General features: G+C 42.8%; 1 protein-coding gene across 2 annotated transcripts; it reads right to left on the bottom strand.

The window, feature by feature from the left end:
• Positions 1-50,896: 50,896 nt before the first annotated feature.
• syt19 (synaptotagmin XIX) lies at positions 50,897-87,726 on the bottom strand. Of its 2 annotated transcripts, XM_034205896.1 has the most exons (9): positions 87,595-87,726; positions 86,257-86,456; positions 86,086-86,159; positions 59,115-59,234; positions 57,652-57,837; positions 52,644-52,793; positions 52,358-52,477; positions 51,784-51,895; positions 50,897-51,692 (listed from the first exon to the last, which is right to left on the bottom strand). In XM_034205896.1, exons 2-9 carry the CDS (start codon positions 86,450-86,452, stop codon positions 51,385-51,387), a joined length of 1,266 nt encoding a protein of 421 aa, XP_034061787.1. In that variant the 5' UTR covers positions 86,453-86,456; positions 87,595-87,726; the 3' UTR covers positions 50,897-51,384. The 2 variants fall into 2 exon arrangements, with proteins under 2 accessions (XP_034061787.1, XP_034061788.1); XM_034205897.1 differs by lacking the exon at positions 52,644-52,793.
• Positions 87,727-129,311: the final 41,585 nt, after the last annotated feature.

The following is a 129,311-nucleotide window of genomic DNA, read 5'->3' as shown; positions in this document are numbered from 1 at the left end:
TCTTATTTCATAATTAACTGAGAATTCCAAGTTCATGTTACAATACTGGCTACATGTAGCTAAAACTTGATGTAGGCTATTGAGCCTTTGTGTTATTTTCTCTGCCCTTTGTTGATTTGTTACAAGGTAAGAACTATAAATAATATTGTCCCAACCATCCCACACGTTGGACTATTATACTAGCATCTAACAAATACATTTGCTAACGTTAGCATCAACTGTTAGAAAGAAAACAAGCTGTTCAACAGTAAGCCTTTTGTATGAAGCATAACTAAAAACAGTAAAGTAGAATACATGTAAAAAAAGGGGAAAACATTATATTATAGTTACTATAGGAATGGTCATAAGGTCTCCACCATAGAGGCTTTGCATATGACGTCACGTTACCCGTGACGTCAGCGCAACGGCCATACTGGAGTACCAAAATAGACACCGTAATACGTCATACCTGTTCAATGTTTGTTTTTTACCGGACATACAATGGTTAACTTCTGTGCCATTGTTGGCCGCGGCAACAGAGGTGATCGAAACAGGGGGCCGAAGTCATTTTACAGGCTGCCGGCGGTTATTATAACACACCAGGGTGAAGCAACACATGAACTTTCAAAGCGTCGCCAGGAAAAATGGCTCAATAGGATCGGACGGGAGGATCTCAAACCATCCAACCACAACTATACTCGCGTTTGTGGGGATCATTTCACGTCAGGTAAGTGTCAGGTTTTACATACAAACATTCAAAATGAACATATAACCCAAGTACTAAGACATGCATCTTAACCCTCTGGAGTCTAAGGGTATTTTCTCGATTTTTAGATGTTTTCTTAAATCACCTTTTAAATGTATTTCTTCTAACATGGCACCCCATGTGTTTCATATCAAAATGTTCAGGACAATCTCTGGTCTTGCTATATATGCATATTACTCACCTTAGAGCACTGTTTGATGAGATAAGTAGCTCAAAAGCTTACAATTTGACATCTGATTTTCGGAAAATCTTCAAAACTCTTGTGAAAACACAAATGTACTCATGTGATCGAATTGTTTTGGTGTTTTAGATTTGGTTACCATAGTCCTAGGATCACAAAAGCAGTGAAATATTTGAATTACACTGTATATAAATGTGTTATTCATGTCTAAAATGAAAAAAATTAAATTCGAATTTTGAGTAAAATAGGTGTTTATCACTCTACTTTCACCACAGCAGGGACTGAGATACATTAGGACTGAATAATGACTTAATATTACATACCAAGGTTAATGTGATGTGTACAAATACAAATTGAGCATTCAACCTTTTTTTTTCAACCAACTATTTATATAAATATAAGAAACTGGAAAATCTCACTATTTACAATATTGAACATCAGAACTTTCAACCAACTATTCATTATAAATGTCAAGACAGTGTCAAGAGGCGCATTCACACCGCAGTACTTTTGCCACAAAGGTTCATGAGAACTTAGTTCATGAGAACTCTTTTGTCGCGTTCACACCAAAAAGAGCCGGTACTAAAATTAGTTAATGAGAACCTTTTTACCCCCACGAAAGTCCCTGCTAGAGAGCAGGGACTTTCGAGCGGCTCTCTTGTGAGAAAAGAGCTATATTTCTGATTGGCTGGGCGGATTGCAAACCACGCCCCGTAAAACTCCCAAAAAGTTTTGTGAAGCCGCCATTTTATTATCCTCGCATTAGCATTATTAGCATTAGCATTAGCCCAGCGCAGAAACGCAGAGAGACTAACTTATGGCAACACAAAATAAAACATGGGAGCGGTGGAGATGAGGAGGTGTCGGCGTTCTGGCGATTTACTCGGAAGGCTTCAGTAGAAGCTGCTGGGACTCCCAGCAGCTTCTACTGAAGCCGGTCCCCAACTCCGGGGACTTCCGGCCGGGGACTTTGGGCGGCAGTATACGACGTGAAGCGGTTTGCGGCCTGCCAGTAAACCCAAAGCAGAAGAAGAAGAAGCGACGTCAGCGGCTTAATTTGCCTAATCCACCCCCAGGGACTTATTCCGGTGTGAACGCGATCTGTACTTAGTTCATGAGAACTAAAGAGTTCTCATGAACTAAGTTCTCATGAACCTTTGTGGGAAAAGTACTGCGGTGTGAATGCGCCTAATGTCTTTGTCTGTCTTCCAAGACAGTGGGTCTGGCTGCTGTGTAGGTGGAGGTGATGGTGCATGGGCTGCTGTGTAGGTGGGGTGTACAAGTGCTATACGAGACCTCCTTTCTGGCTGGGTTGAAGGTGATGGCTGTGGTGGAGCCTTTGTGCTGAGGTGTATCTTGACCTGGCAGCCGCAGATGGAGGTGGAGGCAGCTGTAGTGATGCTGGTCTGCTGGTCCTTGGTGGTGATGGCTCTGGTGAAGGCCCTTGAGCCACAGTAGATCTTGACCTGGGGGCCGGCACAGATGGATGTTGTGGCTGCTGGATAAACGCCGCCTGTGGGCCACTAGGCCCAGACAGCTGTGAAACATTAATTACAACTAATTACAACTAATTTCATTGAAATAAAGTTCAAGTAAAATGTTGCTCAAGCACAAATAACAATGCACACATAAAAATAAAGTTTGGGAAGTTGGAGAAGGAGTCTCTCTCGATCTCTCTCTCTCACACACACACACACACAGGTATTTCCAGTTACTTTACATTCAGTATAAAATCACAGACACACATATACATAGGCTACATCTGATTACAAAGTATCATCTGTACAGGACGGTAAAATAATAACAGGCACACATATAAATAAATCTAAGACAAAGTCTCATCTGTACAGAACAGTATGATAAAATAATCGATGGCAAAAACATGTCACTGTAAATGTCTCCATTGTGGGACGAATAAATGATTAATTTAATCATCTACACATGTAATCTCACTTTTACACACCAAAATAACGTTAACACTGAGTAAACGTTTGCTAATGGAGAGTCTATTTTGTCCCAATAAAAAGTTCATGACTATAGATAAAAAATATCAATAGGCCTAAACCTATTGTTCATTTTCGCGGTATTCCCCACACATTGCCAGTACACTATTACTGTAATATTTACACTTACCCAGGTCCAAATGGATCCTTGTTGTTGTCTTTGTATTCTGCTTCTTCAGAAGAGTCGAAGACTTCAGGTTCTGAGGCTCTATCTTCACTGCTGCTAGCGAAAAAAATATCTAGCGAAGTCGGCAACTGTAAAGTTTTTTTAGCCATTTTCTCTGTCTCTCTCTCTCCGTCCTCACAGACGTAAACTGATGGGAGACACGTGGTTTATGTTTTTTTTACTTGGTGGGTAGGTCCTTAGTGATTTCTCGATGTCCATTGGTCATTTCAGACTATGATGGCTGCCGGCCGAGATTTCCTTGACGGACACACAAATCCACCAATCCCACACAGTGTAAAATCAAGCTGCTTTGAGCGGCCATATTGGCTGCTGTGCCCTGGTTACAGTCTCACAGGAGATACCGCTGGAAAGCTACTCTTCCAGCGATTCCGCGGATATCTGAATCATATTTCTACTCCTTATAATCGAAAATATATGATTAATTACGTACAATTATGCGCACCTGGACGCGCCGGCGCGTTCACCGACTCCTTTTCTTTAACAAGGAAATAGGAATCCTGGAGTCTGTCATCGATCAACATATCAGATTGTGGAGTATCTACAAAGTAAAGTCATCCCTTGGTCATCTTCACACCAGTCTGTCAACCCCCTGCAGTGCTTCGTTTAACTGTAATTTAAAGTAATTCCTCCCCCTACTGGCCATTTGATTATATGTAAACAGTAAAGGCTGTACAGTCCCTGGCACCTTTTCAGAGGCTTTTGGTTTTCCTCAATTATTTGTCATGTTCCAATGTCTTGACACCAGCATTTTAAATATATCTAAAGTCTGACTTGTCCTGTCAAAAGAGGTCAAATTTGTATTAATTAACAGTTCACCCAGGATATAACTGACCTACAAGTGGCACTTTTTGACAAAAATTATCCTGACTGAAAATTACAGCACCTTCCCCTGCTACACATGCCAGTTATAAACACGGCAGAAAAAGGTCATCCATCGCACTACTTGATCTCTACAGCATGGTATCTGATATACCATCTTTAGAAGAGCCCACACCAGTCCTGGGAGCCACTGGGGAAGAAGAAGGACTGATTAAACCAGAGACTGGCACTGCAACTCAAGGCGCATTCACACCGCAGTACTTTTCCCACTTTAGTTCCGAAATGTCGCGTTCACACCAAAAAGAGCCGGAACTAAAATTAGTTCATGAGAACCTTTTCACCCCATTTTCCGTCCCTGCTAGAGAGCAGGGACTTTCGTGGGAGAAAAAGGTTCCTATGTCTGATTGGCTGGGCGGATTGCAAACCACGCCCCGTAAAACTCCCAAAAAGTTTTGTGAAGCCGCCATTTTATTATCCTCGCATTAGCATTATTAGCATTAGCATTAGCCCAGCGCAAAAACGCAGAGAGACTAACTTATGGCAACACAAAAGAAAACATGGGAGCGGTGGAGATGAGGAGGTGTCGGCGTTCTGGCGAGTCCCAGCAGCTTCTACTGAAGCCAGTCCCCAACTCCGGGGACTTCCGGCCGGGGACTTTGGGCGGCAGTATACGCCGTGAAGTGGTTTGCGGCCTGCCAGTAAACCCAAAGCAGAGGAAGAAGAAGTGACGTCAGCGGCTTCATTTGCCTAATCCTCCCCTAGGGACTTATTCCGGTGTGAACGCGATCTGTACTTAGTTCATGAGAACTAAAGAGTTCTCATGAACTAAGTTCTGCGGTGTGAATGCGCCTTCAGACTGATTAAGCTTGGGTAAATACATTTTGAAAAAAACAATTGAAAGGGCAAAGTATTATATTTATTACAGGTTTCCAATTTACCCAGTGAAAAACAAGTACATGCTTCTTTAACTGTAAGCTGCAGAGATCACCTCACATAACAGAGATAGATTAACATTGTGTTCATATTACAGTTTTTTTCAATGCTAAAACACATTTTTTGATAGCAGGGCTTATTTTCTCAAAACACTAAACACAATTCACAAAACCATACACACAAAGTGCAAAACACCTCATATATACTGCAGACTTAAGCACTGCACCCAGAACTACAGAAACACTTACCAAAACCAAACTTTTGCACCAAATGGCACACACTTCATTCATAGTACAAGACATTTTGTAAAACCAACTACACACCATCGTGCTCAAGCACACTGTTCTCATTCATAACACTCCGTTCGATGTCTCACTATGGGATGCGCCTCAACATATGCAAACAGAAGCATAAATCTCATTACGCCAATCCTGATTGGCTGGTGATCTTGACGTCAACGTCAGGGAATCCACCCACCCTTTAAGTAGCTTGTGCTACGACGCAGCGTCATTCAAACACCTCTTCTCGCTTCAGAGCACATCTCGACTTATCAGTAACCGGGCTAGCTTAACGGTCCACAGACTGAACCCAAAGCTAACATTCGGGCGACGGGCGCTTGCCGGTTACTTTTTTGCTTTGCAAGAAGATTGAGCAATATTAACACACCAGTTAATATAGACCATTTTATTGATTGGGATAAACCCCTTGAGATGCACCATCTCGTTTTCAAGGGGGTCCCGACAATAGCAACAACTTACAGACATACCTAAACAAAAAGACCAAATGCAATACATGACACACAAGACAAACCACATACAGTCTGTTAAGTAAAATTCAAGCAATGCATACAATCATTACAATTTGAGACAGTCAAGCAAATCAGTTTCATCAATATCAGTTTCATTAATAACAAGTACAGACCAGTTGAAAGTGAGATGATAATGCATGTTTAAATAAACCCAATGATGCAAGAGATCTAATGGCAGCAGGTAAAGTATCCCAGTCAGTTGGAGCTTTGAACATGAACACTCTTCTGCCAATCAATTTTTTTGCAGAGGGGACAGAGAAATAAATCTGAACAGAATGTCTAACTTGATGATTTAGTGAGTAAGGTACAAAACACTGCTTTAAATAAGGGGGATAGTTAAGATAAATGCATTTAAATATCAGCTGAAGCCAATGCGTGTGTCTTCTTACATTTAAAGAAGGCCATTTAAGTTGGTTATACATTGTGCAGTGATGTGTACGAAAAGGACAACCAAGAACAAATCTGCATAGTCTATTGTAGGCTATGTTGAGTGGAGCAAGATCTTATTTATGTGCATTTTGGTAGACAACATCACAATAGTCCATAATCGGAAGAATAAGTTGAGAAGCAATTCTCTTTCGGACACTGAGCGTAAAACAATTGCGAGAGCGGTGTAAAACACCAATTCCGTAATTGACTTTTTGTATTACATGCTTTAAATGTAGTTTAAATGAAAGTTCAGAGTCTAGCCATTAGGGCTGTACCCGACTATTCGAATATTCGTTCGTTGGCCAACTATTCGGGTTTCAATTTCATTATTTGGATATTCGTATTTTTATTCAAAAAAATATTTTTTTTTCCCTAAATGTATGCTATCATAAAGGCGAATTGCCATATTCTTATACTATATTTATACTTTTGAATTGCACTGTTAAAATGCAGAAATATATACAATCTCAGCCTGTGCTCCTGACATCGCGTTCACTCACAGTCACGAACGCAAACGGCACGCTTCACCTCGCTTCACCTCGTTTCACACACCTGAACACAAAATGCCGAAGACTTCAGCTGTGTGGGACCATTTTAAATTGGACGACGGTAAGAAGAAGGCAGTGTGCCAAATATGCGACAAGAAACTGGCCGGTGGCACAACAACTCTGAAAAGTCACCGGATGCTGTAAATACTAGCCTAGCTTAGCTTAGCTGTTGTCAAGTTGCCATGATGAAGCTGCTTTATCCGCCGTTTAAACAGTAACGTTACACATGATAAAATCGTGCACTTACTTTGCTTGGAAAATAGTTGCAAGCAAGCAACCGAATTGTTTTTTTATATTAGTTTTTCAATTTTGTCCGAATAGTGAAAATAATAGGAGCAATGTGGGAACATCTGGGGCTAAGGCAATTATTGGCATACAGTTCGTTCATTTATTTTTTGTTCTTCATTTATTTAAATACTGTTTACTGTATCGGTAACAAGTTAGACCTGTTAGGCCTATTGTTACGGCTATGTTATTAAAAGTATTGTTATTATAACAGAAATATGTGTTTTGTATCTTCAGGTTGTAAAACGTTATAGACGGAATTTGGAACCAGATTTGGTCACCGGGCGCTGCACTGCGGCTGGGTTAAATGCAGAGGACACATTTAGTTTTAATGTATGCGAGTACTGAGACAATAAATAAATATAAATCGTAATAGTATGCTCTTTCTGCGCTTCTGCTTAACAGCGTGTTGTCAGGTGTCTCGGATTCGGAGCGTGTTATGAAAAACATTTAAAAAAAATGTTTATAAAAGAAATAATAATAATCTCTCCGCACCGAATATTCGAATATTCGCTGCTGATTACTACCGAATATCCGGAGCCCGAAAAATGGTATTCGGGACAGCCCTACTAGCCATACACTAAGATATTTAAAGCTATCAACTTTATGCAGAGAAGTGCCATCCTTACATGTTATTACTACATTAGGTTTGGATTTGAGCTTCTGCCTGGTACCAAAGACCATGGTATTAGATTTTGATTTGTTAAGCAGTAGTTTATTGTGTGATAGCCAGTCCTGTAAGATATTAAAATCCGATTGAAGAGAGATCTGAATTTGTGACAAATCTGATTTGGATGTATATATAACAGTGTCATCAGCATAAAGGTGAGTACAACAATTAATGAGACAAGAAGATAAATCATTTATGTAAATAGAGAACAGAAGTGGGCCCAGAGTTGATCCTTGGGGTACACCCTTTTGTTGGATCAACAGGTCAGACTGTCATTCAAACACCTCTTCTCGCTTCAGAGCACATCTCGACTTATCAGTAACCGGGCTAGCTTAACGGTCCACAGACTGAACCCAAAGCTAACATTCGGTCGACGGGCGCTTGCCGGTTACTTTTTTGCTTTGCAAGAAGATTGAGCAATACTAACACACCAGTTAATATTGTAATCTGCCTCGCCGTTCTTTCTGTCGAAATAACGGTAAGGTTTGATTTTTTTCTTCAAGCTAGTAACATACCTGTTGCTAGTTTGTTCTTCCCTCCACACCGACACCACGGTAAAGAGGACGTTCTCTTTTCTCTCTCACACCAGAGGAGACAGAGATAAAAAAAAAGAAGGTATTAACACACCAGTTAATATTCTTTAAAGAATAAAATCTACACCGTCGCCTTTTTTCCTTTCGGACTAACGGTTGGATTTTTTTCTCAGTAACGTACCTGTTACTAGCGTGTCCACTCCACGCCGACACCCCGGCGATCGAAGATGGACCCTTCTCTCCCTCACACCAGAGGAGTCAGGGACTCGGAGGCTCGGCTATGCGGCTGCGGGTTTAAAATTTCAGGCACAGACTCACACCAGGTCTGCTCGTCCTGCCTCGGGCTGGAACACGCCCGGGAGGCTATCGATAACCCCGGCTCGTACGGGCATTGTACCCGCTTCACCATGAAGAGCCTCCGCCAACGGTTAGCACGCCAAGCTAGCTTGTTGGGACAGGACCCCCTCATGTCCGCTGATTTGCCTTCCGGCAATCAAGACATGGTGGCGTCCGCCGCAGAGATTGAGCCCCGCGCTGTGTCAGACTGGGGCTCAACAACAGCGACAGCCGCTCAACCGGAGCCCCACACCGTTTCAGGCTGGGACCCGGTGGCGGCAAGAGCCGCGAGAGCGGAGCCCCGCGCTGTGTCAAGCTGGGGCTCCCAATTGGACCTCACCATGGTTCCACCTGCGGAGGATGTCCTGGAGTTGGACTACATGGAGGACGAAGAGGATACCTCTGAGTTTCTCCTGTCTGACTCGGATGGAGATTACATCTTCGTTTCATCGGCTCAGGCTGCGAAGTCGGGAGCGATGTCCGCTCCCCCGGGCGAGAGCACACCAGCTTCGCCTGTCCTAAGCATGGACTTGCAGGCCGTGTGTCACCGCGCTGCGTCCAGGCTGGACATCCCATGGCCTGAGGTGGCCAAGGAGACCTCCAGATCTCGCTACGAAGGGAAGAACTTGCCCCAAGCAGCGAGGATGAAGAGGCAGCTCCTTCCAGTCTTTCCGGAGATGCTGGACGAGGTGTCGGTCTCGTGGAGAGACCGTCCCTTCAGCAACAAGGCCCCAATCCAGGGTGCCTCCTCCCTGGACTGTGACGGTATGGAGAGGCTCGGCCTGCTCCGCATACCGCCCATGGAACCGCTGGTGGCAGCCCACCTCCAACCGAGGCTGGCTTCGACACCAAGCAGGAATCCCATGCTACCGACAAAGGCAGACCGGTTCCAGTCAGCGATTACCGAACGGGCCTATAAAGCCGCAGCTTTGTCCGCCAGGGCTCTCAACGTCTCCTCGCTGCTGACCGCCTACCAGGCGGAGCTTTGCGAGGACATGTCGAGCAGACCTGAGCCTGCCGTGTGGGACGAGATCGCAGCGATCACGGACATTTGCCTCCGTGTGCAGCACTGTGCAGTCCAAGCCACGGGCAAAGCACTGGGGAATGATGGTGGTACAGGAGAGAGCCAGGTGGCTCAACCTGACCAACCTTCCAGACCGGGAAAAAGAGGATGTTCTGGACATGCCTATTGTTCCCGAGGGCATATTTGGCTCCGCTCTAGCTTCAATGCAGCTGAGGTGCGAGTCAAAAAGGAAGGGAGACGAGGCTCTCCAGCTCTGTCTCCCCCGAAGGGTCCAGCCGCCACCTCCAATGGTCCCGCGGCAGGCCTTCACCCAAGCTGTCTCAGGTCCTGCCCGGTTCAAAATACCGAAGCAGCAGAGACCGCAGCCCGTCCCGGGTCCCCAGCCCAGGCACGAGGTAAGAGGGAGCTGGCCAAGAAAATCTCCGGTCCCAGGTTTTCAGCCACCAGGCGAGGAAGAAGAAGCGGGCGGCCTGACAGCCTCTTCTCCTCTCCTCTCCTCGATGAAGGAGCTGGAAGTTCCCTGTTCCCCAGCTCCAGAGCACGTTCCAGTGTTGGATGCTCATGTGTTTTCGGGGTGCCACCATGCCCCCATCTTCCCGCGGCCTCAAGTGATGCCAGAACGTCATCCTCAAGTTCGCGCCATCAGGGAAATGGACTTAACATCAAAGACAGCAAGTTCCGCTGCCTGTTCAAGTCACACAAACACATGTCATCATTGTTGTTTCAAAATAAATCATTTTCCACTGTCGTTTCCAGGCTTGAAGCCAAGGGCGCAGTCAATAAAAATGAAAAGAAAAAACAATAAAAACAATAAACAGTCTGTCGTCTGCCCCTCTTTTGAGAGCGGCTACGGCCTCTCTCAGAAGGCGGACAATAGACGGGATTGTGAAGGCACCACCGCCATGCGCATGCGCAGTATCGGCCGGGGTTGTCAACCTGGGGTACCACCGTGTTCAGACACTAGAGGGCCTAATAACACAACAAATAGAGACACTGAGGGCAGACGACAGAGCTGTGACATCTCCGCTCGCTTTGAGAAGCGACAAGTGGAGGATGCTCACAGATTCTGCTTGGGTTTTCAAGACAGTAACACGGGGCTACAGGCTCCAATTCGCTGTCACCCCCCCCTCACTTCTTGGGCATTCTATTAGTCGGCCCATATTCTAGAGCAAGAGATTTTCTCGCTGCTAGAAAAGAAGGCTATATCGATAATACCCGCCGAACAGAGTCAGAGCGGCTTTTATTCCAAGTATTTCCTCGTTCCCAAACGGGGAGGGAACGGAATTCGGCCTATACTAGATTTGAGAGCTCTGAACAAATATCTCAAAAGATACAAATTCAGAATGCTCACTCACACATCTCTGTTGCGTCTCGTGCGCCAAAACGACTGGTTCACATCAGTCGACCTGAAAGATGCGTATTTCCACATCCCAGTATATTACCCACACAGGAAATATCTGAGGTTCGCCTTTCAGGGTGTCTGTTACGAGTACAGAGTACTTCCCTTCGGTCTGTCTCTCAGCCCGCGAGTGTTTGTACGGTGTACGGAAGCCGCGATAGCCCCGTTAAGACAACAGGGTATTCGCCTGGCAACTTATCTGGACGATTGGCTCCTTCTCACACAGTCGGAGCAAGAGGCTATTACGCAGACGAATGTCCTCGTAAAACACCTGCTCGACCTGGGTTTTGTAATAAACACAGAAAAGAGCATGTTGTCTCCAGCCCAGACTGTACTCTTCCTGGGCCTACGCCTGAATTCGGTGCCCTTTACAGCCCGCTTGTCAGCAGAGAGAGTGAAAGCCTTCAGGGCTTGCCTCGCTCATTTCCAGCCTCGCAAATATGCTCTCTTCAGATCATATCTGCGGTTGCTGGGGCTCATGGCGTCAGCCATTCTGGTGGTACGACTGGGACGCTTACACATGAGGGAGTTTCAGCGCTGGGTAGCTGCCCTCAGAATGGACCCTGCGCGTCATGGCGCGCGGAGAGTGATGGTCACTATGAAATGTGTAATGGCTCTGCGCCACTGGCTACACCCGACTTTTCTAGTACGGTGCGTACCTATGGGTGCTGTCCTATCGCGGAAGGTGGTCACCACAGACGCATGTCTGACGGGCTGGGAGGGTATATACGAAGGTCGACCTGTGAGGGGTCTCTGGAGCAGAGACCTCCAACGGTCACACATAAATTATCTGGAGCTTTTAGCGGTGTTCCTCACCCTGAAACACTTTCTGCCTTTTCTCAGAGGACATCATGTCCTCGTGAGGACAGACAACACGACCACAATATCGTATATAAACCGCCAAGGGGGTTTGCGTTCTCTCCAGTTACACATGCTGGCACGCAAACTGATCTTATGGAGCTGCGGACGTCTCCTCTCTCTGAGAGCGACGCACGTACCAGGAGTGATGAACCTCGGGGCGGATCTGTTGTCCAGAGGTGCACCACTATATGCAGACTGGACTCTACATCCAATGATTGTGAGTCAGCTGTGGGTGCGTTACGGCCGAGCCGCGGTAGATCTGTTCGCATCAAAAGAAATTGCTCAATGTCAGCTGTTCTTTTCAATGCGCGATTATAAACGCACCGTTAGGCGTGGACGCGCTCGCGCACGTTTGGCCTCCGGTCCTTCTGTACGCGTTCCCACCCCTGGCTCTGATACCCCCAACTCTGGCCAGAGTGAGAGAACAACGCCACACACTTATCCTGATAGCTCCGCACTGGCCTGCAATGTACTGGCTGGCGGAGATATATCAGCTGCTGTGCGGGCAGCCGTGGCAGCTCCCACTATGCAGGGACATACTGTCTCAGGCGGGGGGGGCGATCTTTCACCCACACCCAGAGCGCTTGGCACTATGGGCCTGGCCCGTGAGTGGTACAATCTGAATACAGTGGGTCTCCCTCAGAAGGTGATAAACACTATTCAGAGTGCAAGAGCTTCCTCCACCAGGTCTCTCTATGACTGTAAGTGGAGGGTGTTTGAGGAGTGGTGCCTTCAAAAAGGACACATCTCTTTTCAATGTCCTGTCGGGGTGATTTTATCATTTCTACAGGACTTAATTGATAAACACAGAGCTTTCTCTATGATCAAAGTGTACCTGGCTGCTATTGCTGCATGCCATGTGGGCTTTGAGGGAAAGACGGCTAGCCAACATCCTTTGGTCTGCCGTTTTATGAAAGGGGCTCGCAGGCTCCTCCCGGTTTCCAGGTCACTGGTGCCCTTATGGGACTTGGCAGTGGTTTTAGATGGGCTCACTCGACCTCCATTTGAACCCCTGGAAGAAGCTGACATGAAACACCTGTCACTGAAGACAGTGCTGTTACTGGCTCTGGCATCCGCCAAGCGAGTCAGTGACATTCATGCGCTCTCTGTACATCCTTCGTGCACTCAGTTTGCCCCGGGGCAAACGAGAGTGTTGCTGAAGCCCAACCCTGCCTTTATACCTAAGGTGGTTGGCTCATGTACCCCAATTGACATTGTGGCATTTCCTCCGCCGCTGTGTTTCTCTGAGGAACAGCGGCCAAATTTGCTGTGTCCAGTTCGTGCTTTACGCATCTATATGGACAGGTCAAAAGAGTTTTGTTGTAATGACCAACTTTTTGTATCCTGGGCTAACCCTCAGAAGGGCAAGCCCGTTACCAGGCAACGGCTCTCCCACTGGATTGTGGAAGCGATTGCTCTGGCTTATACGAGTCAGGGTTTGCAGGCACCAACGGGCATGCGTGCTCATTCTACTCGTGGACTGGCTACATCCTGGGCTTTGTTCAAGGGTGTTTCCATCCAAGACATCTGTGCAGCAGCGAGCTGGTCCTCGCCGCTCACTTTTGTCCGCTTTTACAGGCTAGATGTCTCTGCTCCAAGTGTGGCCCGCGCAGTTCTGGGTCCCGTGTTGAGACAGAGTTCTGCCTGTTAAGTTCTGGTTGTTTTTGGTGATTTTCTAGCAATACGGGAGTTTCAATATCCCATAGTGAGACATCGAACAGAGTGTTATGAATGAGAACTGGGGTTACGTAAGTAACCTATAGTTTTATGGCGTTTGATATAGAGAATTCTGCAAATAAAGATTGTTCAAGTCTCCAAAATATGTGCAGAAACACAAATATACTGTTGTTATACTTTTACTTTTCAAAAAGTGGAAAGTTAAATTGCAAATTGGGTGCAGAGCTGAACATGTGTTTAGAGTTTTGGATATTGGAGCTGAGGTTTTGCTCTTTGAGTGTCAGTTTAAATAATGATGATTTTTGTGTCATTTTAGTGTGCACAACTTGTTTTGATTGTTACACTTACATTGCGTTTAGCTGACGCTTTTATCCAAAGCGACTTACAATAAGTGCGTTCGACCAACAAAATACAAACTTGAAGAAAACAGAATCATATAAGTACATCAGGTTTCATAGAGCAAACACATTTCAAGTGCTACTCAACTGGCTTTATATAAGCCAGTCCTTTATTAGTATATAAGTCAGAGTTCCCGTTAGAATATTTTTTCGCCGGTCAACATGTCAAAATGAGAAAAGTGCCGGTCAAAGGTCTTCTTTGTTATTTATTGAGCTTTAAAACAAATTGATATGATTCAATATTAAACTAATTATAGTAGATTAACTACATTATTCAAAAGTGAACAGTAATTTACAATAACACGGGAATAATAAACGGAGCGCTCTCTCTCTCTCCTGACAGCCCGTCAGTATCATGCAGCTCGCGGATCAGTAATGAGTGACCCGACAATGAAACTAAACATATCTATAACTAGTTTAGGTAGTTTGAGAGGTCATTAAAATAGCTACGTGTGATATTCTAACCTGAAGTGTGTGTTTTGTTCGCTCACCGCTGATCATGCAGAGCTGCGTGTCGACTCGTCAGCAGCAGCTGATCACTCTCTCCCGTCAGATTAGACTTCCCTCGCATTTATGTCCATATCGATCAGATCCAGCTAGTTCTAGCTAATGATATGACTACCTGCTTATTAAAAGACACCTAAACAATAAGTGTCGCTATGCAACCGGGTGAGGCCACAAAGTATAGCGCAGCATTATGCATGTGTTTACATGCCCACCGGAACCCCGAGGCATTACCAACAGATCAACGCACAATCAACCCATACAGGAAATCTCTTTCTCCATATGAAGTGTACAGTTAGACATTAGAATTGACTATTCTTGTCTGTCACATACTCTTTTGTCTGTCACATAAATGGTGCAAGTTGCGCAACTGATGTGGTATTGCGCTAAGCGGAAATTATTTTGAACGGACACTTTGACCGGAGAGATTTAGATTTGCCGGTCTTCAGCATATTTTACCGGTCGTAGTCCGGTAATTACCGGCTAACGGGAACTCTGATATAAGTGCTTTGTTAGTAATTATATCGCTCGAAGTGGAGTCGAAAGAGATGAGTTTTCAGTCTGGAAGGTGTGTAAGCTTTCTGCTGTCCTGATGTCAATGGGGAGCTCATTCCACCATTTTGGAGCCAGGATAGCAAACCCACGTGTTTTTGCTGATGGGAACTTGGGTCCCCCTCGCAGTGCGGGTGCAGCGAGCTGTTTGGTTGATGCAGAGCGGAGTGCACGTGCTGGGGTGTACGGTTTAACCATGTCCTGGATGTAGGAAGGGCCAGATCCATTCGCAGCATGGTACGCAAGTACCAGTGTCTTGAAGTGGATTCTAGCAGTTACTGGAAGCCAGTGAAGGCAGCGGAGGAGCGGAGTGGTGTGGGAGAATTTAGGAAGGTTGAAGACCAGACGAGCAGCTGCATTCTGGATGAGCTGCAGAGGTCGGAACAGCACATGCAGGTAGACCAGCCAGGAGGGAGTTGCAGTAGTCTAGGCGTGAGATGACGAGAGCCTGAACCAGAACCTGCGTCGCTTTCTGGGTTAGTTGGGGACGTATCCTCCTGATGTTGTAAAGCGTGTATCTGCAGCAGCGGGTTGTAGCAGCTATGTTTGCAGTGAAGGACAGGTTGTTATCTAGGGTCACACCCAGATTCCTTGCAGTCTGAGTCGGGGAAACAACAGAGGTGCCGTGTACTTACATGTTCTTTATATAGATTTGATGTAAAAGAAACAAGTTCAATTAAATAAATATATACACTGTCATTTAGATTGATTAGTACTTCTGTTTCTTTTGAGAGGGGACGCCTTTTCCTGGGTAACTGTCTTGGCATCACGTATCCGTATAGATGTTTCTATGTAGAAAAGGAGATATGCAACATGGGTACATGTTGATCCCAAACCAGCCTTGCAGTTGCAGTTAGCTGTGATGACTGCACCATCCTTCTTCATCAGTACCCACGGACATGTTGGCGGCAGCCCAATACTCTGAGAATGCAATAACTGAAAAATAAAATACAAAATATTATTGGATTGTTGACTATTTAGAACCACCTTGTCATATGCTAGGTAGCACATAACAGAAGCTGACAACCAAGAATAGGTTCACAACTTTTGGAATTTAAATATATTGCAATATAATAAAGCTTTATTTAAAGCTCAAAGTGCTTTACAATCACAAGTTAAAAATAAACCACTAGAAATTCCCCTCAGATCAGATGTTAAGATCTTTACAGGTACATAGCAACAACATATATATACATATAACATTTTAAAAGGTTAAGAGACACGGCGAGGTAAAAGGTATGATAATAAAAATACATAAGACACAAGACTAAGTTAATTGATGCAATAATATAAAACCCTATAAAATAAAGTAAACATATAGATATAGGTACAACAAAAATAAAAGCTGGTGTTTAAAAATGTCCACTGAGTTGGCCTCTGATATTTCTTGGTAGCGTAGTGGATAAAAGCAGCCTCACCCATTTTATTTTGGGGGACTTTAGGGATATTTAAAAAGCCAGCTGAAGAGGACCTCACGAAATATTTACTCACTTTTCCAGCTATTACAGCCACATCTCCTTGATATGCAACGCAAACGTCGCGGATCCACCCGGATGTGAAGTCTTTATTTGCCTAGAGTCCTTTGTACGCCTTCATTTCCTCCATGGTGTACAATGGAATAGGCGAAAAAACCACTGCGGTCAAGCCAGCCTCCACTCGGGAAAACCTAGTCAAGCCAGCCCGCACGTGATATTGCGGTGCGCGAATATCCTGTGCATTACGGTAGAATCCTGGAAACACTGCCTCTGTGTTTAGATGAGAATAAAACAAAAACTGTCCAGTATCAAAGACTCATTTCACTTCAGGGTGATAGCAGGACATCCCATCTAGTCACTTAGAAAAAATCAGGACATTCTGATGTAGAGTTTCAAAATAAAATACCTTTGAAGTCTCATATATGAGCTATCATCCCTGTTTTTAGATGAGAATAAAACAAAAACTGTCCAGTATCAAAGACTCATTTCACTTCAGGGTGATAACAGGACATATTATCTAGTAACTTAGAAAAAATCAGGACATTCTGATGTAGAGTTTCAAAATAAAAGACCTTTGAAATCTCTATTGTAAATCTCTTATCTTTCTTTCTTACAGTGCAGACGCTTTTCTGCTTGCTCCTGCCTCTGCTTACTTTTTATGCTGATTTTCCTATTCTTATTCTCTGAATACTTCGAGCAGCGGCTCCTGGACATTAACTTATCACTGGGACAGTTAATCTTCGTAAATAGACGGAGGGTTTCAGCCATATTTCAATATTTTTACGACGACCTCAGTCTTACAGTAGCGTGGCCTAGCAACAGCTAAAGCCTGGTAGGCTACTGCATGCTATTTAGCTTAAGCTAGTTGGTAGCAAAATGCCTCCGTTCTCTACAGATGACTTCCACAAACTTATACAGAAGATAGCTGTGTTGGAAATGAAAATGCAACGGTTGGAAGTTAACATGGAAGTGAATGGACTATGTCATGGCAATGACACCACTTTACCTCCGCCTCCGCATGCGCACCTCCGCCAAAAAAATAACATAGAAACATTTGCGAGTTGCATATGAACTCAGGGCCGGCCCGTAGCACTGGCGTTATAGATGTTCGCCTAGGGTGCCAGATCTGGGGAGGCGCTGCGCTGATAGCTCTGGGAGGGAAAAAAACATTTTTGACCGTTGGTGCTCATCCTAATTTTCGGCCTTGATGTAACAATATTCATAATTAAGTAAATGTAACACCCTTTTTACCCCGGTTACACGTTTCATTTGCCCGGTACGATGGACGCTGTAAGTGATGAAAATGAGGGATGTTGGCTTATCTGGCACCCACAGCTCACAGCCAAAATGCGAGGGAGGGTGCACCGGTTCCGGCGCTATTGTTATTAGAATCTGGTGCTAGCTGCTCTAACGGATATAAGAAGAAGATGTTTCTACAATAATGTGGAGGGAGAGTCCTCTCCAGTCAGACTGAGTGGCTGATAACTACAGCTCAGTGAGGTAAAGGACTCTGAGTGTTTAGATAGTTCACTTTAGTCTAAGTTATCTCAGTGGGTCTCAAACGTTTTGATCACAATTGATGTAAACACACATTTCCAAGGCACTCCTTTATAATTATTGGGATAAACAGGTTTGAAATCATTCCAATGTATACTATAGGACAGTAAACCAAACTGGAGAGATAAAAAAAGACAGTGAGGAGAACAGTCAGGAGGGTAGTGATGACAGCTTGTAGGATTACTGGTCGTGCTAATGTTGTCTTGTCCTAACCTCTACATGTGTGTTCTGTGTTCACCTCTGCATTTGTGTTCAGCGCGTGTGTCTAGCAAATAAAGTCAAGACCCCTCAAAAGTTACGGTTTATTTCATTTTAAGGATGAGCACCATACTATGGAGGACGGAACATGACTTAAGTATAAATAAATAAATGTATGAAGAAATACAGGAATAAATAAATAAATACCTAAATAAATAAATAAATACAGGAATAAATAAATACAGGAATAAATAAATGACAAAATAAATACAGAAATAAATAAATGTTGAAATTAATATACAAATAAATAAATAAAAGAATAAATGCATAAATAAATATGGAAATAAATACATCAATGTATAAATAAATAAATAAAAGTCGAAAATAAAACAGAACACACGTTATTATATATCTTTCATTTATTTCTACATTTACGCGACATACATTTATTTATTTATGTATTTATGTGTCCGTATGCTAATGAGGTGGGCGGTCCTAACCTCAGTCTGAAGCAGGATTCGCCAATTGTTGGAGCCAGGCAGAAGCAATAGATTTGTGGCAAGTCACATCATGTCGAGCTGAGCCAAGTCCTCTATACATCGTTCCACACGAAACTGGACATAGTCTTTTGGTTCTCCGTTCTCTAAATGGTCCGCTAATGATTGTAAATGATCTCCAATGGCTCTTAAATCAATATCCATAAATAAACCTTACAACTGTGGATAAACCATGGATGTATAAAGATAAGGGCTAAACAGTAAAGCTCCTGCATTCGAATCAGCGTGGTTATCCAGACGTTAGTAGTAGAGCCCTCTGCCAGAAATGATCACACACTCCTGTAACCAATCCTGCTTCAGACTGAGGTTAGGACCGCCCACCTCATTAGCATACGGACACATAAATACATAAATAAATAAATGTATGTCGCGTAAATGTAGAAATAAATGAAAGATATATAATAACGTGTGTTCTGTTTTATTTTCGACTTTTATTTATTTATTTATACATTGATGTATTTATTTCCATATTTATTTATGCATTTATTTATGCATTTATTCTTTTATTTATTTATTTGTGTATTCATTTCAACATTTATTTATTTCTGTATTTATTTCGTCATTTATTTATTCCTGTATTTATTTATTCCTGTATTTATTTATTCCTGTATTTATTTATTTATTTACGTATTTATTTATTTATTCCTGTATTTCTTCATACATTTATTTATTTATACTTAAGTCATGTTCCGTCCTCCATACCAAGCAACATCTCCAGGTGCTCCTTTGAGAACCAGGGCAAAAAAGTTATATGCACCCCTGCTGATAAGGATGTGTGTGTACTAAATGCTGCAAACTGATATTTGCTGGGTCCAGGCTCAAGGGCGTATGGCACTCTCAACTCTTTCCAGGACATGCCGGGGCCCTGCCTGCCTATAGCTTTGCCGATATCTGTGTTGATAGGTAATAGATTAAGAGCGGTGAATCATCTTAGAAACAGGAAGCGCTCAAACGTTTGTGTGAGTTTATCTAATTTAGCAGTGATTCCATGTCAGCCACAGCTTGTTACAAAAAACATGACTGATAGTGTGTTTAACGAACTTAAACTAGCTTTATTAAATGTCAGGTCTTTGGCAGGAAAAACATTTTTAATCAATGATTTTATCACTGAGCACAATCTCGATTTTATGTTTTTAACAGAAACTTGGATTGAACAAAATAACAGTGCAGCTGTTCTTATCAAATCAACCCCTCCCAACTTTAGTTTTATGAGTCAGGAAAGAATGCATAAGAAAGGGGGTGGAGTTGCTATTCTGTTCAATGATTCCCTTCAATGCAGGAAGACATCGTATGGAAACTTTGATTCTTTTGAATATGTGGCCCTTCAGCTGAAATGCTCCTCTCGAGCTCTGTTCCTAAATATCTATAGACCACTCAAATACTGTGCAAGTTTTTTTGATGACTTTACTGAACTGCTGTCTATAGTGTGTATTGACTTTGACCGTCTAGTCATTGTTGGTGATTTTAACATCCATGTTGACAACCCCCAGGACAGAGGGGCAAAATAACTGTTTTGTGTTCTTGATAGCTATGGACTGACTCAGCATGTGACGGAGCCCACGCACAATAAGGGGCACACTCTGGACTTAATTATCTCAAAGTGTCTGAATATCTCTAAGGTTGTGGTGACTGATGTTGCACTCTCTGACCATTCCTGTGTTTTCTTTGAGAGCTCTATTTCTGTTCACAAAAATGTTCAAAAAGAGGTAACCACAAAGCGATATTTAACTGAAAATACTAGGGAAATGTTTACTCAGAATTTTTCTTCCACACTTGCCCCTGCTAACATCTCAGTAAATGAGCTAGTAGATCATTTTAATTCAACAATTAAAAATGTTATAGATGCCATTGCTCCAACTAAGGTAAAGGAAGTGTCTGGCAAGAAAATATCTCCATGGAGAAAGGCCATGAGCGTGAAAAAAGAGAATGTCGAAAAGCTGAACGCAGGTGGCGAAAAACAAATCTCCAGGTTCACTTTGAAATCTATAAAAAGAGACTTGGCCTTTATAATTTGGAATTGAAAAACGCACGACAATCGTTCTTCTCTGACATCATTACCAAAAACAAAAACAACGCACGTGCCTTGTTTGCTACCGTCGACAGACTAACTAACCCCGCAGTGTCAGTAGCCTCTGAATTTCTATCCACCAGGGCGTGCAATGATTTTGCCTCCTTTTTCACTGACAAAATTCAGAAAATCAGACAAGCAGTCAGTGCCTCTGCATCAGTGTTGTCTCTGTGTCCACTTAACATCAATTTAAACACCATGACACAATTCCATCAGATTAATGATAAAAACCTAGAGGACATTATACAACTTCTGAAATCCTCCTCCTGCTGCCTTGATATTATTCCAACAGGATTTTTTAAAGATGTTTTGCCTTGCATGGCCTCAGATCTACTTCATATAGTAAACAAATGTCTTCACTCAGGTATTTTTCCACAGGCCCTGAAAACTGCAGTCATTAAACCGCTCTTAAAAAAGAATAATCTAGATGCTTCAGTAATGAACAATTACAGGCCCATATCAAACCTCCCATTTCTAGGTAAAATCATTGAAAAAGTTGTTTTTCAACAGTTGAGTAATTTCTTGCATTTAAATAACTGTTTCGATGTGTTCCAGTCAGGCTTTCGTCCAAACCACAGCACTGAGACTGCTCTTGTAAAGGTCTTTAATGACATTCACTTAAACACAGACAGTGGCAGAACTTCAGTGTTAGTATTATTAGATCTCAGTGCTGCGTTTGACACTGTTGACCACAGCATATTACTAGACCAACTGGAAAACTGGGTGGGACTTTCGGAAACAGTTCTAAATTGGTTTGAATCCTACTTAAAGGACAGAAACAACTTTGTTTATATAGGTAAATACACATCTGAGTTGACAAATATGACATGTGGGGTTCCTCAAGACTCCATCTTGGGGCCTCTTCTCTTTAACATCTCCATGCTACCACTGGCTCAGATAATGAAAAACAACAAAATAAGTTACCATAGCTATGCAGATGACACACACATTTACGTAACAATTTCACCAGGAGACTATGCTCCAATTCAAACACTGAGTAAGTGCATTGAACAAATCAATGACTGGATGTGTCAGAACTTTCTCCAATTAAACAAAGATAAAACTGAGGTAATGGTTTTTAGAGCCAAGGCAGAACGTATAAAAGTTAGCAGAGCTTCAGTGTGCAATGTTCAAAACAACAGATAAAGCCAGAAATCTAGGTGTAGTCATGGACTCTGACCTGAGTTTCAACAGTCACATTAAAACAGTTACTAAATCAGCCTACTATCACCTAAAGAATATATCTAGGATTAAAAGACTGTCACAGCAGGATTTGGAAAAACTTGTCCATGCTTTTATCTTCAGTAGACTCGACTACTGCAATGGTGTCTTCACAGGTCTCACTAAAAAATCTATTAGGAAGCTGCAGCTGATTCAGAACGCCGCTGCTCAAGTTCTCACTAACACTAAGAAAGTGGATCACATCACTCCTGTTCTGAAGTCTTTACACTGGCTTCCTGTGTGTCAAAGAATATATTTCAAAAATACTGCTGCTGGTTTATAAAGCACTGAATGGTTTAGGCCCAAAATACATTTCTGACCTCCTGCTAAATTATGAACCATCCAGATCTCTCAGGTCTTCAGGGACTGGTCAGCTTTCTGTCCCCAGAGTCAGAACTAAACATGGTAAAGCAGCGTTCAGTTATTATGCTCCAAATATCTGGAACAAACTCCCAGAAACCTGCAGGTCCGCTGCAACTCTGACTACTTTTAAATCCAGGCTGAAGACTTTTATTTTTGTCGCTGCTTTTAATTGAACTATTCATATCTTAGACTGCACCGTAACTTTTATCCATGTACTTTTTCTTTTCATGTTTAATTGAACTATTCATATCTTAGACTGCACTGTAACTTTTATCCATGTATTTTTTCTTTTAATGTTTATTTTATTAGCTTTTCTTTTTAATGACTGATTTTAATTGCCATTTTCTTAATGTCTTTCATTTTTTGTAAAGCACTTTGAATTGCCTTGTGTTAAAAAGTGCTATATAAATAAACTTGCCTTGCCATGCCTTGCCTATTGTATGAGCTATCATCTCTGTTTTTAGATGAGAATAAAACAAAAACTGTCCAGTATCAAAGACTCATCTCACTCCAGGGTGATAGCAGGACACCCCATCTAGTCACTCAGAAAAAATCAGGACATTCTGATGTAGTTACAAAATAAAAGACCTTTGAAATCTCCATTGTATGAGCTATCATCCCTGTTTTTAGAGGAGAATAAAACAAAAACTGTCCAGTATCAAAGACTCATCTCACTCCAGGGCAGTGGTGGCGCCAGAGTATTTTTGTTGTGTAATCTATGGTAGGGCTAACCCAGAGCTATATAGAGAGAAGAGTTACGACAACGGAAGTCCAAAAACGGTTATCGTCACGTGGTTCATGTAGACGAGGATCGTTCCCCGGAAGTTCATGGCGGGCAATGTGAATGCATTGATAACAGGAGATAGAACTACGATTTTTGGTAATATGTAGTGAATAAAGGTTTTGATTTGCAATATTTATACAACAAATCGATATGTGTATGTAGTTACATCAGTATTTGAAAAAGTTAAATTTGCTAATATTTGAGGATTAAGATAAAATAAGAAGTACTTTATTGATACCAATTTGGGAAATGTTTGCTTTGCAGCAGCAAAAGACAAGGCATTGTACATAAGACAGTTAAAAGACTAGAATTAAACAATCGAAAATGTAAACATCTCAAATAGAAATAAAATAGCAGAAAATATACATAGTGTGAACAGCTATCTTACCTGTTAACATATACATGGTTAAAGAGCCTGTTGCTGTTGTTTATTGCTTTGAATTGTTTAAAACAAATATTATCTTCTTAAACTTGAATGGTAGTCAGGAGCATCACTTCCTAATGTTTGATATATTTAGAGGGAGGGAGGGAAGGAAGGTTTCAAAATTCAGATTAGATTCATTTCTACAATTTCTTTAATTCATGGTGGTTTCAGTAATCCCCTGGTAATTGAGGACATAAGTAATCTAAATGAATAATGTCTTCTTTATGACTTTCAGAAAGGACAGGTGACCGACAGGTGCCTATCAATGATTGTCAACTGACAGTAAATAAATGGAATTCAATAAATATTGAATAGCATGTCATGCAGTTTGTCTGTGCCTTTTCCTCCGTGTTGTCCTGGCATATAGTCTCCCCCATGGTTTGCTGTGCTGCCGGGGGATGCTCCAATCGCTCAGAGAAAGGAGTACACATGTAAGGTTTCCCCACTGACACAGAGAGGAGGAAAGAATGGCTGGCTCAAGTCAGCAGGAGCAATTTAACTATCACAAAAGACAACAACAGCAACAACATATGTGAGGTAATCATATTTTTCACAAAACGAAGACCACACCATCGGGAAGCTTAACGTCTGTTTAATCAAAATAAGGAACAGGGAGAGGCTTGCAAAGGTCTGGGAGTTGAGACTCAGGTGCAGGGTCTCATTGCAGGTCTTCAGGCTCCATTGAATCCCCCTGGGGTTCTTGTGCTGAAAGAGGGAGACAGGAGAAAGGGTTAGATACATCTAGCAACCTATAGGATGGGAAATTGCTGACCTATTTTAAACGTACCTTGTGTTTTCACTCTCACTTAAGTCCCTCTCCCTTTGCCATCAATCCAAAATCAGCTGAGCTGCAACATAATACAGACGGGTAATAATCAACAGAATCACAAAGACATAATATGACTCTGCTAAAAACACTCACCAATCAGTTACGTTTTAGTTTACTGTTTAGAAGTCTCAAATATCCACTCTAAATCCAAATAAATAGCGATGTATCACAAAAATAGCTCTCTTCCTTATTATTGTGTAACGTTAACTATATTATACTAGCTTGAACTCCAAGATGGATATCCTCATTTCACCTGGTCACCACCTCCACCCACTACAATCACACGCCCCAATGTTATATTTAACAAATATGTAACTCCCTCCACCCCGGATAAAAGCACGTTAAGAAGCCCCTTTTCTCTAATTCCACAACGTTGGAGGAAATAACATTAGGAGAACGGATTAATAGGCTGTTCGTGGTTAACGTGTGTTGCTAACTTTATCCGGCATTCTAGCCTAATCTGTTATCTGTAAACGTTAAATATACTGATTGAAGGGATAATCCACTAACATCCTTTAATACACATGTGTAGTTAATTTGATTCAGATGTTCTGATAATATCCGCAATATAAATCTTTAAACGTCTTCTTACCTTCAAAAGTCCATCACGAACGGTCTATTATGCTGCAACCATAGACTGCTAGTCGCAGATCCTCTCAATCGTTCCCCGGAAGTTAGCGGCAAGCTAACTTCCGGGGAACGATTGAGAGGCTCCACGATCCGCCATTGCTGTAAAAAACTGGTCCATTGGAGTGAACGGAGATGTCGTAACTCTTCTATTATATGGCTCTGGGCAGGGGCGGATCTACCGGGGTGGCATGGGGTGGCAACTGCCACCCTAAATAATAGCCTTGCCACCCCAGCTGCCACCCCAGTTGGCATCTTTGTTTTGAAAGAAAAGTTGTGGCTCATCGGACATTTATGAGAGAAAGTGTCTAATGTCCGAGTGCAAGTGAATGCAGCACAAGATCCACGTCATGTAACCCCTCCCCCGGTCCTGGCGCGAGAGTGGAAATATGATTGGTGGCGAATTCATTTGAACGGGACGGCGCAAAACGAGAAGCCTTTCGGACCCAAGCACTGAAGGAATGAGGTAATTGCGGTCTACAATGACAGAGAAGAGAATGTCAAGTTTGGCTGTACTCAGCATTGAATCAAAACGCACTACAGCTGTTGATCTTAATAAATTTGTGAGGCGTTTTGCTGAACAAAATAGTAATCGCCGCATTCAGCTGTAATAGACATGCCAACTTGATGCTCTGCTCACGGATGACTCGATGAGAATAACAAACTGTTAAGATGATGACCTTGTATGCGTGTATATATTTTTTTCTTTGAGGGGGTCTGCCCCCAAAAAACAATTGTAAGTCCTGAGAAAGTAAAATAAGACGGTGTGTAAAACTACACTGCCCAGCCAACAGAAAGTAACCACTTTGGTTTAACTAGGCCAGTAGGTAAGGACCTTCCACTGGATAATAACTGCAACGATGTATATGTTTTAGCTGAATACACGTTTTTTAACCCTAACTGATGCAGTTAGTCACTTCTTTAATGTTTGTTCTTTCTGATGTAAAGTCAAGGTTGTAACTGTATATCAATAATGATATAATTACTTGTTTTTCAAATTTGAAGGAGGGTGAGCAAGCATCTTGTTGAACATTCATCATTAACTCCTCCAAAAAATATAGTTTATTCAATAATAAATGAATATGTGAATCATAACAGTTCTTCACTATATCTGTAAAGCGTCTTTGAGCACCTGTAAAAACGCTAACAAATTAAATCTATTATTATTATTATTATTATTTATTAACAGTGATTGACAGCTGATAGGAATAATATGATTGTTAATATTATCCTATTCATTCAGACAAACATCGATGAGACAGTTAATTAATGTACTTATTGCAGCAGTCTGTTTTGGTTCCCCTGCTGGTCTAAGAGTGAGACAAACTCATTCAGTTATTGTTCAGTTAAAATTCATTAAATTACGTCTGCCACCTTATATGTAAGGCTTTACTGATGTGCCACAATAATATCACCTATGTGATTGAGTTAAAATATTAATATTGTGGCTTTCCAAGTTAACATTGATTGTAGGGGTGTAACGGTTCACAAACATTTCGGTTCGGTACGTACCTCGTTTTTAGGTCACGGTTCGGTTCAGTACGTTTTCGGTACAGCAGAAAAAATTATCACAAAACATTAAATATTTTGTTTTTATTATTATTAAACTGACTAATGTATTCAAATAAATACAAAATATAGTAAAATAAACATTAAGGTGCAGCATTTCGATGAACTGAAATAATCTGTATTTGAACTGTACTAGTACCTAAGCAGCCGGCTTGACATTAGGACTTGCTTTTCATTGTATTTTCATGTTGTTCTAAAGAAAGATGAACTTGCCCACATTGCTTGCTGAAATGGCAGATCTGCTGGCACTAACAATGTCTCCTGCTGTGGAGAAAACCCTCTCTAGGGACAGAGGTAGCAGACACAGCCAGGTAGCGCTTTGCTAACATGGCAACATAAGGATACTTGGCGTTTGTAATAGCTTTGGCTCGGTCTGAACTTGTTCTCGAGTGGTGGAGGCTTACATGCAGTGGGAGTTGGGTTTGCACTTCAGTCTTTTTTCTTTTGGTACCGGTGATATTCACGTTCGGTGATGCCTTTTCAAATGAGTGTGATGTATTGCCAGCCACGTAACCAATGTTAGTTGAACAATGTCGACAAACAGCTTTGGTTCGGTCCACCTGTCTTTGTCCGTCATCCTTGTACGTAACTACGAAACCAAAATGTTCCCAAACCGGAGACTTCAATGATGCTGGAGGATTTTCAGCTCAACTTTATCTGCGTTCGCCATTTCGACAGTTCCTCAAATTACTGACTACATTTGAACTCATCCCTGTGACCAGCTCTCATAGTATGCCTCTCGTCCAATGAAATGACTTGGTCGCTCTATGATATATACCTAAGATTACTTCCAGAAAGTTGTTCTCAATTTTTTACGTTTAACGCTATATTCGTTCGGTACACACGTGTACCGAACTGAAGGGCCCGTACCGGATAATTTCAGTACGGGTACGTGTACCGTTACACCCCTAATTGATTGATATGATTGCGATTTCAATCAGCATATACTTCTGTCAGGGGATGCCACCCCTCAAAATCTCCTGCCACCCTCTTGCCACCCCATGAATATTTGTCTAGATCCGCCCCTGGCTCTGGGCTAACCCATACAGTGGTGGGGCTCAAGTCAGTATTTGTAATGTAATTACATACACGCTATATCGCCCCCCTTGACAGTGAAACGCCAAGCGTGAGGCTTTTATTAGCTTTTATTAGTCTCCTTTTATCAGCTAAATTACATCGAGAGCGACAGGTGTGAGTTAAACAATACAATTGAATAGCCTATTCTGCTAATTCCACGTTGTTACAACATGCTACGCAGCGGCAGAAACAAGAAAAGTTGGCATATAGAATTGACACGGAGAGACACATACACAGGTAAACAGAGAAAAACTGACACAGCACACAACAGGTGGCCTGTGTCTCTATTGTCATACAAAACACTTTTTCAAAAGACTATTACAAAATATATTCAAACCTCACTATTCACTCTTCAGGTGGGTCGTGTGACTCTGGCACCTGTTCGACTTGTACCTCAATGCGAGGGCGTTTAAGAACAAATCTATCCATCCAAAATATACAATTAATCCTAGAAGTTCTGCTGTCTGTCTGCAATTTACTCGGCACGAGTTTGGGGACTTTTCACTGTGAACGTGACGTATCAGTAATGCATGACGCAGCAGACCCAACATGTCGTCTGATTAGCATGTTTGATCTGACCGCGGCCGCGCTGATATTATAACCAGTTGTGTAGTGGGGATTTTTTTTACTGGGGGGACGCTATTTTAATTAGGTCATCCCAAACAATGCCACACAAGTGCGCAGTGCATTCACAAAACGGGAAGACAGGTCCACAGAAACTACCGGTATACTTAGTCCTACTTTAGTTACTGTACTGCAAAAAGCAGACGTCGCTGCGCTCAACACACACACAGACTCAACACCATGGACACACTGGCACATAAACAATGTATAGGCCTAAATTGCATAAGCTACAGTATTGCAACTAAGCAGACAGCGCTGCTTCTCTCTCTCTCTCTATCTATATCCACTTTCAAAATCTATTTAAACTCATAACAAACAAACAAAATTCCCAAAGTTGTCCTGAAATTAACTTATTAAATAAACAAAACCAAAAATATAGCCTACTTATGCAAACAACATTGAATCTGGACTTGAAATTATTCTGATTAGGCCCAGCCTAATCAGAATAAGCAGACAGCGCTGCCACACACACACACACACACACACACACACACACACACACACACACACACACACACACACACACACACACACACACACACACACACACACACACACACACACACACACACACACACACACACACACACACACACACACACACACACACACACACACACACACACACACACACACACACACACACACACACACACACACACACACACACACACACACACCTTGCGTTTTGAAGACTGATACATCCGAAATGGATGAACACACTTTGCAGCCCAGTTTCCCAGCTTTGCAGTCTATCCACGGGTGTTCCTCTCGTTTCCTCCGCCACATCTCCTCCGTCCATACCTCTGGGAAAGCTGAGCTTGAGCTAGTAGCCAGGGCAACGTTGCTAGCATAGCTAACGTTAACGTTAGTGCTAGCATTATCCACGTCTTTAGGCGGCTCTTCTGGTGATGTAGGAGGCTACTAGTAGCAGCTTCACTTGTAGCTTCGGTGCTGCTAGCCTCTTTCTTTTTGTGAATGATATTCTTTCTAGAAAATAAGTCAAGTATAGAATGTTTGCCTGCCATTGTAGAGCTTTCTCGTTAGCGTTCTTGAGGGAAAGAGCTGCCGCCAAATCACTGACACACCCCCAGCTCGCCGCGGGGTCACGAGCGTGATGACGAATCATCATTTTTTAAGGAAATCGTTTTTGTTTTTTTATTATAATTACTGTGAAATGTATTATGTTTTTGTCATTATTACAACACATACACACTTGCAACTGATAACACTGGCAATGATTTTATATTTATTAGACTATTAAAAAAATGATCATGCTTGTGGTGACCACCTATTAATACACTGGGACATAATTCATACATGGAACTACAGTTGGTGCTATTGTTCCCACACGGACATATATGTGTTGTTATCTATATATGTTGTGTGCCCTCCTGACTTCACTCTCTTCTTCCCGGACTGCAACCGGACAACATGTCCTTTTCTACACTCTAATAAATTACCCTTTTGCACCTCCATTGCACCGCCTCCGACTCCCTATCTCTCGGCACTACATTGGTGACCCCGACAGCGTCTTGGGAAGTTTCCGAGACGGACCCGAACACGGCAAAGGAAACCCAGGTTTCTTTCTCGAAATGCCGGGGATTTTTTTGGAGTCGACCGTAGCTGCTACAGGCACGCGGACTGAGGCTCGGTGCGCGCCCCGCGGAATGGCTGGGGACGTTGCTCGCCATTCCCGCATCGGCTTTCCGGCTACAGGGAGACCATGCACGACCTACTGGGTCGACCAGCAACCCGATTGCTACCTCGTGGGGTTGTTTCTTCGGGGCGTGCGGCTGCACGTCCCAGCTGCGCTAGCTAACGACAACTAGCAGCTAACCACGTTGGCTAACTACGGCTAGCAGCTACCGGTGGCTGCCAGCTAACGGCAACAGCTAACGGCTTTCGACCCTTTTGAGTTTTTGCTTTTTTTCTGGTGCCGGAGAGGAGGTTCGACCAGCCGGTTGACCTCATGTGGACACTCTCACATTTTTCACCACCTCCACGGTGGTTCCAGACGCCATTCACGTTTTCATCGACGCCTGGGTGGTGCACTCCTGGACCCCGTCTCACCTCGACGGTTTTGGACGTCGCCCATGCTGCCATCGGCCCGTGGGTGGCGCGCTCCGGAGCCTGTCTGGCCTCTCCTGCCTTCCGGGGATATCCAGACGCCACTCACGTTCATCGGCGCCTGGGTGGCGCACTCCTGGACCCCCTCTCGCCTCGACAGTTCCGGACGTCGCCCATGCTCCATCGGCCCATGGGTGGCGCGCTCCGGGACCCTGTCTGGCCTCTCCTGCTTCCCGGGGATGCCTCAGCGCCTGCTGAGGACTTCATGCCCGCCGCCGCGGCACGTCTGCCTGCGGCCGGGTTGCTCTCCTGCCTTCCGGGGATATCCAGACGCCACTCACGTTCATCGGCGCCTGGGTGGCGCACTCCTTGACCCCCTCTCGCCTCGACAGTTCCGGACGTCGCCCATGCTCCATCGGCCCATGGGTGGCGCGCTCCGGGACCCTGTCTGGCCTCTCCTGCTTCCCGGGGATGCCTCAGCGCCTGCTGAGGACTTCATGCCCGCCGCCGCGGCATGTCTGCCTGCGGCCGGGTTGCTCTCCTGCTTCCCGGGGATACCTCGACATCTGCTGAGGACTTCATGCCCGCCGCCGCGGCACGTCTGCCTGTGGCCGGGTTGCTCTCCTGCTTCCCGGGGATACCTCGACATCTGCTGAGGACTTCATGCCCGCCGCCGCGGCACGTCTGCCTGCGGCCGGGTTGCTCTCCTGCTTCCCGGGGATGCCTCGACGCCTGCCGAGGACTTCGTGTCCGCCGCCGTTGCACGTCTGCCTGCGGCCGGGTTGCGCTCCTTCCTCCCGGGGGGACTGCTCCTCTCTTCCGGGGGTACCTCGACGCCTGCCGAGGACTTCGTGCCCGCCGCCGTTGTGCGTATGCCTGCGGCCGGGTTGCGCTCTTTCCTGCTGGGTTCTCCGCGACACCTACTGCGGCCCCCTTACGACGGCCCGCCCCCGGTGTGGGTGCCCTCGCCCTCAGTAGGGCCCCTGCCCTCTCCTGCTGCCCCCTTTCGTGGCCCTTTCGTGGCCCGTTCCATGGCCCGGTCCTCACCTGCGGCCCCTGTGGTGCTTCCTCCACGGACGCGAGGATTTTTTTGCCATGTTTGAATTCTGGGGGGGCTTGTGTGGTGACCACCTATTAATACACTGGGACATAATTCATACATGGAACTACAGTTGGGGCTATTGTTCCCACACGGACATATATGTGTTGTTATCTATATATGTTGTGTGCCCTCCTGACTTCACTCTCTTCTTCCCGGACTGCAACCGGACAACATGTCCTTTTCTACATCCATCCATCCATCCATCCATCTTCTTCCGCTTATCCGTGGTCGGGTCGCGGGGGTAGCAGTTCCAGCAGAGAGCCCCAAACTTTCTTTTCCCTGGCGACATCAACCAGCTCTGACTGGGGGATCCCAAGGCGCTCCCAGGCCAGCGAAGAGATATAATCCCTCCACCTGGTCCTAGGTCTACCCCTTGGTCTCTTCCCAGCTGGACGTGCCTGGAACACCTCCCTAGGGAGGCGCCCAGGTGGCATCCTAACTAGGTGCCCGAACCACCTCAACTGGCTCCTTTCGACGCGAAGGAGGAGCGGCTCAACTCCGAGTCCCTCCCTGATGACCGAACTTCTCACCTTATCCCTAAGGGAGACACCAGCCACCCTGCGGAGAAAACCCATCTCGGCCGCTTGTATCCGCGATCTCGTTCTTTCGGTCATGACCCATCCTTCATGACCATAGGTGAGGGTAGGAACGAAAATGGCCCGGTAGACAGAGAGCTTTGCCTTCTGGCTCAGCTCCCTTTTCGTCACAACGGTGCGGTAAAGCGACTGCAGTACCGCTCCCGCTGCTCCGATTCTCCGGCCCATCTCACGCTCCATTGTTCCCTCACTCGAGAACAAGACCCCGAGATACTTGAACTCCTTCACTTGGGGTAAGGACTCATTCCCTACTTGAAGTGGACAGTCCATCGGTTTCCTGCTGAGAACCATGGCCTCAGATTTGGAGGTGCTGATCCTCATCCCAGCCGCTTCACACTCGGTTGCGAACCGATCCAGTGAGTGCTGAAGGTCGCAGACCGATGAAGCCATTAGAACCACATCATCTGCAAAAAGCAGTGGTGCAATCCTTAGTCCACCGAACTGCAGACCCCCTCCCCCATGACTACGCCTCGAAACCCGATCCATGTATATTACAAACAGGATTGGTGACAAAGCGCAGCCCTGGCGGAGGCCAACCCTCACCGGAAATGGGTCCGACTTACTGCCGAGGACCCGGACACAGCTCTCGCTTTGGGAGTACAGAGATTGGATGGCCCTGAGTAGAGACCCCCTCACCCCATACTCCCGCAGCACCTCCCACAGTCACTCCCTGGGAACTCGGTCATACGCCTTCTCCAAGTCTACAAAACACATGTAGACCGGATAAGCGTATTCCCAGGCCCCCTCCAGGATCCTTGCGAGAGTAAAAAGCTGATCCGTCGTTCCACGACCAGGACGGAATCCGCATTGTTCCTCCTCAATCTGAGGTTCGACAATCGGCCTGACCCTCCTTTCGAGTACCTTAGAGTAAACTTTCCCGGGGAGGCTGAGTAGTGTGATGCCTCTGTAATTGGCACACACCCTCTGATCCCCCTTTTTAAAAAGGGGGACCACCACCCCGGTCTGCCACTCCTTCGGTACTGTTTCCGACTTCCACGCAACGTTGATGAGACGTGTCAACCATGACAGTCCCTCAACACCCAGAGCCTTCAGCATTTCCGGGCGGATCTCATCCACCCCCGGGGCTTTGCCACTGTGGAGTTGTTTGACGACCTCAGTGACCTCCCCCCGGGAGATTGGTGTTGATCCCCCGTCATACTCCAGCTCTGCCTCTAACATAGAGGGCGGAGTTGTCGGGTTCAGGAGTTCCTCAAAGTGTTCCTTCCAACGCCCTAACACTCCATCAGTTGAGGTCAACAACGTCCCATCCTTACTGTACACAGCTTGGATGGTTCCCTGCTTCCCCCTCCTGAGGTGTCGGACAGTTTTCCAGAACAACTTTGGTGCCGCCCGAAAGTCCTTCTCCATGTCTTCTCCGAACTTCTCCCACACCCGCTGCTTTGCCTCGGCCACGGATGAGGCTGCTGCCCTTCGGGCCTGTCGGTACCTTGCAACTGCCTCGGGAGTCCCCCGGGATAACAAATCCCTGAAGGCCTCCTTCTTCAGTCGGACGGCTTCCCTGACCACCGGTGTCCACCAGGAGGTTCGAGGGTTACCGCCCCTTGAGGCACCTAGGACCTTGAGACCACAGCTCCCCGCCGCGGCTTCGGCAATAGAGGCTTTGAACACCGACCACTCTGGTTCAATGTCCCCAACCTCCACAGGAATGCCCGAAAAGCTCCGCCGGAGGTGTGAGTTGAAGGCCTCCTGAACTTGGGCCTCCTCCAGACGTTCCCAGTTCACCCGAACTACACGTTTGGGCTTACCAGGTCTATCCAGAGGCTTCCCCCGCCACTCGACCCAACTCACCACCAGATGGTGATCAGTTGACAACTCCGCCCCTCTCTTTACCCGAGTGTCCAAAACATACGGCCTCAGGTCCGATGATACGATAACGAAATCGATCATGGACCTTCTGCCTAGGGTGCTCTGGTACCACGTACACTTATGAGCATCCTTATGTTCGAACATGGTGTTTGTTATGGCCAATCCATGACTAGCACAGAAGTCCAGTAACAAACCACCACTCCGGTTCAGATCAGGGGGGCCGTTCCTCCCAATCACGCCCCTCCAAGTGTCTCCATCATTGCCCACATGTGCGTTGAAGTCTCCCAGCAAGATTAAAGAGTCCCCTTCAGGAGCCCCATACAGGACTCTTTCCAGGGTCTCCAAGAAGGCCGTATACTCTGAACTGCTGTTGGGTGCATAAGCACACACAACAGTCAGAGTTTTCCCCCCCATAACCCGCAGGCGTAGGGAGGCGACCCTCTCGTCCACTGGGGTAAACTCCAACAACGAAGCACCTAACCGGGGACTTGTGAGTATCCCCACACCCGCCCGGCGCCTCACACCTTGAGCAACTCCGGAGAAGAATAGAGTCCAACCCCTATCCAGAAGTAAGGTTCCAGAGCCGACGCTGTGCGTAGAGGTGAGCCCAACCAGATCCAACTGGTAACGCTCCACCTCCCGCACAAGCTCCGGCTCCTTCCCCCCCAGAGAGGTGACGTTCCACGTCCCCAAAGCCAGCTTCTGTCGCCCGGGTCTGGTCCGTCGAGACCCTCCGCTTTCACTGCCACCCTTCTGGCAGCGCACCCGACCCCATCGATGTTTCCCGTAGGTGGTGGGCCCGCGGGACGGAGAAGCGGAGGTGTTGCCCACGTTGCCTTTTCGGGCTGGGCCCGGCCCGGGCTCCGTGGCAAGCCCGGCCACCAGACGCTCGCCGACGAGTCCTCCTTCTGGGCCTGGCTCCAGAAGGGGACCCCGGGCTTCCTCCGGGCCGGGTATCCTCACTTCTTAGTTTTTCTTTCATGAGGTCTTTTGAACCAATCTTAGTCTGGCCCCTTGCCTGAGACCAATTTTCCATGGGAGACCCTACCAGGAACACAAGGTTCCAGACAACACAGCCCCCAGGTTCATCAGGGCACACAAACCTCTCTACCACGGTAAGGTGCTGGTTCTTCAGAGAGGCCCTTTTCTACACTCTAATAAATTACCCTTTTGCACCTCCATTGCACCGCCTCCGACTCCCTATCTCTCGGCACTACATGCTCCAAATAAGTGGGGGTACGGCGTACCCCCGCGTCCAACGCCCACTACACCACTGATTATAACGCCAGATAATTTTCACACCTTTAGTGTATAAAACTCCCCCACTACTTAGACTATTCCTTGCACCCTGGCCCGGACTGGCCATCGGGAGGACCGGGAGGTTTCCCGATGGCCTGGCCTGCTAAGTGGCCTGCTGGCCTGAGGACTTTTTATTTATTTATGTAGGCCTATGTATTGTGAACGCAACGCTGCGCAAATGTGGGTCTGACTCTGCCTCACAGAGGGTGACTGGCTGTCTACATGATGTGGCCTGCCGACATGGCCACTTTCATACAGATCATACCAGGGGCGGACTGGGACACAAATTCAGCCCGGGACGGCCCCACCTAGTGTCAGCAGAAAGTATTAAAAGTAATGATTACAAAAAAATGCAAAAAATAAATTAAAAAATATATAAAATATATTTTAAGATCATGTTTAATCATCTGATTCGTCTGTACATTGCTGTTTTAGTCTGTGTTCTTCTAATTATTGTCTACAGTGTGTGCCTATTGAGCTGTTTAGAGCCATGTGGGACAAAACCCGATCCTGCCCCTCCCTCTCCCTGTTTAAGTCAATGGTGACTGTAAAAACTACACTGCGCATGCTCAGAGTATTGTCCTATTTAATGTGTGTGGCAAAAAAATAATGACCATAGGGGCATAGAGCTGCCATCCCCACCATACGTCATCTCACATAATTCAGAGCTGATTGGCTGTAAGTACGCGTGCCGCGAAAAGTGTGGTGTGTGAAGAGGAGGAGAAAGAGCTGCAGTGAGGCGTCCTAAAACCCGGAAATAAACTGCGCATGGCTTCCCTCCACAAAAAAGCAATGATATTTCTCCATAGGATTTTAGAAAATAGCTCAAAATAAGATCTGTGGGAAACAAACCTGTTAGATAAATGCACGTTTTGTTCAGCCGGATAATATCCACATGTCTACCCTACTTTTATAATTTTCGAATCATAAATCTATTGATTAGATCAGATTTATGATAGACTTTTGAAACTACGAGAACATAAGGAGGACTTTTACAAAAAAGTAATAGAGATTTTTGTCCAGAAGGATAGGCAAATGGACTTCATCTTCATGTCAAGGTAAGACTGCAATTTGATTGAAAATGGGATCTTACTAAGAGAGAACAATTCAATATTTAAATGATACAATTACATTTTTTGGGTATCCTTTTGTTGAACTGTCTGTTTAAAATTAATTGAAGCATCAGACAAAAAAAGCTTTTGAAAATAATATGATATTTTGATTTAGGTCAAAATATAATATTTGTAAACCTGAAGAGTCAGAGCCTCACCAGCCATGAACCTCACTGCAGAAGCTTATATATAGACATCTAAGTTTTTTGTGCCCCACCACTTTTGTACATATAAAAACGCCACTGGCTATTGCTAACAGTAACATAAATTAACACAGCCCTGCACCCTGCACCTGCTGTCATTATATGCCGGGTCTGTGGTTCATCATCTTCCTTTTCATTCTCCTCCTTATTACTGCGACTGGGAGCGGGAGCCCTTCTACTAAACAGCTCTGTGATTTTCGAAAATGTTCCAGCATCTTCGTGTAGCAATTTTCGTTTTTTCATTCTGGCTTTTTCAGCCCCACCCTTTCTTTTTTTACTGTTCTCCATCTTGTCTTTCTCAATTTCGCTAGCTAACTTACTGATCAATCATCAAACGAAGCTAGGGAGCTTGTCTAATGAGTGGACCTCTGACCATACTTGCCAACCTTGAGACCTCAGAAATCGGGAGCATTTCAAAACCACCGCGGGCGGGGGGGGGGTGTTAGTGGATCGCCGGAGCTGTATTAGATTAACATCTATACATGCTTATTGTAGTTGTAAGTGCACTGTCTTGCAGCCTGTAGCGCCATCCTTGATGGAGCATATGTGTGGGCTGGACCTGTATTTTTCAGGAAAGGAGTGAGCAGAGGGTATTGTTGTCGATTCTTGTTCTGTTTTCTGTGACTATCTCCCTCACCCTCTCAGACTTTCAGTTGCGCGCGCTACTAAAGAAACCACGGAAACCAAACAATGGTGTAGCTGTATTAAAGTCTGAGTGCAAACAGTCCTGAGTAAATCTGATTTTGTCAGAAATCGGGAGAAATGCGGGAGAAATATGACCCCGGGAGGAAACCGGGAGAGGGCAATGAAATCGGGAGTCTCCCGCGAAAATCGGGAGGGTTGGCAAGTATGCCTCTGATGCCTCTTTCCAATTGGAAGAGACGACTCATCTCTCCCAGCCCAACCCCTTCAGTTCATCTATTAGCCTACTTTCGAAAACATAAGATTGACAAGTTTGACAACCTATCAATAGCCCCATTTACATGGAATGCTTTTCCGATTGTATCCGATCACTAAATAAAGCGATCCACGTTCACTCGTATACTATACATGGGCCAAGCATTAAGCTGATTACAATTTCACCTGTACCGAAGTGGGCCGATCGGAGTGGGGCAGTGGGCCGCGTCGAGTGGTCCGACCGGCCCACTTCGGTACCGGGCTACCGGCCCATCGGGATTCGTCCCGAACGTCCCGATGGCCAGTCCGCCCCTGGATCATACTAATGCCCTCGATTGTGTCATTCAAGCTCGGGAGGGTGTGTGTTATGTGTGGCGCGAGCGAGTGAGATAAAGCACGCGCACCGGTTACGTGTATTGTTGTTGTTGTTAGCATCTGGTGCTAGCTAGCTGCGCAAACGGATATAAGGAGCTTTTTCAACAACAAGGTGGAGGAGAGTCCTCTGCTGTCAGACTGAGAGACTGATAACTACAGCTCAGGTGAGGTAAAGGACTCTGAGTGTTTAGATAGTTAACTTAGTCTAAGTTATCCCAGTGGGTCTCAAACGGTTTGGTCACCATTTATGTAAACACATATTTCCATTTGAGGGGGGAGTGATTAGTAAAATATACATGAATAATACAAAAAAAAAACGTTAACTAGGTGAAAAAAGGTAAGATAAATTATTAAAACTTGTTGAGAGCTAAAACTAGTCTTTGCTTCTGCCTCAAAGAGGAGCAGGGGGGAGAGGGGGGAGACAGGAGAGGCTGGTTCAGGAGCCCAGACACACTCACAACTATAAATGAACCAAAAACAAATAAATAAACAAGTTTCAATGTTTTTCCATATTGGATATGGTATGTTATTGGTTATGGCCATGTTTTTATGATTTTATGATTATTTAAATGTAACAGTTATGTTTCATATGGGTGTAGTCTCTTTATTTCCCCCTCAAAATGCACCAGATTGATGCATTTAAGTCCAACATTAAAAACAAATCTTACCGGGGGAGCATGCCCCCGGACCTTCCTATTGGAGTTGAGGTCCACCCCCACTTAAAATATGTTCACATAGGTTCCTAAATAGATTTTCAATTTTTTTTAAATAGTAACCCATGTCCATATGTTTATTTTTGGGTAGTAGATTTAAACTAGAGGGCTATCACTACGGGCAGCAACGCTGTAAATATTGACAAATAAATCCAGCAAAATGGCACAAAAAACTGGTAGTGGCCTGGCTGGGTGTATAATTCCCGGCCTGACTTATTGTCCCAGTCCGGCCCTGCTTGCACCCCTCTAGCATAAGCCCGAATGGTCTCAACCATATTGCGTCAGTAACGTGCACTTGTTGTTACAGCAGGATCAGTTTGTGTGTTGTGGACACGACCGGTAGATTTTCGCAATCCGTGTTCTCAACATGCTTACTTTAACATAATTTGTCATGGTCGGGCTAAGGTAGGGCTAAGCCATTTCTTGGTATGGCTGGAGCCTACCCCAGCCATACCCTGGCGCCGCCACTGCTCCAGGGTGATAGCAGGACACCCCATCTAGTCACTTAGAAAAAATCAGGACATTCTGATGTACAGTTTCAAAATAAAAGACCTTTGAAGTCTCATATATGAGCTATCATCCCTGTTTTTAGATCAGTCCAAAGTGCTTCACAGTTTCATAAGATTGAGTTTAAGAAAATGGATGTCACATAAAATACAGTTAACAAGAACATTGATATCACATATGATATAAACGGGTTAAAAGACATACAAATATACATAACATTTGCATAGAATAGACATTGAGTAAAAAATAGATTCAAAATTCAGGATAATAAAAGAAAAATAAGTAGCTATCTAAAAGGCACAAGGCCCTTGAGGCAAAATAGGCAATGATGAAGGTTTAACAATTCATTTGATGTAGACAGTTGTACTTAAGTGTTGTATCAAAGAAACATATATTTGTTGCAAGTTTATTTAAGAATAGGAAGTGAATATATCCTAAAAATATATCTAATTGTATAAGACATAAGGCGTGTGAGTGGCTTAGGAAAAACAGTCTATGCTTGGCATCCATTATTATTAATTGTATGTTAGTTTCAGCTCATTGAAGATAGTGCATTCTAGGAACTAGAGGGACTCCACACCCACTTTTTTCAAGAATTCAAAGGCTTTATTTTCATGTGTACAAAATTACACAAAGAAAAACATTTCTAAAGCAATAACCCTCTACAGCTCTTCATCCCTGGCAGAGCAGATAACTCCCAGCACCATACTTTGTTTGATCCGTCTGCTACATTGTACTTACATCGTGCATCGTGCATCTCTACATCAGATTGTCCTGATTTTTTCTGAGTGACTACATGGGGTGTCCTGCTACCAGCCTGGAGTGAAATGATTCTTTGATACTGGACAGTTTTTGTTTTATTCTCATCTAAAAACAGGGATGATAGCTCATACAATAGAGATTTCAAAGGTCTTTTATTTTGAAACTCTACATCAGAATGTCATGATTTTTTCTGAGTGACTAGATGGGGTGTCCTGCTATCACCCTGGAGTGAGATGAGTCTTTGATACTGGACAGTTTTTGTTTTATTCTCATCTAAACACAGAGGGATGATAGCTCATATATGAGACTTCAAAGGTATTTTATTTTGAAACTCTACATCAGAATGTCCTGATTTTTTCTGAGTGACTAGATGGGGTGTCCTATTACAACCCTGTCTCCTAAAAATTACGTTCCCACAGAACTAAATTGCATTCTCAATTACGTTTAGCTAGAAACGTATTCTCTCCCACGTTACGTTCGTTATGAACGTATCTCAAATACGTTTATTTCTACATATCTTCTAGAAACGTCTTTTCTCCCACGTTACGTTTCTTATGAACTTATCTTAAATACGTTTATTTTCTACATATCTTTGCCATTTATTGTCTTGCTTATAATAATGATAATAGTCATTTATAAATATCAGTTTAGAGCACACATTTGAAATCAGTAGGCGAGGCTGTAATTTCGCCAGCTGTTACTCTCATGAGCGAGGCAGAAAATAATAGTTTTAACATGCCAAAAAGCTGCTGTCGTTTATTGCACCTCAAACATTAAAACAAATCCAGAGTTATGTGTTTCTGTCATGGTTTCCCCAAAAGTGGGCGGGGCTGTAAAGTGACGTAGATTTTACTCTCATCTATTATTCAAAACCATTCTATTTATTCTAACGTAAATTACATGCCAGTGTTTTATCTTTTTATTACTTATATTTGTATACTTTGTATATTTGCTATGAGTTATATCTGAAGCAAATTATGTTTCTGAAGATGTGTAGTCAATTCCACCCTTCAATGTAGCATAAATGTGAACTCTCATTACAGGAACAATACCGGAAACAGACGTAGGAAAGATCCTCAACTCGCTGATTGGATGAATAGTCAGGGGATTTGGGGGATGGGAGACACATCTATGGAATCACAATTGCAATAGCTTACCATTAAATGACGGATATACCTTTCTGTCTGTGATGTTTTACAAATCAGATATTAATGTGTAGAAGTAAAACATGAGAAATAGTATAGCAATATCCTGTAAAATGATGTAAAAACATGAATAAAACTAAATAGGCCTATCTTCAGATGTTATACATACATAAGTGTCCTACACTAATAATACAAAGTTATTATTAGTATGCTGTGTGTACCTTGTGTGCACCGCCTAGTGGTTAAAGCACGTTATTGAATTATTTGTGTTGAATAATGTTATTTGATGAAAAAAATATTAAGAGTACATACTTTCATAGGGGGAAAGTAGAAGGTCAATGATAGAAATATAGAATATAAAAAATCAAGAAGATACTGTAAGTGATCTCTACAATAAAACAGTTTAGTGCTGGATGCACAAAGATATTAATAGGAGGATGTGCAAAACAGACAAACTAATTAACCTTTATTAACACATTAAAGAATACTTTAGGTCTTCTTTCAAATAAGAAAAAAGCTTTGGAAGTATCTATCTACAGATAAATATTAAGCCTGACAAAGTACTTAACGTCTAATATATTGCTTTCCTGCAATGTTAACTATGTCGAAGCACTTATTTTAAATGATATTATACACATTAATTATACTCTTAGATAGTATAAGAAATGTGCAGAATATGACAGTTTAATGGTGGAGGTATGTATACACACATATTGATAGATGTCTTGTAATGCACTGTTGAGGAACCTGTGACCCACGTTTTTCATTCATTGCATAACTACACCGTAGTTGTGTATATGATTATGTCAATAAACCTTAGAAAATCTTGAAAGGGATGTGCAAAATAGCAATTACATACAGTTTTTAATTAACTATTAGTAGAGAATAACGATTAATGAATATACTTTATAGAGATCTGCAGATAAATGTTTAGTCTTCTCAAGCACCAACTATCAAATATCTCTCCTGATTGTTGGCACTTTCCCTGAATTTTACTCAGGTGTGATTTAAGGGTTGTTTATATTTCACATCATTAATCAGAATCTGCAAAGTAACTAAAATAAATGTAGTGGAGTAAAAATACCAGGTTAACCTCTGAATTGCGGAGTAGAATTACAAAGTAACAATGAGCTGTCATGTGGATATATATTAATGCTGCCCATTATGGATACAAGTGATTTTCCCCCATTTAGTAATGACATGTTTTAAATGTGTACAGTACACACCAATTTGTTTCCTATCGCCTAAACCTCCAGGGCTGTACACAGTTTAATACTGTCAACTTCTAATTTTGGGAAAAACAAAAACATCTTTTAAAACTACAATTCCCAGTAGAGACGTGCCATAGAGAACATGTTGCGAAACACAATAGCCAGCATGTGTAGTTCTCGGGGGGCGTTCCAGTCCAGTTTTGAATAGTCTGCCGTGGTTTCGTTCCATTTCAAAGCGCTTGACACTCGGCGTAACCTTGGCGCACTGCCACTCCAACATCCAATCCCAGAGCTTGAAGATTAATCACGGGGTTTGTCAACGGGACTGTAGTCCCAAACGATAGCTGGGGATTATGGGTAGTGTAGTGTCTTCGGCCATCCTAAACTGCATTTTTTTTCCGGATATCATATTGCATTAACAACACCACATCTGGCGTCACAGAGATCTTCTGTTACTGTCCTTTGTTCTTAGAGGAAGTACAGAAACACTTAACTCTGGATTTGTTTTAATGTTTGAGGTGCAATAAACGACACAGCAGCTTTTTGGCATGTTAAAACTATTATTTTCTGCCTCGCTCATGAGAGTAACCGCTGGCGAAATTACAGCCTCGCCTACTGATTTCAAATGTGTGCTCTAAATTGATATTTATAAATGACTATTATCATTATTATAAGCAAGACAATAAATGGCAAAGATATGTAGAAAATAAACGTATTTAAGATAAGGTCATAAGAAACGTAACGTGGGAGAAAAGACGTTTCAAGAAGATATGTAGAAATAAACGTATTTGAGATACGTTCATAACGAATGTAACGTGGGAGAGAATACGTTTCTAGCTAAACGTAATTGAGAATGCAGTTTAGTTCTGTGGGAACGTAATTTTTAGGAGACAGGGTTGTTCTGAGTGACTAGATGGGGTGTCCTGCTATCACCCTGGAGTGAGATGAGTCTTTGATACTGGACAGTTTTTGTTTTATTGTCATCTAAAAACAGGGATGATAGCTCATATATGAGACTTCAAAGGTCTTTTATTTTGAAACTGTACATCAGAATGTCCTGATTTTTTCTGAGTGACTAGATGGGGTGTCCTGCTATCACTCTGGAGTGAGATGAGTCTTTGATACGTGACAGTTTTTGTTTTATTCTCATCTAAACACAGAGGGATGATAGCTCATATATGAGACTTCAAAGGTCTTTTATTTTGAAACTGTACATCAGAATGTCCTGATTTTTTCTAAGTGACTAGATGGGATGTCCTGCTATCACCCTGAAGTGAAATGAGTCTTTGATACTGGACAGTTTTTGTTTTATTCTCATCTAAACACAGAGGCAGTGTTTCCAGGACTCTACCGTAATGCATAGGATATTCGCGCACCGCAATATCACGTGCGGGCTGGCTTGACTAGGTTTTCCCGAGTGGAGGCTGGCTTGACCGCAGTAAAAAACCAGGTAGTTCACGATATCACAGTAGGAAAGTGAAGGCCATGAATTTATATCGGTGCTGTAATCCTTAACGGGAATCAAATAAGGGTCCACCGAACCAATCGACGTACATGTTTCTCTGTAAACGGTCTTATCCTCCGGGTATAGTGATTCGTAGTAGCCTTTCATTTTCGCCATTTTTGAATGCTCCCGCCAGTAGAGTGGTACTCCAAGATGTCTGACGTGAAATCCCGTGACGTCATTAGGAAGCCTCTATTGACTGTATATAAATGGACGTAGGGTCCGTGACGTCACCCATAGGATTCTGCAGAGTTGCTGAGAAGCCCTTAGTAGGCGGAGTCGGCCACTAACGGCTCGACAGTGACGTCAGAGTTCAACTCCCGCCTGCTCCAAATAAGGGCAAAGAGGCGGAGCCGAGGCGGGACCTCCTGCCACTCTGGAAGTTCCAGAGCTAGCTGAAGCTACCAAGCTAAGCTAACATGCTCCCCATCTACACACTGCCGTCGCATTTTACGTTTCTAAGGTAAGCGGACATGAAACTATTGAGCAAAACTATAAATAATAATCTAAGTTATTGAGTTTGTTGAGCATAATACTTCAGAATCTTAAAATCCCTTAACGTTTGTAATACAATTGTGCTAAATTCAATACATATAATTGTAAGGCAATACATGTTTGTCACTAAAAGCCTTGTCTCTACATTACAATAACATATACAAAATAATTGATTGATTCATTTGAATAAAAATTCAAGTTAGTAGCTATTAAAGGCATACAAAGACAGAAATGTATAATAGTTTCTTTAATAGAAATGTTTCTTCCGCCCGTAAAGTGTCCAAACCAGGCTTTTCTGGATAAACGCATTTTTAAAACATAGTCATTGTCCATGCTGGTTTCAATTGGATTATTTGTCAGTTGCTCCGATCAGATCGGTCTCCTCCATTTTGTAGATTATTTACGATTTTTGAATCCACATAAACACAACGGCAAAATCCGGCTTACTTTGAGCATGTGTTTTAAACAGTTTAATCCCTTTGTGAATTGTTTCCACTTCCTTTAATTTCTTCATACAGCGGGAATCCAAATGAATTAATCCTGAGTCCAATAACCATCAAAGTCACTTCAATAGTGCTCCTTAATTACGCTTTCATCCTCCTTTAACAAAATACTTCACATTGACCCAGTTTGTGAGAGTAGTTGTAGCAATTTGTAGACTTTTAAACTTTAATTACCGCTGTTGCGCGCACGCATTTTCTGCAGGAAATGCATTTTCTAGTTCATGTGTTTCTGTGTACCTGGGTGAAGTTAGCTTTGAGGCTTTCTGACAGAAAATTGTCTTATGGTTTAGCCAACAAACATATTTCCAGTATTGGTTATTTGTAGCAAACTTGAAGGCTATCTCCTCCCATGTGCTTGCCTTACACAACAAATATGATTCATTATTGTTTTAAAAAAAAAAAGGAAAGCCACAATAATGATGTATACCTTTTACTATTTACACCTGTTTTGTCTTCTACAGGGCAGGATCAACATCTACGCCAACCCAGACCACCATGTCCCTGTGGTACAAATCTATATGGATCAGTCCAAAGATCTTAGATTTGACTACCGCCTGTCGAGGGAATCCATCGAGGCCCTGATGACCCTTCTCAGGAGGGAGAAGACCCATTGGCTGGGTTCAGCATGTGGAGGTCCTCCTGGTGGTCTACTGACTGACACATGGGTTGTCCTATTTGGTTTTCTCCAGGGTATTTGATGTGCCCAAGACCACAGTTTTCGATATTGTCCACAGGATGTGTGAGGCAATATTATGTCTGTTGGAGAAGGTCATCCATTTCCCCACACAGGCACAGTGTGCTGAAGTTGGCAATGGCTTTCATCGCCTTGTCAACAGCCCAGCCTTCAGCTATAGATGGATGTCACATCCGCATCAAGGCTCCCAATAGCCCCCATGCCCAGGATTACCTGAACCGCAAACTGTTCTTCTCTGTCCAGCTTCAGGGACTGTGGGACTTCAGGGACTGTGACAGTTATGGCAAATGTTTGTGAGGGGCTGTTACCCACCAGCTGGCCATTACATTGTGGGGGATGGAGGTTACCCGTGCCTGAGGGAACCTCTTAACCTCGTCACACCGTACCGGGAACCGTTGAGGGGTAGAGTGGAGGCGCGCTTCAACCGACACCATGCCAGAGCCCGATCGGTTGTGGAGAGGGCTTTTGGGATGATGAAGGCACGGTGGAGAGGGATCTTCTTCAAGGCCCTGAAAGTGGATCACAGCTTTTCCCCCAAGGTGATAGCAGTGTGTGCAGTGCTCCACAACATCTGCCTCACTGCTGGAGACATCCTGGAGCCAACTGAGGGAGAGGATCCAGTGCCGTTACCTCCACAGGGACCTGTGCAGAGGGATGAACATGCTAGTCAGCACTATAGGGACAGACTGGCAGCACACGTGTCAGCCCCACATCAGCGTCCTCCACACCTAAATGACCATGATTATATCCTTAGTAAGTATATTAATGGCTTTCTTACATCATTCATTTTTTTTAATATGCAATCATTCCCCATGAATACATGTTACTAATGCACGTTATTGTGTCTCTTGTGGTGCAGGTTGCCATTGTTGCTACTCCTGCTGCAGCAGCATGTTCCAGTTGGAAGCAACTAAACTCCATCTTTTTCATTGATGTTCACCCAGTTATGTTGTATTTTTGTCATGTTTATTTGTACATAGGACACCTATTGGTCCGTCCTGGGAGAGGGATCCCTGCTCTGTTGCTCTCCCTGAGATTTCTTCCATGTTTTCCCCCTGTTAAAAGTTTTTTTTGTTGGGAGTTGTTCTTCATTGGCTGCAAGGATCTAAGGACAGAGGGTGTTGTACACTGTACACATTAGAAAGCCCCCTGAGGCAAGTTTTTGGTTGTTGAATAAACATTTGGCTGATATATTTCACTGGAGTGTGTCTGTCATTTTGCATGTAGTGTTTGTCATTACAAAGTCATTATTTTTGCATTTATAGCACAAATATTGTTGAAAGTAACTGTTGTATTGTATTTTAAAAAGCTGCTATGACATGTGGTGCTTTTGGGCAATTTACCCTTTTATGTAAAGTGCTTGTTTATTGAAGCACTGTTTGTGAGTGTTATCCAAATCATCAACTGAAGAACTCCACTTTAGTGTTTTCAGCAACATAACATTTTTTTTTTTTTTTCACATGCTCTGAAATTAAATTAACAAGTCACTCATTCTGCTCATAGAGTGCTGCATCACGGGCCTCGTCCTTCTCTGCCTGCTTTTTGAGGAAGGCCAAATCGCTGCTTCTTCGCCTTGGCCTTTTAGTAGGTGGTTGGGATCTGGTGGAGGGCACGGGCTCCTCCTCACTGCTGAGGGAAACTTGGGAAAGCCCTTCTTCAGCAGAGGTGGAGGCCTCAGCAGCAGTCTGGCCATGGCTTGACAACGGGCATGAGGCAACTAGGGTGGGAGGCTGAATTGATGGCCTTCCCCCAATTGCCTAGCCTCAAACCATGGCCAGGTAGCTGCTGAGGCCTCTCCCCCGTCTGTTCCTGTCCCAGTTGGGGGATTCTTTAACTCCTATTGACAACACAGATAACAGACTGTTAGTTAAAGGGCAGTGAGGGCAAAATCACATTATATTGCATTTAGCTGACGCTTTTATCCAAAGCGACTTACAATAAGTGCATTCGACCAAGAAGATACACACTTGAAGAAAACAAATTCATATAAGTACATCAGGTTTCAAAGAGCCAAAACATTTCAAGAGCTACTCAACTGGCTTTAGATAAGACAGTCCTTTGTCAGTATACGAGTGCTTAGTTTGTATATAAGTGCTTTGTTAGTATATGAGTGCTTTGTTAGTATATGAGTGCTTTGTTAGTATTTAAATGCACACCAAACGAAAAATGTTACTAATTCTAAATGTGTAATTGCTTACGCCTTAAATGTTAACAAGTGTAAACAACTAAGCAAATTCACATTTTAATATAGGAGGCTGGGGTCGCCAGTTTAAGTCTGTAGCATAATATCTACAAACACTAACCCACCACAGTGCCCAGCTGTGATTTGCTTTAACTTGTATTTTGTTTTCAAGTTGTCCCATTTATTTGCTGTCTGTGGACCAGTCACCTGGCCCTCCAGACCCATCTCTTTAACAACCTGCCTTTAGTTACAAATTATCTTAATTCACCATGCACATTTATTAAAACATTTTATCAGACAAATATAGATGTACTTACTCCCAGCCTGATTTGGCAGCATTTAGTTTCCCACTGAACATGTGCTCCATCTTAACCCTTGCACTAATTAGGGCAAGGTTTTCAGCATCTGTGACTGAAATAAATACATCATATTAGGCTTGCATGGTAAAACGCTGGAAATTAATAATTAAATAGCCTAATGCAAACTGAGCATACAGGTTTGAATACGATGTTAACTTTACCTGGATAATTTCACATCGTCATTTAATATAAGCATTTTGCCAAGTTATGGCTTAAGAATGTAAAAGCTTAAGAGAGCAGCGGTAACTACATGATCTTCGTTTGTCTGTCATGATCGGTTGTTTCCGTGAAAGCCTTAAATGCCGCGGCCGCAAGGCATTGTGGGGCAGCATTTTCTCCTCTCCTTTAATAAAGGGAGGTCCAGTGGTTCCTAAACTAGGAGGTTATAAAGGAAGTTTGAAACCTCCTTTCCTATCATCTCTAGAGAATTCGAACGACACTTATCATGGCTGCCACTGAGGTACTTCCGGGTCATTTCACTCCGTTAGGAAGGTTCCTTAGCTAAATTGACTATTCGACTTCAGCCGGGGAGATGGGGAGCCGGATTTAAATGCAAGCGCATCGGAAAAAGTCAAGAAATTAGCGAAACCGAAAAAATAAGCAGCATCTGCTGCATTTCAATGATATTGGAGAAAGCAAAGCTGAGTGCACTATTTGTAAAATAAAAATAACCTTCAGAGCAGGGTTTTTTTTTTGGTAACCACTCAGGATTTATTGCCAGAGGTGGGAGAAGTTCAGATCTTGTACTTGAGTAAAAGTACCAGAGTAGGAATACTCGGTTACAATAAACAGTCCTGCATTCAAAATGTTACAAGTAAAAGTACAAAAGTATTAGCATCAAAATATAGTTAAAGTACCACCTGCAGAGGGATCTAGATTCAGGTGTTCTTTTCCCCATATAGACCGCCTCGCTGCACATTATCCCTTGCATAAAGATAGATTGTGGGTCCCTTATAACATGTTGTTCACAGCGGAAATAAACATTCTGGTTACCTCAACATCTGTGATCTTGTAAATTAAACTCAAACCGTCACGGTAGCCTTACCTTACTTATCTGTCAGGGTTTGAGTTTTTGGGGTTATTTTGCTGTTCTGTCCTCCCTGTCGTTAGTTTCCCTGGTGTGTCTGATTGTGTTCACCTGTCGCCCTTGTGTTTCTCCTCCCCTGCTCGGCTGTTTCTAGTATCGTGATTACCCCTCCCTGTATTTAGTCTTGTCTCTTCCTGTGTTCAGTGTTGGTTCATTATTTTGTCGTTCATGTCTCTCTTCCTGTTGTCACAGTCCCTTTTTTGTTTGGATGCTACCTTGTGCCTTTGTACCTATTTGTGGATTCTTGTTCAGCTTTTTGTGAATAAAGCTCGCCTTTTGTTCCATTTTGAAACCTGCATCCCTCCTCATTCATTCTAAAATAGAAAAAAACACGTTTGATTATTAAACATTATTCTGTTGTTGGATGTTATTACATTTCGTGTAAAGCACATAATGACTTGTTTAAGACTCGGTTTTTCAAAGTTTATGACTTGGACTTGACTTGCCCAACCTGACTTGAGAATTGACTCGGACTTGAGCGCAAAGACTTGAGACTTACTTGAGTGCAAAGACTTGAGACTTACTTGTGACTTGCAAAACAATGACTTGGTCCCACCTCTGCTATTTACACAATTAATTATGTTTAATAAGCAGTTCCTCTTTCCATAACATGCGGTGAGCTTTTTACACATCAAGGAACTCGATACACACCATTTATTGTTCTGTGTTGTAGCTTTCCTGACTTCTGATTCTAAACGCAAGATTACAATCCATCTATTTTCCCTGAAATCCACTTTGAAAAGTGAAAAGAAAATGTTTTAAATCTAGAAAATTTGATAATATCTCTTTTGCCATACATTCCATGGTCTTACCCAACTGTGAGGTTAGTGCAATGGGCAAACAGTATTACAAATGTCTCCAGTAGGATTTTTCTAACCTGATAATTTCCCGTACTGTTGCCTGTTTTTCTTTTATGTGGATCAATGTGTCCAGTTTTGATAAGCTTCTAGCTGTTTAAGTTCCCTATGTCTCCCTAGCTGTACTACAGTTGTCCTCCCACCATGACACACTCTTTTTCCGTTTGCCTGCAGCACTCTTTAGAATATTTTTTTCTGCTGTCTGTATCATGGCTATAGCCAGGGGTGCACATAACTTTTTTGCCCTGGTTCTCAAAGGAGCACCTGGAGATGTTGCTTGGTGCTCATCCTTAAAATGAAAGAAACCGTAACTTTTGAGGGGGTCTTGACTTTATTTGCCAGACACACGCGCTGAACACAAATGCAGAGGTGAACACAGAACACACATGCAGAGGTGAACACAGAACACACATGCAGAGGTTAGGACAAGACAACATTAGCACGACCAGTAATCCTACAAGCTGTCATCACTACCCTCCTGACTGTTTTCCTCACTGTCTTCCTCTCTGTCAGACATGGTAGCTGATGATGTAGGCCTACTACTTCCTCTCTGGTTGAGTCTGCGATTAGATGCTTGCATCCACAAGTCAACAGCTGGTTTAGGGTCGAAAGTCTCTGTTGTCATCTTAGACAAGTGGATGTAATCAAATAAGTATGTGAACATAACCAATAACCTACCATAGCCAATAACAAATGAATGTAACTTATTTTATTTTTGTTGTTCATATCTTATTTTACCTTAACATTTATTTATGCATTTTTTTGTATCTCTCCAGTTTTAAAGGATATTTTTGGTTTACTGTCCTATAGTATACATTGGAATGATTTCAAACCTGTTTATCCCAATCATTATAAAGGAGTGCCTTGGAAATGTGTGTTTACATCAATTGTGATCAAAACGTTTGAAACCCACTGAGATAACTTAGACTAAAGTGAACTATCTAAACACTCAGAGTCCTTTACCTCACTGAGCTGTAGTTATCAGCCACTCAGTCTGACTGGAGAGGACTCTCCCTCCACATTATTGTAGAAACATCTTCTTCTTATAGAGCAGCTAGCACCAGATTCTAATAACAATAGCGCCGGAACCGGTGCACCCTCCCTCGCATTTTGGCTGTGAGCTGTGGGTGCCAGATAAGCCAACATCCCTCATTTTCATCACTTACAGCGTCCATCGTACAGGGCAAATGAAACGTGTAACCGGGGTGAAAAGGGTGTTACATCTATCTATCTATCTATCTATCTATAAAATTGCATGTAGACCTTCAGAATTCATCCTATGTGTTCTGGTACTTTTTGTAGTTACTCATAGCCGAGCTATCCATACCAAGAGACACTACGGAGTTATTAAAAAAGTTGAGATTTCAGACCCTTTTCATATACATAATCCTGCCAGCCACTAGCAGAGGATGGAGGTGGTACTGTCAAAGCATCCAATCATATGTAAATGTCCCCCAAATGTAATTTGTTGTTGACGAAGCTGTAAGTGCTAAACCGAAAGAACTAACAAATCGGAAGTCTTTATAAAGTGAATACACAAGCACCCCGTTTGGCAGTTAAATACAGGTAGTATGTCTGGACAGCCATCCAGGAAGAACAGGAGAGAATCTATCGGTATGTCAGATCAGAAGGCCGTGCCACTTTGCTATTGGCTGCCGTACTGAGCACATCATTACGCTCCAGTGTTTGTCTTCTGAACTCTTCTCCTTCCCGACCGTCAACTGTCCAATCAGATGTTTTGGGGATCTCTTGGCCGTGCGCATTTCATACACAGACACCAATATTTTACACTGCTCCAGAGGAAACTCTGGTAGGGAGAACATGGCGACCTCATTGAAGACAGTCACCAGGCAGCGAGCCACTGCAGAGGTTTTCTGGTACCGCAACTTGCTCTGGTTGCACTGCACACTGATCCTAGCATACAGGGCTACAAAAAACAGAAAAGGAAAATCCGTGACTGTATGTTATACTGCTGCATTTTCATAGCTTTATTTTTCTTAGATGTGTTAGCTATTTACCTGCATCAGAGGATATCTCAGAGTGGGCTGTTCTGACCTTTAGCAATCCAACCTCCAGCCTTCGAGAAGTGGGTAGAATCCTTAACGACAGAAGAACCTTTCCTACAAGATCCTATTCAGAAGGTGGGAGGATAAACACAAATCAGTAAAAATGTTTACAACAAATAACTGCATTGAAATATTAAATAATAGAGAAAACATTAAAAGACGTATATGTATTATTAAAAAAATGTATTTAACACAGATTTAAAAAAAAAAAAAAAGGACATGCTAGATGTTCAAGTGAGTTACATTAACAGGAAAAGAAACAGGAAAAACTAAACTGAAAATCATTCTGTAAGTATAGGTATAAGGAGGACTTTATCCCTCTTTAACCCTGCAAATGCCAGGAGCATACTTCAGTGTCTCACCTTGTGTAATTGATGTCCCTTTAACTGTTTAGTATTTAATATCTTGTTCTGAATGTTCAAGACTTTTGAATTTCAAAATAATTCACCTTGACCGAAAGATTAGGGAAAAAAAGTTCTTATTTGATTGCTATGTGTGTCTTTGTACACATGGTGTCCTTCTGTACCTTCTGTGGTATCATTAGATCTTCTTGTAGCTCCAGAGGGTAGGAGATGTTGAGCTGCCCTAAAGGAACCCTCACCTCCCCTAACACTGAGTGTCTGGAGAATTTATCAAAGTCCCTCACCTGAGATGCACAAGGACACAGGGCAGTCAGTCATTTTACACGATCACACGTAAAAAAAAAAAGACATAGATTCTGCTTAGATGTTTTTCTTCAACTGACTAAATACTAATTCCCTATAATTTGAGAGAAACTTAGAGGAAAGTGGTGTGTCTATGTATTTCAGGACCTCCATCCTGAGGTTGATGTGATGAAGCTGCTTTTCTTCTAGCAGAGGACAGCTGAACTGGTCTCCAAATAAAGGGTTACAGCTGCCTTTCACAATGCGAGTCCGGCATTCCTGCAGCACTTTCCACAAGACGGGTGCAGTCCCTTCACCCTAAGAAGGTCACAGAAGTAATCTATTACTCTATGACAGGGGTGGGGAACCTTTTTCCTCTCAAGGGCCATTTCAATTTTTACAATATCCTCAGAGGGCCGTACAAATTATTGACCTCTGCTTAAAAAAACTAAAATCACAGCCCATTCATTTCATTCTGTGCAAAGAAAAAGCAACCTCTTAATCCAGATATCTCACCATGACTCGCGTATGCATGCACATGCACGGTGTGGCGTGACCACCAAAACAGAATGATATGGACACAAGATGTGTGCAAATGTATTTAGTTTCCTATCCATGTGAACATGATTTAAGTGGGGGGGGGGGGGGGGGGGGCCCTAACCTCGACGGCATGCTCCCCCGCGAAGATTTTTTTTTAAATGTTGAAGTTAAAAGCATCAATCTGGTGCACTTTGAGAGCAAAATTAGCAGCAGTGGCGGCGTCAGAGATTTTCTCTAGGGGGTGCTGTGGGGTAGCTTGACGTTTCATAGAGGGTGCTCAAACATTTAGGGTTTCCCATTAATGCACCAGCGCTACAGTTGAATGTTCTACTGCAACACTCCCCCCCCCACACACACACACACACACACACACACACACACACACACACACCACACACACACACACACACACACACACACACACACCACACACACACACACACACCACACACACACACACACACACACACACACACACACACACACACACACACACACACACACACACACACACACACACACACACACACACACACACACACACACACACACACACACACACACACACACACACACACACACACACACACGACTGTTACAATGAAGGCTCGATAATCAGCTCACGGCATATAGGCAGGGGTAAAGTGCTATTTTTACAAGTGGTGAGCGGACACCTCCTCTAGGAGGGTCCTCACCTCCTCTAGGGGGGTCCGGGGGCATGCTCCCCCGGGAAGATTTTTTGGTCTGGTGCACTTTGAGAGCAACATTAAGAGATCTATGGATACATCTCTCAACACCCATACGAAACAGAACTGTCAACAGGTTTACTTTTTCTTTATAGATATTTTACAAATCACTCCCCTTTTAAAACAAACCGTTTGAGACCCACTGAGATAACTAGACTAAAGTTAACTATCTAAACACTGAGAGAGTCCTTTACTTCACCTGAGCTGAGGCAGAGTTGGGTGTAACGCGTTACAAAGTAACGCGGTACTGTAATAATATTACTTATGTCGGTAACGGAGTAGTGTGACGCGTTACTTTTATAATTCAGTAACCACACTACAGTTACTAACATTGCCCCGACACGCGTTACTTCGTTACTTTTATAAAATAATCACACTCACTGACAGACAAGAGGGGTGTCCGCCGCAGGTTTATATCGGTTTATATACATGTAGGCCTATGTAATCTGCGCGATTTGCGAGACCACATCTCCACGTGCAGTGCTGCATAAACATGGCTGAGTCTTTTCATCTGTAAACTCCCTCAACGGGCCCGCTCGCTCTCTTTTGTTGATCGCCCTCTCACGGATGAACAGTTCAATGTCCCGCTTCATTGTAGGAATTCTGCCATGTCTCTACCACTTTAGTTTGACCATCTCTGTTACTAAGTTATGGAATACTAAATAAATAAGTAATTAGATACCTTACCGTTATGCGCTCATAAAGAATGATAAGAATAATGCGTCTTGAACTGGTTTCATTAATTAGTGTCTTTACGTTTCACAGACTGTTAGCTTGTTGTGTGGCTGGTAGCCTATTTTAGAGCATATAAAAAGAAAGACTTGTGTTATGTCTTCCTTAATGCAATAGTAATTGGGGGTGCAAGTGGAGTCTCGCAGAGGCAAAACTGTGGCGCGCTTACACTGTAGGTGCGCCGCAGTCTGCGTGATCTGCCTGTAGGGGCGGGCCGGCCCTGCGAGTAAAGTAACGAGTTACTTTATCTAGAGAGTAACGAAGTAGTGTAATATATTACTTTTTTTTAGTAACGACCCCATCTCTGAGCTGAGGTTACCTGAGACTCTCCGTCTGACAGGAGAGAGTTCTCCCTCCACCTTGTTGTTGAAAAAGCTCCTTATATCCGTTAGCTTGGCTAGCTAGCACCAGATGCTAACCACAACGATCTCCGGTAGATACCCACTGGTGCGCGAGGCGAGCTCTCTCGCTCGCTCGCGCACGCACACAAAGTGGCTCGTGCCACACACACACACACACACACACACACACACACACACACACACACACACACACACACACACACACACACACACACACACACACACCACACACACACACACACACACACACACACACACACACACACACACACACACACACACACACACACACACACACACACACCACACACACACACACACACACACACACACACACACACACACACACACACACACACACAACACACACAGAAGAGAGAGCAGGGCTTGAATGAAACACAGAGACCCAGAAGTAAGCTACTTGTACTCACGAGGCCTATTATGTGCAGAATCCCTCTCGCTTTCAGTTGGTTTAGATTGAGTGTCCACACGTGGACGTTTAAGGACTAAAAAACTATCAATTTTTCACTTTGCTGTTAGCAAATCATTTGGCGCTCTAGCTAACAGGAAGTCACCCAAGTGTCACAAAGTAATTTAACCTATGGGTAGGTCAAAAATCGAATGGGTGCTGGCCATTGGCCTAATCATATCACCTGTGTTGGCTTTATGTTTTTGGTAAAAAAAATGTGTTTGTTTCACATATGCATTGATGTAATCAATAATATTTCTAATTTAATTTAATAAAAATAATAATAATAATTTTCGAAAAAAAAAAAAAAACATATTTCTTGGGGGTGGTTAGGGGGTGCTTTGGCAATCCTGGGGGGTGCTTCAGCACCCCCTAGCTCCCCCCTGGCGCCGCCCCTGATTAGCAGATCTATGGATACATCTCTCAACACCCATATGAAACAGAACTGGAAGCAGATTTATTTTTCTTTATGAATATTTGACAAATCACTCCCCTTTCAAACTGTATTCTTCTTTATTAATAACAACTTTTTTTTACTGTCATATAGTATTTTATACCTGTTTACTTTATTCTCTTAGTTTTTTATAACTATAATGATCATATAAAGATGTGCCTTTACCTCACTGGTTGGAGAAAAAGCTTCTTATATTCGTTAGCATAGCTAGCTAACCAGATGCTAATAACAACAAAGTTATTGACTGTATGACAGATGAGCAGATCGCCACTGGGCTTTCAACTAAGACACAGCCACGCAGAAACTGCGTCATGTGTACGGCTCCTTATCGGTACTGCAATATCTGAAGTGCTGGAGCGGCGTTCTGGTGCAATCCGTCAGAACTGCACCCCTGTCAGTCGAGACATAATCGTGATGACACGTTAGGCTCGTGTTGTGTTCAAGGACCCTGACCGTGGCCAGGAAAAACAGGCACTCGCTTGTTTAATTTTTTTGCGGTCTAGATTTCTTACATTTTTTTCTTTTTTGCGTGTGTTTATAAATTACCTCGAGGGCCTTACCAAATTGTCTCGCGGGCCGTATACGGCCCGGAGGCCGGAGGTTCCCCACCCCTGCTTTATATATACAGTCTATGGTCGAGACATATACCACGTGATGACACGTTAGGCTCGTGTTGTGTTCAAGGACCCTGACATTGGCCAGGAAAAACAGGTACTCGCTTGTTTAATTTTTTTGCGGTCTAGATTTCTTACATTTTTTTCTTTTTTGCGTGTGTTTATAAATTACCTCGAAGGCCGTACCAAATTGTCTCGCGGGCCGTATACGGCCCGGAGGCCGGAGGTTCCCCACCCCTGCTCTATGAGAATATGAAGGACAGTGTATATTTTTACAAAGTGGGCCTAATGAGCATAAAAGGAGAAAACAAAAGCTGTATGTTTCCCAAAATCAAGATCTGTAATTTCTACCATTAATTAACGAGGTAACAAGGAATGAGTCCTAAAACACAGAAATTAGTTAAAATTCTAACACTTCCGGTTCCCTCGCCTGGAAGTCCTTTTTTGTATTACTGTGTTTGATGTTAGATACCTAAAATAAAGGCTGGAATCAATTCAAAATTAAGAGATTTTAACCTTTTGTTTCACCACATAAAATGTTTCAGTAAATACCCCACTTGTGAATATCCAAAGCTTTTATTTGTCATAAAAACAGTGGTAGCTAACAAGTGGCTAAATGAGACTACTCATCGTCACACGCCAAACATTAAGAGCCTTGAGCTTAGTGAATGGTGACATGAAGTCATGTGACCTTGATGTAGCCTAACATTAGCTTTTCACTTCTGGCGATTGCATTTACGCTTAAAAAATCCTAAAAGTGGAGATGATCCTGCTGAACAAAATGTGTAAATAGTATAAACAGTTGTTTGACACAAAGCTTATTTTCTGCTATAATCTGGAATCCATTTAAACAATCCCATTCATTCTATGTTGCAAATGTATTATCTTTTCAATTTACACACGGCATCTATTGCACGTCTGTCCGTCCTGGGAGAGGGATCCCTCCTCTGTTGCTCTCCCTGAGGTTTCTCCCATTTTTCCCTTTAAACTGTGGGTTTTCTCCGGAAGTTTTTCCTTGTACGATGTGAGGGTCTAAGGACAGAGGGTGTCGTATTGTCATACTGATATTTTGTACAAACTGTAAAGTCCACTGAGACAAATGTAACATTTGTGATATTGGGCTATATAAATAAACATTGATTGATTGATTCATTCATTTTTGTCAAGGGAGCCATTAAGAAGCTAACTTCCGGGCCTACAAAATGACATCATCACTGCACCAGTGACATATTGTATGTGATAAGGAAGACAAAAGTTACCTCTTCGTCTATACATTCTTCAACTTCCACTTCTTCTGAGTTTGACCACATGAGTCTTAGTTTAACAAATGGCTGGAGAATTCGCGTTGGGCTTTGCTCCAGAAGCCCCTCCACCTGCAAGACGGTGACCACCAGCTGGGACTGCAGTTGGTCATAATAGATGGAAAAGCGCAGCGTTCCTTCGACCTAGTACAAGAGGGTTTGTTAGAAAAGACACCATTAACTAAATTATGCTGTTAATGTTTTAAAAATATATTTTTGAAATACAAATGTTTGTCTGCCAGTTGGTCCACACTCTGATCAACACACTTGATGTTTCTTTCTTGTGTATGTGTGAAAAATAAATCTTTCTCTGATCAATATTTATAATTTATTTGTTAATTGTTTGTTAAATTGTGTTTATATTGGATTGTTGTTGTTAAACAAAATATGGAACATCTCAAGGTTAATACTAACAAAGTAAATAGACTTTATATGTATCTACTTATGGGTTCTCCCTCTAGCGCCAATATGAGGTTGATATCTTTTGATATCTTGCAGTGGAATTCTTTACTAATATTCAAGAATGACTTACCCTTAAGATTCAAACTATTCGACCAAATAATAATACAAAACTAATGACATTTTCATCAGCAACAGGTTTACTTTGTTCCGTTTGTAAAGCATGCTAAACTGAGATGGTTAACCTGGGTAATATGTTAAACCTGCTAAAGGTATTAGCATATTAGCTTTACCATTGTTAGCATAACACTGCTGAAAACCCATTTATTGTTACTTTTATTGTATTTTGTTTCTTTTGATCTATTTTTACCTGTGTACAATTATGTCTTTATTCTTTAATTAATTTCTGATTGTCTTGTTTTTAATCTGGAAAGCACAACCGAGGTTGTTTTAAAAGTGTTATATAAATTAACTTGACTTGACTTAATACAATTGTGTTCAAAATCCCTGCTTTTCCATCTCTATTTATGAGACATGATAGTCTGATGAAGATGGATGTTATACATACAGATTTAAAAACTACATAAGGCTAAGTTGCAGTACAATGAGAAGAAGATAAAACTAACAAATCTTTATGCACATTTACTGTAGGATGCAAAATAAGCCGTCATGCATATAGCAATTTTTGTATGTAGGCCTACTATTGTTTTGTGGTGTCATTCAAGTAAAAAAGTCATACAATAAGGCATGTTTCTTTGTTTTGGTTAAATTGTACTGCCTGTAAAGAAATGAGTTTGTACATTAAGCGAAGTAAATGTATTGACAAACCAAGTAAATAAATAAAAGTTAAAAAAACAAAGGATGCACATACATTGAATGTATGAGACCTCGAGTAAAATCAAATTGTGAGAGAGCGTTGAATGTTTTTGAAGGTAAGAAGACATTAGATGAAGAGATTAAACAGGATTTGGAAAAGTGTAGATTGATTGTCACATGACAACAGGATTATAGAGTAGTGCTACCTTTGTATTGTTGGCCTGCTCTTCCATCTCTCCGTCTGCCTGTACGGATCCTGAGGAAGGTAATGAGGCCTGAGACAGACAGCGACTCAGCCTGCGGACCTCTGTGTTGACATTCTCCACCTGGGGCGACACAAAGTCATGTAAACACACACACATTTATATCTGTGGTGTTTGTTATTCACCACAGCGCCTTCAGCTTTTATTTGACTTGACAAGTACCAACATCGTCTTTGTTCAAACAAGTCAAATGTAATCTTTATGTACACTGACAATGAGACCTATTTTGAGCATCAAAATCAATAAAGTCCAATCTTCATCTTGTCAAAACAAAGTAAAAACTACACATTTTCTTTGCAAACAGCAGTCAGATGACAGAAAGGAAACAGTAGACTACTTCAATAAAATGTGACCGAGCTCACATGTAGTGGATATACAGAGAAATCTCATCTGCACACACATGTCGAGATAGAATCTACACAAAATATGTCCTTCGGGCTAGGCAAGAGCTGACTGACCATTTGTATATGTACCAGTATTATTTCAAAATGCATTGGTACATATTGTTTGAAGTCATGTTTTACTTATTCCTAAAACCTTTCGTTGAAAATATCTAGAATTTGCAGTATTTCTGTGAGTTTTCGTTGTTTTGCCTGATCTTCTTGTTTTTATGTTAAAAAAAATGTTTGTCAGTAGCTTTAACAGTTTTTACACTGTGTTTCCTGAGTATCGACTGAAAGGCAGCAGCTACAGTATGTAAAAAGGTCACCAACAGCTGCTCTGATCCATCTTGCCCAGTTAAGGCCAACCTTCGACATCTATTACTTGTTTAAAAAATCTGGTCATGGCTAATATTGTACTGTACAGAAGCTGCTTTGAAGTGTGGGCATTCTGATACAGGCATGATTTATATATCCTGAGACCCAGCCACTGGGGCCTGTATTTAAAAAACTATGCATTCAGTCTATTTGAGTCCTAATCTACTGTGAAAAACACATCACAGGCTTTTTACTGACAAACGTAGCACATCACGTCTTTTCAAAATGGAATAGAAGCAAGTGATCAAAGGCTATATTTGATTTCTGTTCAAAGGATGTTTTTGTAATTATTAACAAGACTCTTAAATGTTTATTTAGAAGTATGTTCACTTAAACCACATGTGTCAAACTCAAGGCCCGGGGGCCAAATCAGGCACAGCCCCACCTAGTGTCAGCAGAAAGTATTACAAAAATCATGCAAAAAATAATTAAAAAAAATATTAAATATATTTTAAGATCATGTTTAATCATCTGATTCGTCTGTACATTGCTGTTTTAGTCTGTGTTCTAATTAGTGTCTGCAGTGTGTGCCTATGGGCTCTGTGCACAAGATGGCGTCTATCAACTTCCGGCGGCTGGGTGTGTGGCTGAGTACTTCCGGCTTGAGTACAGAGTTTTGACAGCTTGACAGTTTGTTGTCAAACCGAGAGCAAGAATGAGCGGATTTCGGGGTAAAGAAAAGCGATTGGCCTTCCAGCGTGTAAGAAAGTCGGCACTACATTGCTGTGTGCCCCTTTGTACAAATTCGTCCCGTTATCAGAATTAGAATACCTTTAGTCCCACAGATGGGAGATTTGTAGCGTTACAGCAGGAAAGAGCCACAGACAGCTTAGTGTTGAATATCTTACATGCGTTAAAAAGTACTAAGTTATAATATAATAAACAATATGCTAAAAAAGTACTAAGTTATAATATAATAAACAATATGCTAAAAAAGTATTCAGTTATAATATAATAAACAATATGCTAAAAAAAAGATAAAGTTACATAATTTTCAAAAATACAGATCAAAAACAAATCCATCCATCCATCCATCCATCTTCTCCCGCTTATCCGTGGTCGGGTCGCGGGGGTAGCAGTTCCAGCAGAGAGCCCCAAACTTTCTTTTCCCTGGCGACATCAACCAGCTCTGACTGGGGGATCCCAAGGCGCTCCCAGGCCAGCGAAGAGATATAATCCCTCCACCTGGTCCTAGGTCTACCCCTTGGTCTCTTCCCAGCTGGACGTGCCTGGAACACCTCCCTAGGGAGGCGCCCAGGTGGCATCCTAACTAGGTGCCCGAACCACCTCAACTGGCTCCTTTCGACGCGAAGGAGGAGCGGCTCAACTCCGAGTCCCTCCCTGATGACCGAACTTCTCACCTTATCCCTAAGGGAGACACCAGCCACCCTGCGGAGAAAACCCATCTCGGCCGCTTGTATCCGCGATCTCGTTCTTTCGGTCATGACCCATCCTTCATGACCATAGGTGAGGGTAGGAACGAAAATGGCCCGGAAGACCGAGAGCTTTGCCTTCTGGCTCAGCTCCCTTTTCGTCACAACGGTGCGGTTAAAGCGACTGCAGTACCGCTCCCGCTGCTCCGATTCTCCGGCCCATCTCACGCTCCATTGTTCCCTCACTCGAGAACAAGACCCCGAGATACTTGAACTCCTTCACTTGGGGTAAGGACTCATTCCCTACCTGGAGTGGACAGTCCATCGGTTTCCTGCTGAGAACCATGGCCTCAGATTTGGAGGTGCTGATCCTCATCCCAGCCGCTTCACACTCGGTTGCGAACCGATCCAGTGAGTGCTGAAGGTCGCAGACCGATGAAGCCATTAGAACCACATCATCTGCAAAAAGCAGTGGTGCAATCCTTAGTCCACCGAACTGCAGACCCCCTCCCCCATGACTACGCCTCGAAATCCGATCCATGTATATTACAAACAGGATTGGTGACAAAGCGCAGCCCTGGCGGAGGCCAACCCTCACCGGAAATGGGTCCGACTTACTGCCGAGGACCCGGACACAGCTCTCGCTTTGGGAGTACAGAGATTGGATGGCCCTGAGTAGAGACCCCCTCACCCCATACTCCCGCAGCACCTCCCACAGTAACTCCCTGGGAACTCGGTCATACGCCTTCTCCAAGTCTACAAAACACATGTAGACCGGATAAGCGTACTCCCAGGCCCCCTCCAGGATCCTTGCGAGAGTAAAAAGCTGATCCGTCGTTCCACGACCAGGACGGAATCCGCATTGTTCCTCCTCAATCTGAGGTTCGACAATCGGCCTGACCCTCCTTTCGAGTACCTTAGAGTAAACTTTCCCGGGGAGGCTGAGTAGTGTGATGCCTCTGTAATTGGCACACACCCTCTGATCCCCCTTTTTAAATAGGGGAACCACCACCCCGGTCTGCCACTCCTTCGGTACTGTTTCCGACTTCCACGCAACGTTGATGAGACGTGTCAACCATGACAGTCCCTCAACACCCAGAGCCTTCAGCATTTCCGGGCGGATCTCATCCACCCCCGGGGCTTTGCCACTGTGGAGTTGTTTGACGACCTCAGTGACCTCCCCCCGGGAGATTGGTGTTGATCCCCCGTCATACTCCAGCTCTGCCTCTAACATAGAGGGCGGAGTTGTCGGGTTCAGGAGTTCCTCAAAGTGTTCCTTCCAACGCCCTAACACTCCATCAGTTGAGGTCAACAACGTCCCATCCTTACTGTACACAGCTTGGATGGTTCCCTGCTTCCCCCTCCTGAGGTGTCGGACAGTTTTCCAGAACAACTTTGGTGCCGCCCGAAAGTCCTTCTCCATGTCTTCTCCGAACTTCTCCCACACCCGCTGCTTTGCCTCGGCCACGGATGAGGCTGCTGCCCTTCGGGCCTGTCGGTACCTTGCAACTGCCTCGGGAGTCCCCCGGGATAACAAATCCCTGAAGGCCTCCTTCTTCAGTCGGACGGCTTCCCTGACCACCGGTGTCCACCAGGAGGTTCGAGGGTTACCGCCCCTTGAGGCACCTAGGACCTTGAGACCACAGCTCTCCGCCGCGGCTTCGGCAATAGAGGCTTTGAACACCGACCACTCTGGTTCAATGTCCCCAACCTCCACAGGAATGCCCGAAAAGCTCCGCCGGAGGTGTGAGTTGAAGGCCTCCTGAACTTGGGCCTCCTCCAGACGTTCCCAGTTCACCCGAACTACACGTTTGGGCTTACCAGGTCTATCCAGAGGCTTCCCCCGCCACCACAAAAACAAATCCAATCTACAAATCAAATCCTGTAGCAGTTCTTAGGATTTAGCAGCCCGGTATATATTAGTTATTAAAGATGGCATATGTATATAAAGTATATATTGCACATAAAGCACATATTGCACATAGTTTGACGGTATTTAACAGCAGCAAGTTACACAATGTTATAATCGGGAGATACATTTCCATTCATTTCGGCAACGATTAAAAGATTTCTTGCTCTCAAACCAATTGTGTATTTCATTACAAAAAGCAGTTATACCATACTATGTTTAGGTACTAATGAATTATATCCTCAAAACAAACGCACACATAAATAACAAAGGAAAATACATCATTTAATAAATCCACAATATGATAACATTTTACAGATTAATTTAATAAGCTTTTACAAAACACAGGTTGATGTTATATCGGGGGGGAAAATACATATTTAAACATTTCAATTAGTCTCTGCATATTTAAGTAATGCTAGTTTATATAACAGATGAACAGATGTACAATATCCAGAAAGTAGATGCAAAAAATATATATATAATGTGTGCATTTCTAACATATCCTCTGAAAGAGTGTTAGTCATTGAGTTGAGTAGTGAGCCATTCGGTTTTTTTTCGTGGTGCGATGTCTGCTGAGAAGTCCTTGTATGCCTCGCTGACTTTGAGGACATCTGGGTCTGGCAGCTCCCCCTGCACGGCCTTGTAACGTGTACTCTTTTGAACATGTTTATATGATAATTAGGACTTTAAGAACAATTTTACACTCAAACAACAATCACAAAGTTGTAGCAGGCTACATACAATTACTTAGAACAATAGATATTACCTTACACCGTCAGCAACTGTAAACTGCTTTGGCTTAGTGGAAATGAACACCATGTCACTCACTCTGCCTGGTTTCACACCCTATTAATTACACAAAATAATTGTCAAATTAATTGAAAAGGTCGTTGATGCAACATACTAAATCAGCTCTTGGCACAAAGGAAATACTCATTAAACCGTGGATTGGTTGTGAACACATACTGTACTTACCATGGTTCTTGGCTTGTGCCATCGCTGCTCTGTTTCAGTGCAGCTGAGGACAGGGGGTACAGCAGCCAGGTTGGAGAGACAGCAAGCTAATTTCGTGGCATCTGCAGGCAGTGGCAAGTACTTCCGGCATCTGCCACAGATGCCACAATTTGCCGAGGCATCTGCCGCTGCTGAACGGGAGTTGCCACAAGATGTGTGTGCTATTTAAACCCGTATTTATCGTGTAAAATGTCGCTGTTTAGGCATGACTTTATCGAACTGATCTGTACACAGGACTGATGATCTGTACACAGGGTTGGGTTGCAACGGAATACATGTAACGGCGTCGGCGTTACGTAATCAGAATACAAAAATCAAGTAGCCTAACTGTATCCAGCTCGCGTTACATTTGAAAAACAACTAATCTGATTAGTTACTTTCGTAAACCTGAAGTGAAAACATTTTGGAATACTTATTGGAATTATTGGTGGAAAAGTTTCCCCACAAAATGTAATATTCATTACCAGCAGAACTGTGTGCACACTGCACAGTGCTGCAGCATGTCTGTGAGCGAGAGAGATGCAGCGTGTCTGTGAGGCCCCGCCCCCGCACGCAGATGAGAGAGAGATCTCTTTTAAAATATATTGAAAGTTAGAAACGGAGATGGTTCGATAAAACGTGCAAGATAACGTTTATGTAGCATTTATTTATTGTCGAAATGATGACATTTCATAACGGGATAAAGTCAAAGTGAATGGCCTGCTGCTGCTGAAGGCATGGGGCAAATATAACTGTCCTTTGCCTAATTTATAAAGTAAACCTTAGCATCTCACTAGAGGTGGCAACTGCAATCAGTTACAGCTGCCCTAAGTCTGTAGCCAAGTCTAATAACACCAGTGTACACGTTGCTGTGTCAATACAGATATTAATTTGTTAATTATTTGTCTTTACTAGTCATCATACACCTGGTTTATCGTAGCAAGCAGTGGAAAATCCCCTCAATAAGCGACAATTGCCAAGGGCGTTGCAACCCTCACTCGCCAATATTTCATCATAGATATAGCACGTTTGTTTATTTTAGCAAACCATGCTCCAAGTAAAATTGAATAGAAATGATAATGTATAATATTTTTGAAAAATAGAGATCGCACATCAGTCCTGTGTACAGATCAGTTCGATAAAGTCATGCCTAAACAGCGACATTTTACACGATAAATACGGGTTTAAATAGCAGCGTTTGCCACGGAAGGCGAGTGGCAGCTACCGTAAACATTCTCTAGGCATCTTGTGGCAAGTCCCGTTGAGCAGCGGCAGATGCCTCGGCAAGTTGTGGCATCTGTGGCATATGCTGGAAGTACTTGCCACAGATGCCACGGAGTAGTGGCATCTGTGGCATATGCCGGAAGTATTTGCCACTGCCTGCAGATGCCACAAAATGAGCCAGGCCCTACTCCCAGGTTGAGTGTGGAGTAGTGTGCGGTCTGGAACAGCAGTGCAACATTGTGGTTGCAGAGTGCTGTTCCAGCTACACAGGAACACTTTGCCACTGCAATCTCCACAGGTGAACAGTTCCTAAAACAAAATGTCAGTCATTTTACATTTAGGACACTGCTTCAATACAACACAGACAAATGAGAAAGCTGAGAGCAGGCTGATCAGGCAAGTAATAGGTGTGGGAAAAGGCTAAACCATGTCAGGTTGTCAGTCACATCACATACACAGAAGTTCTGCTGTTTGGAATACTGTAATTTAAGGACATTCAAACAGATACGCTTGTATAGCCTGTCTCAGCTCTCTCAATGTATTATCTTATATTATAACTACATAAAATAGTGTTAGTAGAACGTTGAACAGCTTAACATAGATGTAGGGTACAAAACCAGCACTTACCTAACACTGGCCAATACAAATAATTGGACCCTACATGGATTATACTAACCATTCAGTAAAGAACAGCAGCCGTCACAACCCGTTTCTGGGGTTTCCATGAAAGCAGAGTCGGTTTTCAACCTCTCATTAAGAATCTTTGATGAAAGCTAAGTTTGGGTTTAGCTAATGTATTTATCATTTTACACAAGAGGGTTACAAAACGAAAAATAAATCTGTAGCCCCTTCATGCTACACACACATAGCTAGCTACCAGTTGATGTGAGCAAATGTATTGTCACTATATAATCTGTTGCAACACGTCAGCTAGCTGGGTTTATTTGAATCCTAAATCACAGGTTACCTACTTGTGGCGGCTCAATCCCCAGTTACATTTGAGTCGCCGAGAGGCTAAACTTGGCTTTAAACTGTGACGCGTTTTCGAAAAGAAAGTCCATGTTGAAGCAATATAGTTTTAAGGATATTTAATAAACAAAATCAAAACATAGTAACTATGGACACAACGGTCAACAGAAAAAATGACAGCACAAGCTCACCCTCTGTCATGTGCACTCGACATTAAACAGGTGACTTATAAACCAAACCACACCCATGTGACAATTACCGGAAGTGCTCAACAAGCAAATAAAGGTGATGTAAATAATAATAATAATAATAATAATACTACAAATAATGAACTTGAGCTAAGTAGTGTTATGGCACCTACAATACCAGCCCCTAATTATCATTTCACAAAATTATAATTACTATAATAAATGACAATACACACAAAATATACGTCCAGATCTCTTTCTTGGATTATTTGTTCAGAGTTCATATGTTGCAGTCTTTTTGGAAAAGTGATCATCTTTTCTCACTAATCAGTATCAATAAAAATAATTAGTGTGGTTTGTATGTGTGCAGGGAGTAGGAGACACAAAATAAAATAGGCAAAAATAGTCCATTTAGACTTGGCAAAAGTCCTGACTCCTGAAGAAGGCTAACTTTGTTAATTGGTCTGCTCAGGAAACCAGTCTTGGTCTTGATCCGAAGCATACGCACGAGTCCCTTTTTGTCAACGATGGTCTCAGCAACTTTTCCAGTAAGCCAGGAGTTCCGAGGCGCTGAGTCATCCATAATGATCACGATGTCTCCTGGTGTGAAGTTGTGTCTGATTTTTGACCATTTCTGTCGTTCTTGAAGTAGGGGAAGATATTCTTTAATCCACCTTTTCCAGAATAAGTCTGACATATACTGAACTTGTCTCCACCTGCGGCGAGCGTAAATGTCTTCCTTTTGAAACAGTCCTGGTGGCAGGGATGGTGTTGTCTTAAGGAGCAAAAGATGATTCGGTGTCAGTGCTTCTAGGTCGTTTAGATCTGTAGAAGCTTTGGTGATTGGACGGCTATTGAGAATAGCTTCTGCTTCACATAAGACTGTGTTAAGTCCCTCTTCGTCGAGACTTTGTACATTCAGAGTGGAGTTGAGAACCTTTCGTACTGATCTGATTAATCTTTCCCAAACACCTCCATGATGTGAGCCAGCTGGGGGATGGAAGATCCAATGAATTCCTTTCTGGAGAAGTGTATTGTGGATCTGACCTTGATTCCAACTTTCAATTGCCTCCTTCAACTAGTGTTCGGATCCTACAAAATTAGTGCCATTGTCAGATCTGAGTTCTTTGACTTGACCACGTCTAGCTATAAAGCGCCGTAGCGCATTGATGAACGAATCAGTGTCAAGAGATGATGCCATTTCAAGGTGAATTGCTCTTATTGCTAAGCATGTGAAAATGACGCCATAACGTTTCACAATGCTCCTTCCACGCTTCACTCCAAAGGGTCCGACATAATCAAAACGATTATTTTGAAAACGATTAATCGGGCGATTATTTGATCGATTAGTCGACTAATCTAACGATTATTTTTCTGTTGTTCAATTCATAAAAAACGTAATGTAAAAAAAACGTAATGTAAAAAAAAAATGTTCACGATACTGTGTCTCAGGGGATCTTAATATTTAAGAACCTATTAATGTGTTATACCAGATTAACGGAAATAATCTCAGCTAACTGACGATACAAACCATGTTTACCAAAACAAAACACAAGTCTCATAAGAAGCATCTAAATGACCCCTGAGCGAAAAATGCTAACGGACATTGGCACAGAACTCAAGATAAAAGTACCCTTATTACTTATCGTAGCTGCACATACAATATATCCGATTAAAGCTGAGACTCCACAGATTATGTAGGTATATAGTATCATCACTGAGTGATCCGGACTCGCGACAGGGGAAGCAAATACAGTCATCACAACACGTACCTTCACAGAGCTTCTAGGGAGATCGTCTCACCACCGTAGCTGTCAATCTGATCAAAAGACGTGTTCAATGGCATTAAAATGAGCAAAAACGCGGCTGAATCGGTTAATCCATAGGTTTTTAACGTCTATGTATAAAAAAATGATTGAATTTATAATCCATAATTCCATTTTATGTAAAAATCGGAGAGCAAATGCTAGCTGCTAATGGTAGCCACCACAGCTAGCTGCTGCTTCTGCTAGGCTATGCAGCAGTCTCAGTGAGATATAAATATATAAATATCTTTGCGTTTTGGACTAACTTTAAAATATTCCCATGCTTTTGAAGACCTAGGGCGAGATATTTTCGTTTGGGGGCTTCGTGCGCAATCCTGTGAGGAGGAGGTGGTAGCCGTTTCAGTCTCCATTGTGTTTGAAGTGCGATTGCGAACTGCTTGTTGCTTTGGGTGACCCACGTGTGTGTAGCGACGCGTCGACGCGGAAATATGTCACCGACGATATTTTGAAGTCGACGCGTCGCTACAACACTATCCAACATATGTGAATGGAGGTTCATCAGGAGAGACTCTATCCAGGGGCAAATCCGCCGGCAGACTACGCATTTCGACAACGTTCTTCTTATTGCTACGGTAGCTCCAGGAATCCAATATTGTTGGCGTAGTCGGGATAACATATGGTTGCGACCACCATGACCCACTTCTTCATGAACATTTCGCAGAATAAGATCGGCAATGTGAAAGTCTTTAGCCACTATGACAGGATGTTTCATATCCTCCGGCATTGCTGCCCAGCTAAGTCGTCCACCAACCCATAACACATTATTTTCCAGGATGGGGTTGAGTTTATGAAGGTGGCTGGTTTTCTTGACGTTTATTCCTTTTCTCAGATTTGAGATTTCATCGGTGTACCTCTTTCTTTGGCAGAAACAGATTACCTCTATTTCAGCGTTTGCCAGTTCTTCAACTGTGAGACCATTGTTTTCTTACCTGTTGAGATTCCCTCTCTCCTTTTGTGATAGACCTCTTTGATGTATGTTATTTGGAATTAGTTGAGGAAGAACAACACTTGTTTGGTTTCTCTTTCTGCTGCGATTCAAAAGCAGTCTTTTAAGTCTGAGCATCCATGCTACTGCCCTTTTCAAACCATTCCAAGAGGAAAAGTGATGGATTAATTGGTTGACAGGATCCATTTCCTCGGACATGATCTGAGTAGTGTTAACGGTTATGCTCCTGACTTCAGAGTCCTTTAGTGAGATTACTTTCAATCCATCAGGGTTTTGGGGCCACTCTTCTTGAGGTCGAAGTAAAAACTGAGGTCCGGACAACCAGTTTTCTTTCTTCAGAAAATATTTTACAGTCGAACCTCGTGAAGCCATGTCTGCTGGATTGTCTATGGTGTTAACATATCTCCACTGTAGTGCATTTGATACTTTGGCAATTTCCGAAACTCTATTGGCCACAAAAGTTCTGAACCTTGAGGTGTTATTGTTGATGTATTTGAGTACGAAAGTGCTGTCTGTCCAAAATACAGAATCTGATAGTTCCATCTGTAGCTCCCTTCTTAACATGGTGTCTATTCGGCTTGCCATAGTAGCGGCAGTCAGCTCCATGCGAGGGATAGTGGCTGGTTTTAACAGAGCCACTCTTGCTTTTCCCATTACGAATCCACAATGTGAATGGCCAGAATTGTTCTGCAGAAACAGGTAACTTACAGTTCCATAACCCTCTTCGCAAGCGTCAGCGAAATGATGCATTTGAGCAAATGACACCGTTCCAAAGTCGGTAGGTTTGAAGCTTCTGTCAACCTTGAAGTCTTCCAGCTTATGAAGGTCTTGGGTCCAACTCATCCACTCCTGTAAGATAGATTCTGGTAATTTCTCATCCCAGCCAAGCTTTCTCCTACACAAATCTTGCAGGATCTTTTTTGCAGTGAGGACAACTGGTGCCAATATTCCAAGAGGATCATACACTGAACTGACGCTTGAGAGAATCCCCCTTCTTGTGAGCAGCCTATCTTTCAAGATGATTTTGAACTTGAAGACGTCAGACTGAACGCACCATTGTACACCCAGCACTCTCTCCACTGGAAGATTGTCATGGTCCAAATCCAGATTTTTTTATTTCCTTTGCTCTTTCCATTTCAGGTATTGCAGCCAACACATGCCGACTGTTACTTATCCATTTTGTTAGTAGAGAGCCTCCCTTGGAACAAATGGCTCGTAGTTCATGATAAAGGGCTGTTGCCTCTTCTTCTGAAGATGTTGAAGTGAGGCAGTCGTCTACGTAAAAGTTATTCAAAATTGCATTTATGGCTTGAGGGCTGAACTGTTCTAGATTGTCTTCAGCGCATTTCCTAAGGGCAACATTTGCACAGCTTGGGGATGAGGTTGCTCCGAAGAGATGCACGGTCATTCTATATTCCACCAGGTTATGACTGCAGTCTCCATCAGGCCACCAGAGGAACCGTAACAAGTCACGGTCTTCACTTGGAACTTTCACTTAGTGAAACATGGCTTCGATGTCTGCAGTGATGACAACAGGATCTTTACGGAATCTTGACAAAACTCCCAGCAAAGTAGTCAGATCCGGCCCCTGGAAGAGCTGAGAATTTAGTGAAACTCCCCGAAATGTTGCTCCACAGTCAAAAACTACTCGAAGTTTGTTCTTTTGTGGATGCAAAACTCTGTGATGTGGTAGATACCATTTTTGCCATCTCTACGTTCCAAGACATGATCCGGTACTTTTTCTGCGTGGCCTTTAGATATCATCTCAGACATAAAGTTGGTATAATCAGAATGAAAGGAAGGATCTCTCTTAAATCTTCTTTTATGGTTCAGAGTGCGTTGCTCAGCAACACCTTTATTGTCGGGCATGCATATTTCCTTTTCTCTAAATGGTAATCCAATAGAATAATGTCCATTGACTAGGTGGGCAGATTTTGAAACCAGATCCAAGAACTGTTGGTCTTCCCTGGAAGGTTCTTGGTTGTCTCTCCCACATTTGGGAAAGTCAGTCTTAAATTGCTGTTCCCACAGCTTGTCAAGTTGCACAACTGATGTTCTGTTTACACTTATTGAAGTTTTGTCCTGAGTATCATCAGGACATCCTCCTAATGGTCCATTAACTGTCCATCCGAGCATGGTTTTTACGGCATAAGGTCCATCCCCCACACTCCTGATTACCTCAATTGGTTCAAGGGCTTTTGGAACATCTGAACCAATCAGCAACTCAATTTCAGCATCAATTTCAGGTAGACAAACATCCCTCAAATGCAACCATTGATTGATGTCGTTTTGACGTGGAATGTTTCCTTTGTGCACGGGCATAGTCTTCTGAGTGTATGTGCCGGGTAGATCACAAAAGTCGCTGTTATCCAGTCCAGCAACCTCTAGGGCTGACACAATGCTGGTTTCAATTACCTTCCTTTGACCCATAGTTCTCAGCAGAATGTTTGACCTTCTTCCTTGGAGGTTAAGTTTGTTCATAAGCCCTAATGTGCAAAACGATGCAGTGCTGCCTGGGTCAAGAAATGCATAGGTATGCACTGTTGTGTTTCCCTTTTTGGCTTTAACTTGGACTGGTACTATGCATAGTTTGCAACCATCTTCACCGGCCCCAGTAAGGCCACCTGTCTGAATTGAGGCTTCAGCAGTGTTTGCAGATGCTTCTTCCATTTCCTCCTGCTCATTTTCCATTTCCATTCTTTGTTGGTGGATGTGCAACATTCTGGGATGATTTAGATTGCATATGTTGCACCTCATTCGTTTCCTGCAGTCTCTACTTATGTGTCCTTTACACAGGCAGCCAAAACAAAGACCATTTTCTTTAAGAAATGTGATTTTTTTCATGATGTGTCCTCCTTTCTAACTGTGGACACATCTCCAGAGCATGTTCACATCTACAATACAAGCAGTTTTTCACAGCAGACAAAATCCCTTTCTCTACAGTGCTTCTGTCATATTTATTTTCTGTAACTTTCACATTGGTTGCAAAGATGCTTCCTCTTGGATGAGGCTGTGGCCTTCTTATGTCTTTGCTTACGGGAGGGGGGTTTTTAATGTCCCCAAATATGGGATCTGTAGCAATTTTTACTGGCCTTTCAAGGAATTCCACAATATCCTTGAAGGCAGCTCTTTGGTGTTGTTTTTCCTGGATGTCACACGCTACAGTTCTCCATAAATCCCTCAGCCTATATGGAAGTTTCTTTAAAATGGCTGGCATGTTTGCTGGAATGTTGAGCTCAAACATGTAGTTTACATCTTCCATCGCATTGCAACATCCTCTAAGGTAGACCGTGTATGCCTGTAGAGCCCTTGTGTCCTCAGCCCTTATTAATGGCCATGAAAGAGCTCTTTCCATGTATGCTGTAGCAATTTTATGTTCATTGCCAAAGTTCTGTTGCAGTAACCATTTGGCCTTGCTGAATCCACTGTCTGATGCTATGTTGGCAACTCCGTACAAGGTCTCTGGGCAGTCCTGTTGTATATTGCTCCAGGTAGTAGAGGCAGTCTCTGGGGTTATTGTTTTTGCTTTCAATATTAAATTCGAAAGATCTCACAAATGTTTGGTACTGAAGTGGGTCACCATTAAACACTGGAATGTCTTTCTTGGGCATGGATGATAGACACTGTTGCTGGATTAATAAAGCGGTTATTTCATTTTGTTTTTCCATGACTGAAAATATATTGCACTTCTCACTGTTGCTTGTGGCAGTTACTGGATCTGGAGATGCTACATGTAAATGTTCATCTAGATTCCTGATGCCTGCATTGGGTGTTAGGGGAGCTGTATCAATGTTAGTGACAGCTCTGTCTGTGGTGGTTATGATTGGTTGTTTTAATGTTACAAACTGTATTTCCCTTTGTCCCGTTTCAAAATATGACTGCATGCCATTGGATAATATAGAACAATTAGCTGATCCCCTGGGGGCTGCTAACACTTTCATTTTTGCAATGGTGGCAGCAATGTTTCTTTCCAATTCCATTTGCTCCTTTTTCCTCCTCAATTCCTGCTCCTGTGCTTCCAGGACATGTTTGTCCTTTAGGAGTTTTTGGAGTACTTTCATGGCTGCCACTTTGGCCTCAGCTTTTATGTGTGCAGATGCGGTGCTGGAAACTTTTGATCTTGAGCTTTGCCTGCTTTTTCTGCTACCAATGTTTGATATGCTGTCACCAGGTTGTATATCATCTTGTGTGCATGATGTAGCCTTCATGTTTGATGGGGGAAAGAGAACGTCCTGCTGAGCCTCAGTGTGTTCGAATTGCTCCTTTACATCGGCGGGTGCCTTGTCTGGTAGAATGAGAGGAATATCTGTGTTTGCAGCGATTGGTTAATTGACAGTCACATCATGACCTGTTTGCAGAAAGGGCCTCCTCCCTGTTTCCAAGAGCCATTGTTGTACATCCTCCATAAAGGTCTCAAAAAGCTCGCCTGAAGTCGGACAGCTCGGAGTCGGCTTCGTCTTCTTCTTCTCTCGTTTTTTTGGCGGATTGCAAACAACTTTAAGGTGCATACCGCCACCTCCGGAGTCGGCTTGACTTGGTTTGCATTTATAAAGAATGCACACATGTGTTTAATCGTTAATGTCAGATATGTACTAAGTAAATACATTTGTTCCTGCTCAAGATTTGATTCAACGTTATTGTTATTGCACATATTACAGGTACTGAGACAACGAAATGCAGTTTAGCTTCTAACCAGGTGCAACAAGCAGTGAAGTGAAAAGTAATGTACACAATCTACAGAATAAAATATAGAATGAATTGAATGATGAATAAACAGTGAGGGGTATGAATACACTAGATACACACAGCAGCCTGAGAGCAGTATGAACAGTGTGTATGAATATGCTAAGATATATAAAGTATGAAAACGGTAAGCAGTGCAAGTATAGTATAAAATATATAGATATTAATTTAATGATGATAAATATTGTGGAACAATGATGAAAAATGTGAATGGAAGTGGCGACGTAAAACTGACACAAAACAACAACAAACTTTTGCTGAGCCAATTGGAGAGTTTCATCAGCAGCACGTGGAAAAAACCACCAATGAGCGCTCAGCTCGAGATACCAGCGAGTCGTTTCCCATCAAGCATTTTGCTTCCGCAGCCCGTGGAGAGGAACTGCGCCGCCTCGCCGCGCCTCGCTCTCAAGGCTGCGGGCGTCTTTGTCCCGCGAGATTTCAACGTCTCATGTAGGCGAGCCTCCAGAGCAAGTCGGACAAAATGACTAACCATCATGCAACGCACGAGCAAGACATTGATCGAAATTGCGCAGGTCTGCGCCGGTCTCGCTTGTCTCAAACAAGCCTAGAGTTATGTTTTGTTATTTGTTGAAACCAGTTATTTTGTATTTCCAGGTCGTCCTCGGAAAGCAACATAATAACTGATTCATGTGCTGTTTTTGCATTTTCATATTGATGAATTAATTTGTCCAGTTTGAGTTTAACATCTTTTGCATTTTCATCATTTTTCATTTGATGTTTGATTTCCTGTGTGCGTCCTTTAATCTTCTGCACGTTTGACTGACATTCTTTTTGTAGTTGTTCGATTTTGCAAGCCAAGGCTTTACTAGTAAGCTTGACAGCCCTTTTTTCCATTTCACCGTTTGTGTCACTCATATTTGATGCAATATGTGTGGTGCCTTAGCATTTCAAGTAACACAACAGTGTTCACTGGTATGAAACTTAAACCAGCGGGGCCCGGCCGCCACAGCAAAACAAACAATTCGAAAACTTCCGCCGCTCATGGCATAACAAGCATGCACAACCGCCGCTCACAGCACAACACATGACAAAACTTCCGCCGCTCACGGCATAATAAACACACACAACAAAAGCTAAAGTCCCCAATGGACAAACGGTCACGCTTCCCAAACTGTGTACAGCAAAAATACACAAGAAAGGAAATAATCGTGCCTACCGCTTTTAGCTTGTTGTGCGCTGCAGTCAATGAGTGTCCATAAGTGAGTCCTCGTGGCTACTCCCATGCCCGGCGCCGTGGGAGGGCCAGGGAGGGCCAGGCCCTCCCATTTGACATTCCTGCCCTCCCCCAATAAACACGTTTTTTTATTATTTATAAAAATTAAAAAATATATTTATTTTATTTTTTGAATTATAAATAAACTGTGAACTTTTATGCTACGATGTATGTGATGTCAGAACAAAACAAAAAATCGCAGGCGCCAGGCTACGTCAAATAAATGCATGTGTCTGTTGTGATTTGTGATTCGTCCCCCTTTTGACCAATCACAGCGTCACACTCTGCCGCCTATTCTGGATTTGTTTATTGTGCATTCTGTAGACTCCCATTTCTGTTTGAATTACAAAATGGACATAAAAAATTGGCTTAAAAGGTCTAAGAATTTATTAAAACGAAATAGCGATGAAAGAACTGCAGCCGATGGTGCTGCTGGCGACCCTGCACCTGCCGTTGCAGCAGCACGCCTTAATGTCACAAGCTTGACCTCGGCAAACCCCGGGGCTGAGTTAGCGATGATCTGGGGTTAATAAACCCAAGCAGGTGAAGCTGGATCGTTATCCAGGGAGATTGTTTTCAGGAAAGAACCGCACTTTTGCCGCTGCATGGTACACAACAGACTCCGGTTTCCCTTTTCTGTTGAAGATTCGTTAAAAGCAGACGCCGCCTTGTGTCTTCATCTGATGCGGCTTTTACTGTCAAAGGTTTTTGCAACTGGAAACACGCATTACAGACTGATAAAGGACTGCTAAGGCATGCCGCATCAAAAGAACACATTTCATGGGAGAGTTTGTGGAGAGAGAGACAGATACGCAAGGAAAGAAATAAGGAAATTAGAACTTTGGTTCAGATCAGCTGGCACGGAGCCGTTATTACGTGTCAGCTGTCGTTGATATTATAGCTTTTTTAGCTGTCAACCAACTCCCTCTCAGAGTTGACTCGATTCACTCCACAGCATGTCCGAGTGCAGTGCATCGGAACATAAACCATGCCCAAGGCGGGCTAAACAGCTCATCGACTCCGTCTCTACTATTTCTCTCCGAGTGCAGCGATGAGGAAGCTGCCATCCGTAACCAGTGTGCCTTGCTCGTGATTTACCAGTGTCTGTGCTGCCACGCACACAATGTTTCAAAGTGGTTGCTATGTTACCCTTTATTTGTGTATGTTTGCGATAGTGTGCGTCTTTACGCAATGCCGTTGGCCTTGCTGTTTGATATATATTGTGCCGCAGGCCCGCAGCACGTGACGGTTTTGTGTGCCCTCCCATGGAAATCATATGCCCTCCCTTTAGATTTGTTCTGGCGCCGGGTCTGGCTACTCCAATCCATATCGATCAGGGAAAAACTATCCGAAGGTTCCAAAGGTACAAAATGTTAAGTCCGTTATCCGAAGCGTCCAAGCGATCCGTGAGCTTAGGAAGCCAGACGGTCCGTCCAGTTCGGTCTCTGATGGGAATCACCGGCGTTTTTTTATGTTGACTTAATGTGGCGGCTCAATCCCCAGTTACATTTGAGTCGCCGAGAGGCTAAACTTGGCTTTAAACTGTGACGCGTTTTCGAAAAGAAAGTCCATGTTGAAGCAATATAGTTTTAAGGAAATGTAATAAACAAAATCAAAACATAGTAACTATGGACAAAACGGTCAACAGAAAAAATGACAGCACAAGCTCACCCTCTGTCATGTGCACTCGACATCAAACAGGTGACTTATAAACCAAACCACACCCATGTGACAATTACCGGAAGTGCTCAACAAGCAAATAAAGGTGACGTAAATAATAATAATAATAATAATACAAATAATGAACTTGAGCTAAGTAGTGTTATGGCACCTACAAATAATACAAATAATGAACTTGAGCTAAGTAGTGTTATGGCACCTACACTACTCTTGCCACATCAAAACCCCAGAACATGAACCTGATTGAGGCTTTGAACCGATTAACACTTTTTATTTTCCTCTGAGATCGTGAGGCTTTTCATGCTTTCTCATGGACCTGTAACAGCTAGCCCTGATGCTCACTCTCCCTGAATATAGATCTTTGTTTGAAACTGTGGGGAATTGGATATCATTCATGTTATCCAAAAAAACGTAACTACAGCTTTGTTTGTCACTTACCTTCATAATTGTTGACGTAGCTGGATATGTAGCTACATCTTGAACCCCTTTTCTCTTTTGCTCCTCGGGGCTGAGCCTGCCGCTTGTACCAGCCGATGTACATCACTGATGTTAACCTTCGGTAGGTCTTGGAGACATCGAGTGTAAAATAGTGCCTATATAATATCTATACGCTATCTATCGCTCTTCCCTCTACCACTCTACTGTAGACCGGAAGTTTACAACCGCACACCCAGCCGCCGGAAGTTGATCGACGCCATCTTGTGCAACTAGCCCCCAGGAAGTGCGCCGGAGTCTGATGAGAATATTCGTGCTGGTCAAACGGCGGTACTACACTTCCTTTAGGTTGCTGGGCCCAGAAACACTTTTTCCCATTGACTTACATTGGGAAAGAGTGGTCTGTAACTCGTTGGATAATTTTTAAAAAACTAAATAAACTACCCAGTATGAACGTTTGTATAGCCCTTATTAAAAACATTCGTTCCTCAAGTTGTAAAAATATGCTAATAACGTTATTCTGAGAGTTATTTCCCTCTGCATTATGAACGCGCATCTAACCCACGGGACCGCGCTGCCCGGCACGTTCATCTTACGTGTTCAGCAATACATGAGTTTCTCTTTACCCATGGATGCACAATAACAACGGACCATATCGCCTTACTGCCAGCCCACGGAGCTGTAATAATGGATATATTGCACATGTTTGTTGTAATTCATCATTTGTAAAATATTATACTACATGGGCTGTATGATGTAAATCTTGTACCGTAAATGTTGTATTAAATAAAGTTAATATTACCGACGTAGATTAACGTTCCTGTAGCTTCTTATTGCACTTGCAATTGTTTTAGTTACTTGTGGGCTACTTAACATGAATAATCACAGTTACTATCCTTTTACTCCATCACATTTCAAAAATAAATAGGCTATTGTTATTTTAACTCCACCACAGTAATCCATCATCAGCTTTACTTTTTAGATAAAGTTTTAACTCACAATTGATCATAACAGGCTTCAACATATACATTTTTATATATATTACCAAGTGGTTTCATGTACAACCCACACAAGTATCATGCTAAATGAAGCTCTGTTGCTTGGATATCACTAGATCCTGATGTCAGCGTAATATAAAAGTACATAACGATTGATGTGTAACTTAGCATAATTTACTAGCTAGCCGCTAGCTGCTAACTTCCGCCTCGTTAATATAAATCCAGTACCATGCTGTCATGAACGCGCGGTGCTGTTACCTGTACGCAAATTCACGTGCTTAATGTGAACGAGCCTTTTGGGCGGCGTGGTTAAAGTTGCGCATGCTCTATGAGTGCACATACGGGTACTTATCAGGCATGCCGGGTAATCTGTGACGTTTCGCTCTCTCAAAAGTTGGGCCATTTTGTCATCATGCGCCATTGAGCAACTCTCATAGGAATGAATGAGGCCCCGCCTTCCACGCTGTATCCAGTTCTTATTATACATCCATGGGTTCATCTCATGAGGCTTCATCATGGGCTTCATTTTAACACAAACCCCCTGTTGGTCAAAGTGTGTAAAACAGGCAGATTGGACATCTCAACAGTGTGCTCTATCTCATACCGAGTTCCCATTGAGTAAAGCCTTAGAATACCTCTAAACAACGAACATAAAATCATATTTTCATGTTAACAATATTGTATTTATTCCAGTTTAATGATTGTGATTGAAAAGCCTAGGGAGGATGGTAAACATTGCAAAGAGGGATTTGTATTCCTTAATAATATTCATAAACGTAACCATGTTGTAGCCTGAGAAAGGCTAAACCATATATCAAAGAATACATTTATTAACTACATTATCTAATTTAGCTGTAGCTTTTATAAACAACAAAAAATACGTATTGTTCAGTCGTTGAACCAGGGACCCTGCGGTCATGAGTCAACTGCTTTCCAGCTGAGCCACAGCACACACACTAAAGATCCCTGAAAACACTGCAACATATTTATTCCTGTATTTATTTGTTCATGTTTTTATTCCTACATTTATTTATGCTTGTATCTATTTATACTTATGACATGTTCCGACCTCTATATAGGTGAGGGTCTGAGCTCTCTTGATTCCATCGTGTCACCGGGCCCGGGTACAGGAGGGGTAATATGATTCTTAGTATACATCCATGGGTATTATGAGCGTTGTGGTTCAACGGTTCAACGGTTCAACCGATCTGAATCGCTTCCTGAAGCAGTCACGTGGTATTGACAGGCAGCGAGGCTTCGTTTGTCATCGATGACGTCACTGGCCCAAAACGATACAAGCCTCGATACATGCTTCACAAAAAGCTTCAAGGATTACTCGACACACGCTCCGAAGCCTCGGCGCAATACGTAACATCAATAGCAGAGCCCAGGGCTCTCTGATCACTAGTAAGTAGGGCTGTGCAATTAATCATATTTTAATCGCGATTACGATTATGGCTTGCGACGATTAGGAAAACAGCATAATTGACAAAATACGATTATTTTGCTGGGTGCGCTTTCGCCCCTCCCTAAAAGCCCACTCGGCCACGTGGGAGTGACATGTGTTGTGAGTGTTCAGCGCAAGCGAAGATGTCAGAACAAGAGCAGCAACTAGTTAAAAAGAAGGGTCGCGGGGAGATTCCCAGTCGATCGTGAGATGTGTCTAAAAATAGAACAACAATATTCTGTTTTATCGTTAATGTCCTGTAACATAATGTTCCCGTGCCAGAATAATGCACTTGAACGCATCAAAGCTTTGTGATTGGCCGGCCTCACCCCATGTGTCGGGGCGTGGCTGGTGAGCAGTGCACTAGTTCGCTGACTTTGTCCGTGTCAACAGCATGGATGGTCAACAGGAGTGACAGTCCGCACACACACAAGACCGCAATTATGGCAGAAGCAAAAAAGCCCAAAATATATAATTTTCACTCCGAGTGGGAGGATCATTATTTTTGTATCTATTCCAATTCAAAGTCCATCTGTCTCATCTGCAATGCGAGCGTGGCTTTATCGAAGAAGGGTAATTTAGGAGCGGCATTTCAAAACAGTGCACAAACGCTACGAGACGGAATACCCTCAATTCTGCCCTACGCTCCCAAAAGGGGAGGGGCCTGAGAGCACAGCTAAATGCACAGCAGTCCATTTTCACCAGGCCCAACAACAAGAGCAAGGCTGCTACCAGAGCATCTTATCGTGTCAGTCACGTTCTTGCGAAACACATGAAGTCTTTCGAAGACGGCGAAGTTATGAAAGAAGCTTTCCTGGAGGCTGCGACGCGCTTTTGTGGGACAGTAAAAATAACAGCAGCATTTCAACAGGTTTTTGATATAATAAAAACTCAATTTAGATACCGTTATTAATCTGCTGTAAGTTTTAGTTTGTTTGAATTTATTCATGATAATTATTGTACAAAATGGTATAAGAATGCAAACATTAAGATCTGTTCTGTTTAAATTGATTATAGTCTATCAGTTCAGAAACTAGTGTTGCTTGCATCCTATTTTAAAGGCATTTCTTTTTATACTCTAATAAAATGCAACAAAAAATGGGTTTGATTCTATTAATGTTGTCTTTTTTATTGCACTGTTGCTGCAGCAGATTACTGTGTAGCTTCAGATCTGAGTTGTCTTATTAGTAAGCCTAATTTATACTTTTGTAGAAACACTATTTTTATATAATGGCAAAGAAAGGGTTCTTTTCTTTTTTTCCTGTGTCATATGTGGCAGCACTGCCACAAGTTCCTCTTCAGAGAGGGTCTTCAGTACAGGTGGCAATATTGTCACCTGCCTGCGCTCATCTCTGAAACCAGACCATGTAAACAGGCTGGTGTTTCTTGCAAAAAATCTTTAAGAGATGACATGAGCAGCCCTACCAGCATTTGCCATGGTGGCCTAAACATTTTTATTTGGTCTTAAATTGTAGTTCAACATTTATTTCCTGTTACTTCTGGACCATGACGGTGGGCCAGCCTTCAACGTTTAACTGAGTGGAATATGATGAATATGTTTTACCAAAATGTTGGCTATATGTTAAGGAGTTTTCAGTAGGTTGTGACAGTGCACTGCAACATATTGGATTTCATTTATTTTGGTCTAATTTATTTTTATTTATCATATTAATATATGTTTAGTATGGTTTTGGAAGTGCGCTCCAACACATTTATTGATCTTGTTTATTGGTAAAATATTATTTGTTTTAAAGTTCAATAAATGGTCAATGAATAATCGTCAAAATAATCGTGATTTCAATTATTGACCAAATAATCGTGATTATGATTTTTGCCATAATCACACAGCCCTACTAGTAAGTACGTGTGCCACGAAAAGTGTGGTGTGTGAAGAGGAGACGAGACGCGTCCTAAAACCCAGAAGTAAGCTGCGCATGGCTTCCCTCCACAAAAAAGCAATGAGATTTCTCCATGGGATTTTAGAAAATAGCTCAAAATAAATCTGTGGGAAACTTACCTGTTAGATAAATGCACGTTTTGTTCAGCCAGATAATATCCACATGTCTACCCTACTTTTCTAATTTTCTAATCATAAATCTATCGATTAGATTTATGATAGACTTTTGAAACTACAAGAAGATAAGGATAGGGTTGCCAACCGTCCCGGGACGCCCCGTATTTGAGCCAAAAGGGGCGTGTCCCGTACGGGACTTTGTTTGTCCCGGACTCCCGTGTAAAGGGAAAAATAAAAAATATGTTTCTGTTTGCGCGCAATGCAGTGTGTCTGGCTGCGTGCCTGCGTGTTTGTGTGCTGTATTCGAAGGCCTTAGGACCGCTCAGTTGACAGGGCAGGCACAATGCTCGCACGTGTGTGTGTGTGTGTGTGTGTGTGTGTGTGTGTGTGTGTGTATTGTACATCGGCTGTGTGTGTGTGTGTGTGTGTGTGTGTGTGTGTGTGTGTGTGTGTGTGTGTGTGTGTGTGTGTGTGTGTGTGTGTGTGTGTGTGTGTGTGTGTGTGTGTGTGTGTGTGAGAGTGAGAGTCAGCTGATTGATGGGAAAATGCTGGGGAAATGGTTGGTTGAAGGATAACATTAAGTCCAGTGGCGGCCGGCCCATAGGGGCGCTAGGGGCGCCGCCCCACCTCTTCCCACATATAAAAAAAAATATTAAAAAAAATATTAAATTAAAAAAATATATATTTAAAAAATATATATATTTTATATTTTTATTTTTAATGAACAAGGTAAATATCATACAATTGGTATCAGTAAAATGTATAATCTACAATAAAATATCGTTTAAAATTGTGTTACGATGTCTAAAGTTACTGATAAGTCACATGTTTCCTGCCTGGCCTTGCCCATGGCATTAGTTTATCATTACCGGGGGAGCCCCCGAGCCAAACAGCAGCAAACAGCATGTTGCAAAAGTCTCAATAGTAAACTGTGCCGCCGAAACATAATTTCAGCCAATCAGCGCCGTCAAATATTTTGGTCACGAGGGCGCTCACGTTGGCGCCCACGTTGCTTACGTGCGTTGACGTGAGTTGCTTTTTAGACTCGTGAGTGACCAAGGTGACGTAGTAGTTGGATGAGAATGGTGTGCAGGTGGAGTCGCCCGACCTCGGTCCGCACCCAAACAGGTAAATGTTATCTTTTGTTTCCCATGCTTGCTCTTCAAACAGCCGGGGACAGATACGATCTGTTCAGAAACTAGACAAAAGTTAAACAAGTACAAACCACAGACCTTCTGTGCCATGGAGAATACAGTCGCTGGTTTATTTATGTCTGTATAGGCCGTTGTTGTGAGTGTGGACGGTCGGAGCATATATAACGTTAGCTTAGTCAAGCTCCATTCAGAACGGTTTTTCGCCTGCCGTCTGTCTGCAGACTTGTCAAAGCAATAATTCATGGTTTTTACTAACCGGTATCAGTATGTTGTTACGTCGGCATAATTTAGAAACGTGTATTACAATTTAATCACGGTAAAATATGTTCATTTTGTTGTAGTTGTAGCTCCCGAGCCCGCGCGTCTTGTTTGAATGATGCGAGTAAACACAGCTGGCAGCCGCGGTGAAACTCGAGCGACTAGAGCGATGCGATAGGAGCGTTTAGAGCGAAGCGAATATTCGCATCGCGTCCGGTCTGAACGCAGCATTAAAGCGAGCTCCGCGCGGCACTGGAAACGCGCCATTACATCACCACAAGTCCTAATTTAAGGGGTCATTTATCCCAAAAAAAAATGTTTTACTCACTATATCAACAGCCCCACCAAAAATATTTTCCACCAGCCGCCACTGATTAAGTCTAATAATGATGTTCCGTGCATGTTCACATCATGTATACTTTGCATTACTTAAAGGTGGGGTAGGTAAGTTTCAGAAACCGGCTCGAGATACACTTTTTGTTATATTCCATGGAATGCTCTTAACATCCCGATAGCAATGAATCCGTTTAGCCGGGCCGGGCCGGCTAAACGGATTGGATTGCCGCCCTGTCGGTCAGCCTTCCATCTCGTGCACGCACAAATGTATCTCGTGCCCTCATTGGGCGTGCATTGCAGCAGTACTTCAATGACTCGCCAGCAACAGGCGGCCACTTTCACCAGTCTGCTGACGTCATGTGCGCGTTCATGTGTGTTGGAGGAGGTGCTCTGTAAGGAAGTCTGAAGGAAGGGGCGGATTCTTTTCGGCTGCGTACTTTCAAATTTTAGTGCACTCGAGCCGGTTTCTTAAACTTACCTACCCCACCTTTAATACCATTTTTCAAATATTTTATTTTTTAACATTTTGGACAAAATAGCCAATTGTACATCGAGGTGCCCAGATGTCCCTAGTGCCCACCTATCCGATTTGAACATGCTGATGTACAATGTGATGTAGTAGCCTAATGCAGGTGTAAGACCATTGTGTTTGTATTGTGTTATAGGTATGCATAGTTTTCTATGCATTTTGAGGGTTTTGGGGGGTTTGACCCCCAAAAACATTTTCGAACCCTAGGGGCTGGCTCCCCCAAAATAATTAAATAACATAACCCTAACCTAACCCTAACCCTAAAACCGAAATAAAGTAACAAAAAAAAGTAACTAAATCTGCCAGAATCCCGAAAATCTTCGCGCGCGCGGGGGACACATGCATGTGTCCCGTTTCTTCATTTCTGGAAGTTGGCAACCCTAGATAAGGAGGACTTTTACAAAAAAGTAATAGAGATTTTTGTCCAGAAGGATAGGCAAATGGACTTCATCTTCAAGTCAAGGTAAGACCGCAATTTTATTGAAAATGGGATCTTACTAAGAGAGAACAATTCTTTAAATGATAAAATTACATTTTTTGGGTATCCTTTTGTTGAACTGTCTGTTTAAAATTAATTGAAGCATCAGAAAAAAAAGCTTTTGAAAATAATATATTTTGATTTAGGTCAAAATATAATATTTGTAAACCTGAAGAGTCAGTGCCAGTGCAGAAGCTTATAGTCAGTGCCAGTGCAGAAGCTTATAGACATCTAAGTTGTTTGTGCCCCACCACTTTTGTACACCACTTTTGTACACCTTCACTCAATCCTGAGGGTTTCCTCCGCTCAGAGCCTGACCCCAAACATTGATGAACTTGCACCCAAGATGAGATGCCAAGTATCTGGCTTGAACTAGCATCACAGAGCAGCACACTGAGTTTCAATGGATGTTTTCTTCTGCACTTTTTCTCTCACGACAACAGGGCATGTTTGGTTTTTTCTTTGCCATAAGAAATGAATGCAACTGATTATTTAATGTTTAATGTTGTTTTTATAAGCAATCATTTAAGCTTTGTTAGTTCCAGGTTTAATATGTGCAATAAGTTCATTTCAATAAGTTTTGCAATAAACATTGAACCAGTCCGGCCCTCGACTATACCGATTTTAAAATGTTGGCCCACTGTGTATTTGAGTTTGACACCCATGACTTAAACCATTCAAAATGCATAGTTCAACCCAAGACATTGCAGAGGACATTGAAACTTGTTTCTACAGTTATTTAGAAAGAAGTCTGACATGTATTATGTATTTTGAATGCACACACATGCCCACTCATTTTATCTAAACAGATACAAACATGCACAATACCCAGTTGACATGTTAGAAATGTTTAAAACAAATGTGTGTGATGTGTTTTTTACATTGCAATGATCTATAGTCTGTATTAGAAAACTATTAAAACATATTGAAAAATTAGAGTGGCATCAAAAACGAGTGGCATTATAAAAAATAAAGAAATCCCTTTTATTAATGTGATATATTTCTTGAATCCTAATTAACTTTAATAGGTATTATAAATTAAACTGTTTTAAAAAGAAATATTGACCTAATGTCCAATGCCAGTGACAATATAGAAAATAAATAATTATTTAATTGATGCATATCATATCATTTTTGTTTTAAATTGTGATGTTTCTCACATCTCAATTACTTATAATACGTTTTTAAAGTATTAAAGAGTATGAAAAAATGATTAAAAGTAGTAGTTAAAAAGTCTACCGCCAGTGACATGTATATTTGTGTGATGTGCTTCCTTAATCCAATTACATTTACTAGCATTAAAAGTAGGTCAAAAGGCCATAGGAAGACTTGTGAGATATTAAGTATAAGCAATATGGTCATAAGAAAAGGTGTGATTATATTCTACTCTATCCACACCTACAATCCATTTCCTCTTACCCTGGTGCTTGGAGCTCCTGAGTAGATTCTTGCTGTCCCCGACTTTTTATCCGAGTACAGCTGATCATTGTTCACTACAGTAAAAATCAGACACACAATTGCAATTTGTATTCCTTTCTTGGTATACAGCATTAGAAATGTGTGCTTTGTATTGTAATCCTATCTACTCACCGGTATCTTGCCGCATGTATGTGGTGTATTTCTGTGAGCAGCACCTGAAGACCTGCCATGCCAAGATACCCAGCGCCAGCAGTAAAAGAGTGACTGAAATTCCCAGGATGCAGTACTTCACCGTGTCTGGGAATGGCATTGTCAGGTCCCCAGCAGCTGACAGTCCATCAAAATATACAAAACTATCCAACTCCATACCTCTGCAACACAGGAGGAAAGACGTGAGAGGACTATAGATCAACTATTAAGGAATACTGTCAGAATGTTGTAACTGCAAGTGAATAGCAACTACAGTATTAACACTAGCTTTCATTTTGGCATTAAAGTGACCACTTTACCTAGGATCCAGGACAGTCATTCAAAGACATGCAGGATCTGTATAGGAAATCTGTTCGACTAAAAACCCTAAATAGCCAAGTAAAAACGTATGCAATGTCACAAAAGTTTACCAAACAGCTGGCACTTGTGGGTTTTATATCAAAGAGACGTAAGAGGGAAAGAAACGGTGAGTGATGGCGCTTCTTCTCTCTCTGCACACAATGCTGTTTGGCAGCGTGGAAATGCAACTTGTGAAGATAAGGAGGTCAAGGAGGTGCAGCTGAGTGGTAAGACAATTGGTTATTATAAGTAAATTACAATTTAAAAAAGGCCACATCTTTGAAGTTTCTCCGAATTATGATTACTTGCTGATTGTCATGTTTTAAAAGCTAAATACCTTCGGGGGTTTGGACTGTTGTGACAACAATTGAATACAGAGGCACCTTCGTCAATGAGACTATTCAACCTTAATTTTAAGGAAAGCCAGTGAGTAGATTCACTTTTATAAAACACAAAAATATATGCTTTCCTAAACTGTTAAATAAATGTTTCTTTACAAAAGCAATGAGACTCAGTTGGTATCCCTTATAAGGGATATATACACCTTTATATCCAAAACAAGTAGATTATCAGGTTCAAAATGCCTGCTGACTACTGCATTTGTTACAGTTGGATTATCGCTTGAGGTAAAGAAAACCGGTACACCTGTGGCGTAGTCAGAAAGATTAAATGATCTCCTATCAGAAGTGGTTTAGTCAAATCGCATTTGTCAAACTCAAACTGCATGCAAAACAAGATGAACATTGCAGGGGAAACCTACAGAGTTAGAAGTAGTATTTATATTTAAACAAAGAAAGTTGACGTAACACATTTAAACAATTCAGGTTTGGCAAAATGCTGCCACCAGAGTTTTAAAAATGAATAAAAAGATAAATGGAGAAGACTAAAGGCAGCATTTATGTTGCTGCTTACACCTGAGACCTACATACAATTAAATAAAAAAAGACACAAAGCATTTACCTATGGTTAGAAGGAATAATCAGCTCATGTTTCTCTTCAGCGATGAAGGTATTTCACTGTGCTTTCCACTCTTCCAGTTTCACAGAAACAAAGTCAGCAAGAGGAATTCAAAGCAGCACCTTATCGTATAACTGTTCCTCCTTTTTGTGTCACACTCCTCTTACTATCCACCCACACCGAGCACATGACTTCCTGCACACCATTCTGGGCAAACTGGTTTTCATAAGATTTAAATAACATTTCAGGGAGCTTAACAAGGCCTGACCTTAAGGTGTCTTCCTCTTTAAGATCCCTCGGCAGGCCTGCTTACAAAGTTTCTAACTGGATAAAAAAGAACTAGTTGATTTAGTCCTAACATCACTTCATAAATCAAAACATTTATGTTCATTAGAACAGTATACGTTCTCATGTTTTTAGGAATATCCTTTAGAAAAAAGGTATTAATGAAACTGAAAAGTTTGCTGGATGTAAGTGCTACTGAATCAAGTTATGTCAGGTGATTAGGGAAAACATTTAAGTACACAAAAGATATCCCCACGAAACCTTTTAGTTACTTATGTTGAGATGTTTATTTGTTGCATTACAAGTTTTCTGAAATGTTATGTTTACATATGCAAATGAGTTGTTCTCTCAACATAACCTTTAATGAATGTAGGATGTCCATAGATGCATATAGACAAAGATAGTAATATGCAGTAATGAAGCTCAGCGCAAGTTCAAGCAGGAAGACCAATATCCTCTGTCTGTTACACGTCATTCCAAGGCCCCGTCTCAGGTCGGTTAAATTAAATCCTTGCTTCCCTCATTTGCGTAGTTTCCCTGCCTCTAGTCCCTCCCACCAGGGAAGCATGGAGGGAAGCAAGGAAACCACGAGAAGCAGGGAAATGAGTTTTAAGAGCAATGGGACGTCCTTTCCTCCGGAGCGTCACGTGAAGCGACGTCCGTTTGTGATGACGCCGCACAGCTGATCGTCTGACAGCAGCTCTGTCCCCGTTGTTTTTCACAAACACCCCCGCCTCTTTAGTGCACATTTACTGACACAAATCATCTGTTGTAGACCCAAATACATTAAATAAAATAAGAACTCATTCTCAAAAAAAATAAACGCCATTCTTAAAATGTATAAACGAACAATAGTTTGATTAATATTGATTAGAGTGCACAATAGAAATACAAATAATTGAGAGAAGAAAAAGAGATATGTTATCTATCAAAACCCAGTTAGATTAACATTCATTGAAACAAAACACGGTATAAACTGAGGAGTGAGTCCTCGTAAGTTTCATGTGTTTTCTTCACTCCGCTGGGAAACTGCTCTCATGTCAAGAAGCATGAGATCAGTGCATGCACTGCATCGTCTAATCAGTGAGCGATACACAGTAAGGGGGCGGGGCGAGTATCTGAGGATTTCATCGGAGGATGGATCGGTGGTTCCTCGATTATCGCTCCTCCATTATCGCTCCTCGGTCCTCCGGCAGAAATAAGAGCCATGGGACGGTACTCAAGATGGCGCAGACAAATCAACTTCCGGTGAGACCGAGGACCGAGGAGCGAGGAAATGAAAAGAGTCGATCTGAGACAGGGCCCAATACTCCCACCTCTCTCAATAAGTGATCGGGGGCGTCACTCCCCAGCTAACCAATCACTTCCCCCCATCTTCACAAGCCTATCATTGCACCCGCTAACCCATTTAAATCTGCTCTTCCCTCTCCGTCAGCTGTCATTTCAGGTGACAACGCGCAACCCTCCTCCACCCCTTCGCCTCCTGTCTCCTCATACAGGGCCAAGCTAAAACCCTCTCCCTTCAGACCGGACCGAACTACTCATCACCACCACCAGTGTACTGTATAGACCCCGGGGGGTTTCATCGGAGCGGTTTTTCCCCTCCTGAATGATCATCCTGCAAACCGGGGCCTAATCGCCAAACACCATTCCATTCACTCGTTATAATCTGTCAATCACTATTTCATTCATATTATGTGTCCCGGTAATAAACATGTATTTCATACATCACATCTCTCCTGATTGAAATGGAGGAAGTACTCATTTTACAGACTTAGTAGAAATATTAAATAGTAAAAGTACGAGCCGCTGTCACACCATTAGCCGCGTTCACACCCGAGTACTTTTCCCCGTACTTTTCGCGTTTAGTTCCATTAGTAGGCCTACCCCTTATGTCGCGTTCACACCAAAAAGAGTACTTAGTGCCAGGAACTTTTACCCCCATTTTTAGTGCGTGCTGAGAGATGGTACTTTCCTGGGGGAAAAAAGTGCCCCAGTTCTGATTGGCTGGGCGAATTGCAAACCACACCCCGTAAAACTCTAAAATGTTTTGTAGAGCCGCCATTTTATTATCCTCGCATTAGCATTATTAGCATTCGCCCAGCGCACAAACGCAGAGAGACTAACTTATGGCAACAGAAAATAAAACATGGGAGCGGTGGAGATGAGGAGGTGTCGGCATTCTGGCGATTTACTCGGAAGGCTTCAGTAGAAGCTGCTGGGAGTCCCAGCAGCTTCTACTGAAGCCAGTCCCCAACTCCGGCCGGGGACTACGGGTGGCAGTATACACCGTGAAGTGGTTTGCGGCCTGCCAGTAAACCCAAAGCAGAAGAAGAAGAAGTGACGTCAGCGGCTCATTTGCGTAATCTTCCCTCAGGGAACTTATTCCGGTGTGAACGCGATCTGTACTTAGTGCCAATCGCGTTCACACCGGAGTACTTTTTGCTGAGGGAAGATTACGCAAATGAGCCGCTGACATCACTTCGTTATTAACCAAAAACCGTTTTCAAGAGACGGAAGAGGGATTGGATAATCCACGAAGTCCAGGGCCAGGGTTTGTCACCAGAGAAGGAGCGGAGGTCCGAAGCCGGGGATCTCGAGTTAGCGAGAGCGAGCAGGCTGGAGCAGGTGTGCGGAGAAGCACGGTGGAACACAGACGAGGAGAGCCGGGAATCCAGAGCTGGCGAGAGTAAGCAGGCTGGGGCAGGTGTGCGTGGAAGCATGGAGGAACACAGATGAGGGGTAGGTGGCTGGACGTGGCAGGCAGAGGAGTAGGCAGACGGATACAGCGTGGTGAAACGACGAACTGGTGAATACTGGATGAAGGAACCGGGTATATATGCAGGTGAAGGTGAGTAGTTGTAATCAGCCACGCCCAGCCAGGAAGACAGACACACAGACAATAACAAACACAAAGGGGAACAGAAGGAGGGAGAACTGCAAATCCTCACAGGCCTACCTGAATGCGCGCGCAAGCTCACCGTATATAAGGCGGCCACGCCTCCTGACTGTCATCCTACACCCTCTTCAGCGAGCGGGGAGAGTCCTCCAGCCCTGCATGGGGCTTACTGCGCACCATGTTCCCCGGGTCCCTAAGGAGCATGGGAAAACATAAGTGCATTATGTCCAGGGGGGGGGATCAGATACCTACTGACCCATAGAAAACCGCGCCATAAGCGGTTGACTGAAGGCTGACCTGCCGCCAAATCCCTCATGGCAGGACGAGGTGGCTGCTGCATACACCTTCATTGTGGAATGAGCAATTCCCCTGTCCACCAGCATCTGTAAATAGGACAGAATAGAGCCTAATGTACATGATAGAGGCTCTAGACTCCTTTCTTCACACCACCGCTGGAATCCCAAACACTTCGTCCTGTAACAGGCTGTGGTGGATCCTGCTCTTGCTGCCTGGATAGTCGGAATAACTTTGTCAGACAGTCCCTCCTGACTGAGCCTGTCCCTCTCAGGAGCCAAGCCTGGAGAGGTTGGCCCAGAGTGGGTAACACCCCTATTGCACCTGCTTCCTGAGACAATGCTCCCCAGACCTGAGGAACCGTCCAGGGCTGGCCCACCATCATCTGTATCACCTCTGCGTACCACGGCGCCAAGCGGTAACCTGGGGCCATTAGGATGACTGACAGACATTCTCGTCTCACCCCCTCCAGGAGGGGGAGAATGAGACGCAGCGGTTGAAAGGCGTAGACCAACTATCTTGGCCATGGCTCGTGTGCAAACGTGTCCACCCCCAAGGGCGGATTGTCCTGCCGAGCCAGGGAGAACCACCATTCGTCTGGCAGGGGCCCGCCTGTTGACATGAGGCCGTCCGCCCTGTTCTCCAGTCCCGGAATGCGGGGGGCCTTCAGAGATAAAAACATTCTCTGAGGCCCATAACCACATGTTCTCTGCTGCGCTAAACAAGGCGGCAGAGCTGACTCCGTCCTGCCTGTTGATGTAAGCCACTGTGGTGCGGTTGTCGCTCCTCACCAGCACATGTTTTGCCTGTAGTAAGGGTTTGCAGTGCTGTAGGAGCAGTACTACTGCCCGTAGCTCTAGAAGGTTGATGTGCCGAGTTTCCGTCAGAGGCCAGCCACCACCTATAGCTCTCTCTAGGCAGGTCCCCCCCCCATCCTGTCACAGATGCATCTTGAACACCGTGACTGCCGGTGAGTAAGTAACCCCAGCGGTACCACGAGGTGAGCAGCCGCCATGAGAGCCAGAGTCTGCATGATGGTCAAAGCTGTCACCATTGCCCCCTGTCGCAGTCTGCAAACTGCCTGAAGCAGGGATGCCTGTCTGCTCTCTGACAGGGTGGCACGTAGTCTGCCTGCATCGAGCAACATCCCCAGATACCCCACCTGCTGGTGAGGTATGGGACTGCTATTCTTCCAATCCATGACCGCAATCCACTTGGATCAATTGGGCTGTGTTTGCCCCTTCCCTGGACCTAGCCATGACTATGAGGTCGTATTATAAAACCCTCATGCCATGGTCGCGAAGCGGCTGAAGCGCTGTGGCCACACCTTTGCTGAACGTGTGTGGGGATAGGGGGTAGCCAAACAATCTGTTGTACTCGTAGGCTACCCCCTGGAAGGCAAAACGCAAATACTTTAAGTGCTTTGGAGCCATTTTCTACATGAATGTAAGCGTCCTTCAGGTCGATGGTTGTGAACCAATCGTCCGGCTGCCCTAGTTCCAGTAATTGGTTTACATATGGAACTTCTTGCAGGCAATGTGCTGATTCAGGCTGCAATGTGCTGATTCAGGCTGCAAAGATCCAGAATGGGTTTGAATTATCCTGTCTTCTTGGAGTACATGGAGTAAAGCCCCTTTTCTCTCTCCTGAAAGTGCACAACAGACCAGTGGCGGACCTGGGGGGTGAAGAGCTGAATCCTGGCCACCCTATTGGCCACCCCAAACACCTTCACCACGGAGGCCCAAGAAATTTTAGAACATTACGTAACCTTTAATCATTCATCAAGAATTAACATTAATATAACGTTATATTGATAATGTACTCACTAAACTTACAATTCATTTAACTTATTTTCTTCCAAAAGTTAATTATCCAAAGCCTCTGTACACCCCCTTCGATTTACATGTAATGGTTTGGTCCCGCCTCCGCCTCCAAACGGCACTTTCTAGCAGAGAGTGAGAGCATGTGAACACTGGGGGCCCTTCTCACTTCTCTTATTTTTCATTTCCTCGCTCCTCGGTCTCGGTCTCACCGGAAGTTGATTTGTCTGCGCCATCTTGAGTAGCGTCCCAATGGCCTTATTTTTGCCGGAGGACCGAGGACCGAGGAGCAAGGAGCGATAATGGAGGAGCTATAACCGAGGAACCACCAGACTATCCTTCGATTAAATCCTCAGACACTCGCCCCGCCCCCTTACTGTGTATCGCTCACTGATTGGACGATGCAGCGCATGCACTGATCTGATGCTTCTTGACATGAGAGCAGTTTCCCAGCGGAGTGAAGAAAATACATGAACCTCACGGGAGTCACTCCTCAGTTTATACCGTGTTTTGCTTCAATTCATGTATAATTTAGTTACAAACAGGGTTGGGTTGTAACGGAATACATGTAACGGCGTTACGTAATCAGAATACAAAAATCAAGTAACTGTATTCAGCTCACGTTACATTTGAAAAACGAGTAATCTGATTACAGTTACTTTCGTAAACCTGAAGTGAATACATTTTGGATTACTTATTGGAATTATTGGTGGAAAGATTTCCTCTCAACATTTAATATTCATAGTAGGTACAGCCGAATCATCACAGCCCACAAAACCTATTACCGCCGCAGATGGACCAAAAAAGCGTTTGAAAAAAAATCGCGGGTCCGCTCGCTCAGTGAAACAATAACAACGAAACATGGAGGAACAAAAGTCTGCGTTTAAATCGCGTGTGTGTGTGTATATATAGGTGTGTGCGGTTAAAACCAACACATCCTCACTCCCAGGTCGGCCTATGTTGACGTTATGTCAAGTCCTGTGTCGGCTTTTTCCAACGCAAGGGGGGGGGCCTTAGCGTCCATTTTCAACGCAAGGGGGGGGCCCTTAGCGTGCATTTTCAGCTTTCCGGGATGTCCATATGCTTCTATGGACGCTCATGGAAGCACGGCATTCGTTTGTGTCGGCTGCCCTTAAAGGCAATGTGAGCGTCCATTCTCATTGGATAACGGAGAATTGTACACCCGGAAGTAAGTATTCCCCTTACTGTCGATTGATTTTACAGTGATATCTGCACTACTCATTGACTAAAAAACACCAGATTATCCTTGTTAATTACACAACATTGATTGGTTTAAATTGTGTGCAATGCTTTTGTATTTTTCCCCTTCCATTCGGAGAAACAAATATTTTTTCGGAGTAAAGGATGGCAGAAGACACTACACTACCCAGAATCCCCAGCTATCGTTTGGACTACACCATGTGCTCTGTTTGACAAACCCCGTGATAGTCCTCAAGCTCTGTGATTGGAGAGTGTGCTCCGAGGGTTACGCCGATTCTCGAACAGCACTTGAAATGGGATGGAACCATGCACGGCAGACTGTCCAAAACTGGATTTGAACGGGTCCACCGCGTCCCCCCCTCCCCCACCCCATCCCCAGAACTACACATGCTGGCTATTCTGTTTCGCAACATGTTCTCTATCTATGGCACGTCTCTACTGGGAGTTGTAGTTATAAAAGATGTAAGAGAATATTTTCATCTGATCTGTTTATAGAGTCTTTTATGGTTCCTTAGAGTCTGTGATACTGCAAACATCTGCTTGTAGTCAGTCAGAGAATTCTCTGTGGGTTGAGGTCACAGGTCAAACGCGTCTCCTATGTCCGAGGGTTGACCTGGCAGGATCTCTTTGAGACAAGCAGATCATTGTCTTGCATGGGTTATTGATTATACGCGGGCTTTCTGGAAGCCCGCCTCTCCTCGTGTTGGTTAGATGTTTTGTGTCTTTTGGTTCAGAGATGGCTGGTGGAGCACTGGGCATGTGTGAAACTAAGTGATCTCCCCGGCCGTTATTGTCTGTACTGTGATCAATAAACTCTTCAGTGCTTTTGGCTAACAACGGTTCCAGACTCCTTCATTCTACCTCAACATTGCAACAACAGAAGTTTACCTTCACAAAAGACGTTTTTGTATTTCCCATAATAAAAAGTTGCCAGTATTAAACTGTGTACATCCCTGGAGGTTTAGGGGATAGGAAACACTCACATTTAAAACATATAATTAATAAATGGGTGAAAATTGCTTGTGCCCATAATGGGCAGCATTAATATATATAGGCCTACACACATGCCAGCTAAGGTCAGAAGAGCTTTATTTAACAGCTGGTCTTATGTGTGTGACCCCTGTTGTTAATTGATAACATTACATTACATTAATTGATAAGCCTGAAACATGCACTTGTCAAGGTTCAGAGGCACATTTTGCAAATATGGCAGTAGCCATCGATCAGCTTAAGATAAGATATACTTTATTGATCCCAAGTTGGAACATTTGCGTTACATCAGCATGTGTAACAGTTAAATATGCAGTGGTGTTTATTTGTAAATCATTTAGTATAATCACACAAATTCTGTGTTTTATATTCAACAATTCTGTGTTCTTTATTTATTGATTGTTCAATACCTGACAAGGTCGGAGATGAAATATCTACATACATCTTATAAGAGTATAATACATGATGTATAATATCAGTTAAAATAAGTGCTTCAACATAGTTAACATTGCTGGAGGTTGTTGGAGATTTAAAGGGATAACTGGTCCGCTTTTCAAATCTCCGCGCGTTCCTATGAAGCTGGTTATAATACAGGAAGGAATCCATATCTACAAAGTAACCGTTAACAATAATCTACTTTAATGGCAATATGACAATGCAATACAATCATTACAATACAACATGATATATTACAGTTATATTGCAATGCTTAAGGAGTAATGCCGGCTTACTCCTGCTCTAGTCCGCATACTGCAGAGCTACTTTCACCCGAGGGCAGCATGTGAAGAAGAGGCCGAACGCCAGGGATCCACCGGATATATACCGGAGTAAGAAGGAGGGGTTTGGTGTTAGGTCAGCTGGTCATCTTTTCAGGTCATCTCATTGGGAGACGCAACGCAGCAGGAAACGCAGCAGGAAACCAAACAGGCTCACTTTCCAACAAAAGGTCTCAAGGCCTGCATACCTACACCTCCCCCACAGAGCCATAAAACCCTGTTTACTCCAACCAGCCCAGAATGTTTATAGCCATTTGTAGTCCTTACATTTATGAAAGGATAAAACAGAGAAATCAATATAAAACACAAACACAGGTATTGTTTGAACAGTATTCACTTAACTGCTACTATTGATAAGCACCAGAGAAACCCAAGGGACCTCTCTTAACATCACAACCACTGTAGCTCGTTCTAAGTTGAATGCAAATCAGGACATGCTCTCACCTTCCCCCATCTTCCTTTGTCCTCAAAAACACATGTCAACAGGCCCCAAATGCAGCTCACAGTTTTACCCAAATTATTCCCATTTTAAGCTTATCCATAGTTTGCTAACATGAATAAATACAAATATAACTCTACAAATCCCCCTTTTTATCTCCTTCTCCAGAGATAAACTTAGACAAGGCATTTTGAAATATACCCACGGTCATTCTTTTCTACTGTGTCCGTAAATCCATCCGAAGCTGGTATTCAGAGTACTTGAAACCTTCATGGAGACAGAACACCACTTTCCATGGCAGTGAAGGAACCATGAGGGGGTAGCTGAGTGCTAGAATCATCAGCCCCCCCCCCCCCCTCGGAGGAATAGCCCACAAGGACAGCTAATAGGGAGGGGGAGATGCAGCTTGCCCTTCACGGGTAGAACTGAGTAGAACCGAAGTAGACTCCTCTGCTGCCTCGACAAGTTCCCTGTGCCGTCCTGGCTTGCCGTGTCTTTGTCTCCCAATCCGCTGACGGCAGCTTCTGGGCTGCCTGCTAGAGAGATGTCTTCCTCCTCCTCGTCCTCCGGCCCGCTGATGGCGGCTTCCGGGTCGATGCTGTAGAGATGTCTCCAGGGTCCTCCTTCTCCGGCCCGCTGATGATGCCTCCCGGGTCGTCTGCTGTAAGGATGCCTCCAGGGTCCTGCTCCTCCAGTCTGCTGCTTCCGAGTAGTCCACGTCTGCCAGGGCCACGTCCGTCCTGATGTCGTCCCCTGGTCCTAGTAGGTGGTTTCCCCGCCGCACACTGGCTCCCGTGGTACGAGCTGTCCCCCTTTTCTCCCAGGCAGACGGCATAAGAGGTCCGCTGGATCACTCGGTCGGGGTCGGAGAGCCTGGGGTTGAGCCACTTTGTCCTGATGACTTTCAGCCAGACGAACTCTGCTGTCGGCCTCGTGCTTCTCGGGTCCCCCTTTTGGCGCCAGTGACCTGTGTGGAGAAATCTGATACAACTCCCTCAAGCCTACGCTCAGCTGTTTTGCCCCACTTGGAGCCTGTTGGTGGGGTGTCTTGAAACAACAGCCGTCTGTGAACAGGTTTTCCAAATTAATTGTAGACCTCCTATCTGCCAGTGCAGCTTCAGAATCTTAATACTTGGACTGTGCCAACTAAATAAGAACCTCAACATCTTTAGGTAAACTAAATAACATATTTCAATAGCTCTGAATTTCTGACAAGCATCTGTGTTTATTTTTAAATGAAATCCTATTTAAAATCCAAACATAATATGAACTGCTAATGTTTCTGGTAAAGAAACACACTAATGTTATGGATTCAAAAACAACCAAAATCACGATGCTAACAAAGTGAATGATTTCCTGGTGATACTGCTTCTACCTGTCAGTGCTTAGATATTATCACGCTGAAAAAATGAATACAGAATTCCAACAAACTGTCATCAAATGTCTTTCTATTATAACTTTAGATGAAATGTATATCCCCATAATGACCTAAACAATAAAGTCTATGGCTTTTACTCCTTTACCAGGCTAGTTACATGATGTTGTCTAAATTAAATTCTGTCTCATTACATTACTATGTTTTAGCTTAACTTAACTGTAATATGTTCTTTCTACATTTCAAACCTCAGTTACTCTAATGTCTGTTAAAATATTACAAAATTGTTTCATTATCACAGGTCAACTTCTTCGGTTTCACAGTAGCCCCTTGGCCACTGCTTCTGTGTTACCTGTTATAATTCAAATCAATATTTAGAAACATCTCAACCTTCATCAAACAGTATCTTATCCCCAGATATGGAGCAGGTTAATTACATTCAATGCTCAATCCTTAAAAGAAAAATTTAAATTGTGAATTTTACAGCCATGTTGACATTTATACATTATACTCACTCCCCCCTTTTACACATGAAATCATGTGTAACAAAAGCCTGTAATGGGAGGGGAACAAAAACTGTCAGGTAATTGGTTAGGAACATAACGAACATTATTATCATTATTTCCACAGTGAACACTTCAGTGAAAAGAAGTGTTCCTCTCCGTCCTTCAGGCCTAAAAGAAACAGAATCTTCAGATTGTAGTTTTACATTTGCAAACCGCCAACTCATGTGAGAAGAAAATATCACATGTGCGGTTTCCCCTTTTTGTGGAATTTTTAGGAAACCTCTCGTTTCCCTTGGAGCTCCAAAATAATATGTTAGTCCAAAAACATGCTTGGTTAGTTATTGTTTTAGAATCATGCAGTTACACTGATCACATGCCGGCATACATTCACACTCACACTGTCTGGTTGTCATGTCAAGTTTGGTCAGGTTCACCCCAGAGTCAGTCATCCACAGTGCCTTGTCAAGTTACACTGTCGGTCAGGGTCAAAGGTCAGTTGGTCTCCGTCTTTTTTGGCCATGTGTCGTGCTCTGCAGAGACTTTGACATTTCAGCATAGGCCAGTATCCTTTGTCTACAAAAATATGTCACGATTTCAACTATAATTTTCAAGATGATTCTCACTTGTCATTGGGACTTCCGCCTCCCACTTTTCCTGAAACTTGGTACAAAACTCACTTCCTTCGAGTACCACTACTACTGCAATCCAATTACACCTAATTAGTATTAAAATGTCTAATGATCTATTTCAGAAACTTGTGTACAATAACTATTATCCTGAGTCAAAACATTACTAGGATCTGTGTCGCTCTGCATTTCATAGCTCACTATAATTCTGGTCTACTTAAAAAACAATGTTAAAGTCTTTTAGCAGTGTGTGGAACCTTGGGTGTCCGAACATGCAACAATTACTCCCTCCTTTATCAAGGATTTAAAACCGAAGTCTGGTAATAACTATGCCACAATGGTGAAATCAACACTTTAGATTGGAATTTAATATGTGGCTTGGCACTAGCCATTAATACAAACAAAGATTTGTCCTATAGAGTGGTTCCTAAAACTATCCTTTTAATGGTGATCAATATTGTAACCAATGAGACCGCTACTTTATTCACACGTGAATAAAAATGTCTTAAAGAATGAATTGTTAACATGATGAAAATATTGAAGAATATGGTTCTACTCTGTCAGTGTGTTTTAGGATGATTATCATTTTACTTTAATAGTTTCCTCTTTACTGCTATTTTTAATTTACCAAATGATTAATAAATCTTTCTGTCTTTACGTATTTATGAAGTTAATTCAAGTTATTTAAATGTGCGTTTCGTGAATAAGTGTGTTTATGTGTAACTCACTCATTCCCGTTCTCCTTTCCTCCTCCCCTGGTTTTCTCAAGCCGTGACCCCGGCCTCCTCACTTCTAATCGACCATGCCAACTCCTCTGATTCTGTCTTCTCTTCAGTCCATCAGCTGTTGAATCCATCCGCTGTAACTTTTGTAGGCAGCCATTGGCCCAGTCACATCTGCAGCCCCATCATGCCACTGTTGTTGCACTCCTCCTTTACAGTCTCTCTGCTGTTTTTATGGAGGGCGGATTTTGCTCTCATGTCTATTGTGCCAAATCTCGCGGCGCAGTTTGGAACTTCATGTCCTGTTTGAGGGACCGATGAGAGTATCTCTCTGTATGTCAGCATGCTGGTTTGGTTCTGGATGCCACAGGTGGAGATAGTTCTGGCTGCAGTCTTGATGTAGTCTTGTTGTTGTTGTTGGTTCAGCTCTGGTTCTCTGTCTGTACGATGGAGAAGGAGGAGTCTCCTGTTGGGTTAGGTCTCGTTGTCTGCTTGGAGGGTCGGGATCAAAGCCTTTCTAACTCAGAGGGGGAGTCCAGGTCCCGGTACACATTACCTATAAGAAGTCTAGCACACTGATGTTAAATAAATCCAACCCTTTCCACTCTGTCTCTTTCTAATCATACTATCTGTCTTAGTTGTTAAATGCCATCTAAACAACATAATTAATGTCTACTTATGATATTACAAAAACTCACTCCAAAAATTGTTTCATCCATTGTTACATATTTACCCAACACAACTCTGAAATACCTACATGTTTCCAGCATCACATATTCCACACACTATGAAAGAACATCTCCATATCTTCTCTCATTTTAAATCCCACTGTTACTTCGAACAATAGTAAACCTGCAGAGCACACCAATCGGATCACAGTAATGAAATTTGAATCAAGTGTAGGCCTATGTCTTCTTTCTGAACATTTATTTATATTGTCTACATTTGCAAACAGTTCGAGTGTAAAATGTGTTTTGCACAATGTATTTACACTCTACAGATTCTTGAGTTTACTCATCTCCTGGTGCTGTCGTTGTAAAAAATGTTCAATCCCTTATTGTTTTGTACCAGTTTACCAAACAATACCGGCCAGCAATGTAATGATTAAACTCTAAGCTCGCATAAGTTTCAAGGGTGTGATACCCCCTTTCAGCCACTAGATGGCAGCAGCAGAAGTTTCAAGGGTGTGATACCCCCTTTCAGCCACTAGATGGCAGCAGCAGAAGTTTCAAGGGTGTGATACCCCCTTTCAGCCACTAGATGGCAGCAGCAGAAGTTTCCAGACAAAGGGAAACGCTCTACCTTGGTTTAATATATAACAGACCTCTGGCTTTAAGCTTTTAGCATTGGTCTGTTATTTAAACCCCAGTTTTAAACGGCGACTCGATCTGATATATCGAGTTTTCAGGTTTTGCCGTGCAGGATTCAAACCTCGCATTCACACAAACTGCACCATTTCTACGCCACTCAGGAATAAACACCTGCAGATCCGCGCCAAACTGCTCTATTTTACGTCACGCAGGACTTTCGTCTACCTGTCGATCCACGTTTACGTTTTGTATATAACTTTCCTAACATAGTAAAATATGCATTGTATATTCCATTTAAACTATAAAAACACTGTGAAACGCCTACAGACAATCCTAAAGTTTTAGCGTATCCAATTACAGACAGGCGACTTTCATCGTCTGCTTACCTTATTTGCAAAGTTGCAGAGTCCTGCTGATTGTCTGAGATGTTTGAAAGCGTCTGAATTCTTCCTCAGCTTCGTTATCTCTAGACGTCGGGTCACCATTTTGTTGGAGATTTAAAGGGATAACTGGTCCGCTTTTCAAATCTCCGCGCGTTCCTATGAAGCTGGTTATAATACAGGAAGGAATCCATATCTACAAAGTAACCGTTAACAATAATCTACTTTAATGGCAATATGACAATGCAATACAATCATTACAATACAACATGATATATTACAGTTATATTGCAATGCTTAAGGAGTAATGCCGGCTTACTCCTGCTCTAGTCCGCATACTGCAGAGCTACTTTCACCCGAGGGCAGCATGTGAAGAAGAGGCCGAACGCCAGGGATCCACCGGATATATACCGGAGTAAGAAGGAGGGGTTTGGTGTTAGGTCAGCTGGTCATCTTTTCAGGTCATCTCATTGGGAGACGCAACGCAGCAGGAAACGCAGCAGGAAACCAAACAGGCTCACTTTCCAACAAAAGGTCTCAAGGCCTGCATACCTACACCTCCCCCACAGAGCCATAAAACCCTGTTTACTCCAACCAGCCCAGAATGTTTATAGCCATTTGTAGTCCTTACATTTATGAAAGGATAAAACAGAGAAATCAATATAAAACACAAACACAGGTATTGTTTGAACAGTATTCACTTAACTGCTACTATTGATAAGCACCAGAGAAACCCAAGGGACCTCTCTTAACATCACAACCACTGTAGCTCGTTCTAAGTTGAATGCAAATCAGGACATGCTCTCACCTTCCCCCATCTTCCTTTGTCCTCAAAAACACATGTCAACAGGCCCCAAATGCAGCTCACAGTTTTACCCAAATTATTCCCATTTTAAGCTTATCCATAGTTTGCTAACATGAATAAATACAAATATAACTCTACAAGGTATATGCACAAATATTGATAGATGTCTTGTAATGCACTATTGAGGAACCTGCGACCCAAGTTTTTCATTCAATGCATAACTACTACACCATAGTTGTGTAGGCCTATATGATATGTCAATAAACCTTAGAAAATCTTGAAAGGGATGTGCAAAATAGTCATTATATACAGTCTTTAATTAACTATTAGTAGAGAATAACGAGTAATGAATATACTTTATAGGGATCCTATTAATATCTAATAATAAAAATAATGAAATTCAATAACATGCTTTAACCACTAGGTGTCCCTTTATATCAGCTGTGCACCTTTATGGTGTAAATACAGCCTATCTACCAATTGGATCAAATATAAAAGTCAGCCGAATTAGTGTTGATACTGCAAGGAGACGTATTGTGTGAAAAGAAATGTAAGATGTGGTTTAATGGCTGATATATTTATGATCAACGTCACGTTTTCAGTTCCTCATGTTTGTCTAGAAGTCTTCTCATCAGGGCTCTATAAATAGAGAACTACGGCAGATATGTAATATTTAATGCAGCCGAATCGTGTATTACAATGCCGGTATGTGATGACTTTCAAAGAGAAAAGCAAGCACACTCGGAATAAAGTATTATTATTTTTTTTTTAAATGTTTTCGGTCTGTTTCCGGTATTTGTTAATGACGATGTGCTGTGAGATGTGAGACTGCAATTGCACAGGGGAAAATAACGTATCTTTAGATGCGGATTTTGTTAAACTAATATGTTTGCGCTGTGGACCAACACTATACATTGACGGGGAAGGGGGTAGCAATAAAGATAACACCATTAAACAGTTACACAACATAACAGAAATAATATCGATAGCAGCGTCCCTAGCAACCACCTTGGTAACAATGAAACGTTATGGACGCAATTTCCTGAAGTAATCTTCGTAATAACTAGCAAACTAAAGATCATGTGGGCACTGCACACATAATCTGAAATAACAACTCATATTTCTCGCATCAAATGACATCAAAACGCATTTGAATGGCCAAACTAACTTTAAAATAGGCATTTTCCACCGAGAATAAAACGAAGTTCCGCCATGTTTGTTTTTTCTGCAGGGAGAAATGTGTGGAAATAACGGGGACAGAGCCGGCTTCTGTCAGACGATCAGCTGTGCAGCGTCATGGTTTCCTTGGCTGCTTCTCAGGTCGACTATTTTCATTTCCTCGCTCCTCGGTCCTCGGTCTCACCGGAAGTTGATTTGCCTGCGCCATCTTGAGTACCGTCCCATGGCTCTTATTTCTGCCGGAGGACCGAGGAGCGAGGAGCGATAATGGAGGAGCGATAACCGAGGAACCACCAGACCATCCTCCGATGAAATCCTCAGATACTCACCACGCCCCCTTACTGTGTATCGCTCACTGATTGGACGAGGCAGTGCATGCACTGATCTGATGCTTCTTGACATGAGAGCAATACCCCAGCGGAGTGAAGAAAATACATGAACCTCACGGGACTCACTCCTCAGTTTATACCGTGTTTTGTTTCAATTAATGTATCATTTAGTTACAAATATGAGATATATCTGAACAACAAAGTGGTCAAAAATCATTTAATTCATTTATTGGAAACATTTTCATGATCGCTTTTTTCGTTTTACATTTTCATTTATTGTCATTTCCATTCAGTCATTCATTAAGTAGGCTACTATTTAAAATATTAATTTGCTCCACACAAACAAACAAAGTGTGCAGTCCAATGAATGTTAATCTAACTGGGTTTTGATAGATAACATATCTGTTTTTGTTCTCTGAATAATTGTAGGCCTATTCCTATTGTGCACTCTAATCAATATTAATCAAACTATTGTTCGTTTAAATACATTTTAAGAATGGCGTTTATCTTTTTTGAGAATGACTTCTTATTTTATTTCATGTATTTGGATCTACAACAGATGATACTAATGTTTATGTCAGTAAATGTGTACTAACAGAGGCGGGGGTGTTTGTGGAAATAACGGGTACAGAGCTGGCTGCTGCCAGACGAACAGCTGTGCAGCGTCATCACAAACGGACGTCGCTTAACGTGACGCTCCGGAGGAAAGGACGTCCCATTGCTCTTAAAACTCATTTCCCTGCTTCTCGTGGTTTCCTTGCGTCCCTCCATGCTTCCCTGGTGGGAGGGACTAAACGCAGGGAAACGACGCAAGTGAGGGAAGCAAGGATTTCATTTAATCGACCTGAGAAGCAGCCCTTGCGTCTCTCCATGCTTCCCTGGTGGGAGGGACTAGTCACAGGGAAACGACGCAAGTGAGGGACACAAGGATTTAATTTAACCGAAGTGATTAATCAATATTAAAAAAAAAAACTCATGTTCATCTGTAAATATTGAAAATATAAGAAAGATGTATTTTGTATTCTATTGAGGCAAATATAATAATGAGATAGTAAAATGGAACAGGTAATGTAATTCTAGATTTTGTGAGAATACAACTGTTTACAATTGCACTTGTATTATTATACTTACTTATTGATAAATTAAGCAGTTATAGCCTTGATATCCTATTATTGTCATACTGATATTATGTACAAACTGTGAAGACCACTGAGACAAATGTAACATTTGTGATATTGGGCTATATAAATAAACATTGATTGATTGATTAAACTTTGATTTTTACATTTTTTTTGTAGATATTCTGTATAACTTTCCTATGCAGTGCGAATGAGTGTCTCCACTTGTCAACCAACCTCTCCCGTCTGCTCCCTGCGCTTCACCTCCATACCCTGAGGTCCTGTCTTCCTCGACACCCGACACCATATTGCTGGTGGTTTTTCTCGGGGTAACCAATGGGTCGAGGAAGGACAGGACCGCAGAGTATCTCCACTTTGTATTGGTCCCTGCTGCTGACCCACTCCTTTTATCTTCCTTCTCCCTCTTCCTTTCTTTGACATACCTCCTCTGACAAGAAAAAAACGTTTACAAACGGTAACTTTTAACCGTTATCTGCCGTTAAACCGGCGGTTGAGCTAACTTGGTTAATGCTAAATCTGTAATCAAGCAAACAACGGATGTATATTTTGTATAACTTACCAGGTAGGCCTACTTCCTCGCTTATTTTCCTCCATGCGAGCTCTTTTTTGTTGCGGTCCCGGTAGATATACGACATTTCATCATATATCTCCGGGAACCCACTCACAGCAACAACTATTTTCTCTTCCATCTTTACAACTGATCAACAGCAGGACGTCAGAGGGACGTCAGAGGGAATCCCAACGCTGATTGGCTTCCGCGAGAACGCGTCACGTGAATTTGACGCCCGAGTTGAAAAAAATTGAACTCTCGCGTTTGACGCGGCCCCCTTCAATCGCCTCAATCACGTGATTCGCGCCGCGTCCACCGCTTCATGCGCGCCGTCGGAGCGAATTCGCGTCTGATCGTGTCTCTGCATTGACTTTACATGTAATCGCGCCGCCCCCAAACGTTGCATCGCGTCCGGTGTGAACGTAGCATTAGACCCCGCACAAAACAACACAGACTATAACACCTCTTGTTGATAACAACTATGTGCAATATTTGCATTATGTGCAATATATATATGCCGTTAAAAACTGTGCAATATATACCTGGCTGCTAAATCCACAGAACTGTTACAGGGTGTGTATTATGTAAAATGTGTAACTTTAAAAAAAGAAAATTCTTTTTTTTAATCTTTTATACTTTTTTTATGCATGCTTTAGGTAACATTAGCTGTCTTTGGCTCTTTTCTGCTGTAACAATGTAAATATATCCCCTGTGGGACGTCTAGGGGCTGTGCTGGTATAGTCTGACCGCTGCAGGAAGGAAGGACCTGCGGTATCTCTCTGTGAGACAGCGGGGGATGGCGTCAGGTCCACCAGAACAACCTGCTGGCTCGTTGCGGATACGTAATTTCACATTATAGCACGGCCGAGGCTATATACAGGACGGTCCTGTACACAACGCCAAATGGCTATATACAGGACCGTCCTGTACACAGCTCTCTGAAATGGCTATATACAGGACGGTCCTGCACAGAAGCCCTGAAATGGCTATATACAGGACGGTCCTGTATATAAGGTCTCTGAAATGGCTATATACAGGACGGTCCTGTATATAAGGTCTCTGAAATGGCTATATACAGGACCGTCCTGTATACAAGCTCCGAAATGGCTATATACAGGACCGTCCTGTAAACAGCTCTCTGAAATGGCTATATACAGGACGGTCCTGTATATAAGGTCTCTGAAATGGCTATATACAGGACGGTCCTGTATATAAGGTCTCTGAAATGGCTATATACAGGACCGTCCTGTATACAAGCTCCGAAATGGCTAGATACAGGACCGTCCTGTAAACAGCTCTCTGAAATGGCTATATACAGGACGGTCCTGTGGATAAGATATCTGAAATGGCTATATACAGGACCGTCCTGCAGCTAATGTCAAATGACTATATACAGACCGGGCTATTATTGCATGCTTAAGCAAGTTTCGCGGGTGGTAATGTAGGGATAGGATTCACAGATAAATATTCTCACGACAACATTATTTTCAATGAGTTTCCCCTCAATATAAAATTGTGGCAATTAAATCTCTTTCCATGCCAATTGCTTAGCTTTTTATGCTGATTTCAGTCTTTTTTTTGGCTTATCTTTTTATGTTGTTTCAATCATTTTCTACTTTATATTTTCCAATGCACAATGTTTTACTTGTAAAGGATATCACTGCATACTTTAAAGACTACTCGGTTTTATTAAAACTGAAGGTTTTTTTTTAAAGAATACGCCGACATTTCGTTGACGTGTAGTGATTTTGCATTGAAAGCAACACAAATCATTTATCGGCTACGCCGGCATTTTTATTTTAGAAATCGGAGAAACTGTATTTTGAATTGTATGCTGTACATTTTTGTAATTTATCCTGCTGTAAACGTTAATTGTACACCAATTATATCCATATTTCTGTAGACTAGGCCTACATAAAAAGCGACTCGATTTTTCTGCCGATAAAGACGTGAAAATCCCATGAAATGTCAGGTTTCATTTCTAAAATTGTTGAAGGTCACCCTCTGGTTTCAAACTAGGGCTGCAACAAACGACTAATTTGATAATCGATTAATCTATCGATTAATGAAACGATTAATCGATTATTCGGATCGTTAAGGTTTTAACTGTACTACTACTTATATCGATATTGCTTATCGATCCGGTCCTTTTAACGATAGTATTAACGGTTCTTTTGACAATAAATAAGGTAAACTAACTAAACAAATTGTGAACAAAACTAACATTGCTTTTTATTTTAATTAAATGCATAATATTTCACATCAAAAGAAACAACAATGTTTTAACAAATCATATTAAATAATGTGATGACAGAACTGTAAACAGAATCATTAACCCATGTTTGTATAAATGAAAGCTTTAGCGCAAGTTCAATAAGGAAGACCTAACTCGAGTCACTCACACGTCACTCTATGGCTCCCTTCCCCCCTCATTAAATATGAGGGCGTCACCCCTCAGCAGCCAATCGCTGCACATGCTAAATGCCTTAAATGCCTGCTCTTCTTCCCTGTCAGTTGTCATTGCAGATGATCACACGCAATGGTAGTTGCAATACAATACTCCTTCTCGTGAGAAAAACCGTAAGAAACAACTAGCTCAAGATGTCCAACTCGGACAATTCGGAACACGAACCTTCTCTGGAAGTCTCCGATCCCGGTTCGGCTCCCCACAGCGGCTTATCAACAGAGGCAGACTTCCTCATCGCTCGGCTCCTGCAGCAGGGCTTTCCCACAGCCCCAGGCCTCACTCTCTCTCAGCTGCGAGAGCTCTCGGACCAGGTCTCCAGCGTAGCTCCCCAGTCCGGGGCAGCAGCTCCAGTCAGCTCCCCAGAGAGCAGGACGAGGCCGCAGCCGCGGAGGTAAAAAAGGGCAGGAAGTCGAGCCCTCCAGGATCCCGTCCCCCTCCAAAAATCCACCCCTTCTCAGGCTTGCCAGGCAGGGAGTGTCACACCCCTTAGGAGAGTAGCGCGGCCGGCTCCCTGCAATCCCTGGCTAGCTCCATGATAGCTATCGATGCTCGCCTCCAGGCTCTGGAAGACTCCGCCACAGGAGCTTCAACTTCCGTTGCACTCAGGTACTAGTTTTAACGAAAAATGTTTGCACTCACCCTTACACAGGGTTGGGTTGTAACGGAATACATGTAACAGTGTTACGTAATCAGTAAGAAAAAATCAGTATATTCAGCTGGTGTTACATTTGAAAACGAGTAATCTGAGTGCAGTTACTTTCGTAAACCTGAAGTGAATACTTATTGGAATTATTGGTGGAAAGTTTCCTCACAATATGTAATATTCATTACCGGCAGAACCGTGTGCACAGCGCTGCAGCGTATCTGCGAGCGAGAGATGCAGCGTGTCCGTGAGGCCCCGCCCCGCACGCAGATGAGAGAGAGAGAGTTCTCTTTCAAAACATATTGGAAGGTAGAAACGGAGATGTTTAGCTAAAACGTGGAAGATAACGTTTATGTTGCATTTATTTATTGTCGAAATGATGACATTTATAATGGGACCAAATCTAACTGAATGGCCTGCTGCTGCCTAATGCATGGGGCAAGTAACTGGGAAACGTTTTAAAAGTTATTACATCGTTTCAGATAATAAATAATAATGATAATGCATTCTATTTAGGGGCGCCTTTCAAAGCACCCAAGGACACCTTACAATGCATAAACTTTTCCAAGGAAAGGTTTTAAGACAGTACAAAGAATGCAGTCTGGGTGAGTTTTTCTTTTTATGTGCGGTGAAGATGAGAGAGCTGTCCAGAATGACACTAAAATGTTGTGTTCGTGCTCTTCATAAGCTATTAAAACAGTAAAATACGTGTCTCCCGTTCACCAAAACATACCCATCTGTTATGGAAAAGAAAGTATTATAAAGGAGGAAAAAAGAAGAAGAGGAAAGAAGAAAAAGAAAAGATAAAAAGAAGAGGAGGAAAGAAGAAAAAGATAAAAAGAAGAGGAGGAAAGAAAAAGAGAAGAAAGGAAGTATTCTAAAAGTAATCTGCCACCGGTACCGGCGGGATTGTGGTTAGTTTCTGATGCGCAGAAGAAAAATCTGTCCCACCCTATATTTTTACAGGCCCACCCTAAAGTACATTTCTGCCTACGCTACTGGTCCGCACAGCAGCAACAACCAATCACATGAATCTCTTGCCCCCGACACACAAAGCAATAGCAATGTTAAAACTAAGTAAACTGGAAGAAAAAGAAAACAAAATCCCCAACAGGTGAAAACCTACCAGTTTCACCCACTGTCTCTGCCTCCTCCCTCCATGCCTCACTCCTCTGGTTTGTATCCCGGTAGATGAACAGAGACTGATCATACAGCACCGGGTGATTCACTACCGCTATAATGAATTTTCCCTCAAATGTTTGGAATATGAGGAATTACCTGCGTAGTCTCTCCCAGCATACACGCGGTCTGATTGGCTAGCGCTTGTACTGGCAGATTTGCATAAACGGGATTTTACAGCATATTCCTTCTCCCATACACCCAGACCCACTGGCAGAGGAGGTGGCACTGGTCTCCTGCTCTCTCCCAAATGGAGCTTTCCCTCTTCAAGCTACCTAACTTCACTCCTTCCACCTTCGAATTCCATGTCGTCACAGTAACCCATCCTATACAATTAACCATTGTTGTTCTCTACTGTCCACCAGGCGCCTTGGGGGATGTGAAGGTAAACTTCTGTTGTTGCAATGTTGAGGTAGAATGAAGGAGTCTGGAACCGTTGTTAGCCAAAAGCACTGAAGAGTTTATTGATCACAGTACATTAATTACATACGGCCGGGGAGATCATCTAAGTTTCACACATGCCCAGTGCTCCACCAGCGATCTCTGAACCAAAAGACACAAAACATCTAACCAACACGAGGAGAGGCGGGCTTCCAGAAAGCCCGCGTATAATCAATTAGCCGATGCAAGACAATGATCTGCTTGTCTCAAAGAGATCCTGCCAGGTCAACCCTCGGACATAGGAGACGCGTTTGACCTGTGACCTCAACCCACAGAGAAGTCTCTGACTGACTACAAGCAGATGTTTGCAGTATCACAGACTCTAAGGAACCATAAAAGACTCTATAAACAGATCAGATGAAAATATTCTCTTACAGGGGACTTCTTGGAGGAATTAGATAATCTCCTCTCACACATCCCTGAAACTGGCCCTCCCGCTGTACTTCTCGGAGACTTCAACCTCCAGACGGGGAAGATGGACGAACTAACATCTCTGTTAACCGCCTTTGCTTTCTCACTGTCTCCTTCCCCACCAACTCATAAAGCTGGCAATGTCCTTGATCTCATATTCTCAAGGAACTGTGCTACTTCTAACCTCTCCGTAAACCCGCTCCACACATCATGAACATTGCTCAACTTTTTGAAGCGAGCAACGCCAGCAAACGCTCCGCGTCGCTTCCCAAAATACAGTTCTGCTAAAAGTGACGTCACCCCATTCAAAGTGAATGGGCAGAAGCATTTGGAGGCTGTAACGCACGCCACCGTGTGGACGGGCCGTCACAGTGGCTCTGCGCCAGAAACATCAAACAAATAAAAAATAAATAACTAAAAACATTCTGTGATATCACCCCTCCACTCCCATTAACATCCCTCAGCTAGCAGCTGCGCTATCTACTCACCCAGATTCCGTGTTTGTTGACTATCTCTTGTCAGGGCTCTCCCAAGGCTTCAGGGTAGGGGTCCTCCCATCTCCCACAGTGACTTTCGTAGCAAGAAACTTACAGTCAGCCGCTAAAGAACCCAACATAGTTTCCCAGCTCATCGACAAAGAACTTCTCAAAGGATATATAATCGGTCCTTTTAGCTCCTCCCTCTTCTCAGTGTTCCGTTCAAATCCCATCGGAATAGCCACACGTAAATAAAAGGCTGATTTTCGATCTGTCCGCTCCCTGCTCCGGCCCATTCTGCAGCGTCAATAGCATCATCCCTCCAGATCAGTTCTCCCTTCACCATGCCTCAGTGGATAATGCAATAAAGATGATCAAGTTCACAGGGCACGGAGCTCGGCTCTCCAAAGCGGACATTACCGATGCCTTCAAATCATCGCCATTCATCCGTCTCAGTGGAACTTGTTCGGTATTAAGTGGGAGTCCAAATTCTATCTTCGCCGTTCGCCTGACCTTCGGGTGCAGAAGCAGCCCCCGAATCTTCAATTCCTTCTCGGAAGCGCTCTATTGGATCCTGCTGAACATCGTCAGAATCCCCTCCGTCCTTCACCTACCGGACGACTTCCTCCCCATAGACCCGCCACAGGACAGCTCAGGGATCTCACTGGCCAAGCTTAAACACTGCTTCAGGAGTGAGGTGTCCCTCTCTCCAAAGAGAAAACGTTAGGTCCCGACACACGCTTAGAGTTCTTAGGCATCATCCTCGACTCCATAGACATGAAGGCGTCTCTCCCCTCCGACAAATTGCAGCGCATCCGGGACATCACCAAGTCATACTGCGAGCAACAAGTTATCACAAAACAACAGTTGCTCTCCCTTCTCGGACACCTCAACTTCGCCATGCACGTCATCCTCCAGGGGTGCTCGTTCATCTCCCGCCTCCTGGACGCAGCATCAGCGGTCGACAACCTCCATGACTGCGTTTTCTTAGACGAAGGCTGCCGCTCAGACCTACGGTTCTGGTCCCTCCTGCTCGCCCACTGGAACGGAGTTACTTTCTTTTACGATGGCCTCGTGCGTTCCTCTGACTCAATGAGGTTCTTCACGGATGCCGCCCATCCGTGGGTTTTGGGGGTTTCTTCCAGGGAGAGTGGTTCGCAGGGTCATGGCCCCGTCAATTTCTACCTCAAGCAAGTTCTCATTAAATCCGGCCTATCACCCATATCATACCCGGGACATTCCTTCAGGATAGGTGCAGCCACCTCTGCTGCTAATCAAGGTCTCTCTACCTCATCCCTACAACAACTAGGACGGTGGTCCTCCTCCGCCTTCACAACCTTCATTTCGTCCGGACATCAGCGCCGTACGGGCTTCCCAAAGATCTCTCAGACCCTAACTATGGTATCTATGCATATAACTGGTGGTGGCTCATAAACACATTCATAAGTATACATGTCTCACTAAGGTACCTGATATTCAAACTGCATTCCCGTCCTAGTCCGCGGGCCCCGCCCACAGGGAATAACGTCTCGTCTCACGCGCACCTCCACGTAACGGGCTCCATCTCCTGGACACAGGTATCCAAATCCCAGGCCCTCGCTCAAATGTGTCAGTGTAAAGATATATCCTGCGAAGTCAGGCGTGGACTCGGGCCACCGTATTCTCCGGTGACAGTTACAAAACAAAGGAAAATAAAGAAAGAGAAAAGAGTAAAGAAAAAAAAAAATATATATATATATATATATAGCCTGCGAAGTCAGGCGTGGCGGAAGGCCACCGTACACTCCGGTGTCAGTTACAAAACAAAGGAAAAGAAAGAGAAAAGAGTAAAGAAAGATATATATATATATATATATAGCCTGCGAAGTCAGGCGTGGCGGAAGGCCACCGTACACTTCGGTGTCAGTTACAAAACAAAGGAAAGAAAAAGATATATATAGCCTGCGAAGTCAGGCGTGGCGGAAGGCCACCGTACACTTCGGTGTCAGGTACAAAACAAAGGAAAAATAAGTAAAGAAAAAGATATATATATATATATATATATATATATATATATATATATATAGCCTGCGAAGTCAGGCGTGGCGGAAGGCCACCGTACACTTCGGTGTTGTAGCTTCGGGCTACCGTACACTTCGGTGTCGTGGACGTTGGGCCACCGTTACAAAACGAAACCGCTCGCTCCTCGGCGTAGTCAAGCCCTGCTGGCCAGGCATGCGACCCGCAGGTCGTTTTCAGGTAAGACCGGCACTGATTTCGGCAGTCAGAGTCTCAGCATGACTAGTAAGCTCCGGCAGTGATTCCGGCACTATGTCGCTCATATACGTGTTAATCTATTATCTTTCCTTCCCAGATCACCAGTCACCCCACAAGGTAAGCAACTCAGTTCATCTCAGTATTCATACTTCACTGGTTTTGGGGATTTCATCGGAGCGGTGCTTTCCCTCCTGAATGATTATCTTGCAAACCGGGGCCTAATCGCCAAACACCATTACATTCTCCTGTTGTATTATCATGGCAATCATTTCATTCATATGACGTGTAAACAATAAATATGTAATTCTTACATCACGTCTCTCCGGTTTGAAATGAAAGCTTTAGCGCAAGTTCAATAAGGAAGACCTAACTCGAGTCACTCACACGTCACTCTATGGCTCCCTTCCCCCCTCATTAAATATGAGGGCGTCACCCCTCAGCAGCCAATCGCTGCACATGCTAAATGCCTTAAATGCCTGCTCTTCCTCCCTGTCAGTTGTCATTGCAGATGATCACACGCAACCCACCTCCACCCCTCTCGCCTCCTGTCTCCTTCAGGACAAAGCTAAACCTTCCTCCTTCACACCGGTCTCACCTACTCATCACCACCACCAGTGTCTAGACCCCGGGGATTTCATCGGAGCGGTGCTTTCCCTCCTTAAGGATTATCTTGCAAACCGGGGCCTAATCGCCAAACACCATTACATTCTCCTGTTGTATTATCATGGCAATCATTTCATTCATATGACGTGTAAACAATAAATATGTAATTCTTACATCACGTCTCTCCGGTTTGAACTGAGTTAACTCTGTGTATTGCTGCTAGCATACATAACACCTGACGTGGAAACGTTACTCGTGGATGGGGCTACAGAGCTGCTAGAAAGACAGTGGAACCCGGTGCATTCCTCCGTCTGAATGTGGAGCACTTTTGCTAAATGTTTAGACAAATTGCTCGTGTTACCGCCCTTACATGCTAAACTCTTATTGCACTTTTGGTAACGAGTATTGTCCACATCGAGACGGCTAAAGTTTAACCACACCTCGGAGCGCGTTCTCTCCGCCATCTCCTCCGTGTGTGCGTGTTGCTGTATGTAGCAGCTGCGTGTGTGTGTGTGTGTGTGTGTAAACTGCCCCGCCCCCTCGCAAGCAGGCGGGGGAGAGATCTCTCGTCTGAATTGGGAAGATCGAAAATACATTATAGACGCATTTTATAGTCATATTGCATATTAGAAACGGAGTTGGCGACACTAAGACTGCGATATAATGTTTATGTAGCAATAATACATATGACATATGTTTTAAATGTCTCCTGTACGGTCCTGTATATAGCCATTTCAGAGACCTTATATGACCAGGGCCGGACTGGGACAATAAATCAGGCCGGGAGTTATACACCCAGCCAGGCCACTACCATTGTTTTTGTGCCATTTTGCTGGATTTATTTGTCAATATTTACAGCGTTGCTGCCCATAGTGATAGCCCTATAGTTTAAATCTACTACCCAAAAATAAACATATGGACATGGGTCACTATTTAAAAAAAAAAAAAAAAGTGCAAATCTATTTAGGAACCTATCCATGTGCACATATTTTAAGTGGGGGTGGACCTCAAATCCGCTAGGGGGGTCCGGGGGCATGCTCCCCCGGTAAGATTTTTGTGTTAAATGTTGGAGTTAAATGCATCAATCTGGTGCATTTTGAGGGGGAAATAAAGAGACTAGATCTATGGAAACACCCATATGAAACAGAACTGTATACATTTAAATAATCATAAGAATATGGCCATAACCAATAACATACCATATCCAATATTTAAAAACATTTGAACTTGTTTATTTATTTGTTTTTGGTCATTTATAGTTGTGTGTGTCTGTGCTCCTGCCAGCCTCACCTGTCTCCCCCCTCTCCCCCTGCTCCTCTTTGAGGCAGCAGCAAAGACTAGTTTTAGCTCTCAACAAGTTTTAAAAGTTTATCTTACCTTTTTTCACCTAGTTAACGTTTTTTTTTTTTATTATTCATGCATATTATTTAACTAATCTCACTCCCCCCTCAAATGGAAATATGTGTTTACATAAATGGAGACCAAACCGTTTGAGACCCACAGAGATAACTTAGACAAAGTTAACTATCTAAACACTCAAGAGAGTCCTTTACCTCACCTGAGCTGTAGTTATCAGTCTCTCAGTCTGACTGGAGAGGACTCTCCTCCACCTTGTTGTTGAAACAGCTCCTTATATCGGTTAGCGCAGCTAGCTAGCACCAGATGCTAACAGCAACAATACAGTAACCGGTGCGCGCGCTCTCTCGCTCGCTCCCGAGCTTGAATGACACACAGAGACCAATCGAGGGCTTTAGTGTATGATCTGTATGAAAGTGGCCATGTCGGCGGGCCACATCATGTAGACAGCCAGTCACCCTCTGTGAGGCAAGACCCCCATTTGCGCAGCGTTGCGTTCACTATACATAGGCTACATTACAAAAAGAATCCTCAGGCCAGCAGGCCACTTAACAGGCCAGGCCATCGGGAAACCTCCCGGTCCTCCCGATGGCCAGTCCGGGCCTGTATATGACCGTCCTATATATAGCCATTTCAGAGACCTTATATACAGGACCGTCCTGTATATAGCCATTTCAGAGGGTTGTCTACAGGACGGTCCTGTATATAGTCATTTGGCGTTGTGTACAGGACGGTCCTGTATATAGCCATTTCAGAGACCTTATATACAGGACCGTCCTGTATATAGCCACTCCCTTATAGCACAGTTTATTGCTCTTATACCTTGATATTTGCCAACTACGATGCTCAACAGCTCGCTTAACGGAACTTTGACGCTGGTATCAGTTTTGTTTACCACCAATCACGGGAGTATTATGTATAGAAAGTATTGAGTTATATTTCTCGCGCTACCTAACATTCATGAAGGCAACATGACAGAGGGAGGCCGGTCACTCAGGAAGCCAAACTACTTTTTGCTAAGCCCCGCCCCCCCAAGCAACATCAGGACCAAAAGTCTGAAGGCGAAAAAAAACGATCTGAATGCGAAAAAAAATGATCTGAAAGTGAAAAACGATCTGAAGGTGAAAAGCAATGTGAAACCTGAAAAAACAAGATTTGAAACTGAAAAAATAATTGTTTTGAATCTGAAAGTGAAAAATCTGCAACTGAAAAAAAATAAGGATTCAAATACCAAAATATGTATAAAAGTGAAATCTGAAAATAAATATTTTATTCCAAAAAATTGCTGAACTGAATCAAAATAATATTCAACCTGAAAAATGATTTCAAATACTTGTTTTTATTTTGAATACATCATTGTATTTTTCAAAGTTCAGGATAAAAACTTGAACTTTCAAATAAATTGTATTTTTTTGAATGATCAAAACTTATGACCCTGAAATAGCTCCATAGTACAACACCATGTCTGAACGACTCACAAAAGTCAGGCTTTGAAAAAGAAAATAAAGGAGAGAAAGAAAAGAGAGAGGGACTAAAGGGCGACAGTATGTCACCCAGTATTTCAAAAGAAAAGGTGAGTGTACTGTGGTCCATGAGTGGTGGAAATTAGTCTGTTAGCTAAGCGTAGTCCATTGTAAATAATAATTGTTTTTTTGTTTTTTTTACTAAGCTGACATTAAGTACTGTTAATATCTATATAGAAAATGCAGAGGTTTTTAATTTCACTCTGAAGGAGGTGAGCTGCATTGTGTTGAATTACATGTCACTTAACATATATGAAGGGAGACTGGAATACAATATATATACATCAAAACAAAAAGCTAACATCTCATTTCAATTATACATTTCAAACACAGTATTTTCCCACATATTTAAGTTGTATTCATTTGGATTGATGCATTCATGTTGAGAATGTTCCATTCAAAAATGTTATTATTAAAAAGGCATTTACACCATAAAAGATGACTATTGAGATCTATTGTCATGAATGTAACTTATATGTATGGCCAGAGGCCAGGACCTATAAACACATTTACTACCCAATAGCATTGTGAGGCTGAACAAAAGGACCTTTGGACTATGTAAATGTAGTCTTTAAAAAACAAAAAACATTTACTGACTTTTTTGGATAGCTTAAAGTAATGTTATAAAATAACAACCGGGGGCCTTACAGGGTTAAGGGCTATTGTTTATTGTTATTTAATTTAAGATGTTTATTCTTAACCAATAATTGAATTTAAAAACTCTTATTTAAATTATGTGTGTGTGTCTCTGTATTCCTGATGATACACTGAGAGAATGAGCTCATAGTGCTGCTGATCATCATAAGCTAAACATAATAACATCAACCCTTAATATATATTATTTTATATTGCATTACATTTGTATAATGTAAGCTTCGTTGATACATTGCCTGTGGGAATAAGAAAAAAATTGTTGGATATACTGAATATTATTTGATCTATTCCACCACTAGCTTAACCCCAAATAATGTAGAGGTGTGTTCTAGGTACCTTAAATAACCCCTTATTTTATAGTGAGATGTATTTTTATGTTCATATAATAGTGATTTCAATGCCACCCCAAAATGATCACTGATTCCATCCTGGCCACCCCACTGAAAATGTCCTGGCTCCGCCACTGCAACAGACACAGCCTGTTTTTGCAATTATGTCTGTAGTCTACAACACAACAAAATAGGAAATAACAACAATAAACACGATTTAAACAGACACAAAAATAAACCATTTAACTACGTAGCCTACCTACTTTCTTGTAGAAGTACAAATGTAAATATGTAAATATGCCCAAATCAAAAAGAACTGCGAGCCGGCATGCACGACGCTCCGCTTCCGTAATGCTTCTGAAACGCTTGTGAAACGCGCCCGGTAGGGTATGACTCCGGAGGAGGCCGGACCAAAACTGCGGCGCAGCCATAACACGCCGCAGACGGACCCGGTGTTACCCCCAGTTTCCACCGGGTCCGTCTGCGCCGCGCTGCGCCGTGTTACGGCTGCGCCGTGTTACGGCTGCGCCGTGTTACGGCTGTGCCATGTTACGGCTGCGCCGCGGCGTTCGTAAGAATCGCGGCCACTCTAGTCAATGGGTGCTATTCCACCACACGCGCCGCGTTACGGCTCAGACGCGTCCCAGAAGTGGCTCGGCGCAGCGCTTCTCTAAAATTAGGATGAATCCTATTTTTGCCGCGGCGCAGCCGTAACGTAAGGTCGGGCAGGCAGCCCCCCCTCGCAGGAAGTGGAAAGGTGAGCGGAAATGCCAGCGTTCTCCTATAATTATGATGATGAATGCATTTGTTTACCACTAAAATACAGCAACACATATTTGATTCATGTAGTTTATAACGGGACTATTACAATTATTATTAACTGTGTCTGTAGACTACAACACAACAAAATAGGACATTTATAACAACAATAAACACAATTTAAACAGACACAAAAATAAAACATTTAACTACGTAGCCTACTTACTTTCTTGTAGAAGTACAAATGTCCAGGATGCCCGAATCAATAACAAAACTGCGAGCCTGCACGCACGACGCTACGCTTCTGAAACGCTTCTGGGACGCGTCCGGTGGGTTATGGCGCTAGAGGAGGTTGGACCAAAACCGCGGCGTAGCCGTGACACGGCGCAGACGGACCCGGTGGAAACTGGGGGTAAGAAGCTGTAGCACTCTCTAGCGGCCCACTCCGCCGCCAAACCTTCCATAAAAGGAAGATTGGCTCATGGGGGGCTGACACAGAAAGGGTCGATTTTCTACAGAGGTCCTTGAACGCACCGCGGCACGCCCTCAGGGGGCCACGCGCCCCGTCATAATGCCGTCTTCACACAGACGGTGAAATGCATCAATCGGAGCTATTACACCTGGCAAGGTGTGTTTTGTGCAGCACGCCGGCCATAATTTCCCTGCACCCGCATAGCGCTTTGACAGCACTTCCTGCTTGGAACAATCTTCAGCAAGAATTGAAACTGAGCAATCTCATTCCTCTGCATGTTTTTAAAGCTAGGCTAAATGAAATGCTCGTTGATACTATGGGCACTTGTAAATGTCTATAACTATGTAAATGCAGTGGCAAACCGTGTCTATCACAACTGGACCTTCTGTAGACACACACACACACCCCCCCCCCCCCCCCGCCGCTGCCCCCCCCCTCCGCGGCATTATAATGTCCGTCTTTTCACTGAATTGTCGTCTTGATAATGGTACTCACAACAATTCCGCAACAACTTCATCTTCACCTGTTGCACTTGTCATTTCAACGTTGAAAACAATAAAACGGCATGAATTGCTTTGTTGCATTCATCTAGATCAGTGGTTCTCAAATGGGGGTACGCGGACCCCTAGGGGTACGTTGGAGTACTGCAGGGGGTACGTGAGATGTATTTTATGTTAATGAGAAAGAAAAAAACATAAGTAATGCATTTAAACAAACTACTAATAGTAGATTAACTACTTTATTCAAAGGTTTACAGTAATTCTGGACAATAAAATTGAATAAAATTGACAATAAAATTGACAATAAAAAAGCAGCTTCTACTGAAGCCAGTCCCCAACTCCGGGAACTTCCGGCCGGGGACTTTGGGCGGCAGTATACACCGTGAAGTGGTTTGCGGCCTGCCAGTAAACTCAAAGCAGAAGAAGAAGAAGTGACGTCAGCGGCTTAATTTGCCTAATCCTCCCCCAGGGACTTATTCCGGTGTGAATGCAATCTGTACTTAGTTCATGAGAACTAAAGAGTTCTCATGAACCTTTGTGGGAAAAGTACTGCGGTGTGAATGCGCCTATTGATGTTAACCTCAAATGTTCCAAACAGTGTCAAAAAATACTTTTTACACTACCTAATTTGTTTTACATATTTAAAACTAATGTAATTGTTCATACATTATCGATACTTATATTCTGTAGTGTAGAAAACTAAGAAAGTGCAACTGCAGATGAGTCACTACAAGTCTGTACATTCTTACACACAAATGTAAACTTTATAATTTGTTCCATTTTTCAAAACCCAAACACACAGGGCATCATGTAAGGGATCACTTTAGTAGTATTAATGATACCCCTTTCGTCTCATTAGTATGCATGAAAAAGTGACATGTGACACGCCCCCAATAATGCAAATGAGCTAAGTCCCGCCTCCCATTGTTCGAGATCCTTTGTGAGTGGGTACAATTATGTTAATGAGCTAAGTCCCCGCCTCCCTTTGTTCGAGGTCCTTTGATGGGTGTTATAACAGGTAGGTGTGAAAAGCCCCCCTGTGTAGTGCCTTTGTTGTCTAATTCTTTGATGTGTTGATTAAGGCAGTCTCTTTGAAGTTATGTTGTCTGGGCCCCTGTCCCCTCACACCCCTGTGTAGTCTAATCCTTTGATGTGAGGTGTTATAACAGGTAGGTGTGATATAAGCCTCTGATGTTAATCTAGGTGTTGATTAAGGCAGTCTCTTTGAAGTTATGCTGTCTGGCCCCTGTCCCCTCAGAGTTGACTAATCTAATTAGCCTTTGATGTTTGCCCTTTGATGTGAGGTGTTATAACAGGCAGGTGTGATTTCACACTGGTGTGTTATAAGCCTTTGATGTTAATATAGGTGTCTCTTTGAAGTTATGCGTGAGACTGTCTAGCCCCCCGCCCCCTCCCAGCCCAGGCCTCTCCCCCTTTTCTCCACCCCTTCCTTTGACTATGACGCAAGCAAATAGTGGGGGGTGGAATCAAATGAAGATAGAAATATGCTCAAACTAAATAAAAAGACAGTCATTTCCACTTACCAAGTCACCTTTTAAAAAAGAAAAATGGCCAAGAGACGCCTCGATATGGGTTTAATCAGCGAGATGCCTGTGACAACTTACCGCCATCCGTCCGGAGCGCCAGTCAAGAAACGAATGCAGCATCTGTGCAGGGTTCAGATGCATACAGCCGAAGATCTGTGCACAAACTTATCTCGTGCCCTCTTTTGGTCATGTGCGCGCGTTCATGTGTGTTGGAGGAGGGGCTCTGTGAGGAAGTGGCAGATTTCCCCCTGGTTGTGTACTTTTCAAATTCTAGCTCACTCGAGCTGGTTTCTCCAAAATGACCTACCCCTACCTTTAAGAACAATTAACACACACACACACACACACACACACACACACACACACACACACACACACACACACACACACACACACACATACACACACACACACACATTGGAGTTGGCCTTTGATGTGAGGGTTTGAGATAAGCCTGGGATGTTAATCTATATGTTGATTAAGACACTCTCTGTGAGGTGAGAAGCGAGGGGATGGAGTTAGTTTTTAAAAAAGAAATACGCTCAAACTAAATAAAACAGCCATTAATTTTCACTCACTAAGACACCTAAAAACGTTATTGTCCTCTCTAGATTTGATTCAGGGTTTGTTTTTAAATGATTTGTGCTTGCTAAGGATGTTTCTTTTCAAGTTTTTGTGAAACTGTTAACTACAAGGAAGTATCTGTTTGCAAAGAGGGTATTCATATTAATTTTAAAAAGATCTTATTTAGGTTTTAATAGTGATAACTAAGGATGTTCTCTTTAGTTGTAGGGCTTGTGAACAAATAAAAGCTGTAAACACTTAAAATACATAGAATCAACAGTGTGAGGGTAAATTAAAATATTCATTTACAAACATACAAGGCGTTGTCTACTGTTAGTGTTAATTAAGGGCTATTGTTATTTTGGTTTATAAAGGGATAGGAGTTCAACTTTTAAAAATTGCACAGGATCATTCTAAGAAGAGTGAGAGGGCTAATGAGCCAGCACCATACCTCCTCTATGCATTTTCTTGACCTGTATCTGATCTTGAAAAACTCTGGTAAGTACTTTTTATTTTATTTTATAATATCATGTAATTATTAAATGTTTTTGTTTTTTTGGTAGGGGTTAAACTAGTATATTATGTGGATAGTATATTATTAGATACTTAAAAATGTTGTGTTTTTTCTGTCAGACCCTGTGTGCTGAAATCTACTCAAACAGAGTACTTCATTATCTACTTTTCAGCTTTTAAACACAACATTGTATCTTTCAGTAACTTTCTCAGAGAATTTAAGAATACATCTATCAAATGTTCAAAACAGCCTTGTTTCACTGAAATAGCCTCAAAATCACAAACTGCCATTAAGAGTCAGATGCTTGACGAAATCTACTAATACAAAGTACTTAATTATCTACTTTTCTGCTTTTATACACAAAAGTGTATCTTTCAGTAACTTTCTCAGAGATTTTAAGCGTAAATCTGTCAAATGTTTCAAAACAGCCTTGTTTCACTGAAATAGTCTTACTGTCATAAGATCTCTCAAATGCATTTTTCAGTGTTCCTGTGTACACAAAGACAGTCAATTTAGTTCACATTTGAATATAATGGTAAACCTTACACATTCACACGTTTGTGTCAAGGCTACTGTGGATCTCCTACTGTGTACAACCAGGCATTGTGTACAAGGTTGGCCTCTCTCCAAGTTTCTAAAGGCACTGCTCTCATCCAGTAGTTTGATGACCTCATGATTTGCGCACCCACAGCAGAACAGTGTGGAGCTGATACCATTTCCTTGTTAAAATACCTCGCAGCCGAAGGCCAGAAGGCCAGTTTTGTCAAAACTCCAATATGTACAAAGAACAGTTACATTTTTGAGTCATGTCATTTCAGGAGAGGGGAAAACGCTTTCAGATAAGCGTATTGCATCATTGGCCGCTCTGCCAAAACCTGTCACTAAGCGACAGATGATGTCATTCTTGCGTATGTGTTCATAACACACGGCTGTTGTTATGCTTGCTGTGATGTTACATTAGTCCGTTCTCTGCTTGTAATTATGCCGTTACAAGTTTAATATTCTGAAAGCCAATACTTTGTTTATTCGAAAACAGATGAAAACAAACTGTCTTTTATTCAAAATGGAAGTATTATACAAGTAAAACTACATGTTGCTTTAATCCCATGTAATTGTAGAATGAACACAGTCTTCCTTTGTATAAGTCAGGTGTCTTGAGTAGTCAAAATTACCTACAAATCATTGTACACATTTGTAAATATTATTTTCCACTTGGTACCATTGTGAGGCTATTTTTATGATTCTCTCTTCTAAACCATCAACGTGTATGTTAGACCCAATTCCAACTAAGCTGTTGAAGGAAGTTTTTTTTTTTTTCATTAATTAGCACTTCTTTATTAAATATTATGAATATGTCTTTATTATCAGGCTATGTTCCACAATCATTCAAAGTAGCAGTGATAAAACCGCTTCTTAAAAAGCACAACCTCGATCCAGAGGTTTTAGCCAATTATAGACCTATTTCCAATCTTCCGTTCCTCTCAAAGATTCTTGAGAAAGCGGTCGCAAAACAGTTGTGTGATTACTTAAAAAACAATGTTTTATTTGAAGATTTTCAGTCTGGCTTTAGAACACATCATAGCACAGAGACAGCTCTGGTTAAAGTCACAAATGACATTCTAATAGCCTCTGACAAGGGACGTGTCTCTATTCTTGTTTTGCTCGATCTCAGTGCTGCATTTGATACTATCGACCATGATATCTTATTGCAAAGACTAGAGCACTTAGTTGGCATACAGGGAACTGCTTTAGGCTGGTTTAGGTCCTATCTATCTGAACGCTCTCAGTTTGTATGTGTCAATGATGAATCTTCCACGCAAACCAAAGTTAGCCATGGAGTGCCACAGGGCTCAGTGCTCGGACCTATTTTGTTCACATTATATATGCTTCCGTTAGGCAATATTATAAGGAATCATTCTGTACATTTTCATTGTTATGCGGATGATACTCAACTATATTTATCAATCAAGCCTGATGAAATTAATCATCTAAATACAATTCAAGACTGCCTTAAGGACTTAAAAACGTGGATGAAGTTATTGTACTTGGCCCGAAGAATCTACGAAACAAATTATCTAAGGATATACTAACTATGGATGGCATTAATTTGGCCTCCAGTGAGACTGTAAGGAATCTTGGTGTTATATTTGATCAGGATTGATCCTTTAACGCCCACATAAAATCAATTTCAAGGACCGCCTACTTCCATCTATGTAACATTGCAAAAATCAGGCATATCTTGCCTCAAAACGATGCAGAGAAACTAGTCCATGCATTTGTTACTTCAAGGCTGGATTATTGTAACTCTTTATTATCAGGGTGTACCAAGAAGTCAGTCAAGTCGCTTCAGCTGATTCAAAATGCTGCAGCTCGTGTACTAACCAGAGTTAGGAAAAGGGACCACATTACTCCTGTTCTGGCTGCCTTACACTGGCTCCCTATAGAACACAAGATATAATTTTAAATTCTTCTTCTCGCCTACAAAGCCCTTAATGGGCAGGCGCCATCTTACCTTAAAGAACTCATTATACCCTACTGTCCTACTAGGGCATTGCGTTCCAAGAATGCATCGCGAGCCCTGGATCTTGAGTCGTGGCTGTGGTCCTGGATCATAGGTCCTGGATGGATATCCTCGTGGATTCATCTTCCTATTATACACACATGCATTTCCAAACATTTGGACTACCTATGTTGCAAATGTATTATCTTTTCAATTTACACACGGCATCTATTGCACGTCTGTCCGTCCTGGGAGAGGGATCCCTCCTCTGTTGCTCTCCCTGAGGTTTCTCCCATTTTTCCCTTTAAACTGTGGGTTTTCTTCGGAAGTTTTTCCTTGTACGATGTGAGGGTCTAAGGACAGAGGGTGTCGTATTGTCATACTGATATTTTGTACAAACTGTAAAGTCCACTGAGACAAATGTAACATTTGTGATATTGGGCTATATAAATAAACATTGATTGATTGATTGATTATGCAGCTCTGCGTGATTTTGTAGCTACAATTCAGACTAATACACTACCAGAGGTGGAATAAGTACTCAGATATTGTACTTGAGTAAAAGTACAAGTACTCAGATCTTGTACTTGAGTAAAAGTAGAAGTACCAGAGTGTTACAGTAAAAGTCCTGCATTCAAAATGTTCCTCAAGTAAAAGTAGAAAAGTGTTCTCATCAAAATATAGTTAAAGACAGTAAAAGTATTCATTGTGCAGATTGGTCCATTTCAGAATAATATATATGATATGTTTTATAATGATTGATCATGAAAGTGTTCTCAAAGCTGGTAAAGGTGCAGCTAGTTTGAATGACTTTGTATGCTGCAGGGTAGCTTGTAGATTTACTCCAGGTGGAACTAAAATCTGATTATATCACTTGATTATATTTCACATCATTCATCCACATCTGTAAAGTAACTAAAGGTATTAAATACATGTAGTGAAGGAAAAGTACACCATGTACCTCTGACTTATGTTCACTGCCAACCTAAAAGTACCTAAAAGAATAGTAATCAATAATGTATTGAAAAGTTATTTGGCTGATTGTTTTTATATCGGCTCAGCCAGGTTAAATGGGAGGCCCAGTATACGTACACTCTAAAAACCAATGCTTGGCTTAACAAAGAAAATCAAGGCAATAGGTTGCATCGATGGTTATTGAGTTAAGACAACTTCTAATGAAATTGTGTTAAAGCAACAAAGTTATTTGAGAAAGGGGAGAAGGCTTTTCCTCTACAATCAGAGGTGTTTTCAATTACCACTTACTTAATAATTGGTAGCATAAACACAAGTTTTTAAGTTGATTACTCAAAACGTTCCAACTTGTTTTACCGTAGGATTTAAATGTAATCTTAAGTTGTATGTACTTAATTACCACATGTTGAACATGAACACATGTTTTTAAGTTGACAGCCATTTGTAAATTAAGTTGCTCCAAATAATATTGTATTCAATAGGGTTTTTCTCTTAGCTTATTCATGTTTTGCCTTTAAAGAAAGAAATTAATTGATTCCACAACAAAAATATTAGGCAATTCACTTTTTATTTTTGAACTGCAGTTGGTTATTTCAACACATGATGTTTCAATCAGGAGAGTTTGAATTTCAAGTTGTATTTGAATGACAAAAGATGACACTCACCTTAAAATGTCCTTTGTATATTTCTATTTGTCTTAACTGTGGGAAATTGTCCAGGCATCTTAAGTGGGAGTGGACTTAAAATCCTTAACTCAAGGTGTAGAACAATTAAGTTATCAAGCCAATTGCATTACTTAATTCAACTTGAATTTAGTTTGAAGTCAATTAACGCAGAAATCAGAGTTCAAATGACAATATTAAGTTGATGTAATTACCAACATTATTACGTCAACACAACTTATAAATTAATGTTTGCAACTTAAAATGTTTATCTAAATCAATTAACTCACATTTTTATCTTGCAACCATGCATTTAATTAAGTGGAGGTGAAAGGTCGCCTGAATTTGTTTTTAGATGTACAGATCACTCATTTTGAAATATTAAACTTAGTTTTCTTTTCTTTAATTTTTCATCCTCGTGTAGAATGCTATCACGAAACACACATTTGGTTGTTTATAGCATAAAGAACATCTGAGTTAATGTGAGGTAGGGAAATAATCATTTGAGTATGTGCATATAAATATGTAATTTACAACAGCTGTAAGATACTTGAAAAGCTTGAAAATGCACCTTGAAAATGCTTGAAAAGTGCTTGAATTTGACTTTGGAAAAGGTGTAAGAACCCTCTTATGCCTTTGCCTGAAGACGGTGACGAACACGACTGTGTTGCCGAACTTCTCATGGTGTGCACACCTAGACCGGACTCAAAAGACGATCCTCTGATCAACGCTGACCTCATTTTGTATGTTGATGGGTCTGCCTTTCGCGACCAAGGGGGCACTAATCGGGTGGGTTTTCCTGTTGTTTCAGATTCTGCTGTACTCCGTTCCGGACCAATCCCATGTCACCTCTCAGCACAAGCAGCAGAGCTGATCGCACTAACTGAAGCCTGCACGTTTGCAGAAGGCAAAACCGTGACTATTTACACTGACTCACCCTATGCTTTTGGGGTAGTACACGATTTTGGGGCTATTTGGAAGTGTAGATAATTTCTGAAATCTGATGGCAAACCAGTACTTAACCATGTACTGGTTGCAGGCTTACTAGACGCCATTCTGCTCCCATCTGAAGTTGCAGTCTGTAAATGTGCCGCACACGCAAGCAGTACAGACCCAGTTTCCCTAAGTAATTGGGTCCGCTAATTAACTGCTGACTCAGCCGCAAAGGCAGCTGCTCTGATTCCTTTCGCACCTCACACACAATCATTTGTTAAAATCCCTGTCTCCTCCTTCACTGACAAAATGTCGTCACTGACTTCCATGCAGCAGCTCGCTACACCAGTTGAGAAAGCTCAGTGGAAGGCTGCTGGGGCTGTTTTTGACCCAACCTCCAGCATTTGGGTTGGTCCAAATTCCAATCCATGTCTCGCAAGACATTTCTTCCCTCATCTTGCTAAGTTGACACATGGGTTGGATCATGTGTCAAAAGGAGGGATGTTAGAGTCTATCAATCAGGAGTGGTTCACAAGGGGGTTCACAGTAACAGCTCAAAAGCACTGTGAAGCATGCCTAATTTGCATTATGCAAAATGTTGGTAGACCAGTAAAGGTTACAGGACCCGGAGCACATCCACCTCCCACCAGGCCATTTGAGCACCTAATGCTGGATTTCATTGAGCTTAGCCCATCAGAGGGTAAGAAGCACTGTCTGGTGGTGGTTGACATGTGGTCCAAATGGGTTGAAGCTTTCCCAGTAAAAGCACAGACAGCAAATGCTGTGGCAAAGGCACTACTGAGGGAAATCATTCCTAGATGGGGACTACCAGACAAAATTTCTAGCGACAACCTTTGAATTAGAGCAACGGTTCACATTTTGCTAATGAGGCCATTGCACAGAAAGGAGAATACCTGGGCATGGACATCAGAAAGCATTGTGCATACCATCCACAGAGTGGGGGTGCGGTGGAAAGAGAGAACGGCACAATAAAAAACAAACTAGCAAAATGCTGTGCAGAGACAGGTCTGTCATGGACACAAGCTCTGCCCATTGTGCTGATGTACATGCGGATGCGGAGTCAACTCAGCCCATTTGAAATCCTTTTCCACAGATTGGACTCAAGGCTCCAGGATGTCCTCTTCCCTCCACAACTTTGTGTGAGGATGCTATGTTGTCATATTGTGTTAACCTGCCATCCACTTTAGCGACTGCCACTGGTCCACTTCACCATCTCCAACCCGGCAACTTCGTGCTGGTCAAGGATTTCCAGAGAAAGAGCTGGAAATCCAATCGTTGGCAAGGTCCCTACCAGGTGCTTCTCGTCACCCAGACAGCGGTCAAGGTCGCCGAGAGAGCCACGTGGGTCCACGCCAGCCACTGCAAGGTCGTAGTCACAGGAAAGGAGAAACGGAAGAAGCAGACGACAACAAGTGACGTGTCCTAGTCACCAACGGAAGCAGACGACAACAAGTGACGTGTCCTAGTCACCAACGGAAGAAATAGACGACAACAAGTGACGTGTCCAAGTCACCACCAGCACCACACTTGCACTACATACACCAAAATACACTACACACAAGGTGTCACGAGCGAGTGCCAGCTGAGCGGTTCCATATGCTCTCTGGTTCCTCGTTTGTGTTATCGGTGTGCGGAGTCTGACTGTCCGTGTCACAAAATCGACCGAGGGAATACACACATACACCCCATGGAGCATTCCCACCTCGTGATGAGGGCTCGCCTGGAAAGACGACAATGCAACCGTGTGCAATGTGCGGATACTACTGGAGAGCCTGGACAATCATAGAATGGTTCCTCTGCATATTTGCCCTGGCGATCATTTTCGGCCTATTAATCAGTTGTACCTGTTTGATTATCCCAATACTGAAGAAGTGCGTTTCCAGCATGGTATCCTCAGCTTTCGTTCAGTATGCTGCTATTTCATTACACGACAATCCTTTGCGCCACAGTGAGATAGACCAGCTAGAATCAGAAGAGTCTGGTTTCGACACTGCAAAATAATCCATGTGAATCGAGTACCGTCCTCTTATGCTTACATTATATTGGAGTCTGTCCTCCACAAAAACAGCCAGTTTTCTATGATATATTTGTGATGTGTTTACTTAAACCAGCGATGGAGTGTATTCATTGATGTGTTATATCAGTCTATCCTGTCATTATTATTTTTTTCAAGTATGATCAAAAGGGGAGAATGTAGTGGACATTTTTATTATATCCTTATATGCTTAAACCAAATGCTTCTCAACACATTGTAAAACACCTATATCATTTCCTGAGATGTGCTGTTTTCTTC

Source organism: Gymnodraco acuticeps, unplaced genomic scaffold, assembly GCF_902827175.1.
Source record: "Gymnodraco acuticeps unplaced genomic scaffold, fGymAcu1.1, whole genome shotgun sequence".
In the NCBI taxonomy this organism is placed as follows: Eukaryota; Metazoa; Chordata; class Actinopteri; order Perciformes; family Bathydraconidae; genus Gymnodraco; species Gymnodraco acuticeps.
Note: the sequence above shows the minus strand (reverse complement) of the source record. Positions and strands in the feature narration are given on the sequence as shown.

What these genes read in the sequence shown, in the direction of transcription:
- syt19 (XM_034205896.1), bottom strand. Translation starts at nt 86,452, where the DNA reads ATGGAGTTGGATAGTTTTGTATATTTTGATGGACTGTCAGCTGCTGGG. An exon ending in CAGGAGCTCCAAGCACCAGG is followed by an intron (nt 59,235 to 86,085) that starts GTAAGAGGAAAT and finishes GTGTCGCCCCAG; the next exon opens with GTGGAGAATGTCAACACAGA. An exon ending in AAGAATGTATAGACGAAGAG is followed by an intron (nt 52,794 to 57,651) that starts GTAACTTTTGTC and finishes TGACCTTCTTAG; the next exon opens with GGTGAAGGGACTGCACCCGT.